Below are 126,727 nucleotides of genomic sequence, written 5' to 3'. Positions count from 1 at the left end.
TTCATGAAAAATGGCCACTTTTTCCTTTAAAATATTCACCAAAAATACAAATTCCACCGGAATCCAATAAAAACTGCTTTTTTTTCTTCCCGCCAGCACCGCCGACATTTGTGGTCAATTTGGAGTCAATCGGCCAAGCGGAACCACCCTAACCCTAACCCTAGCCCCATAACCCTAACCCTAACCCTAACCCTAACCCTAACCCTAACCCCAGCCTTAAGCCAGTCTCCTGAAACACTGTCCCTTTTCACTAAAATATTCGCCAAAAATACAAATTCCACCGGAATCCGGTGGGGACTGCTGTGTCTCGTTCAGCCGGTATAGGAGCACATTTGGGAGCGATTTCGAGTCAATCGGTCCAAAGACCTGGAAGCTATTGAAGAAATGGCCCGAGGTTTTCATGAAAAATGGCCACTTTTTCCTTTAAAATATTCACCAAAAATACAAATTCCACCGGAATCCAATAAAAACTGCTTTTTTTTCTTCCCGCCAGCACCGCCGACATTTGTGGTCAATTTGGAGTCAATCGGCCAAGCGGAACCACCCTAACCCTAACCCTAGCCCCATAACCCTAACCCTAACCCTAACCCTAACCCTAACCCCAGCCTTAAGCCAGTCTCCTGAAACACTGTCCCTTTTCACTAAAATATTCGCCAAAAATACAAATTCCACCGGAATCCGGTGGGGACTGCTGTGTCTCGTTCAGCCGGTATAGGAGCACATTTGGGAGCGATTTCGAGTCAATCGGTCCAAAGACCTGGAAGCTATTGAAGAAATGGCCCGAGGTTTTCATGAAAAATGGCCACTTTTTCCTTTAAAATATTCACCAAAAATACAAATTCCACCGGAATCCAATAAAAACTGCTTTTTTTTCTTCCCGCCAGCACCGCCGACATTTGTGGTCAATTTGGAGTCAATCGGCCAAGCGGAACCACCATAACCCTAACCCTAGCCCCATAACCCTAACCCTAACCCTAACCCTAACCCTAACCCTAACCCCAGCCTTAAGCCAGTCTCCTGAAACACTGTCCCTTTTCACTAAAATATTCGCCAAAAATACAAATTCCACCAGAATCCGGTGGGGACTGCTGTGTCTCGTTCAGCCGGTATAGGAGCACATTTGGGAGCGATTTCGAGTCAATCGGTCCAAAGACCTGGAAGCTATTGAAGAAATGGCCCGAGGTTTTCATGAAAAATGGCCACTTTTTCCTTTAAAATATTCACCAAAAATACAAATTCCACCGGAATCCAATAAAAACTGCTTTTTTTTCTTCCCGCCAGCACCGCCGACATTTGTGGTCAATTTGGAGTCAATCGGCCAAGCGGAACCACCCTAACCCTAACCCTAGCCCCATAACCCTAACCCTAACCCTAACCCTAACCCTAACCCCAGCCTTAAGCCAGTCTCCTGAAACACTGTCCCTTTTCACTAAAATATTCACCAAAAATACAAATTCCACCGGAATCCAATAAAAACTGCTTTTTTTTCTTCCCGCCAGCACCGCCGACATTTGTGGTCAATTTGGAGTCAATCGGCCAAGCGGAACCACCCTAACCCTAACCCTAGCCCCATAACCCTAACCCTAACCCTAACCCTAACCCTAACCCCAGCCTTAAGCCAGTCTCCTGAAACACTGTCCCTTTTCACTAAAATATTCGCCAAAAATACAAATTCCACCGGAATCCGGTGGGGACTGCTGTGTCTCGTTCAGCCGGTATAGGAGCACATTTGGGAGCGATTTCGAGTCAATCGGTCCAAAGACCTGGAAGCTATTGAAGAAATGGCCCGAGGTTTTCATGAAAAATGGCCACTTTTTCCTTTAAAATATTCACCAAAAATACAAATTCCACCGGAATCCAATAAAAACTGCTTTTTTTTCTTCCCGCCAGCACCGCCGACATTTGTGGTCAATTTGGAGTCAATCGGCCAAGCGGAACCACCCTAACCCTAACCCTAGCCCCATAACCCTAACCCTAACCCTAACCCTAACCCTAACCCTAACCCCAGCCTTAAGCCAGTCTCCTGAAACACTGTCCCTTTTCACTAAAATATTCGCCAAAAATACAAATTCCACCGGAATCCGGTGGGGACTGCTGTGTCTCGTTCAGCCGGTATAGGAGCACATTTGGGAGCGATTTCGAGTCAATCGGTCCAAAGACCTGGAAGCTATTGAAGAAATGGCCCGAGGTTTTCATGAAAAATGGCCACTTTTTCCTTTAAAATATTCACCAAAAATACAAATTCCACCGGAATCCAATAAAAACTGCTTTTTTTTCTTCCCGCCAGCACCGCCGACATTTGTGGTCAATTTGGAGTCAATCGGCCAAGCGGAACCACCCTAACCCTAACCCTAGCCCCATAACCCTAACCCTAACCCTAACCCTAACCCTAACCCCAGCCTTAAGCCAGTCTCCTGAAACACTGTCCCTTTTCACTAAAATATTCGCCAAAAATACAAATTCCACCGGAATCCGGTGGGGACTGCTGTGTCTCGTTCAGCCGGTATAGGAGCACATTTGGGAGCGATTTCGAGTCAATCGGTCCAAAGACCTGGAAGCTATTGAAGAAATGGCCCGAGGTTTTCATGAAAAATGGCCACTTTTTCCTTTAAAATATTCACCAAAAATACAAATTCCACCGGAATCCAATAAAAACTGCTTTTTTTTCTTCCCGCCAGCACCGCCGACATTTGTGGTCAATTTGGAGTCAATCGGCCAAGCGGAACCACCCTAACCCTAACCCTAGCCCCATAACCCTAACCCTAACCCTAACCCTAACCCTAACCCCAGCCTTAAGCCAGTCTCCTGAAACACTGTCCCTTTTCACTAAAATATTCGCCAAAAATACAAATTCCACCGGAATCCGGTGGGGACTGCTGTGTCTCGTTCAGCCGGTATAGGAGCACATTTGGGAGCGATTTCGAGTCAATCGGTCCAAAGACCTGGAAGCTATTGAAGAAATGGCCCGAGGTTTTCATGAAAAATGGCCACTTTTTCCTTTAAAATATTCACCAAAAATACAAATTCCACCGGAATCCAATAAAAACTGCTTTTTTTTCTTCCCGCCAGCACCGCCGACATTTGTGGTCAATTTGGAGTCAATCGGCCAAGCGGAACCACCCTAACCCTAACCCTAGCCCCATAACCCTAACCCTAACCCTAACCCTAACCCTAACCCTAACCCCAGCCTTAAGCCAGTCTCCTGAAACACTGTCCCTTTTCACTAAAATATTCGCCAAAAATACAAATTCCACCGGAATCCGGTGGGGACTGCTGTGTCTCGTTCAGCCGGTATAGGAGCACATTTGGGAGCGATTTCGAGTCAATCGGTCCAAAGACCTGGAAGCTATTGAAGAAATGGCCCGAGGTTTTCATGAAAAATGGCCACTTTTTCCTTTAAAATATTCACCAAAAATACAAATTCCACCGGAATCCAATAAAAACTGCTTTTTTTTCTTCCCGCCAGCACCGCCGACATTTGTGGTCAATTTGGAGTCAATCGGCCAAGCGGAACCACCCTAACCCTAACCCTAGCCCCATAACCCTAACCCTAACCCTAACCCTAACCCTAACCCCAGCCTTAAGCCAGTCTCCTGAAACACTGTCCCTTTTCACTAAAATATTCGCCAAAAATACAAATTCCACCGGAATCCGGTGGGGACTGCTGTGTCTCGTTCAGCCGGTATAGGAGCACATTTGGGAGCGATTTCGAGTCAATCGGTCCAAAGACCTGGAAGCTATTGAAGAAATGGCCCGAGGTTTTCATGAAAAATGGCCACTTTTTCCTTTAAAATATTCACCAAAAATACAAATTCCACCGGAATCCAATAAAAACTGCTTTTTTTTCTTCCCGCCAGCACCGCCGACATTTGTGGTCAATTTGGAGTCAATCGGCCAAGCGGAACCACCCTAACCCTAACCCTAGCCCCATAACCCTAACCCTAACCCTAACCCTAACCCTAACCCCAGCCTTAAGCCAGTCTCCTGAAACACTGTCCCTTTTCACTAAAATATTCGCCAAAAATACAAATTCCACCGGAATCCGGTGGGGACTGCTGTGTCTCGTTCAGCCGGTATAGGAGCACATTTGGGAGCGATTTCGAGTCAATCGGTCCAAAGACCTGGAAGCTATTGAAGAAATGGCCCGAGGTTTTCATGAAAAATGGCCACTTTTTCCTTTAAAATATTCACCAAAAATACAAATTCCACCGGAATCCAATAAAAACTGCTTTTTTTTCTTCCCGCCAGCACCGCCGACATTTGTGGTCAATTTGGAGTCAATCGGCCAAGCGGAACCACCATAACCCTAACCCTAGCCCCATAACCCTAACCCTAACCCTAACCCTAACCCCAGCCTTAAGCCAGTCTCCTGAAACACTGTCCCTTTTCACTAAAATATTCGCCAAAAATACAAATTCCACCGGAATCCGGTGGGGACTGCTGTGTCTCGTTCAGCCGGTATAGGAGCACATTTGGGAGCGATTTCGAGTCAATCGGTCCAAAGACCTGGAAGCTATTGAAGAAATGGCCCGAGGTTTTCATGAAAAATGGCCACTTTTTCCTTTAAAATATTCACCAAAAATACAAATTCCACCGGAATCCAATAAAAACTGCTTTTTTTTCTTCCCGCCAGCACCGCCGACATTTGTGGTCAATTTGGAGTCAATCGGCCAAGCGGAACCACCCTAACCCTAACCCTAGCCCCATAACCCTAACCCTAACCCTAACCCTAACCCTAACCCCAGCCTTAAGCCAGTCTCCTGAAACACTGTCCCTTTTCACTAAAATATTCGCCAAAAATACAAATTCCACCGGAATCCGGTGGGGACTGCTGTGTCTCGTTCAGCCGGTATAGGAGCACATTTGGGAGCGATTTCGAGTCAATCGGTCCAAAGACCTGGAAGCTATTGAAGAAATGGCCCGAGGTTTTCATGAAAAATGGCCACTTTTTCCTTTAAAATATTCACCAAAAATACAAATTCCACCGGAATCCAATAAAAACTGCTTTTTTTTCTTCCCGCCAGCACCGCCGACATTTGTGGTCAATTTGGAGTCAATCGGCCAAGCGGAACCACCCTAACCCTAACCCTAGCCCCATAACCCTAACCCTAACCCTAACCCTAACCCTAACCCCAGCCTTAAGCCAGTCTCCTGAAACACTGTCCCTTTTCACTAAAATATTCGCCAAAAATACAAATTCCACCGGAATCCGGTGGGGACTGCTGTGTCTCGTTCAGCCGGTATAGGAGCACATTTGGGAGCGATTTCGAGTCAATCGGTCCAAAGACCTGGAAGCTATTGAAGAAATGGCCCGAGGTTTTCATGAAAAATGGCCACTTTTTCCTTTAAAATATTCACCAAAAATACAAATTCCACCGGAATCCAATAAAAACTGCTTTTTTTTCTTCCCGCCAGCACCGCCGACATTTGTGGTCAATTTGGAGTCAATCGGCCAAGCGGAACCACCCTAACCCTAACCCTAGCCCCATAACCCTAACCCTAACCCTAACCCTAACCCTAACCCCAGCCTTAAGCCAGTCTCCTGAAACACTGTCCCTTTTCACTAAAATATTCGCCAAAAATACAAATTCCACCGGAATCCGGTGGGGACTGCTGTGTCTCGTTCAGCCGGTATAGGAGCACATTTGGGAGCGATTTCGAGTCAATCGGTCCAAAGACCTGGAAGCTATTGAAGAAATGGCCCGAGGTTTTCATGAAAAATGGCCACTTTTTCCTTTAAAATATTCACCAAAAATACAAATTCCACCGGAATCCAATAAAAACTGCTTTTTTTTCTTCCCGCCAGCACCGCCGACATTTGTGGTCAATTTGGAGTCAATCGGCCAAGCGGAACCACCCTAACCCTAACCCTAGCCCCATAACCCTAACCCTAACCCTAACCCTAACCCTAACCCTAACCCCAGCCTTAAGCCAGTCTCCTGAAACACTGTCCCTTTTCACTAAAATATTCGCCAAAAATACAAATTCCACCAGAATCCGGTGGGGACTGCTGTGTCTCGTTCAGCCGGTATAGGAGCACATTTGGGAGCGATTTCGAGTCAATCGGTCCAAAGACCTGGAAGCTATTGAAGAAATGGCCCGAGGTTTTCATGAAAAATGGCCACTTTTTCCTTTAAAATATTCACCAAAAATACAAATTCCACCGGAATCCAATAAAAACTGCTTTTTTTTCTTCCCGCCAGCACCGCCGACATTTGTGGTCAATTTGGAGTCAATCGGCCAAGCGGAACCACCCTAACCCTAACCCTAGCCCCATAACCCTAACCCTAACCCTAACCCTAACCCTAACCCCAGCCTTAAGCCAGTCTCCTGAAACACTGTCCCTTTTCACTAAAATATTCACCAAAAATACAAATTCCACCGGAATCCAATAAAAACTGCTTTTTTTTCTTCCCGCCAGCACCGCCGACATTTGTGGTCAATTTGGAGTCAATCGGCCAAGCGGAACCACCCTAACCCTAACCCTAGCCCCATAACCCTAACCCTAACCCTAACCCTAACCCTAACCCCAGCCTTAAGCCAGTCTCCTGAAACACTGTCCCTTTTCACTAAAATATTCGCCAAAAATACAAATTCCACCGGAATCCGGTGGGGACTGCTGTGTCTCGTTCAGCCGGTATAGGAGCACATTTGGGAGCGATTTCGAGTCAATCGGTCCAAAGACCTGGAAGCTATTGAAGAAATGGCCCGAGGTTTTCATGAAAAATGGCCACTTTTTCCTTTAAAATATTCACCAAAAATACAAATTCCACCGGAATCCAATAAAAACTGCTTTTTTTTCTTCCCGCCAGCACCGCCGACATTTGTGGTCAATTTGGAGTCAATCGGCCAAGCGGAACCACCCTAACCCTAACCCTAGCCCCATAACCCTAACCCTAACCCTAACCCTAACCCTAACCCTAACCCCAGCCTTAAGCCAGTCTCCTGAAACACTGTCCCTTTTCACTAAAATATTCGCCAAAAATACAAATTCCACCGGAATCCGGTGGGGACTGCTGTGTCTCGTTCAGCCGGTATAGGAGCACATTTGGGAGCGATTTCGAGTCAATCGGTCCAAAGACCTGGAAGCTATTGAAGAAATGGCCCGAGGTTTTCATGAAAAATGGCCACTTTTTCCTTTAAAATATTCACCAAAAATACAAATTCCACCGGAATCCAATAAAAACTGCTTTTTTTTCTTCCCGCCAGCACCGCCGACATTTGTGGTCAATTTGGAGTCAATCGGCCAAGCGGAACCACCCTAACCCTAACCCTAGCCCCATAACCCTAACCCTAACCCTAACCCTAACCCTAACCCCAGCCTTAAGCCAGTCTCCTGAAACACTGTCCCTTTTCACTAAAATATTCGCCAAAAATACAAATTCCACCGGAATCCGGTGGGGACTGCTGTGTCTCGTTCAGCCGGTATAGGAGCACATTTGGGAGCGATTTCGAGTCAATCGGTCCAAAGACCTGGAAGCTATTGAAGAAATGGCCCGAGGTTTTCATGAAAAATGGCCACTTTTTCCTTTAAAATATTCACCAAAAATACAAATTCCACCGGAATCCAATAAAAACTGCTTTTTTTTCTTCCCGCCAGCACCGCCGACATTTGTGGTCAATTTGGAGTCAATCGGCCAAGCGGAACCACCCTAACCCTAACCCTAGCCCCATAACCCTAACCCTAACCCTAACCCTAACCCTAACCCTAACCCCAGCCTTAAGCCAGTCTCCTGAAACACTGTCCCTTTTCACTAAAATATTCGCCAAAAATACAAATTCCACCGGAATCCGGTGGGGACTGCTGTGTCTCGTTCAGCCGGTATAGGAGCACATTTGGGAGCGATTTCGAGTCAATCGGTCCAAAGACCTGGAAGCTATTGAAGAAATGGCCCGAGGTTTTCATGAAAAATGGCCACTTTTTCCTTTAAAATATTCACCAAAAATACAAATTCCACCGGAATCCAATAAAAACTGCTTTTTTTTCTTCCCGCCAGCACCGCCGACATTTGTGGTCAATTTGGAGTCAATCGGCCAAGCGGAACCACCCTAACCCTAACCCTAGCCCCATAACCCTAACCCTAACCCTAACCCTAACCCTAACCCCAGCCTTAAGCCAGTCTCCTGAAACACTGTCCCTTTTCACTAAAATATTCGCCAAAAATACAAATTCCACCGGAATCCGGTGGGGACTGCTGTGTCTCGTTCAGCCGGTATAGGAGCACATTTGGGAGCGATTTCGAGTCAATCGGTCCAAAGACCTGGAAGCTATTGAAGAAATGGCCCGAGGTTTTCATGAAAAATGGCCACTTTTTCCTTTAAAATATTCACCAAAAATACAAATTCCACCGGAATCCAATAAAAACTGCTTTTTTTTCTTCCCGCCAGCACCGCCGACATTTGTGGTCAATTTGGAGTCAATCGGCCAAGCGGAACCACCCTAACCCTAACCCTAGCCCCATAACCCTAACCCTAACCCTAACCCTAACCCTAACCCCAGCCTTAAGCCAGTCTCCTGAAACACTGTCCCTTTTCACTAAAATATTCGCCAAAAATACAAATTCCACCGGAATCCGGTGGGGACTGCTGTGTCTCGTTCAGCCGGTATAGGAGCACATTTGGGAGCGATTTCGAGTCAATCGGTCCAAAGACCTGGAAGCTATTGAAGAAATGGCCCGAGGTTTTCATGAAAAATGGCCACTTTTTCCTTTAAAATATTCACCAAAAATACAAATTCCACCGGAATCCAATAAAAACTGCTTTTTTTTCTTCCCGCCAGCACCGCCGACATTTGTGGTCAATTTGGAGTCAATCGGCCAAGCGGAACCACCATAACCCTAACCCTAGCCCCATAACCCTAACCCTAACCCTAACCCTAACCCCAGCCTTAAGCCAGTCTCCTGAAACACTGTCCCTTTTCACTAAAATATTCGCCAAAAATACAAATTCCACCGGAATCCGGTGGGGACTGCTGTGTCTCGTTCAGCCGGTATAGGAGCACATTTGGGAGCGATTTCGAGTCAATCGGTCCAAAGACCTGGAAGCTATTGAAGAAATGGCCCGAGGTTTTCATGAAAAATGGCCACTTTTTCCTTTAAAATATTCACCAAAAATACAAATTCCACCGGAATCCAATAAAAACTGCTTTTTTTTCTTCCCGCCAGCACCGCCGACATTTGTGGTCAATTTGGAGTCAATCGGCCAAGCGGAACCACCCTAACCCTAACCCTAGCCCCATAACCCTAACCCTAACCCTAACCCTAACCCTAACCCTAACCCCAGCCTTAAGCCAGTCTCCTGAAACACTGTCCCTTTTCACTAAAATATTCGCCAAAAATACAAATTCCACCGGAATCCGGTGGGGACTGCTGTGTCTCGTTCAGCCGGTATAGGAGCACATTTGGGAGCGATTTCGAGTCAATCGGTCCAAAGACCTGGAAGCTATTGAAGAAATGGCCCGAGGTTTTCATGAAAAATGGCCACTTTTTCCTTTAAAATATTCACCAAAAATACAAATTCCACCGGAATCCAATAAAAACTGCTTTTTTTTCTTCCCGCCAGCACCGCCGACATTTGTGGTCAATTTGGAGTCAATCGGCCAAGCGGAACCACCCTAACCCTAACCCTAGCCCCATAACCCTAACCCTAACCCTAACCCTAACCCTAACCCCAGCCTTAAGCCAGTCTCCTGAAACACTGTCCCTTTTCACTAAAATATTCGCCAAAAATACAAATTCCACCGGAATCCGGTGGGGACTGCTGTGTCTCGTTCAGCCGGTATAGGAGCACATTTGGGAGCGATTTCGAGTCAATCGGTCCAAAGACCTGGAAGCTATTGAAGAAATGGCCCGAGGTTTTCATGAAAAATGGCCACTTTTTCCTTTAAAATATTCACCAAAAATACAAATTCCACCGGAATCCAATAAAAACTGCTTTTTTTTCTTCCCGCCAGCACCGCCGACATTTGTGGTCAATTTGGAGTCAATCGGCCAAGCGGAACCACCATAACCCTAACCCTAGCCCCATAACCCTAACCCTAACCCTAACCCTAACCCCAGCCTTAAGCCAGTCTCCTGAAACACTGTCCCTTTTCACTAAAATATTCGCCAAAAATACAAATTCCACCGGAATCCGGTGGGGACTGCTGTGTCTCGTTCAGCCGGTATAGGAGCACATTTGGGAGCGATTTCGAGTCAATCGGTCCAAAGACCTGGAAGCTATTGAAGAAATGGCCCGAGGTTTTCATGAAAAATGGCCACTTTTTCCTTTAAAATATTCACCAAAAATACAAATTCCACCGGAATCCAATAAAAACTGCTTTTTTTTCTTCCCGCCAGCACCGCCGACATTTGTGGTCAATTTGGAGTCAATCGGCCAAGCGGAACCACCCTAACCCTAACCCTAGCCCCATAACCCTAACCCTAACCCTAACCCTAACCCTAACCCCAGCCTTAAGCCAGTCTCCTGAAACACTGTCCCTTTTCACTAAAATATTCGCCAAAAATACAAATTCCACCGGAATCCGGTGGGGACTGCTGTGTCTCGTTCAGCCGGTATAGGAGCACATTTGGGAGCGATTTCGAGTCAATCGGTCCAAAGACCTGGAAGCTATTGAAGAAATGGCCCGAGGTTTTCATGAAAAATGGCCACTTTTTCCTTTAAAATATTCACCAAAAATACAAATTCCACCGGAATCCAATAAAAACTGCTTTTTTTTCTTCCCGCCAGCACCGCCGACATTTGTGGTCAATTTGGAGTCAATCGGCCAAGCGGAACCACCCTAACCCTAACCCTAGCCCCATAACCCTAACCCTAACCCTAACCCTAACCCTAACCCCAGCCTTAAGCCAGTCTCCTGAAACACTGTCCCTTTTCACTAAAATATTCGCCAAAAATACAAATTCCACCGGAATCCGGTGGGGACTGCTGTGTCTCGTTCAGCCGGTATAGGAGCACATTTGGGAGCGATTTCGAGTCAATCGGTCCAAAGACCTGGAAGCTATTGAAGAAATGGCCCGAGGTTTTCATGAAAAATGGCCACTTTTTCCTTTAAAATATTCACCAAAAATACAAATTCCACCGGAATCCAATAAAAACTGCTTTTTTTTCTTCCCGCCAGCACCGCCGACATTTGTGGTCAATTTGGAGTCAATCGGCCAAGCGGAACCACCCTAACCCTAACCCTAGCCCCATAACCCTAACCCTAACCCTAACCCTAACCCTAACCCTAACCCCAGCCTTAAGCCAGTCTCCTGAAACACTGTCCCTTTTCACTAAAATATTCGCCAAAAATACAAATTCCACCGGAATCCGGTGGGGACTGCTGTGTCTCGTTCAGCCGGTATAGGAGCACATTTGGGAGCGATTTCGAGTCAATCGGTCCAAAGACCTGGAAGCTATTGAAGAAATGGCCCGAGGTTTTCATGAAAAATGGCCACTTTTTCCTTTAAAATATTCACCAAAAATACAAATTCCACCGGAATCCAATAAAAACTGCTTTTTTTTCTTCCCGCCAGCACCGCCGACATTTGTGGTCAATTTGGAGTCAATCGGCCAAGCGGAACCACCATAACCCTAACCCTAGCCCCATAACCCTAACCCTAACCCTAACCCTAACCCCAGCCTTAAGCCAGTCTCCTGAAACACTGTCCCTTTTCACTAAAATATTCGCCAAAAATACAAATTCCACCGGAATCCGGTGGGGACTGCTGTGTCTCGTTCAGCCGGTATAGGAGCACATTTGGGAGCGATTTCGAGTCAATCGGTCCAAAGACCTGGAAGCTATTGAAGAAATGGCCCGAGGTTTTCATGAAAAATGGCCACTTTTTCCTTTAAAATATTCACCAAAAATACAAATTCCACCGGAATCCAATAAAAACTGCTTTTTTTTCTTCCCGCCAGCACCGCCGACATTTGTGGTCAATTTGGAGTCAATCGGCCAAGCGGAACCACCCTAACCCTAACCCTAGCCCCATAACCCTAACCCTAACCCTAACCCTAACCCTAACCCTAACCCCAGCCTTAAGCCAGTCTCCTGAAACACTGTCCCTTTTCACTAAAATATTCGCCAAAAATACAAATTCCACCGGAATCCGGTGGGGACTGCTGTGTCTCGTTCAGCCGGTATAGGAGCACATTTGGGAGCGATTTCGAGTCAATCGGTCCAAAGACCTGGAAGCTATTGAAGAAATGGCCCGAGGTTTTCATGAAAAATGGCCACTTTTTCCTTTAAAATATTCACCAAAAATACAAATTCCACCGGAATCCAATAAAAACTGCTTTTTTTTCTTCCCGCCAGCACCGCCGACATTTGTGGTCAATTTGGAGTCAATCGGCCAAGCGGAACCACCCTAACCCTAACCCTAGCCCCATAACCCTAACCCTAACCCTAACCCTAACCCTAACCCCAGCCTTAAGCCAGTCTCCTGAAACACTGTCCCTTTTCACTAAAATATTCGCCAAAAATACAAATTCCACCGGAATCCGGTGGGGACTGCTGTGTCTCGTTCAGCCGGTATAGGAGCACATTTGGGAGCGATTTCGAGTCAATCGGTCCAAAGACCTGGAAGCTATTGAAGAAATGGCCCGAGGTTTTCATGAAAAATGGCCACTTTTTCCTTTAAAATATTCACCAAAAATACAAATTCCACCGGAATCCAATAAAAACTGCTTTTTTTTCTTCCCGCCAGCACCGCCGACATTTGTGGTCAATTTGGAGTCAATCGGCCAAGCGGAACCACCATAACCCTAACCCTAGCCCCATAACCCTAACCCTAACCCTAACCCTAACCCCAGCCTTAAGCCAGTCTCCTGAAACACTGTCCCTTTTCACTAAAATATTCGCCAAAAATACAAATTCCACCGGAATCCGGTGGGGACTGCTGTGTCTCGTTCAGCCGGTATAGGAGCACATTTGGGAGCGATTTCGAGTCAATCGGTCCAAAGACCTGGAAGCTATTGAAGAAATGGCCCGAGGTTTTCATGAAAAATGGCCACTTTTTCCTTTAAAATATTCACCAAAAATACAAATTCCACCGGAATCCAATAAAAACTGCTTTTTTTTCTTCCCGCCAGCACCGCCGACATTTGTGGTCAATTTGGAGTCAATCGGCCAAGCGGAACCACCCTAACCCTAACCCTAGCCCCATAACCCTAACCCTAACCCTAACCCTAACCCTAACCCCAGCCTTAAGCCAGTCTCCTGAAACACTGTCCCTTTTCACTAAAATATTCGCCAAAAATACAAATTCCACCGGAATCCGGTGGGGACTGCTGTGTCTCGTTCAGCCGGTATAGGAGCACATTTGGGAGCGATTTCGAGTCAATCGGTCCAAAGACCTGGAAGCTATTGAAGAAATGGCCCGAGGTTTTCATGAAAAATGGCCACTTTTTCCTTTAAAATATTCACCAAAAATACAAATTCCACCGGAATCCAATAAAAACTGCTTTTTTTTCTTCCCGCCAGCACCGCCGACATTTGTGGTCAATTTGGAGTCAATCGGCCAAGCGGAACCACCCTAACCCTAACCCTAGCCCCATAACCCTAACCCTAACCCTAACCCTAACCCTAACCCCAGCCTTAAGCCAGTCTCCTGAAACACTGTCCCTTTTCACTAAAATATTCGCCAAAAATACAAATTCCACCGGAATCCGGTGGGGACTGCTGTGTCTCGTTCAGCCGGTATAGGAGCACATTTGGGAGCGATTTCGAGTCAATCGGTCCAAAGACCTGGAAGCTATTGAAGAAATGGCCCGAGGTTTTCATGAAAAATGGCCACTTTTTCCTTTAAAATATTCACCAAAAATACAAATTCCACCGGAATCCAATAAAAACTGCTTTTTTTTCTTCCCGCCAGCACCGCCGACATTTGTGGTCAATTTGGAGTCAATCGGCCAAGCGGAACCACCCTAACCCTAACCCTAGCCCCATAACCCTAACCCTAACCCTAACCCTAACCCTAACCCCAGCCTTAAGCCAGTCTCCTGAAACACTGTCCCTTTTCACTAAAATATTCGCCAAAAATACAAATTCCACCGGAATCCGGTGGGGACTGCTGTGTCTCGTTCAGCCGGTATAGGAGCACATTTGGGAGCGATTTCGAGTCAATCGGTCCAAAGACCTGGAAGCTATTGAAGAAATGGCCCGAGGTTTTCATGAAAAATGGCCACTTTTTCCTTTAAAATATTCACCAAAAATACAAATTCCACCGGAATCCAATAAAAACTGCTTTTTTTTCTTCCCGCCAGCACCGCCGACATTTGTGGTCAATTTGGAGTCAATCGGCCAAGCGGAACCACCCTAACCCTAACCCTAGCCCCATAACCCTAACCCTAACCCTAACCCTAACCCTAACCCCAGCCTTAAGCCAGTCTCCTGAAACACTGTCCCTTTTCACTAAAATATTCGCCAAAAATACAAATTCCACCGGAATCCGGTGGGGACTGCTGTGTCTCGTTCAGCCGGTATAGGAGCACATTTGGGAGCGATTTCGAGTCAATCGGTCCAAAGACCTGGAAGCTATTGAAGAAATGGCCCGAGGTTTTCATGAAAAATGGCCACTTTTTCCTTTAAAATATTCACCAAAAATACAAATTCCACCGGAATCCAATAAAAACTGCTTTTTTTTCTTCCCGCCAGCACCGCCGACATTTGTGGTCAATTTGGAGTCAATCGGCCAAGCGGAACCACCCTAACCCTAACCCTAGCCCCATAACCCTAACCCTAACCCTAACCCTAACCCTAACCCTAACCCTAACCCCAGCCTTAAGCCAGTCTCCTGAAACACTGTCCCTTTTCACTAAAATATTCGCCAAAAATACAAATTCCACCGGAATCCGGTGGGGACTGCTGTGTCTCGTTCAGCCGGTATAGGAGCACATTTGGGAGCGATTTCAAGTCAATCGGTCCAAAGACCTGGAAGCTATTGAAGAAATGGCCCGAGGTTTTCATGAAAAATGGCCACTTTTTCCTTTAAAATATTCACCAAAAATACAAATTCCACCGGAATCCAATAAAAACTGCTTTTTTTTCTTCCCGCCAGCACCGCCGACATTTGTGGTCAATTTGGAGTCAATCGGCCAAGCGGAACCACCCTAACCCTAACCCTAGCCCCATAACCCTAACCCTAACCCTAACCCTAACCCTAACCCCAGCCTTAAGCCAGTCTCCTGAAACACTGTCCCTTTTCACTAAAATATTCGCCAAAAATACAAATTCCACCGGAATCCGGTGGGGACTGCTGTGTCTCGTTCAGCCGGTATAGGAGCACATTTGGGAGCGATTTCGAGTCAATCGGTCCAAAGACCTGGAAGCTATTGAAGAAATGGCCCGAGGTTTTCATGAAAAATGGCCACTTTTTCCTTTAAAATATTCACCAAAAATACAAATTCCACCGGAATCCAATAAAAACTGCTTTTTTTTCTTCCCGCCAGCACCGCCGACATTTGTGGTCAATTTGGAGTCAATCGGCCAAGCGGAACCACCCTAACCCTAACCCTAGCCCCATAACCCTAACCCTAACCCTAACCCTAACCCTAACCCCAGCCTTAAGCCAGTCTCCTGAAACACTGTCCCTTTTCACTAAAATATTCGCCAAAAATACAAATTCCACCGGAATCCGGTGGGGACTGCTGTGTCTCGTTCAGCCGGTATAGGAGCACATTTGGGAGCGATTTCGAGTCAATCGGTCCAAAGACCTGGAAGCTATTGAAGAAATGGCCCGAGGTTTTCATGAAAAATGGCCACTTTTTCCTTTAAAATATTCACCAAAAATACAAATTCCACCGGAATCCAATAAAAACTGCTTTTTTTTCTTCCCGCCAGCACCGCCGACATTTGTGGTCAATTTGGAGTCAATCGGCCAAGCGGAACCACCCTAACCCTAACCCTAGCCCCATAACCCTAACCCTAACCCTAACCCTAACCCTAACCCCAGCCTTAAGCCAGTCTCCTGAAACACTGTCCCTTTTCACTAAAATATTCGCCAAAAATACAAATTCCACCGGAATCCGGTGGGGACTGCTGTGTCTCGTTCAGCCGGTATAGGAGCACATTTGGGAGCGATTTCGAGTCAATCGGTCCAAAGACCTGGAAGCTATTGAAGAAATGGCCCGAGGTTTTCATGAAAAATGGCCACTTTTTCCTTTAAAATATTCACCAAAAATACAAATTCCACCGGAATCCAATAAAAACTGCTTTTTTTTCTTCCCGCCAGCACCGCCGACATTTGTGGTCAATTTGGAGTCAATCGGCCAAGCGGAACCACCCTAACCCTAACCCTAGCCCCATAACCCTAACCCTAACCCTAACCCTAACCCTAACCCTAACCCCAGCCTTAAGCCAGTCTCCTGAAACACTGTCCCTTTTCACTAAAATATTCGCCAAAAATACAAATTCCACCGGAATCCGGTGGGGACTGCTGTGTCTCGTTCAGCCGGTATAGGAGCACATTTGGGAGCGATTTCGAGTCAATCGGTCCAAAGACCTGGAAGCTATTGAAGAAATGGCCCGAGGTTTTCATGAAAAATGGCCACTTTTTCCTTTAAAATATTCACCAAAAATACAAATTCCACCGGAATCCAATAAAAACTGCTTTTTTTTCTTCCCGCCAGCACCGCCGACATTTGTGGTCAATTTGGAGTCAATCGGCCAAGCGGAACCACCCTAACCCTAACCCTAGCCCCATAACCCTAACCCTAACCCTAACCCTAACCCCAGCCTTAAGCCAGTCTCCTGAAACACTGTCCCTTTTCACTAAAATATTCGCCAAAAATACAAATTCCACCGGAATCCGGTGGGGACTGCTGTGTCTCGTTCAGCCGGTATAGGAGCACATTTGGGAGCGATTTCGAGTCAATCGGTCCAAAGACCTGGAAGCTATTGAAAAAATGGGCGGACGTTTTCATGAAAAATGGTTGATTTTTCTTTAAAACATTCATGTAAAATAGAAATTCCACTTAAATCCAATAAAAACTGCTGTGTCTCATTCAACCTGTATAACAAGACATCTTGTCATTGATTTTGAGTCGATGGCTCAAATGACCTGGAATCCATTGATAAAAACGTTGTTGTAATCACTAAAAATGGTGATTTTTCTTTAAATTAGTCATCAAAAAACAGAAATTCCACTTATATTCAATAAAAAAGGTGTGTCTCATTCAACCACTAAAGGAAGACATTTCTCCATTGATTTTGAGCCAATCGGTCAAATGACCTAGAACCTATTGAAAAAAACAGCCAATTTTTCATGAAAAATGGTGATTTTGTTAAGGTGGGGTTTTCTTAAGACCCAAATGCAGAGATCAGAGGCAGGAAGTCAGAGAGTAAGGATTTTATTTTGCAACAGAGTTCTCTTTGAGGGAAATGCGGATGAGATGACCAGGCTGGCTGGCAGGCAGGCAGGCAGGGTTGGCTGGAGACAGCGTGGATGAACTCAGATGAGCAGGTGGAGCAGGAAGCAGAACAGAAAGGCGCTGGAGGTTTTGCAGACGAGTCAAACAAAGACACGAGCATAAGCACAAAAAGAGGAGTGTATAGGAAGACATTTCAGCATTGATTTTGAGTCAATGGGTCACATGACCTGGAAACTATTGAAAACAATAGGATTTTTTATTACAAATTTGAATAAAATTCAGAAAAAGCACAAAAATCCAATACAACAAGGTGTATCTCATTAAACCAGTCAAGGGTGACATTTTGGCTTGATTCAAAGTGAATGGGTCACATGACCTGGAAGCCATTGAAAGAAATGTTGACTATATACTGAACCTAGTGACAAAAATGCTGAATTTTATTAAAAAATATTAATAAAAATCAGAAAAAGCACTCAAATCCAATACAACGAGGTGTGTCACATTCAACCAGTCAATGATGACATTTCGGCTTGATTCAAAGTGAATGGGTCACATGACCTGGAAGCTGTTGAAAGAAATGCTGAAACGTTTATTTTTGATAAAAAATACTAATAAAAATCGCAAAGTTTGTGCATATTTAATTAGAAATTATTAATTATAATATAATTATTATTATATGTTCAAACGTACAACTTCAGAAAACTTGCTATACAAAAAATAATTGTCTTTAATATACTGGGGAAGCGTCATCACTCCTTAACACTTTAACTAACGAACGATAGATGGCAGCAGCTCGTCAACTAAACTCTACCGAGCGGATGTACCAACGAAGAAGAAGTAGCAACAAAGATGGCGGAGAAGAGCTGTACGGACCAAACTGGGGAAGCCAACGTAGATGAAAATGCTCCTCCTGGAGGATCTATGATGGTGGAAACTGGGGAAGCCAACGTAGATGAAAATGCTCCTCCTGGAGGATCTATGATGGTGGTCACCGTCAAAACACCAAACGGAAAAGAAGAAATCACGATTTCAGAGGATTCTTCTGTCGCTCAGGTGCGTTTACTGACCCTTTTTTCAGCATCTTCTGGCAGCGGAAATCATGCTACGTTCAAGAAGCGTCCGCTCGCGAAGTTTAGGGGAAAGGTCGAAACGCTGATTTCTTACAGTTGTCCGACAGCGGATTGTGTTATCAGTGGTATTTTCGTAGTGACATAGTTGTCTACTGTCCGTCCGCAATAATAAAATGTGTGCCCGATGTGAGATCAACGTTTCTGTCCATTATTTCCGAAGTCGGTAGACACCTGTGTGACCACGGAAGTTAGCTTATCAGAGCTAACGTTAGCTTCGCAGCTGTGGAACAAGGACATTTAAACTCGACACTGACGTCAACTAATTGCTTAATTCTGACGTTAAACCGCAGTGAAATTACTGTTTGTTCAGTTTGACCTAAAGCGATAACAACATAGCGTTATCTTCCATTATGTGTCCACCGTTCAGAGTGACAGGTCTCTGATAGTTGAACTGGGTGGGGTGAAGTTGACCAACATTACTAAGCAAATCGAAGTGCCGATAGTGATCAGCCACTCTTTGATACAAGTCTGTGAAACTATCCGCTGACCTATTTACTTTTACCCTGTTAACCGACCAGCTCCGCCTGTACATTAACCCGATCGGGGGCCTTGAAGACTAAATGTCGAGCCTGGTCTCGGCTGCTTGCCTCTGAAAAGCCCCCTCACAAGTCCACCCTGTAGTTTCATTATATTTTGCATGGGGACTGAAACCAACCAGTCTCCCACCTTCAGTGCATCTGACTCTGCTGTATGTCACTGTTCTCTTACAGTAATGAAATGTAAGTAAGTATGATAATATGTAGGTACTTGCACTTTACTTGAGTGTTTCCATTTTCTGTTACTTTATACTTCCACTTCGCTACATTTTGGAGGCAAATATTGTGCTTTATTCTCATTTTCTTTCGATGATTTTATATACTAATTACTTTGCAGATTACATGCTGCATCAGAGCCAAAGTAGCACACTTTAAAATATTTTACCAACAATTGGATTTTAAAAGAACACTGATTCTGATAATAAGAAAAATGCTCAATATCTGATCTGATAATTGGCCAGCCAGATAGTCAGTGTACCCCAGTATACAGCAGTGATGTAATGTAACTAAGCATATCTACTCAAGTACAGTGCCTAAGTACAATTTTGAGGTACTTTTACTTTACTTGAGTACCTCCTACTTTATACCTGGACTTTACACTTACACTACACTTATTTGATAACTTTAGTTACTAGTTACTTTGCAGATTACATGCTGCATCAGCGCCAAAGAAGCACATTTTAAATGGATTTATTCACACTGATCTGTAATATAATCACACAAAGGCAAAAAAAATTGGATCTGATAATGGGACAGACCAATAATCAGTTGACCAAGAGTATTATAACATACATGTAAATATGTATAATTTTACTTTTACTTGTACTTTTGATACTTACTGTATCGCCAGAAAATTTGTTTCTGTACTTAAGTACATTTAATATTAGATACTTTACCATTCGTACGGTGACTTTCACTTTTACCAAAGTAATAATTTATCACGATATCTTTACTTTTACTCAAGTATGACTTTTTTTTATTTTTTATAACACTGGTAATTTGATCAAATCCAGCTTTATTTAAGAAAATGCACCATATGCATACAGCAGAAACTGAGATAAGTAAGGTTTTAAAACCTACTACTCAAATTACCAAAAACCCCCGCTGGTATACAGTGAACCTTTATCTTTTGGGCATCTCTGGACAGCGGTGGTAACAATTCCAGTTTCACAGTATCATGATATGAAAATTGGTTGCGTATTAGTGTTACTACAAATATTTCAAGTTAGGTCGAGTTTCATGTCAGTCAGGACATCATTTTTGGTGAAATTATAATAAAGCGCCACTTCAACCAAAAAAAACTTTACCTTTTCATTTCCTTAAGGGTCATTGTAACTGGTAATAATAATTATTGTGTAATACTGTGATAGAGTTACACCATGATATTTCTAAGACAGTTATCATACAGTGAAAATCTCATACCGTTGTAACCCTACTCTGGGCAGTTGCTCATTTTGCCCGGTTGTTAATCTGCCTTTGCTCTTGTCTCATTTGTCCAGTTTAAACAGGAGGTGTCCAAAAAGTTCCAGGCCAGTCTGGACCAGCTGGTGTTGATATTTGCCGGAAAGATTCTGAAGGACGGTGACACTTTAAACCAGCATGGTATCAAAGACGGGTTGACTATTCATCTTGTTATCAAGACTGCCCCAAAGTAAGTACAATTCATGAGATGTGTGTAGGTTAAGAAGCAAAGGTCAAATCCTGTGAGAGTCTTAATTGATGTTTTCTCTCTAAAGATCAACAGGTAGCAGTTCTTCTCAGGCCAGTTCCAGTTCTGCAGCGCCTCAGAGTACCAGCAGCAGCAGCAGCTCCAGTGCCACTGTAGCAGACAGAACAGGAGATGGCACGAGTCAGACACCAACACAGCCTGCTAATGCAATGAGTACGGATGTAAACAGTTTTTAATTTAGTTGTTTTTTTGCACTGCAGTGAGTTTGATTTTTCTGATTCTGATCGCACATATTATGGATGTGGAATTATTGCCAAGAGGGACAGTCGGCAAAAGACGGATATACCAATCAGTCACCAATTAAAAATAATTAATTTGGTTGGGAGCACATGCATTTGGAATGACCAACACACTTAAATTATATAGTAAAATATCTTTTAAAAAAACCTGGGAGTTTTCGGTCAACACATACTTGGGAACTAATCTGCATCTTTACTCCTTCCCTCCTCTTCAGGTGGACTCGGTGGGCTCGGTGGACTTGGTGGACTAGGTGGACTCGCTGGACTGGGTGGACTTGGTGGACTTGGTGGACTGGGTGACCTGTCTGGTCTGTTAGGTCAGGGCATGCGCTCATCCAACTTCATGGAGATGCAGCAGCAGGTGCAGAGTCAGCTGATGTCTGATCCGCAGATGCTGTCGCAGGTCATGGGGAACCCGCTGGTCCAGAACATGATGTCCAACCCAGACCTGATGAGACAGATGTTTGCAGGCAATCCCCAGATGCAGCAGCTCATGGAACAGAACCCGGACATCTCCCGCATGTTCAACAACCCTGAGCTCATGAGGCAGGTCAGTGCAAAGTCTTCAAGGGTGTCAATCCCAAAGAGCTGGCACTGATAGATATCTACTTACCAAGTGAAAGTCTTGTGCTGTAAGTTGCAATAGTTTGGCAGAACCCATAGGCTGGAGATAAACTTGCTTTCGAATCACACGTTCTTGTAGACAACCGGCTGCGTCATGAACATTATTTTTCAAATATTTGTCTATTTACTGCGCATGTTATTGGAGGATACCACTAGATGGCACACATTAACTTGGTGCCCCCCTTGTAGTCCCTGCCGCTGACGTGCTCACTGACTCTTCACCCTGTCAAATCCCCATACTGGCGCCACACTGTTTCTACTGTTCATGTCCATATTGCATCTTGAGTACATGCACAACCGACTCTCTAGAATCTATGTTGTGATACAAGTGTTCCCCCAAACAAAGTTATAGATATTATACAATACAGCAAGTCAAAAAGGAGTGCATTTAAAAATAAAGGGTTGAAAGATACATAGTATGATGGTTACATTTTGTAACCAGTTGATAAAACCAGAAATACCCTGATTACCTATTCCGTAAGTGCTTGAGGAAGAAAAGTGTTGAGAACATGTTATATGGCTAAGCAGAGATAACAAGTGCCTAAAATCGTTAGTCAGGCCAAAAGACAGGTAAAGTCTGTAGGCTGCAGCTTTTCTTATGTGTTTTTAGTAGTAAAATTAGTAGTAAAATGTCAGATAATGGTGAAAGTTACCCTCCATATTTTCCCAGATTCTATGGTGATGTCTTCAGATCAGTGAAGATATGTAAGGGAGTTTGCAACTGTGTTCTTTACACCACAGTTATCCTATCCCTTACCATCAGCCACTCCTTTTCAGCTTTCACCTTTTCTGCCTGGATTTATGTTCTGACGTAGCAGTTCTTTGTTCACTGGCCATTGTAAGGACCCAAAATTATTGGTTTTGTCTCTTCTTCTCCTGCTGGGATTTTGAGGCCGGCTGTCCCTGGCCATTTGCTTGCACCTGTCAGCGATGTAGAAAATGTTGTTATTTTTTATAATTTGCTGACTGTGAGTTGCCAACAATGTCCCAGCAAGCTTGAGGATCCATGCTGACGTCCATCATTCCAGTCAGAAGGTTGCCTCTTGCTTCTGCTTGTGTTTTTGTTACTTGAATCCTCTTTTCCCTCGAGAGACTGTAGAGTTGGTAAGGTATCCAGTAATGAGGCAAGAGATGATGTGTTACCAGGACTGGGCGCCCAGTAACCCTGAGAGCATCCTCTGGGTTTACACTGCTCTATGGAGAATTTATAAGGACTATCTAAATTGGTATCTTGTGTTCACAAGATAAAAAGAGTAACAGAGTTTATTTTTGTGATATTTGTCTTTGCAGATGCAGAATCCTGACACACTGTCAATGTTGACCAACCCCAGAGTCATGCAGGCCCTCACACAGATCCAGCAGGGCCTGCAGACGTTACAGACAGAAGCCCCGGGATTCATGTCCAGGTACCAACTATCTGCTCTCAATCAAACATTTTAACCTGTGTAATCTGGTGGTCCACTCAAAATTAATCAGAATTTCTTCAGTTGTGCAAAGAAAAAGGATACAAAAGCTGAGAATAAGCCATTCAAATTTTGGATGTACTATTTTTCAAAGTGTTAAAGGGAGCAGTTAACAAGATGTAAGGAATCTACCCATTTCACCAGAACAAATCACAAAGAAGAGCTGTAAAAAGAACTGCATCCCTCCCTAATTCACATATCTTGTATCTGTTATGATGCTTGTATATATTTTGTTGAAGGCTAATCCATTGAAAGAAACAGAATATCTGTATGAAATATGTTCAACTGTTGTCAAGTGTTATTTGTGCTCATTTGAAGTCACAATATATTTAACTAAAGTTCTTGTGAATTACTACAGTTGGTCTGAATTTTTGACATCATCATTTCTTCCCGCTCTCTAGACCTCCTGGAGGTCTCACAGTTCCTCCAGCCACCGGGGGAAGCGTCCCTCCAGTGAACCCTCCCCCCAGTGCCACGGCAACACAATCCAGTCCCTCTCAGCAGCAGCTCATGCAGCAGATGTTACAGATGTTTGCAGGCGGCGGCCCATCAGTATGTTTCGTCTCATTGCCTTAATTTGTGAATTTTTGTTTTTAATTTTTGTCAAAGTCAAAGCAACAATTCAACAGGTCTAACTACTTTCACAACAAGACTAGCAGAATGTATAATAACTTTGTTGGGGTTGTTTTTCATTGAGACCATAAGATGATTTGATGCTATTTGTTTGGCATTATAGATGAATGTGGCTTTTAACTCTCACTGCTTTAAATAACATTCATGTGATGATATAGCTAAACTAGAAAAGGCAACATTTTCTGAAGAAATTTTAAAAGGTTTCAGAATTTGCGGTCAGCATCAGCTGGTTTATAAAAATCTTCTTCACTCACCAAAAAGAGCCCCACCTCTGTACAAAAAATCAGTTTCTAAACTCATTCGTTGTCTCTCTCCTCACAGCTTCAGACGCCGGAGGTTCGTTTCCAGCAGCAGCTCGACCAGCTCAACGCCATGGGCTTCATTAACCGCGAAGCCAACCTGCAGGCCCTTATCGCCACGGGAGGGGATGTCAACGCCGCCATTGAGAGACTGCTGGCCTAACTCACTCAGTTCATTCTGCAGTTGAGGGTGGAGGACTGGTGGAAGTGGGGACTGGCATGGAAGATTTTTAAAAGGATGAAAACAAACACAGTCCTGAGTCTGACCTGACACCCAGATAGACTCAGTTGTATTCTAGTCATTTGTAATCTCTTCTCCTGATCTGTAACTCGTAGGAAGAATGAACAGGGAGGTAGAGGAAGAACGTTTCTATCAGAATTGGTTCAATGCGACTATGAACTGACATTAGGACTCACTGCCACGACCACTGAGCTACTCCAGTCAGTGCAGCCGGAGATGATTTCTGACATGTCAAGGGCTCATTCACTGGATGTCTACATGATGTTACCAAGAAATTAACTTTTAATAGTTACTTATTTTCACATTATTTAATTCTAACAGACTGTGTTCAGGTAGTAAGATAAAGAGGTGTTGTTGCAGTAGGTTGGGTGGTTGTCTTCTACACTCTCTATCTGGAGAACCAACTTCTGTTTTTTCTTCATCTTTTTGCCTGGTTGACTGGTATTTATTTAAGTTATCTCCTCATTTAAGTTTTCTTACTCTGACAGCTTCTGGACCCGTTCTGTCTCCCCCCCCAAAAAACTGTACTGAATCTCGTTGGTGTGACACTGCTGCCTAAATGTTTTAAGAGGAAGTGAAAGCAAAAGTTTTCAGGTTGTAGGACCAAGACGATAATGTGTGTGTGTGTGTGTGGATGACAGTAGGACAGTGTGACATCATACAGAGTGAGAGTTTAGAGACTTTTCAAATAGTAGATATCCCATTAATTAATTAATTACTTACTAATATCAGATTTCCATTGACAGAATTAGCAGAAACAGTTGTTTCCATCTGATTGGTTTGATCTATAAATTGTTCTACAATGGAAGTCCCAGCATAAAAATATATCCTTAAAAATGACACATTTATAGAAGATTTTATTCATATCGGCCGCCCTTCATACAGACCATGTTGTTCAAGTTGATTTCCTGTCTACTAACAGTGTAAAAGTAAATAAACTTGGACCCATTTGGATTCTTTGTTCTAAACTATAAAATGATCTCTATGAAGTGACCCTGTGATTAATTAACCATTATTGTTTCTAAAAGTGATCACAGATATATCAAACCCCTTTTACAATAACACTGTTATGAATTTACATACAAGCAATGTAGTGTCTGAACACCATGTTGGGTTCTGCAGTATGTTGTAAAATGACCTGTGAAATCTATTGTTGTATATCTGAATATGAACAGATAAGTAGCCAAAAAAAAAGAAAAATGTTTTTTTTAATCTAATAAATTATTTGCAATTTGTGTCTTGTCTATTCTAAATATGTGTGAATGTGAATAATTTACGTTGGCTAGCTGTGTAATGTTTAATTTAAACCTTAATCGAAATTTCCTTTTCACAAATATTATTCAAGGAACTGTATAGTCTGTACTGTGCCTTTATCAAATGTAAGTTCACAACTCTTTTAAATATTAAAGAGTAAAATTATCTATTTGTTGTTATTGCTCCTTTTTTAATTGTATTTTCTTTTGTCTTTCAGTGTAAAATGTGATCTGAGGCTGAATAACTTGTACTATAAATATTAAAGGGCCACTGTGTAGTTGTCTTCCAAAACTACAGAGTGCACCTTTAATATGAAATTTAGAGGATGAAACCTGATAAGTCCTCAAAAAAGTGAAATACTCAGCACCTGTCTTAAGTAAATATACTTGCACATTTATCCAAACATAATAAATATGAAAGTGAATCAGAATATAAAAACATTATCCTTTCATCAACCGAGTTTTTCAGGACGAGCTCGATGCCTACAATTCCCACAATGCCTTGAGAAGGCAGCCGGAAAGGGAAGTAAACATCACTCGTCACCTGACTTGACTGTTTGTTGATGAGTAGTTTTTGACAGTTTTAAGGCTGTTGTTTAGTCGTTTAAAACTCGTTTTTTTTACACCATTAATCTTTAATTAGTAAGTAGTAATGTTACGACCGAAGGCGCTGACGCAGGTGCTCAGCCAGGCGAACACAAACGGAGTCCAGAGCACACTGTGAGTACATTCAGCTAGCTAGCAGCATGCTAGCGAGATGCTACTTGGGTCAGGAGCTAGTGTGTTTGTTGACTAATATTATACAGTTTGTTGTTGTAGCTGTTACAACGGTGAGTTTTTGACATATGAGGAAAAGTAAAGAAACTGTGAAATATCAGAAGTAACAGATAATCAAGCTGCTGAATGCTCCGGCAACGTTACAGGTAGGCTAATAACAAAAACATCATCCAGTGCATCTTTTACAGTGACTGCTAATGACAATAAGACATTTACATGTAGTTTGCAAGCCCTTAATAATCTGACATTTAGAGCTGTTACTAATGAACGTTAAGTTATTATCACTGTCGATTAATCTGCCAAATATTGCAACCTTTTTGAGTATTAAATGTCAGAAAGTTCTGGAAAAATGCACTTTATAGTTATCTCTAGTTTCCCTGATTTATCCAGCCAATAGTCCAATGTAGGAAAGTTTCATGTTAATTTAAGTACAAGTAAATCTTTTTTTAAAAATTAAATGTGAAAAGACATTCTATACAAACTGATATAAGTACATTTTAGCCATTTAGTAGCCTCAATTTGTGTTGGATTTTGTTGGACTAGTTAATGAATAGTGACTGATGGGAGCCCTGCAATTAAAATGACATCATTACTTTGTGTTATTTAGTTTAGTATCGCTCAAGTAACTAAGTTCTTACTTTATCTGTTCTTTTAACTTATAACCTCCTTGTTAAGAAGGTTTTCTAATGGACAAACGTCCAACATACTAGCCAATAATTGATTGTTAAGGCAGCGGACTGTTGATTAAAGGATTTGCTTAAAATTTGCATCACAAAAATGAAAATGGTGAAAAATGTCGTTCGGTGTTTCTCAGAGCCGGAGATGTCGTCTTCAAATGTTCTGAGGTTTTGTCCACAATGCAAAGTTATAGTTATAGCGGAGTAAAGAAGCCAGAAAATTACTATTTTTTTTCTCCCTTGAAAAACTACCCAAACTGATTAATTAATTATCAAAATAATTTGACTAGTCGACAACAAAATTATAAATTATTGCAGCTCTACAAGAAGACAATCCAGGCACAACAAATACACGAAAAATGTCAAACTAGGAAGAAAAAGCCTTTAATAGAGGACTAAAGGCAAATAATAAAAAATAAAAAAATCCAACATGTTTTCTTCGTCAGAGCTCCAAACAACAGACAACACAGCTGTGGCCTCACCTTACTTCATATACTATGATTAGATTGGTACTAATGTGTTCCACTACATCTCTGGCCTTAGCTGTAGATATTTCCAACAATGTCAGCGATAGCTTAAGTAAATCCATGTGCCTACAGCGTATTCTAAAATCATTTCAGTTGTTCATCCGCTGGATACTGAAACATTCAACGTTATATTTTCCGCAGCTTACTGAATAATGAAGGTTCTCTTCTGGCTTACTCTGGTTACGGAGACACTGACGCACGAGTGACAGCCGCCATCGCCAGCAACATCTGGGCGGCCTACGACAAGAACGGCCACCAAGCCTTTAACGAAGACAAACTCAAATTCATACTCATGGACTGTATGGTAAGAAGTGCAGGTCGTCCAAAGCCGCTGCAGTTGTTTTTCAGTTATGATGGGGGACAGTTTCGTCACTTTCTCTCCCATTTTGTCTCGCAGGAAGGAAGAGTGGCCATCACCCGTGTAGCCAACCTACTACTGTGTATGTACGCCAAAGAGACAGTGGGCTTTGGGATGCTTAAAGCCAAGGTGAGAGTTTTAACTTCTCATTCCAGTGTCCTGCGCACACTTGCATGGTATTTTACACATTAGCTGTAGTTTGCTGTACTCGCCAAGGTCATCTGTATATTCTGAGTTAGACCACCTTTTCAAGCTTTGCTGAAGGTCCCTGACCTCCACCATGTTATAGTCAACAAAGAATGAATTTGGCATTTACCAGAGTTAATAAGATGACAAAAGAGAAGGTGCCACCTTTCACTACTGGAATGGATTTGAGTGTAATTTATTCAGTCAAGGTTGGCGACGCACTGCTAGCTGCTGTTTGTATATAGATTTTGACATTTTCAGACAGCAGATCAGTTTTAAATATTATATGAGAGGAACGGGAATTATTGAGATTACATGCAGCAACAAGTGAACAGGATAGAGAAAAATATGCAGGCGACAGGTTCTTATTATTCTATATTCTTATTCTTTGCGAGCCTCAAATCTCCAACACACTTTATGATCAATGTAAGCAAGGTCTTCTCCCATCATTTTACATGCAGGTACGATTTCATAATGTTTCTGCAGCATGGATAATTTAATTCGCAGCTGTTTCACTTTGGCAGAATGTCTTGATTAATTTACATTCACAGGGTACATCTTGATGAGTCTGTAAGTAGGTAAACATTGAATTTAATTGCCCATGTAATGTGTGGGAATCCCCCAAGCATTCAAGACAGAATATTTAAGTCACAGTTTGAACGACTGACTGAAAAAATAACAGCGTTCACACCTTTTGCTCCTTGATGTGGTTGATTTCAGTTAAATTTTTTAAAGTGCATGCGATTGAGAAGCTTCAACCCAGCTGGCATTGTGATATACTGACTCAATCCCAAATGGCTAAGCCTTAAGTGCTGTTTGAAAATTACTTGAAGTGGACACAACTGCATTCAACGATACGGAAGTACCAGTTTACTTTACTGTGGCTGTAACTAACAATGTCTTTCTGCTGATTATTTTCTCAATTAAGTGATTAATCATTTGGTTTATAAAACATCATAATGCACAATTTGTAGGGACTAAGATGATGTCATCAGATATCTTGTTTTGTCTGATGAAACATTTACTCTGATGTAAGACAAGGAAAAGCAGCAAATACTCACATTTGAGAATGAAAAAGGATAAAATATTTGGCATTTTTGCTTAAAAATGACTTAAAAATGATTTGCCAGTGACATATTAGCGCATGAGGCAATGGCTCAAACTGATCCATTCACTTTGAATACAGCCTTTGTTAACACTGCTGTGTGTGTGATGTGTTTGTAGGCAGAAGCTCTGGTGCAGTACCTGGAGGAACCATTAACCCAAGTGGCAGCATCATAGTGGAAACCTGATCGAAGCTGTGCCTAGAAAAAAAAACATCCTATGATCCAGGTCATTATGGACAACTGTAACATTCTGTGTACATGCATATATCTATGTGTGAGTGAGTGAGCGTGTGTGTGGGGCGGGGGAGTCTGTATTTATAATCATGGTGTTGAAACTAATAACTCGTATGAGTTTTTAACTGTTTGCCCTCCCTTATGACTCATCTAATGGTCTGTTATGAAAGTCCACTTAATTTGTCAGCAGGTAGTCTGAGTGTACAACTGCTGAAATGATTCCATTACCAACCGGTCCCACGGATGATTCATTCATTTGCAATTTTAGTTCAGGCATGCCGAGAAGAGTTGAGCAGAAAATTGAACATTTTGAATCCAATCAGAGGAGTAAAATGCATTAAATACAAAGGATTAGGGAAACCTTGATAAGAATGTCTGCCTGATTAAAATGCATTATGTTTATTTGCTATGTTTTCTTTCTAAGCTGTCAAATAAACCATTTTTGGACAAATATTCACTCACTTATTTTGTGATTTTATTCTGAACTGAGTGCCGGGTGTGACATAAATTGGCTTAAAGATAGAGATGAAGCATGGATTAGTTAAAAGCTATTAATATCAGGTTTACAGGGATCAGTATTCTCTGATACACATATAATTACATAGAAAGGCCCCTAAAGAAAGCTTGAAAGAATGTCTTAAACCAGTGTGAAGCTGAATTATAAGCTTTTTACATGGCTTAGTATTGTTATTAATGGCTTGAGGTACATGCAGAAACAAGCCAGAAACCCTTGTATTATTATTTTGTTCTTGAAAAATAAAGATTATTATTTTCACTATTCTCACATTTCCAAAATGCTGTTGAAAGTATTAACAAGTATTCATTTCTCGAGTCATTAAAGCATGTCTTTAACTTTTATGATGTGATAAAACTACAATTTTGCATCCTTAGCTCACTGAAATTTTCCTTTAGATAATCACAGATATACTTTTCTAATCATATCAGTCTTTGGACACACTCCTTGCTCGCGCACTCACCTCAAACGTGAAATGAATTCAGAAAAAAATCATTTAAGTGGTGTAATGATTGGAAAACTGAAGAAGAAAACCTTCATTCCAAGTGCAGTTCAATCAGCATTGCATTGCAAGTTTTTGTTTTTTTTACTTCAGTTTAAATCAGTTGAAGATTTAAATCAGACTGATTAAAACAAGATTTTCCCTTCCAGTGTGTTGCGTGCTGCATGTCAGTGTGGGCAATAATGGAACATTTTGATGACTTACGGCTAAAATATTTAATAGGAGCCCCAAATTTTAAAGTGAAAAGAGTTTTCTTATTTAACATTCTGAGTCAGACAGTCTGAGATGCAAGTTAACCATTTTAATAGAGGCCTATTAATATGTTGTTATGGTGCATTTATGACTGTGAGTGAACTTAAGGAAGTGTCCTCGAGCCCATGTAGTAATATCCTTTATCCAATCATGTGTTTCACAAAGTGTTGAACCTTGCCCTATCCTTACTTGTGAGCGACTGAGCCTTGCGAGGATGCCCCTTTCATACCCAATCATGATACTATCACCTGTTACCAATGAGCCTGTTTACCTGTGAAATGTTCCAAACAGGTGTTTTTGGAGTATTCAACAACTTTCCCAGTCTTCTGTTGCTCCTGTCCCAAAATGTTTGAAATGTGTTTTTATGTTTTACATAGCGTCCTCACTTTTTTGGAAATCAGGGTTGTAGCCTAATATGTTGAGTACAAAATTTACGACAGTTTTAGTAACCTTGACCTCTGCAGCAAAGAGAAACTGGAGAAGCATGACAGATGTCCGATCATATAAATAGAAATATCCGGTCTCAAAATAAAATACAACCGCTTATTTTGACAGTGCATTGACAGAGATCTTACTCAAATGTCCAATTACACTAAATGTACAGGACCTAGTCTTTGTGACTGAATGGTGTCATTTTCTCTGACATTCAAGCAGCTTAAGAGGAGACTGATACAAAACAAAAGTCGCCAAAAAACGTTATGTTGCAATAGTATAGAAATATTTTGTAAACTCTGTTTCATTCTGGGTTTCACCATGTAGTGATGAAGCAAGACGACTTGCTTCCTGCTTCCTGCATGCAGTGATTTCATTGTTCCAGCAGGAGGCGCCTGACAGGCCCCGTCAGCTGTACCTGCCAGTCGCCCCACCTGTCCAACCTGCCCTGCACTGTATCCATAACTAGGACACACCTCCACTGCTGCCCCACCGCTCCCTGACACAAGCCCCGCCTGCTGCAGCACAGCAACCTGGATACACTCAGCATGTCTTGTTCAAACAAGCCAGCTTTCTATTAACTCAGATAGGGAAGGGTGGTGAAGGACAGAAAGCTGGCGACTGGCATTCATGTGTCAAAACATCTCTGCAGCCATTTTCTTTCCTGAAGCCTTAAAGGAACTGAGGGGCAGGCTGCTTGTGGTGTGAGTCAGTGTCATCTTACATCCTGCAATCAGTCCCTGGAGTGGTTGAGACGCGGCAGTAAACTGTGGGGGCAGCAACATTGAATGGACAGAATATGGGGTCAGACGAGGCCTACAACTTTGTCTTTAAGGGTGAGTAGAGGTTCTGCTGCTTACCTGAGTTGATCTCCAGGTAAAGTCTTTAAAAGGTTATTTTGTCCTTCAAATTACACTTCCTCGTTATTAACCAGGCCATTTCTAGGAAGAGGAATGTGTGTGTGTGTGTGTGTGTGTGTGTGTGAATGTAATAGATCATTGGTAATAACTGTTCTGTGCAATATACAGTACATTGTAATACACAGATTAGACAGCTCATAACCTGAACTTTTTTTGTCTGTGTGTTAACAGTTCAGTCAGCTGTTTTGGTAAATATTGTATGTAGGTATAAGTCTCAAAACACTTCAGGTGAGTTTCATTATCGTTAGACTAGAGTAAGATCACAATCACATTAGCAGTTCAGCACGTTCTTCCTGGGTAAGTAGGCAGTAAGCGTGCACACTGAGGCTTATTGTTGCAACCAGGATGTGTACTTTAATTCCTGCTTATCTGTAGCATTCCCAGCAGAACAACACTGTGACACAGAGTGTCTGGTTTAAAGCAGTGTATCAGTGACACACATTAAAGTACTTCACTCGTTTAGTAATCTTTCCACATATAACACATCTACATCTGCTCTGTTCTTTGAAAACTTGCACCTTTCACTACTCACTCTATTCATTCTGCACTCCACCTACATGGCATAGTAATCATTTATTATACGCAGCTGGTTAAGCTGCCAGATGGCTCTTCTTAACGGATGCACGAGAGAAGTGAAATTTGGTCCAGGTACAGTGATTTGACATTTTGGGTACAAAAATGCCATGCTGATAAAAGGCACTGCAGGTGAATATCGAAGCCAAAAGTAACTGGTGTCCAAAACATCAAAAAGCATCAGTGGAAAATGAGATGACAGTCAATAGAGCCCCAAAATCACACATAACAAATCTGCCTCGAAGAGCGGATTGGTAAAGATGCAGATCACATAACAACATGCCTGGTTGGAGGGCTTTTGTTGCATGTCATTACCCTGCACCCGAAAAAACTTAAAAGTAGAATCTCGACATTTTTGGAAATATGCTTATTCACTCTCTTGCTGAGAGTTAGATCAGAACAACAACTTGGACATTACATATCCATCTTTTGCTCACATGTTGTAACATGATATGAGGTCTCTGTCTGTGATCTAGATTAATTAGAATGGTTATTTATTAGCATTAATCTTAATTACAAGTCAGATTAAGCAATACCTCAGTGGTTTTAGGGAATGTACTGGTGCAGCAACAAGTCTGAGACAAAATCATTTTGTAATAAAAACCTACACACAGCTATCAACATGTTGTATAAACCCTTTCAACCAACAACATCCTGAAAGCGGCGAAATGAAAAGACAGGGGTTTTTATGTGTGTGTGTGTGTGTGTGTGTGTGTGTGTGTGTGTGTGTGTGTCCAATCAGAAGTCATGTGCATGCACACTTTGACTCTCACAAGCACACTCATCTATAAAAGTCTATTTTAAAGGTGCCATATATAAGAATTGGGCATCTGTCAATCTGCATCACCGTAGCTGCTGTTAGCTAGTTAGCTCAGTTAACTGTGCAGTGAGCGGTTGTATTAGCTGACCCTGCCCGGACTGGGAATTTGGAGCAGTAAACAACACATACACCCCCCCTGTATGTGTTGTTTACTATCTGACTATCACCTCTTGAGGTACAAGCTGGATAAGCAGGAAATGTAATGTAAAAAACATTCTCCAGTCTAAAATCTTTTTTTTTTTTTTTTTTTTCCACAACCATCTGGAGACCCCTGGAAATTAGCTGCCGACCTCCTTGGGGTCACAACACCCAAGGTTGATAACTAATAGCTTAAATGCTCTGAGAAATAAAATATTCCCAACACAGGAAATGAGACTGTCCAAGGAGAGCGTTATGCGGGGTCAAAATAAAGCTACAGCCTGCAGCTGGCTAGCTTAGCTTAGCATAAAGACTGGAAACAGGAGGAAACAGCTAGCTTGACAGAGTTATGTGCGAGACTATTCCTTAGCCAGAAGTCTCCTGGAGTCTCAGACTCCAAGAAGTCACTGCCACCTGCTTCCTGCTGCTCCGCCTGCTTTCATTCCTTATGCTAAGCTAAGCTAAGCTAAGCTAACCGCCTGCTGGGTGTAGCCTTACATTTACCATGCAGACATGAGTGGTATTGATCTTCTCATCTAACTCTCTGTGAATAAGTCTTTCTAGAAATGTCTCTTTAATGGAGGGGGCAGCAACAGAGGAGGAATCCCCCCTTTATCTGTTGAATTGTCAATGTTCTCTCAAAGCTTTTATCACTGAATAAACACGCTCAGTGCTTCTAAACAGTGTGAGCTGTAGTATCTTGAAAGTATGAGCAGGTTTTCTTTCCACCCAGTGATTCACAGATAACAGAGAAACTAATCAGTAAAATCAAATTCTACGGTTTGCGTGGAATGTAAGCCTGCATACGCTCAACCCTCCACACACACTATACATGGACACATTGTAGACGAGGAGTGGAGTTTTTATTTAGTTCCCAAACTCTTTGTAGTATTATATAACATGAGTTAACTTTAATCAAAGTTATCTTCCAAAATAATTCACACATGCTCATGTAATTGTCTATTGAATATACTGTGAGCAGCAGTTCAAGTAGTTTTTCAGTCCTGAAGGTCATAAAAAAACTCGCACAAAATGAAAATTGATTCCTCACTGCAACACATTAAGTTGTTCCCTGCCTCCTCAGGATCAACAAACCAGGTCGCCGGAGAGCTTGAAGGCCTCTTGTCCTGCACAGCCATAGAAACCACAGGCTTTGTTTGCATAAGAAGTTACTCAGTGGTGGAGGAGAAGAGGGGGGAAGCAGCCAGTCTCACCTCACCCACTGGAAAAAGGAGTAGCACAGTGAACAATTACCTAAAACAAGCAGAAGTAGAGCAACTTGTAAAACATTCTGTGTGACTTCAGGTTAAACATACTGTTAGTGAAGAGCTGGGGCCAAGTCATTTTCAAATTGTACCTTTATGGGAGTCAGCAGGCGTTCAGGAAAAACATACCAGTGTTTTTTTAATCTGATTCTGTGACAAGTGATTAGTAAACTCCTGATGACGGTCATTTGTGGCAGTTTAGAAAAGATTTGATCAAACAATCTCATTACAAGGTCCATTTAGTGTACCCAGCTGTGGAGGGATTCTTGATGGTCAAATTAGCATATTTTTTTTGAAGATTTTAAGGACTTTTTGTTCATTTTGTCTAAAGTTGAGGTTAAAACTAGAAAAGAAAACAGTTAAGAAAACAGCATCACCACACAAGGTTTGTTTCATAGCTGTTCTGGCACTTTAAATCACGTCACATGATCTTCGCCCGCAGATCGAAACAGGAATGTGAACTTCTACAGATTCATGACATTCTCCATTTACTGGTGAAGATCATGTGATATGATTGAAAGCTCCAAAACAAACTAAAATGGACTTTGTGGCCGCCAGTGGTAGAAGAAGTTGTTCGGGTGTTTTACTGAAGAAAAAGTAACAATACCACAATAAAAAATGACCCCATTAAAAGAAAAAGCCTTGTGTTCAAAATCTCACTGAGCTTAAAGTACAAATGTATTAGAAGTAAAAGCTTTGTAATGTATCAAAAGTAAATGTACTCACCATAGAAATGGATCCAGTGTTCAATTTATCATATATATATATTAATATATACATTGTCAATGTGAAACAACAGGCAATGTACTATTTTGTAAACGTAACATGTTTAATGTAAAACTCTGTAACTCAAAAGTAACAGTGACTATGGCTGTCAGATTAATGTAGTGTAACGTAGGAATGAAAATACAATATTTGACTCAGCAGATCAGCAGATGACAATATAAAAGTAACTCAGAATACTTGTGCAGTACCGGAGTCAATGTAATTAGTTACTTTCCACCACTGACTGTTGTTTTATATGATTTAAATCATCTTTGCACTATTTCTGTGTGTCATTGTTTCATAGCAAATTTCAATGTAGAGTATGTGAATCCAACTATTTTGATTATTGTATGTTGATAAAAATCTTTAACCAGTATAATTTTTATTTTATAATGATGCTTACCATTCAAAATCTGGAAATGTAGCCGTATTCTCTAAAAATTAGACGTCATGTTCACCTTTTCATTCAAATTGTGTCCTAGAAAGCTGTGTAATGTGTAAAAAGACTGATACCACTCTCATGTGTAGCCTATGAGAAATGTAGCTAGAGCTAGCAGAAAATTAGCTTAGCTTAGCACAATGCTGTGTGAATAAGGTCTACTAATGACTTTTGTGTAGGTGGCTCTTATAACTTTCAGACAGAGACAGGCCAGCTGTTTCCTCGTCTTTCCAGTCTTAATGCTAAGCCACGCTAATCAGCTGCACACTGTTGCTTCATATTTAATGGACAGACGTGACAGCCGTATCCATCTTCTCCTTTTATTCTTGGCGAGAAAGCGATTATGCATATTTTCCGAAATGTCAAACTATTGTTCGAACTCCCATCACACCCTAACTCCATACATAATTGCTGTAGGGATTTTACAAGGACTTGGATAATCTCAGTGATCACAAGCTCACACACCTCAGTATTAAGATTTGACTGTGTCCTATCCAGTTGAGCAGAGATCCCAGTCCTACTGTGTTTGCACAGTTTTGTCATACTTCCCCATCTGTGCCAATTAAGCCAAGCCTGTTTTTCTCTCTGACTCAGCTTCGAACAACTGAAACCCAAACATTAGTCACTGAAATGTACATGGGGGGTGTCTAGTCCTGTTTACCCAGTAGGTAGGTTCCTCTGACCAAGATAAAAGGAAGTGGCAGCTGAACTTGTTCCACCTGATTTGGATTCACCTTACACTCTTAGCGACCGTTTTATTTTCAGAAACAAAGGCTCACTTGTCAGAGGTTTTTACCTCAAAGATTTTCAGTTTTCTAGTGGGGGAAGTGTTTCCTGTGTCTAAGTTTGTTCTTCAGTTTTGAATATAGGTAAAACATCAATCACTCATACCAGCAGTGACGCATGCACGACTGCTTTCAGATGGTTGTGCTGCAAAGCTCCAATGATAACTGAAAACAATGCTTAAGACAACGTAGAACAAGGTTTTACTAAAGTGTTTTCCCCTTTCCTTCAGTGTTTTATATAGCTTCATGTGCATGTAAAAGATCTTGAAAGTTAAGAAGTCAAAGTCCGCACCAACAGAAGCTCATCTCTCCCACAGAAAACGCTGCTCCTGAAACGCCTCTTCAGTACCCCCGCCTTTAATTCCATGACTTTGTGACATCACACTACTGTCACACATTCGCAAAAATGTATGCCTACAAGCATGTAGGAATTGATTTAGCACAGCTGCTCTGCTTGTTAGCGGTGCTGGGTCAGGCATGTGTGAGCGGACTAATCAGAGCAGACTGGGTATTCAGGAGGTGGGGCCTCAAAGAGACAGGAGTTAAAACAGATTGTTCAGACGGAGGGGCGGGATAACTGGTGTGTCTTTTGAGCACTAAAGCATTTAAAAATATTCTAGTTGTCACCCAAAATAATATTATGAACCTGAAAATGTGCATAATATGTCTCCTTTAAAAAAGTCCTCCTCTTCTGCCCAGACTGTTGAAAGTGTCAGTCCTGTCTGTGTTGTTCTTCCTTCATTCCTCACTGTCTAAAATCCAAATAATCACTGTGTATTAGAATTGGCATCTCACCAGTGCATGCTGGAATAGCCTACGGCCCAACAAGATCTTCTGTTATCTCCTTAAACCAATCAGTAATATGATGTATTCTTTTACAGACCAAAGTCACGTAGTGTTCCCCAGTATTTTATTCAACATCTCTTCTCCCTGCATTATTTACTCTGCATGCTTGAGTTAAAGCGATTACTGCATTTACCATGAAGGTGTGGTGCTGTTTTTAAAATAGGACAACATATCCCTGATGGCGTAATTAGCCCCGGACTTAAACAGCTTAGACTGAAGATTTATGGGGCAATCAAGAAAGACACACCTAGACTAAAGGCTCCACTTAAGAGGGGCTTATATTAGGCTCTGTGAATATGAGTTTTGTCTCCTTTATCCAAGAAACACTGGCTTTAGTTTTGCAACAACCAAATCAAACCCCCCAGAAAACTGAACCTTAACACCTGGCTGTACTGTGTTTTGTGTCCTCTGCAGTGGTTCTAATAGGAGAATCTGGTGTGGGGAAGAGCAACCTGCTGTCCCGCTTCACCAAAAACGAGTTCAACCATGACAGCCGCACAACCATCGGGGTGGAGTTCAGCACGCGGACGGTGCAGCACAACAGCTTCACCATCAAGGCCCAGATCTGGGACACGGCCGGGCTGGAGCGATACCGGGCCATCACTTCTGCGTGAGTGTCAAAACCCATCACAGCTATTTTAGATCCATTACAGCCACTCTATAGAATGAATGTTTCATCTGTATCTCTGGGTATTATTGCCCAAATGTGCACATTTTCAAGGCATTCCTGCAGTTATTTTATTTTTAGTCCATCCACATTTTAGTTAAACTGTCACAGTTCTCATGCTCATTACCTGCACCAACCCAAAAAGAAGGGTTGTGCCCTTGTTCCTTTCAGTCCAATTAGGACAGATGGGCATGTAAAGAGCCAGAGGGACTGATCTGATTTACTTCATGGTCTTACTGTGGGTAAAGAAATTGAAACTGATCCAGGCAACCAGTCGATGTGTTATTTAGTAAGCTTTGGAGAGGCTGGTAGCTGGATTTTACCTGACTAGTTGTTTCTCCTGTTTCCAGTGTTTGTGCTAAGCTAACTGGCTTCTCACATTTACTTTACAAAGTAAACATGACATAAAATTGCAGCAGGTTTGTGTCAGTTATGTTTACACACTGACTAGAAACTTTTGTCTTTAAATTTTTTGGAACAGGTTGGACTTCCTGCTGCGCTTTTTTTTTTGCATCCGTCAAAAGCCTTTAGAGGGCTGATCTTCTCTCTTTGATAAGTGAGAGGACCACAAACTCACGTGCTTGACGACTCCATTTTGTCTTGAAATGTGAATTTTGACAACAAATAGAATAATAAATGCTTCGGACTTAGCGTGCAAGGTTTCTGTGCATCACGTTTTTTTATCGGATGACAGATTTAAAGAAAAGCATAGAGCAAACAGACTTTGTGTGCAAAGGCCTAATCCATCTTCTCATCAAACTTGCAGCTAAAAAAAAAATAGCATTTTCCTTTAAGCAGCAAGAAGCAACACAATTTCAAACAATAGGTACAGCCTCTATGTGTAAATCGATCAATCTCTGTGAGCACAGCTGCTTGGAAACAAATTGCCAACGGGCTAATGCAACATTGGATTACCAGACCTTCAAGGTTCAATTAGCAGAGATTTCCTTCATTTCCTAAGGCAACTAATGTTAACGCTATTCATTTCCAGAAAGTTGACGCCTATCTCCCCAGATCCACTTTGTTTGAACCTATCCAACAGCATCCAATCAAGTTGCAGTAGAGAACCATGAAGAACTAACATTAGGTTTCTGATCTCAAGTTGGAAAAAATGATCTGAAAAAATCATTTTAATTGGCTACAAAAACTATGCAGTGGGCTTATTTAGGACTCCTAACTCAAAAGTGTAGGACTTGGGACTTGACTTGAGACTTCAGTGCAAATACTGGAGTCTTCACAGCAATGACTTGGTGCCACTCCTGAATGAAAGTGTTTTATTTCCTCATAAAGAACCTGCATAATCCAAGTTTGACATTTTCCCTCATATGCTATGAATTAGTACTGATGTAACATACAGTAAATGTATGTTATCCTAGCAGATGCACTGTTTTGGAAATTGAACTTGTGATCAAACATGCACACCCGTCCTTTTCTTTTGCAGTTTTTAAATCAACATTTGGTGCCTGTTTTCTTGCTCCGTAGCTGTTGAGTAACCAGTATGTCGGCATCTTAAGGTGGTGCTGTTATCAGCCAAAACACAGGCAAGGACAGGCACTGATCCTCAGTTTCCTCCCACATTACCTGAAAAACAACCAGCACATTCTCGTCTCCTGTCAGCTTCCAACTGGCACATTTAGGCTCCAAAATGCAATTGGTTAGAGCAGAGACGTCTGATTGAACACTCGGCCCTCAGTGGGTCTTCACTTCTATCTGAGGCAGCTCCTGATTCAGGCTTTTTTTTTTTTTTTTAAATTAAACTAGAAGGATTAACAGTGTGGAAAGTGGTTTTAAAACAATAGAACCATGTCAATTTTATTTTTAAGACATGGGGAAAATCTGAGGATATGCTAGACCGCTGGATTAGCTCTTTTCTGACAGCTTGGATTTTGGAGTAATTACTTGCCGACTTATTCCAGTATGCAAATTCTCACTCCCATGGAATTTCTCATTTGTGCTGTAACAAGCAGCTAAAACCTATTAAAGTGGAATTAATTATGCTACTGGAAGAGGGGAGCAGCCATGTAACTGTGAGGGAAGCATTGATTGGTTCATGACTTCAGAGCGATCGTCAGTCATTACATTTTTTTCAGTCGTCAGCAGGAGAAAGTGCTTATTCTCAATGAAGACAGGACAATGCTTAAAGCGTCCATTATGGATCTTTTTATAATAATAATAATGGATCAAATGAAATGTGATATTGGGAAAAGGGTCACTTTTAGTCCTGAACCCTCAGAGGATTATCACCTGACTCTGCAGAGCTTTATGGCATCTGTTCAACTTTTTGTTTTGTGTTTTTCTGGCACGCAACTTAACTGTTTTCATCCACCGTCACTGCTGTTATAATGCCATTTTCAGCCACAGCAGCTGAACATGTATGCCAGCTACCAAGCTCCAAACAGCAGAATGACAAAGTTAGTGTCTCTTTGGTGATCATAGTGGAGCATTTTTCTGCTAAAGAGGCAGATATTTCCCTCGGGAGTTGGTGAAGACCAAAAAAGAGCTAAAAGGACAGTAAATATTGGCTTTAATTGATCAATTGGCCAAAAACACGACTCCCATTGAGTGATTTGTTGCTCTCTAACATCTGAATGATTGTAGAAACCAGCAAAAGCAAGCTAAATTTTGAAAGTATCAACCAAAAAATCTCCTCCAAAACAATGTGAACATGTATTCACACTGGCCAGCAGGTGGATATGTGTTAGCAGCTGGTTCGCTACACTCAACATGCGCTCTTAGCTTTTTTTAGTCTAATAAATACATGAACAAACAACTCTGTTAAATGCCACAGTGATGTAAACACAAGCAATATAGCTGTCATGAATGTACCTCACTCAGAAAACACCACCCTGCGTGGTAGTGGGTGTGTGCTTTGTGCTAACTAGGTTAGCCGCTAAACTACGGTTCTGTAGGAGCACTGAGACGAGGCACTTGAGAACGTGCATAAAGTCACATCCTTTGGACTGTCGCAGAAAATCTGTCCTTAATCAGTTAATACACATTTTTAGTATAAATGTGTGTAGATTGTTAAAGTTTAGTTTCATCAAAGTATTTTCACCTTTATTATATTCTATCACCTATCAACTATACAGGCAGCACCACACTGACACCTGAATGCCACATCAGGAGCAACTGTAACGTTAATCTCCTCCGAACAGGTATTACAGAGGCGCTGTCGGAGCCCTGCTGGTCTACGACATCACCAAACACCTTACCTATGAGAGTGTGGAGCGCTGGCTGAAGGAGCTGTATGAACACGCTAAACCCAACATTGTGGTCATGCTGGTGGGCAACAAGACTGACCTGGAGTCAGAGAGATCCGTGCCCACTGAGGAGGCTCGAGACTTTGCAGGTACAGAGTCAACAGGTGTTAAAATCACTGGAATTAGATTTGTTTTGTTCATTGTTTGTAGTTGGTCAATGGAAACTAAATTAAGGTCAGATTCATTCCTATTTGTTGATTCTTTGTGCCGATAAAAGTGACTTTAATTTCCTATTTCATGATTCAAATTGGTGATTAAAGATGTATTACCGTATGTTGTTCGAGGGGCCAGTACCGCTCTCCAAACCCACATTTCTGTGAGGATTATATATGAGAAGATTAACAGTGAGAATGCTGTGATTTGGGGAATGTAGCTTTAAGAAAATCATAAATAACATATACAGTATGAAATGACTAACAAAGCTTATTTCTGTTTTCTAGAAAAGAAAGGTCTTTTGTTTCTGGAGACCTCTGCTTTGGCGTCAACTAACGTGGAGGCAGCATTCAACAACGTCCTAGCAGGTAATTTATTTTAACACTCTTTCACTCTTTAAATCTGTTGTCCATGTCCAAGTCTGCTACATCCAATACAGTAAGGTTGTTAGTTTACAAACGTGTGGGTGGCCTCCACCCCCTCAGCTCATGGTGGTATGGAGAAGTTCTAGGTCTGGGAAAGATTGACCTTCGATAGTCCGGAGGCAGTTGTTTGACTGACTTACTTCGGGAAGAAAACCCTTTTTTAGTTGGACATAGGGATGGGTAATATAATCTAAAAAGTGTGTTTGTTTGTTTTATACGATGATGGTATTATATCTCGGTATTATAAAAATAAAAGGGATACTCCACTCAAACCTGATTTTGCCTCCTTTCACTCTATTGGCAGTCTAAGGGAACATTTTTTTTGAGGAAGGAAAAAAGATTTTAAATAAAACTTATTTGTTTTTTGGCTTCGAATAGGAATAAAAATGAGGTATAGGCCTACGTGTGTTTTGGGAGGAGTGGCCTGCACGATAATGTAGGTTAATTCGTAAATGTAATGTGATTCTTTTATGAGTTAGACAAGGGATTAGGCACCTCAATAGCATTTATTCAGCAGAAAGCCCAAAGTATATTAATGTAAGTAAGTATAATAGTCAGTGTAAAGTACATTTGCATGCATTAACAACAGACACACATACTGCCGAGGATCACGGAGCAGGAGGAGCTTTTGTGTAACGTTAACAACAGAGCCAGCTCAGCTCGCATTGCAGTATTAAGTTCTTCAAAGAGCAGCGTGAAAAATTAATTGGCTTCAAACGAGGCTTAACGTTCACACAATATCTCTCGAGTCTCCCTTAATACTAAATACTCCAAGATTCTACTCTGCTACAATAGATGCTAGCCACATTAGCCATGGGCGTGCTAGTTCAACAGGATAACCTGCAAAATAAACTTACAGGATTCAAGTTTGAACCCGCTAACGATTCTGCATTTTACGTTGTTGGCCAAAGCAGTACGAAGTAAAATGGAAAGACTTTTCCAGCTGTTGTGGGAACATTTCCATAAAAATAAAGTTAATCCACTCTGTCTTCACTTCCTCAGATGGTAGCAGTAGATCAAAATGTTTGCGTAAAGGAGAAATTGGGGTGCTTTGTTTGTGCCTTCCTCGTGTTATTGGTACCAGAGTAAGGGTTACCAAGGAAAACAGTTGTTACTGGATGTAACTATGGTTCTATGAGTACTTGTTTTGCTCTCTCGCTGCATTTTATCGCAGCCACAGTGAAGCACGTTCATTTTAATATTCTAAAACATTCATCACAGTAATGACAGTATTGCAAAATCCATATCGTAGCAGAGCATGACACCGGTGACGATGATGATATCAGTATACCACCCACCCTTAGTTGGAAATTAACAACTTCACCTATTTTTTAGGTGTTGCTGTCCTTTTCTAATCAACTTTTGTGCTTCATGGCATTCTGTAAAACCTTAAACCTCTCAAAAACACTGCAGCTTCTTTCTATCCTACCATGATGTATTTTATATTTATTTATAATATATACATTTTCTGCCATAGAGATTCACAAGAGGGTGGGCAGTAGTGAAGGGGTTCGGAGCTCCAACAGTGCCGTGTCCTTGAACAGCTCCAGAGGAGAAAACACTGAGGAACAGAAGCCGTGCTGCAGGAACCTCTGATCACGAGGTCCTTGAGGATCCCAGGAGCCTCAGGGTGGGTGACAGGGCGAACTCCTCCTTCACCCACAACCCTGTGCTAGAGCTCGACGAGAGGCGGGCGACATGCCATCTGCAGGTGCCACTATCAACGGTCCTAGCTTAAGTGATGTCACTTTGAAACGACTGATTCACAAGTTTTACAAACTGCGCGGTGGCAAGAGGTATTCAAAAAGATGATTATGTGAATGAATGCAGCTGGAGACCAACATCAATCTTTTAACAGTACCTGCTGACTATTGAGCATAGGTCAAAAAAAAAAAAAAAAATTGTGTTACCTGTAAGATGATATATTTATAATCCATGCAGAGAATTGGCATAACGCAGATGCACCATGGCACATTTAATGTTGTAAATGTAGATGACACATTGGTAAATATTGTGCGTATGGACTATGAGTCTTGCTGTCACTGCCGTGTGTTGTGCTCCAGCTGATCTAAGATGAGTCTGATTTCATTTCTGTTGAGAAATAAACAATTTATGGAGACAGTTGCTCTACTGCGTGTTATTTGTGTATCATAAGAAAACATGGGCTTTTTTCACAGAGGACTTCAGTTTCAGTGTGCATGCTGACTCACTGTCACACTGTCACGGCTCACTGGAGAGCTTAGAGCACAGCCATTTTAAATGTTATTAGGAACACCTGCGTATTTACTACTGGGACAAGTCAAATGCCTGCAGTGATACAAGCAATTGAATTTTCAAGTAATTAGGGTTACCAGATGAGTAAGGATTGCCACCTCAGTTCAAGTGAAATGTGAGTTTTTAACAACATTAACACGCACACACAACACTAAACTGACAATTAATTTGGGAAGTTCAACTCTATGGGAAACACCTTATTTTTTTAAGAGTTAAAGCCAAGAATTAAACCAAATTTGGCCATGGTCTGTTTCTGACAAGGCCTTTCTCAGACTGTTTCACATCAAATGCTCAGCTGCGTCATAACTTAACAAGTACGGAAGTATATTGATGCCACTATATTGTTGTTATAACATAAAACATGTCACATTATAACAAGACATTTTCATGTTATACCAAGATATTTTTTACAATATATGGTATTTTCTCATTATAACATGAAACATTTCGTATTATGAGAAGATAAACTGTATATTGTTATCATACGAAAAGTTTCTTGAGATAACAATATAAATTTTCACGTGATAACATCATACTTTTAATGTTATAACAATAAGTTATCAGGGGGTAAAATTAAAGATAAATAGAATATTGTTATAACAAAGTTTCTTGTTATAATGTGATACGTTTGTATGATGTAATCGTGTGAAAATATCTTGTCACAACATCATGTTATAACATAAAACATTTAATGTTACAATGTAATAACTTATCGTTATAAAATGTTTCACACTATAACATGATACCTTAAAGTGTTCTAGAGTTTAACGATTATTTATCATTATAATACAAAACATTTAGAATTAATCAAGATATTTTCATGTTATAACAAGATATTTTTAGAATACATTATCTCATACATGAAAAGTTTCATATTATAACATTTCATTATAAGCTTTTAATGTTGTGACATGATGGAGCTGTTTCTTTTTTTGGTGTGGCAGCAATACACTAACGTATGACAGGAACTTCATAATGAGGTCTGAAAATACGTATGACTTCAACATTACAACAAATGAAGTCAGACATAAATAAATGCTAAAAAAAATGCTGAGACAAATTAATTTTAGATGTACAGGCAGGATGACGATGATGCATGAATGAGTGCACAGGCTTCTTTAAAATGGCTGGGGAGACATGATAAAAATGTTGTTCCTTCCTGCTGCTAATTTAATAACAGTAAAACCAAACCAGCTGTCAGTGGATTCGCTGATAGAACGAGAGTTAAAGCAATAATGGCCTTTTATCAAACACCAGATATCAGCCAGTCTGTGTTATCCATGTCTCCATGTTTGATGTGAAGTTTAAAGTTCCTTGGTGACACAGCAACATGAAAACACTGTAAAACCTGCAATGAAATCTCATTTTATTGATGTGTTTAAAAACAGACTCAATAAAGGCTGAGAGGTGTTTCAGGGACTTTCCAGTTCTGTCAAGTGTTAAATTGTGGGAAATACCAAAAACCCTTGTTTTTTGTGTATTGGCTTTACTTGCTCATTGTTTTGGGTCCCACAGACCCTAATACTGCATGTGTAAACCTGATCATAATAATACATTTTATAAAATCAACAATTTTTCCTTCAAATATGTTCTTTCTTTTCTCGTGACCAAAATAAAACCTCAACACAGGGCTGGGCAATATATCAATATTATCTTGTTATTGTGATATAAGACTATGCATCATCTTAGATTTTGGATGTCGTTATATTGTGATATGGCACAAGAGAAATAAGAATAATAAGAATATATAATATAATAAAGTGAAAATAAACCCCTAAAATCATGAAATAACTCTTTATGTGGTTTGACAACTATGTTTTATGACCATTTACATATTCTGTCATCAATGTGTGAAAAGGTTTATGGCAAAGGGATGGGTCGCAACACTTTCCTACATGTTGAGCTATAGGGCCAGGTGATAGAGTCTCGTAATAATACTGCAATACTTTTATCTCGATATATGACATAAATCTAATTTTTTTTTAAATCTCAAAAACATTTATGACACAAGGTGACAAATTCAAAAGTAAAAAATATTGATATTACGACAATATTGTAGGGATGACTATTGCTACTTTTACAGAATATCTCAACATTATTTTTGATAAATAACCATCAGTAATGTGGATACACTAATTACTAAGTGGGTAAAGGCAATATTAGAACAAGTAGAACAGGCTGGTGAGTTCGGAAAATGACGTCACTTTACTGTAATGCAGCCTTTAAAACCAGGAGAAGACAACACTTATGCCATATCACAATATAACAATATCCCAAAAAAAGATAATATATAGTCTAATATCACAATACCAGGATGATATATTCCAGTTGCCTGTGATACAGCACTTATAATTACCATGACCTGGATGGCTGATAACCTTCATCAGCACACAGTATCTGTAAAGGGAAAAGTTAAGCCATTCTCAGGCTCAGATCTCCAGAAAAACCTCCCTCTAGCAGCAGTTTTTCTTATTTCCCTCTTAAAGATCTGACCAACACGCTCGTTGTTCCGCTTACAGCCTCATATTACCTGTTGAGTCTCGGGACCGCCGACGTCATCAATGTTAACGAACGGCGAGTCAAATCATGAGCGACAGCCCGGCGAGCCAATCACGTCAACGCTCGTGACAGGTGTCGATCAGTTATTGACCATTAGGAGCGAACAGGGGGCGGGACCAAAAAAAAAAAAAAAAAAAAAACTGACGTTACGTCGCAACCTCGGTAATGGCAAGTGACAGAGGGTGAGGAAGACGAGGCGAAACTTTTCCAGCTTGTAGTAGCTTTTTAGGATTTTTAATGCGTGATAACAACCGCAGCATCGCATCCTTCGGCCCTGACAGTGATTCGGCGTTGTTGTCGTGTTTCGCGTGAGGCTAAAGAAGACGCTGAACGGCGGTGTGTCGGTCTCGAAGTAGCTGAATACACCAGAAGTTTGTTCGACTTCGAGTAAATACGTAGAGCCGCCGAAGAGGAGACGCTATGACGAACAGAGAAGACGAGTATGACTATCTTTTCAAAGGTGAGTCGCTCTTTTTATCTTTTAGCTAGGTGGCTTATTCTCGACACCAAAGCCCCCTTTCTTCACCTGTGAGCGAGCGAGTGTCACTTGACGCCGAGATGTTGACCTAGCGACGAGGTGTAGCAGCACGACGGTCATCAGACCCCGGAGACAAAAGGCACCTGCTGCCCGAGCTGTGCGTCAACTTATCAACCCAGACACATGACTGCGACATATACAGGACTTTTTAATGTGTAGCGTTGAGTAGCATCTGTGATAAGAGTCATCATCTTTGCAGGCCGATGATGCAATCGTGTTAGGATGCGGTGGCAGGGGTCATAAACTGTGGCAGGAAGACAAATGGAAACAGTTTGGTCTTTCAGGTTTTCATCTTCACGGTTTACTGGAGATCCTGCCTGCTCGTGTAAAGGTGTTGACATCTCTTACAGCTATCAGTTACTCCAATTATTACACCACCTTAAGTCTTATAATTAACAGTGGTCTAACAAACAGTTAAAAATAATTTTAAAAAAAAAAGCCTTACAGATGTATAGCTTTCATCAAGCTTGCCTGGCAAACAGATACTTTCAACATAATATGCAGAAACTGTGTCCCACAGTGTGTCGTCTGTTTATAAAAGATAATGTCATTTAGAGGGGAAATGATTGTTCCCATATGGCTGTCTGGTACAGCAGTAGTTCATAGTTGTACGTGGTCTCTAACAAGGGGAAATGAAGTGCTCACAGTCTTTTCAGATATAGAACACTAAACAATCATGTGTTGTCAAACTGGAAATACCTGAATGAAGTGTGTGTGTGGCCACAGAGAAGCACTGTCCCTGAGCACAGAGAAGATGAGATTTTGCTCACTCACTCCAGGATGAAATGATATGATTGCTGGCGACCAAATAGCAAAGTTATCTGAATCGTTTGCAGCGGTGCAAGGACACCGATAAGGTATCGGCCGACATTCAGTCTTTGGTTTTAAACCAGGAAAGAGCAAACGTTATTGTTACAGCTCTCTTTTGTTCCTACAGCCTCCTTTTGTCCCTCGCTGTTGCACAGCATGAGTCAAGTTGGGTGAGCTCGTAGTGAGTCACCTAAACCTTTCCCTACTGATGGAGACTTCAGCACAGGAAGTCATCCTGCTGAACTCATGCCTCTTTTGTGCCGCTCATTGTCATTTTATTACAATTTCATTTATTTTGTTTTATTTTTTAAATAAACTTTTATACCTCACACTTACTGTGTCGCATCTGGTCTTTCTCCAAAGACATCTGTTTTGGGATTAAAAGCACATTTCACTTCCCAATATTTTTTTCAAGCCATCTGCTTCCTTAAGTGTGTAGAAATATACAGTTAGTGATTGGAGGAGACGAGATATTATCGTCGATCGGGATTGTACGTTTTCGTTATCAGGATAATCATGAATATCCTCACGAGTGACCTGAAAAAGCTCAATAATGTACAATCCTTTCATATCCTGATTTATTTTAAAGTGCCGCAACATAACAGGGAGATGAGGTGCCCACCATTAATCTTGATTTATAAATACCTTATTTAAGATTGCTTGTTCTTCCCTAAAAGAAAGATGTGTATCCTATCCGTGATGAGATAAAATGTTCGTCTCTCAACAAAATGTAAGGTCAAGTGATTCAGGTGCGTTTTAGTCCCATTTTAAGGATTTAAAGCATATTTTGATGATTATCTGGACAATATTGATAATCACAATTAATTTAGTCAGGATAATCCTGACATGAAATTTTCATATCGTCCCATGCCTACATACAGTATATAGTTAAATGTTTTGAATCTCACTGATGTGTGACTACTGATGAGAATATAATGATCTGCTTTAATGGAAGGTATCGCTTTTAGATTACCAGCATGATACACTGCTTTAATTTCAGCTAAATGGAAATGATGGGGATCCTTTATTCCACGTATAGGGATTCAGAAGATATCAGCTAATCTCACTAAAACTGGGTTCAGATTGTCAGTATTATTTTGTTTCATTCTGTATTACTTCCATTCAGACAGTTTTAGGCTAGGCTACATGTAGAGCTGCAACAATTAGTTGATTAATCGATTAGTCGAATAAAAGAAAACTGGTCGAAAAATGTTTTGTTGAGTCCAAGTGATGCTGGATTTTTGGAGCCGATAATGATCCTGGGACGTAAAAAAAAAAAAAGATGTTGATATATTGGCTGATCTCGTATATAAACATAATTTATACATAAACACACATCTTGAAAGATACGTACCTAATCGTACCTATAAAGGCATGTTTTTATGCATTGCATTCTGTTATAGACTGAACGATTAATCATAAGAAATAATCGGCAGATCGTTAATGACAATAATGGTTGGTTGCAGCCTGAGAAATAACTGGGTGTAGGATTGTATTACAATGATATAACAGAGAGGTGTCATATTTTTTTAGCTGAAGAATGCAAACCCCACAATAGGTTGGCGTGTGGGTGTGTAATGCAGCAACGATAATACCTGTCTGATGATGGCAGAGGACCTGGGCATGGTTGCGTAATGATTTTTGTCCTCCGCCCAAGATCTTTTGTGTCAGATGACATGTAGAATGACAGTGTTACCTTTTTTGGCATGTAGGAGAGGAGAGCCACACCGTTGGGCTGTGTAGTCCCATGTATTGGTTATTTAAAAATCCACTTGTGTCTACACAGTTTCCCTTTAGAATGAGCAGTATTGCTTAAATGCAAGTGTAGACACAGTGGTCCGTTTGTTTAAGCAATTTCAACATTCCATAACAAGTTCCTATTTCCTAATAGCAGGGTGGTGCACTGGTGTGGTAGGTTCCTTTTGACAGACTGACTCACCTGATAATTGTGGAAGTAGTTTTCTGACAAACAGTCAGCCTGATAATGCCTGTTTAATTTCATTTTAGGAGAATATTCAGTAGAGGAGAAACAGCCTTAAAGGGGAAGTTCACCCAAAAATGAAAATTCAGTCATTACCTACAAAACAGCATTGCAGTATTCTCCTGAACAGCTGAAGTGGATGGGGACTTGTGTTAAAATGTTAAAAAAAACAACCATAAAATAACATAAAATGGCTCCATACAGCTTGTCCTGTGTAACTCAAATCTCTGGAAGCCCCAAGATCCCAAATTGATTTGATAAGTAATTTTTACACACTTAAAAAGCTGGACTTTTGAAGACTGTACCTGCTAAGCTAAAAGAAAGTCCACATCCAAGTCTTGGGGCTCCTGGAGACTTGGATTACACTGGACGAGCTGTATAGAGTTAAGATAGTTGTTCAGGAGACTGTATACAGTTGTTAAGGAGAATGCTGCAACACTGTCTTACTGTGAAACTCCGTAAATGTTTCGTGGACTGTGAAACTTCCCCTGACTTTCCATCAGCATGGGGGTGGGCAGAAAATGACTAAGTTTTCATTTTTGGGTGAACTTTAATCCTTTTAAAGCTCCTGTTTTTAGCATCATGATTAAACACTAACCATTAATGGAATAGCTCACTCTAAATTGTAAATGTAGACATTTCTCTCACCACATATCAGCAAAAACTCCTGTGACGTTTGTACGTGAATCAAAACAAGGCAAGTGTAGTCACATGGGCTTGTTTGGGGAGTGTTAAATGGTGGCCCTGTTGACTTAAGCAATTCTGAGGAAGGTGTAGATAAATTGCTGTTTGTGCTTGGCATTTGCACAAACTTTCTGAGTTTTGGCTGAGACTAGAGTGAGTGCTCAGTTTTAGTAGCAGATGTCTATACATTTATTTTACAGTGAATATTTAGATTATATACCGCCTTTAAAAACAGCTTATACAAATTGACTTGAGCATGTGTGTGTTTTATAATGATATATGTCTCAGTTCTCTCAAAGATTAAGAAAAAACATATTTAACTTATTTACTCCCCTTTTGTCAAATACTATCATGACTGAAGTACAGCTGACGGTTAAAATTTGCAGCAAATCGCTTGTTGAACCTGGATTAATGTGCTCAGTCTGATGGGAGAGAGCAGATGGTTCTTATATTTTGTATACTCTGTGGGAGTCCCCTGAGTTTCGGCTCTACCTCGGCTAGGAGCCACAAATGTATGTGATTGGCGAGGCAGGCTGTCTAATAGAAATGAGAATCAGATTGAATAAAAAAGAAGTCAATCTGTCTTGTTCAGTGTAACTTCTCTTTGGCTTAATGAACTGTTACACCAAAGGTCTAAGATGTTTTTGCCTTTATAGCTGCAGCCATAAAGTATGCTGTGCCGCTCAAACACAAACACAATCATGTGCAGCCTATTGTCCATATGAAGAAGTCTAAAATACACCATGTGACTGTGCTGATGAAGGTTGTTCCTCTTTCTTTGTCTGAAATCCCCTCTTCTTCTTCCTGTAGTGGTGCTGATCGGAGATTCAGGTGTAGGGAAGAGTAACTTGCTGTCCCGCTTCACCCGAAATGAGTTCAACCTGGAGAGCAAGAGCACCATCGGGGTGGAGTTTGCCACGCGCAGCATCCAGGTAGAAGGCAAGACCGTCAAGGCTCAGATCTGGGACACAGCTGGACAGGAGCGATACCGAGCTATCACTTCTGCGTGAGTACAGTACATCTTTGAAGTCACCATCACACTTTAGTGCACAGACTGGCTTCCACACAGAGGCAGAGATACCCACTACACACAAGTAAATGCTCATGTAAAGGAAATTAATTCCAGCCTACATGCAGACACACAGACGTCCACATGCACTGGTTAAAACAAGCATGTTTTTTGATGGAAATACATACTAAGTAGCGGTGTCATTATTAAAGAAATTCCCCTATTCGATTCAATTTGATTTTAAAGTCATGATTCAATTCAACAACTGTCATTTACATTTTTAAAATCTTATTTAAAAAGATAGGGCTTGACTTTATCGTGGAGGTATTTTGCAGGTTAGGGTTCAAAAGTTCAGATAATATTCACCAAAATAAAGTTTCCAGAGTCACCAAAAAATATCATTTATTCAATTCAAATTCAACAATAAACAACAAAAGATAGAAATTAAATTTGTTACACAGTTTGGTTTCTGAAATCTGTCCAGGAGGATAAGTGTCTTGAAGTGCAGCTGCAGGCTTCCGTTAAGCTAGCTCAGTCGTCTGGAGTGTTTGTTTTTATTTTTTCCCCTTCAGACGTTGAGGTGGAGAGAAAAAAAAAATACTGGGATCGCCACTCCTGCCTTGGATTTAATACTAAGCAAATTAAATTCAAAGAGCTTCTTTTGCTTTTTGACAATGGTGTTATTTACAGTTGCATTATTTTTTTGGCTGTAATTAGTAGTTGAAGGGATATAAACTTCCAACCAGGGGCCATCCTGCATCCACAAATTAAATTTAGAATCAATCAGTTTCTGCCTTATCATTTCTAAAATGGCCAGAAAAAGATATTCTGAAATGATTAAGGCCACAAAAAGCACCTTTTGCCTTGGGGCAGGAAGTCTTCTGTTAATCACGACTTCCTTCTCATCTCTTGGTCAAGTAACCATCCCAACATACTTCACTCTTTTTGAAACGTCTACCCTGTTGCAGCAGCCAACCTTCAGGCATTGGCATGTACGGTGTTAAGCCCTCACCGGAATTGAGGAAGACATCTTTAATTAACAATGTCAGTCAATGTTCACTTGTGAGCTTTGTCTGCAGGCAAGGCTCGTATGTCTTGGCTGTGCTATTTAACTTCTTGTGTTTCTCAGTTACTGTTGTTGTTGATCAGATGTCCTTGCGTTTCGACCTGGCCAATCCCATATGATACACCCACAAAGAACCACCAAATCAACGGGCTGTGTGGCAAGAAAAAGCTGTCTACTCCGATTTAATGATATGTTCACCTCCTCTCATGGTGTCCAGGTACTACCGTGGAGCAGTTGGAGCGCTCCTGGTTTATGACATTGCCAAACACCTGACTTATGAAAATGCTGAGCGCTGGCTGAAGGAGCTGAAGGACCATGCTGACAACAACATAGTCATCATGCTAGTGGGCAACAAAAGTGATCTACGCCACCTCAGGGCGGTACCCACAGATGAGGCCAAGGCCTTTGCAGGTATTGTAACTGTGATGGTGATGTGTGCGTATGTTTGTTTGTGTATCTGTACTTGTTTGAGCACAAAAAATATGTGTGTGTGCGCTTCATTTCATTATTGCCAGGTTAAAGCTTAGATAATGAGAAAAGATGGACTGACCTCCATCTGCTTTAATTAGGTCTTTCAGTATTTTATAACGCATCATGTACGTTGCTGACAGTGAATCTAATTAATGCTCTTACTTGTGTCACAAGTTGTCTTTCAGTTTGTACTGTTTATTTAAAACATTTTGACACGTTACACCCACGTTAGAAATGTTTGCACTGCGATACTGTAAGGCATTTCACATGAATGTGTGCACCAAATGGCATATGTCCATGGCTCGAATGTGTTTCAGTATAGAGAGCAATGCACAAGGTCAAAAGGACCAGATTTAAATTAATTAAACCTACACTTATCTCGGTCCTCTGAGAATTCCTAGGCTTTGTTGCAGAACAGGTTTATATTTTACAGTTGGCCTTCCAATTAATTTAAGTATAATTGTCAACCTTTTGACACTCTTATTATTTTAGAATGGTTCCACCATGTGTTTACTCGTGACCTTGTCTTTATTGGCCTGTGTCCAAAACAGTGTTGCACCTGCTTTGACTGGTTTTTGCCTCATGATAGGACTGCCTGTGAGGAAGTCAAATACACAAGTCGTGTTGGTCCATATCAGAGGAAAGAAATGCATTTCCCTTGCTAGATAAATAAGATTTAGACCCGTCAGTGCTTTCTGTTTGTACTGATTTGTTTTTCAGTACCACTGACCTCATTTATGATACCTGATTTACATAAAGACCATGTGGTGGACATGTCCATGCAAAGTGTATTATAATGCAAGAAGAAGAAGACAACAGCGACAGTGGGCCAATCTGATGTCTCGCTTGTGTCGCTGTGCTACAATTACTGCCTCACCCATGATAATAATATTTATATTCAATTGTAATCTTGTTCATATTCACCTTCATACAGATTAGATTACATAGAAAGAACAAAGTGTAAAAGTAAAATATGATCAGTGCTCGAACAAGTAGAAGGTTAACAAATAAATCAAGTGACATATTGATTCATTCTATTGATCTACTGATTTCAATTTTCATAATGGATATTTTTGATTAGGGCTACAATTAAAGATCTAATATGTACAATTTCTGCAGTAACGTCTAATATCGACTAGACTTTTGTTATATATTTTGTTGAGTTGTGTACTTCTTCTATTATCCAAAATGTTTCCAACAACAGATTTATTTTCAAAAGCAGGGTTGGCTCTTTCACAATAATGACAGCAAATCCTGTGATCCTGCATACTTGTGTCTTTGTTTTGTTAAACCATTATTTTTCAATATTGAATAACCTGCTGATTATTTTCTCAATTAATCATTTCGATAAAAAATCCAAAAGTGAAAAATGTCATTGAAGTTTCATACAGCCTTTGGTACCGTTATCAAATGTCTTATTTTGTTAAACCGACACCTATTCAGTTTATTTTGAAAAGCTGAAAATACTCAAATTAAGAAGCTGGAAAAGCATGAAATGGTCTACATTTTTTGCTTGAATGCTGACTAAAACTATCTCAATTGATTATTAAAATAACAGATTAATATTCTGCCGATAGACCAGTCAATCAATTGACCAATCATTGCAGCAAGTTAGAATATGAAATACTTTGAATTTGAATATCTGCCGATAAAGATATCAATATCGAGTTCTGCACCTGAGCTTTTCCTACTATGAAAAGATAAAAGGTAAAATCTATACATTTAAATATTGTATACGTCATACAGTAGTATACGCTTTTTGAATGGATTTTTTATGCCCCAGCATGTCGTATTCGGTGCATAAAAAGGTCCAAACCATTCTATTCTTTACTCTGCTGTCACACAACCCATTAAATTCTCTATAATTACAAAGCTGTTCATTGTGAGCAATCAAACAGGGAGCGGTTGAAATGACTACAGTCCTGGGGAGAACCCTGGAGTGAGTGCATTATGCAGAAGAAATCAATCCTTGAATCAGTGTGGCAGTACAGTTCAACCATACAATCTTCTTCAGCTCAGTGTTGGTTAAAAATAATGCAGGCATATAACATATTGTGGCCTGATGTGCATGTGTGTTTTACAGAAAAGCATGGCTTGTCTTTCCTGGAGACATCAGCGTTAGACTCATCTAATGTGGAGCTGGCTTTCCACACTATTCTCACAGGTGAGTTTTTCACATTTGTGTTTATATCTTGCCATAAGTATTTATATCAAATCATAGAACGAAAGTGCATTTGATCCTGGAGGGCACTGATGTCTCAAGCGCCTAAGCCATCTAATGATAATGCTTTATATATACTGTGTATTGATTTGTCTTAAAGTGTTACATTTCCATTCAGACGTTGATAGTTTACATAACAACACCCATCATCTGCCACTAGATGGCAGCAAAAACCATCTAATCAGTTCTCAGTGGCCATTACTGATGTGCAGTCTGCTGCAGGAATACCACCTGAATATTTTTTAAGGTCAAAAATATGGGTAATTGGCACAGTGAAAGACCACTCAGCCAGCCAGTCCTGGAGAGAGCTGCTATGAAGATGGCCAATCACCAGAAAAAACACTAAAAATTGGTAATTGTGGCCACAAATTTACTTTGACCCACTGTACCAGATACATCTATTCAAGAAAGAAATTCTGATAATTGCTTGTGGATATGATTTCTCAAGTAAATGTCTATGAGCTTTTTTCCCCCAGTTGGCATACAACCACACTAACAAGTTCATTTGATGTTGGAGACTTGGTAATATGGGGAAAAAAGCAATTGTTGTGACTGAGTCAACCCCTGGAGTGCCTAAAGGGACAATCCAGCAGTGAGTGGTGCTTCCACTTCAATTGCTCCAGGGGCTATCAGTCTGCAAGCTTGTACCACTTGCAGTTTGTATTTTGCTTCTGCTCCATGTTCAATTCCCAGATGTCGCAGCTTGAGCTGTTTGAACCGTTCTACCCAAACCAAGGTTTTATCAGTAATTTGTAAATCATAAAAAACTTCAAACCAACAAGCCCCATTGAGCTATCATTGCTAATTGGCTCATTAAAAGGGAGGAGAAGAGAGGAAGTTAGCAGTACACTAGCAGGCCGGTAGGAGCTGAGCTTTAGACCCGGTGGAGCAGAGAAGACGTCACGTGTAGATATCAGCAGCAGACACACCGTAGGTCAGAGACGGTCATCCTGATGGATTATTGTCTGTATAGGTACAGCAGCTGGTGCTGTGTAGGGTCTGTAGTAATGAGTCATAGTTTCACCACCTGAAGTGTCACGTCACCCAGGAGTCTTGTTTTGCTTTAAACCTCCTTGCTTCCTCGGCAGTTTTTATTTCAGGACTGTTTTGTTCCACATCTGGCTGTAGTTTAGACTTAAAGTGGCAGTATGCAACAGGAAGTCAGAGGGGTGTCTGCACTAGTCCAGCTCTCCTCTCTCTAGTTGATCAGCCAAAGTTTAGGCCAATGACACTCTGAAATCTGTTGAAGGAGAAAATATGATGACAGATCAACTGGGGGAAAATCACTGAATTTCACCTGGGTGCCTGAACAGCTCTTGCAGAGTTGGGAAAGTTGGGATGCTGTGTAAAACATAAAACAGAATGTGATAAGTTGCAAATCCTTTCTGACATATACTCACCCCGAAACAGTACAAAGACATTATACTTTATTTAATGTTTTACCTCTTATATATAAATATATGATTATTCTTTCAAACAAGTTGGGACAGGGGCAACTGGAAAAGTTGTTGAATACTCTAAAAACACCTGTTTGGAACATTTCACAGGTAAACCAGTCATTTGGTAGCAGATGATGATGACGATGATGGTATCATGACTGGGAATGAAAGGGGCATTCTCAGTTCACAAGCAAGGTTGGGGCGAGGTTTACCACTTGGTGAAACACATGATTGTATAAAGAATATTACTAGATCGGCTTGAGAACACTTAATAAGACTGCCTGTAAACACAGTTAATTTGCAAATGATTGCATTCTGTTTTAATTTAAGATTTACACAGCGTCCCAACTTTTTTGGGGGAAATCACATGAGCCTGTAGGGTCACAGAAGCAATGTAAGACATTTATTAAGGTGTTGCAGTTTAAATGTAAAATGTATTGCATATTGTAGCATTGGGGAATGCCTAAAATGAGACTTGGTACTGCCACATGACACAACGATGCCAGTTTAGGATGGAAAGAATCCGTCACTGCTGCCAGGAGTCTGGATAGAACAGTTGTTGTTCAGTTTTGCCATGCTGTTTGTCCTTATCACAATATGTCCCACTGTTGGCTGGATTTATAGGCATCTACACATAACTCATTCCCTTTCACCCTTCTCTCCATCACAGCCATCTACAACATCGTGTCACAGAGGCAGATGTCAGGGCGAAGCGACTCCGACTTCTCACCAGCCTCCAACGTAGTGCCCATCACAGTTGAGCCCACCCAAAACTCAGCCAATAAGGGTGTCTGCTGCCAGAACAACTGAGACCTTACCACTGACCTCCTCCTTCACCTCCAGGCAATCGGAGAAACAGCCAGATAGACAAACAGAGACAGACAGATGGGCAGGGAAAATGGACAGACAGGTAGAAATAACCAGTTCACACAAGGACACTTGTACTGGGGTTGATTTTTCTGTTGTCAGGTTAAGAAAACGTAATACTGTATGAAGAGGGGGACCAGTGAAGGAGGGATGTTAAAGAGGTTTTGATAAACAGACAGGGGGGTGTGGTGAGGGAGGATTAGTATCAATGGAAAGAAAACAGGTGAGGATGACCATACCCAGTGCATTGAGCTTTGAAAGAGGTACATGATCAGAACTGATTCACAGTCTAATGAAAAATTTAACACATTATAAGGTCCCTTTTGTATCTGGTCACGATTTCTGTCTTTGCAAACTGTCTGCCTTTTGAAAGCTCTATTTTACAGGCCAGTAAATGCTTTCCATCAGTTTCCCACTAGCAGGATATTGGGCAATAAAAATCCACATCCAAAAGCCTGAACCTCAACCCCTCTGTCACCACTGTCATTCCCATTTTCCCTTAATGTATAACATTTAGAAAAGAATGTCCCCTACAATATTTATTGAACACTAGATTGAGGTCTTGTTTGGCCAAAGGGTTTGCAGTTTAACACTAGTTGGTTTAGATTTTCCACACTGATCGCTTCATAGCAAAGGATCTCTCTATCTTTTAGATGCTTTTGCTTTTTTCCCCACAATCGTATCTCTATGTGGAAAAAACTTGTCTGGGCGGCTACTACCCCTCACTAATGGAGGAGCAAGGGCTTCAAGTCGTTTTTCCTAAATCCACATGCTGGAATTTGGTCGAAGATGGTTCAAGTTGTGTTCCACCAGGCCACTCAGAGCAATAACATCCCTCCCTAACGGTGACATGTAATTTCTTTTTGATTGCTTTTGATCTTTGTTTGGAAGGCTTTCCTGCTCTGTGCACACTCGGTACTCTGCAGATGAGTCATGCTCTCGCAAGCTTTGCACAGTGTTAACTCTGAAATGAGACGAAAAAGCCGCATGACTAGCGAATGGGTTAACTGCCTCACATGTCTGTGGGATTGAAGTATTGGCTCTGCTGATGGCTGTTTCACCCCTGCCCTGAACCTTTGGGTGCACTGGCAGAGGTTAGGGAATTGGTTTAAATGCATGGACAACCCTTTGCTACTGCTGCTGCTGCTGCCTGCTAGCTGGGATAGATGGATGGATAATGTTTCATGGGATGAGGTAGTGAGGGCACTCAGCCCTGCCCTGCTCCTGTGGTCTCTGATGTACCCGAGATGGCTTGTTTTACTGTAAGTGAAATCCTCCACTGCCTGCTCACCTACTCCTTTCTGTCTCTCTCTGCACTGTATGTAACTGGAACAGGACTCTGCCTTCTGGGATCTCCCTGAGGTCTGCCCTCGCTCTCACTTGTCTTTATTTCCTGTGGAGGGGGCGGGGGTTGAATTGGGGAGCCAGGATTGGGTTTGTTAGTATCTAATAGTCTAATAGATGAGGAAAAGGAGAGAGGATGGTAGTGTTAGGAGGTGCTTAATTAAATCCAAAGGTTATGCACACAGATGGTGTTTATCCTGCTGATGTGTTTCCACATCAACACTGACTTCTGTTGACTTCACAGGTCTTAAACTGGGTGGTGTAGGTTAGGGCTTTTTAACATTTATTCTAATATATGTATATTTGGACTGCATATGTATAAATAAATCTCGTTTGTTATAGCCTGCCTCTTCTCATGTCTCTTTTAAGATGTTTTTAAACAATAACTGCTTCAAGTAGCTGGCTTCTTCATCAGGGAATCTGCAATCAGAGTTAGTTGCATGAGTCATAAGTATAAGTGATGACAGAATATTAACATGCCATATTATATAATTAAATTCTGAATGTCCTCTGTGATCTAATAACACAAGAGATTTGCTCTAAAATGGTACTGCTCCTCTGATCACTGGGAGTTAAATATGAGTGGTGGTCATCATCATCATCATCATCGTCATCACAGGATCATTTAGACATACAAACTCCCCATTCAAACAAACAAAGACAATTGTTTTCAATTGGAGATCATTTCATTTTTGTTTTATTAGAAACATTTACAATACATCTTGAATCTTGGAAAAATAACAAAGAACCAGAACTAACATGGCGCAGATACAATAATAATAATAAAAATGTCTCCAAAAAATGTAATTCACAAAAAAACATGTGCTATAACAAATAAACCTGCAATATCACATGCCTCGTAAGGGCACGGCATACTGTAACAGAGTTCAAAGACTTTTTTTTTAATCCATCCATCAAAGTTGACGGTCAGCCACAGAGGGCCACATTGGTAACCCTCTTTCACTGTTCACAGAGAAACCAGAAACTAACGCCAGGTGATCCTGGCCCAAAAACTAATGCACTACGACCACTATTAGACCGGTATGAAACACCTCTACTGTGCTGGAAAAATTGGAAACGCTACCAAAGACAAACTGTCAGACTGTATTGGCCTCTTTGGAAAAGGTTGCGAGTTTCACCAGTGAGTTCGCTTCAGTCCCAATCCTTTACATGCAGCAGAAAATGTGCCATTGTAGTGTTTTTGTCAAGTTTTTTTCTTTATCTGTATCAACTGTACAAACTAAGAACTTCAAGTTAATTCATATGAGGTGCAAACAGTCTTTCATCACTAACCGGTAACTGAGAATACAAAATCCGACTTTGATGTGGGGACTGAAAGGGTCTCTTAGCCTGGCTGCAAACTCGTGTCAACTTTCCATTTTCCAAAGAGACTCCAACTATGAAAATCTACAGAGGAGAAACAGCCCAAGTGCACTGATGTTAAAGGTTAACACAGGACCTGCCCCATTTCTCCCATCTAAGTGACCATACAACATACATGCAAACTAGTACGGTAATGAATCTGTTGTGTGTATATGTGTGCATCTAGTTACATAGATCTACTACACAGTGCGCTGTTGTCCTCTCCTAGATGCCTCCGCTCGATTTGCACACTTCACCTAATTAACACATTAGGGAAATTCTCTCATAAAGGCTTTCTTTAAGCTCGTTGAGCTCTGTCGCTAGTGATCACAAACTGTCTGAGTAGTAGAAGTAGAAAATGTATGAATGAAAGTGTGTACAAGTCATGTGTGGCCCTATTGGCGAGAGGGTCACAGCTGCCCCATTCATTCCAAGCATTGCAGTCGTAACATGTTTTATACGATTGATAAGTAAAAGCGAGTTTAGATTACAGAGGAAATGAGTTATGTGTTTCAGTCAGTAACATGGGGTTAGTTGAAGGGGGAGAAAGGGTTACAGCAAGCAGCACTGCACAAAGAATGCTGATGCAGGAAAAATATATAATTGAGGCACAAAATTGATGCTCTGTGACTAAAATATCTCCAAATTCTAAAAAATATTATATTATTTTCTGTAATTATTCCATTGTGAATGCACTGATGTTGAAGGAGTGCATGTCTGAAGTTAAAATTTAAGCTATGGCTAACTCTCGTTTCCTTTTACTCCATTTACCATGAAGTAGACGGAAAAGACGAGCATCCGTAACTTCCATAAATAAAACTTCTAAACTTCTTTTCTCATTTTACTTATTAGTAGAAACTGACTTCCCTGTGTTTAGAAATATATTAACTTCTTGTAATTTTAATTAAAAAACAAAATGTCTTGAGGTTACTCATAAATATGTTGCTTCATTTTTTTTACTTTTCATAAATAACATCCAGATACTGACTTTTTTTTTCCTCTGCTTTCTATGAAATAATAACCCATGTTAGCAAAATAGATTTGAGAAATTGTAATATGTTTTTTTTATTCATTTTAAGTTACTTTCTATAAATGTATGTGGAAGAACTCAAATATAGTCTACGTTGAAAACCTGTCGCAAATCCTTTCCAAAAATAAAAACAAAAAAACTTAAAGCTCACTTGTAAATCGACAAAACAATAAGCATAAGGAGTGCATCGAGTTGAGTGGTCTTTTTTTTTCTTTTTACATTCAAAATGCATTACTTGCTCAATGTGTGATTTAGACAGGTTGGTACAATTGCTTAAGTGCATCCATTGAAAATAAGGATTTCCTATCACTCGTTAAAAGGGATTCTACATAAAATGCATAAAGACCTTTTCATATCAAGAGAAGAAAAACATCAACAATTTCTACCATTACTATAATAGTAAGCGTAATACAATATTGTAAATAATACTAACAAGAACTTAATGAATCAAATGTCACTGTGAGTCACCCCACCCCTTTGTCGCACCACTGAATTAAAAAGTATTTCATATTGGGTGAGTTGGACAAATGAAACTTACACCTTAGCATAATCTTAAGAATCATAATTAAACTTTATGTATCAATTAGTTAAACTACACGGTAAATATATGATTTTAAACCGATGTTCACTTTAAGGTCTTAAAGCTTTTTATACACTTTAGGTATCAGGCTGATGAACTCTTTAAGCGATCTTAACGTTTTTCTGATAAATCTTACCTACTGTACTATATTTTACTAACATGCAGTTAAACTTAAGGATACAGTTAATGGCTCTCTAAACGATTTTAACTAAAACCACAGTGTCGTTTTGTTCACTGTCACACTGTCACCTTGTTTATATCCAATCCCTTACGGTTTACTCGGAGGGTCTTAAAAATGCGGAATTCAGTCTGAATTTTCACTGGCTTGTCAACGTCAACACGAATCCTCCTCAGTCTGTTTTTTTTATTACGGCAGCCCCTTTTCAAGTCCACATCGGTGAAGTTTTCCAGAAAGATTAAGACATTCCCTGGACTGTTTTTCTCCCAACAACCCGACCAGGACAATAGAAAACTACTCAAAGGAGTGCCAGGATGTGCTTTAAACTGATCTCTTTGGGGAGAAGTAAGTCTGTTACCGGCGCCTCTGTAGTATTAAACTAATCTTACAACATTGAAATGTGATATGCCTTCATTTTGCAGATATCGATCGAGTGGCCTCCAAGACTTTGGGGTAAACAGAGTAGTTCTAGCGATGAGATTATTTCTTAAAAATCCTGATTGAATAAACTCTAAACTGAGCAGGTTTTGATGCTAAAATAAGTTAACTCAAGCAATAAATTAGCTCATGTATGTCCTCTCCTTGTATTTTGTTCTTTGGCTATGTCTGACCTTTTTCTTTCTTTCAAAAAAAAAAAAAAAACGATGAAAAAGTAGGTGCGAGTATGAAATAGAGCCATGAAATCATAAACCTATTATTACTATGTAAACAGAAATCATCTTAAGATATGCTGTAAGTAACACGTCTGCCCCTGTCTGTAATTTAAAAGAATAATAAGTGTAAAGAGGCAAAGCTCTTCTCTCGGACAACGTGGCTGCAGTAAAGAGAGTGACTGGTACAGTACATCATATCATGTTGTCCTACCCTCTACTTCTCACTGCTGTGGGTATGGTTCTGACCAAAGCCTTCAAGACATGAGTCTATCATAAGTAAAGTCACCACCAGCTGCTGCTTTTTAACAAACAGGACAGGCCGTGGTGCTTACGCTCTGGTCTTGTTGTTTGTTGACACTCGAGGGATCACTTTTACAGCGCAGTGAGTCACAGAATTTGCAGTTTCATCATTTCAGTGCTACTCAGGAGAAGGAATCCTTAAGTTTGTCCTGACCCACCCTGTGATCTGATTGATATTCAACGTAAAAAGGAAATTAAGCAATCAAACGACTGAGACCCTGATGAACGCAACAAGAACAATTACTTATCCTGAAACTGTTACTAATTAATTATATCTCTGTTTCTACACTGGCATGAATCCATAATGAATTTTAAGCAGATGTGAGACAGAAATGCAGCGGTATTATCCTAATAATCAAGGTCAATTTCTGAATAGAATATTATTTAAAGAACTGACTAAGCAGGCTCCTCTGTTTATTGTCCCAGTATAGTCCTATTATTGCTTTTCGTCCTAATATACATAGAAACTGATTTATTCATTAGGGGTTAGGTTATTACACAAAGGATTCTTTCGAGTTTTTATTTGAGATTGGATTTATACATCAGCGGCTTCATAAAGGATATTCATTATTACAGTTTATAGTAGTGTCTGGTTAATTTCTTATCTATATATTTGGATGAAATACTAAGTTAATCAGTTTAAATAATATTTCTTAAATGTATGGATCTATCTAATATACTATTATAGTCAAAAAGGATGATGGGGCGCATATATAAAAGATTTACTCTCCCTAAAAACTCATTTTGAATTCCATATGCTAAAACATTGACAATGACACCTTCAGCTTGTAAAAATAATCAAAACCTCACTTTAAGCGGGCCCTTGTCTGGATGTTTCGTAACCGATACACATACTGTATTTACATAGATGCTCAGAGTGCTTTCCCATAAAGTACAATACTCATTAACTTATACAGCGTCTAAACAGGGAGAATCTCCAATAAGCCCTCTCTTCATTAAACCAGTGCAAAACTCAACCAAGTCATCAGCATTGACTAAATGGATGAGAGGTCTCCCAAATTACCACTAGTACTACTTTAGTATAAGAAGAACAAGAACCACCATAATACAAAAAAATGATAGGGAATCCTTATGTGCATGTCTTTCAAATTCTAGGAAATGTATTTCACCATCAGTGGTCGGTTTGGTATTATTGAAATGCGCGTGTTTTTTTAAAATAAGGTGCTCTACTTTATATGTTTAAGTAAAGTGTTTTAAGAGCCTAATTTCCTGAATCCCTCTACTCCCCACCCAAGCAGTTTGATTCACATTCTTTTTCTCCAAAAATAAGTACTTTAAAGGTCGTTTTAGGGGGCGGTACTATCAAAAGGCCAAAGTTGCTACCTTGTATGCCAAAAATAATGGCAATATCTTAATAAAAAATGTTAAGGCAGAAAACAAAATAACAAAAATACTAAGTTCAAAGAGCAGTGTCGTACTGCCTTGAATTTGACGTCAAAAGCTTAAGCCAAACCACTGTGCAATGTCTCCGTCCATAAAAACACAACTATTCTTTATTTCTACATCTGATAGATTTCAGGGTACTTTTCGCAAGTACAGTGCTTTCCCTGCAGTCCACACGTAATGCGAGTGGTCTGCTGGGTTTTTTTTGTAAAAGGAGGGGCCTTTGTGTCCCAGAAGACACAATCTGTAATTGTTAATTTTTTTTCCAGACAGAAGCCGAGTTGAATTGTTTTCCAGCACAACACAGGAGAAGCCCGCTGAATCACCGGTGTTCCCTGTCGACACTACTGGCCCACATGTGACAACAACACAAAACTCGCTGCAAGACTTGAATGATCAATAAAAATGCAGCAAGGTTGCATTATTTTATTTTTTTTTTGGGAGCATACTTCTCTCTTTCTCCAGCCAAAATGACCCCCCCACCCCCCCATCATTCAACAGCTTTAATCCCTACCCCCATTCGCTCTCCTCTAGCCCTCTGAAATCCCCAGGCTGGGGCTAAGGCAGACGCAGAGGGTGTGTAATTTGATTCAGCATGAGTGCTGGTTAAATGGGGCGTTTCCTCTGCTTTCCTGTCAATTACAATTGTCTGATTTCATTCTGGAAGCTCAAAGCAGAGGGGGGCTGCCATTGGCTGAAGCCCGGGTGTCCATAGTGAAGGGGCAGCTGCAGGATGTCCCATACAGTAGCGAGCTGACACGATCTGCACCGGCGCTGTCACACAAACAGGACCCCATACAAATTTCAGGGCGGTGCAGTTGGGGAGCGGAGGGGGAGTTAATGCTGCACCCCGCGTGATACGATCACGCAATCTTTTTTTTATTTTTTATAGGTGAGCACGTACGTTTTCATCATTTGCAAAGGGTATACTTCAGATAGTGTGACATTAACATTGAAAACAGGTAACTGCTCTATCTCCTGATAACTGTAGATAATTTATTTTGCTCCTGAGCCTCCCCTCATTTCACAGGCCCTGCCAAATTCAGCTAGTGTCTTTCAAATTTTGTGTGTGTGTGTGTGTGTTTTGGGACAAAAGAGGCCCCCTCTCCCCAGTAGGGATAGCTCAGAGCAGCAGAAAAGGAGAGGAAAAAGGGGGGGGGAGAAGGGGCAAGAGGGAGTGGAAGGAGGGGGTCTTATTCGCCCAGCTGCATCCAGACCATCCAGCCCCCTCTGTGCCTGTAACAGTAGGGTGGGGCAGTAAGGGGCTCTCTGCGGGACCCTGTCCTACCCCTCATACAGCTCCAGAGTCCCCACACGGTCCGCACCTGGACCAACCCATTTGCCTAATTATGAATGAGTAGAACCAGGCCGTGTCCGAGCGCTCTGCAGCCCACGCCGCCACCGGGCCCAGACAATACGCCCCACTCAGAGAGGCCTTGGAAAGCAAACGATCGAACTGTAAGCAGGGGGAGACATAAAAGCCAAAGAAAAGAGAGAAAGAAAGGGGGCTAGGCGAGACCTCCAACTCGGGGTCACCGCCGCAGTGTGCCATGAAACACCTGCTCCTGTACAGCTTTGCTAATTACAGGGGAGACAGCTGGCCCCTCGGAGCTCACACATAATGCCGTTAGAATTGGGGACGTGGAGTAAGGATTACTGATTTGGGACTTTTACAGTGTCAACTATTCAAATCTGAGTCTGCTGCTGATTCAGGGAACATTTTACAGTTTTACTCGGCTTCTGTCCTAGCACTAATTCTGCTCTTTATTTACAGTGCACACCTCAGAGAAAAGCTTGTTGACTGGAGCTCTTGCTGCGTCCTATATCGTTCAGCGACTGTGGCCAAATGACCACACAAGACAATAAAGCGCGGTTAAGGTGGCTTTGAAACAAGTCCACTGGGGAGACAGATATCGAGAACTAGCCAACTGGATGAATTCCAAGGCTTTCGGCCTCACAAATTAAATCAGTGCTTTAAGCCAACCGAGGAACCACATGCTTTTCAAGTGCCACGAGGAGCAAGCATTTACGAATCTTTTCAACAAACTGCAGTGACCAAAGTGTAATCAATGGCTAGTGGAAAGAAAAAATCACTGATACTTTATACAACTTTCATCTATCTCTGTGAATAATGATACCAATAAAATGTAACCAATTACTCTAAATAAATGACGTAATGTCCTCTCCCTTTTTGGGACTAATCTGGTTTATAAGACTTTAAGGTATGAGAATGAAATAAGGGGATTTCTTTTGTTTTCTTGTAAAGTTTACAAGGCTTTGACTAGAACTAATCTCTTCACATTTTCATTTTGCTGAAATTAATATCTATTATTTTGGACCAATTACATCAAACCACAATCACAGTAAAACTGAAAAGGCTGAATTCACCTTCACATCTGCTCCCAAAATTTCATGGTATGATTGAAAATCCTATTTTAGACCAAGATGATTGTAAGGTGCAATGACAATTCTATTTTTTCCTTCTAATAACAACATTGACTTTCAAGGTCAGTCAGGTGCAGATTGGGTACCTCAACAATCATCTTCTTCCTTCCATATAAACCCACTTCATGGTAAAATAAAAAATTTGAATAATAAAATGTTCACATTACTGTCTACCTCTGCCTACACTGTGATTCATGAATGAAAAACAGCAGCAGTCAAAAAACTGAAAATGCAAGGTACTATACTTCTCTTATAAACAAAACTTTTATAAAATATATATGCATATATATATATAAAAGAAAAACTTAAAAATATTTCTTATACTTTTTAGTAAAGCAAGCAGTGCCTTCTAAAATATCTGCTTGATTGTTTTTAAATTTTCTGAAAAACAAAAATGTGTATTATAATAATAATCATAATAACAGTAAATAATTATTGAACAAACACTGACAAAACTAATGATAAAAACTGATGTGGTTCCTTAAGAGAATATTCGGATGGCCTGTGTGACCTGGGTGTGGCACACTGGGCACTCCGGGTGGTTGAGCTCACAGATTCGGATGGCACACTCCATGCAGAAGAGGTTATGGCCACAGGGCACCAAGGCAGCCGTCACTTTGCTTTCAAAGCAGGTCATGCAGTCCCGCACAGTGGCCGGTGGCGAGTCCGGCACTGGCAGACGGCCTGGGAAACCCTCGCCGGCTGAGGTGGGCTCACTGTGGGCGCGGCGGGCCTGGGCATGAGGTGAGCCGGCTACGGGCACGATGCTGGTGACTGAAGAGTTGTTGGTGCTTCCACCTCCGCAGGGCTCGGGTAAACCAGGGGAGAGTCTGGTCAGGGGGAGCGGGAGGCCTCCAAAGCTCTTGGAACGCTGCTGGGCGTAGAAGGCCACCTGTTTGGGGTAGTCAGGGTCGCCCCAGCTCTGGGTACCCTCTGATCCAAAATAAGAGCAAGGCTTCTCTCCAGAGCTGGAGAAGTTGCCCTTGTTGTAGATTCCCCCTCCCTCACTTCCTCCTCCCCCTCCCCCTCCAACCATGGCATCTGAGAAGTTCTGGCGGTAGCTGCTGGTGAGAGGCTTGCGCTGGCCCCCCTGCAGCCCCCACACCTGCTGTAGTCGGCTCTCCAGACCACCGCTGCTGCCCGCTGGGCTGCTTCCACCATTCGGCCCCAGACAGTCGTTCTCATTATTGTGGTCATGCAGGCCTCCTGTTCGGAAGGCGATGTGTGCTTCGATCTCCTCGCGGGCCCGCTCGGCGTTGCTCGGTGACCCCGTGATTTCAAAGACGGGGTCGCGGTCTCGACTGGGAGTGACGATGTAAGTGCAGGTTTGCTGCTGGATGCGTTTGATGGTGGATCCTTTAGGCCCCACAACCAGCCCCACGACACGGTATGGCACTCTCACCTGAATGGTGGTCTGACCTGGCAAAGGTGTGGGCGGGGAGCCGCTAAAGGACACTCCCAGCTTGTTGCGGGATGCCCGGAGCATGGAGAAGTGCTCAGCAGCAGAGATGATTTCACGGCGGGCCAGTGCAACATCCTCCTTCCGGCCAGTGATTAAGAACACAGGCTCCTCTCCTCTAACGGGGGTTTTGATGTAGGTGTTGGTCTTGGCCCGCAGGGCTTTGATCTTGCAACCTGCAGAGACACCAAACATACATTTCAAAATGAGTAAATATGATACATCGGTTCACGTTTGTGACTCAAGAATCAAGTGCAAAGGTTATAAATGTGAGCGCACTTAGCTAACGTCCTCAAGTTGCCTTTGTTCTGTGTAAAGTCAGATTTGTTCACCGGTTATGACCAATTTAGCTTAATATGTTGCAGCTTTTTACTGGCAGGAGTAATTATCATGATTTATGAGGTTTCCAGCGCCTAAGCATTAGGGCACCTCTTCAGTGAACTTATTCATTAGCTCTAAATCAGACACACCTTACAAAGAGATACATGAATAGTGCTCAGGTATTGACCATTGAGAATTGGCTGTTTTGGAGGACTGAGAGCAACAGCACATGCATTACTCTATGCAGGCGAGCAGTCACTCTCTGACCTCTCCTTGAACTTACGAGACAATACAGTCAACCCACATGTGCTTCGTTTTTGGACCATTTATGGCTCAACATCTGCCCTGTTTCTGATCAGTGTGTAATAGTTTAATCTATAAAGCGCTTTTAAGGCAGAGTCTTAATGTGAGAGGGTGCAGGTTGACGTTATATCATGACAAATGAATCCAACACTGTAATGGGACAGAACAGGACGTACAGTAAATCAGTGATTGTTTCAGGGGGCTGTCAGATGCGTCCGAGGTCAAGAGGAACGTGGTAAGAAAAGACACAGCAATTCTGTTTATATTACACCTCATGAAGAATGCATCGAGCATTACGAGGGTCAGCTTTCATTCAGAATCTCATGCAGCTTCCTCATTAAGATATTTATTGACGACTTAAACGTGCCTTTCCTGTCTCGACCGTTTCTTAAAGAGGCCGGTGCATCTTCTTGGACGAGCAAGAATCATCAGACACCCATCTATCTATCAATTTATCTATGTACTGAACAGACCTGAGCTCATCTTACCAGACTGCAGGTGCTTCACAGCACATCACACAGCACATCATTACATTACCTATTTGAAAATCACAGCTGCAGGTATCAAAACACCTTAAGTTGAAGACAAATTTCTCTCTAATGCGACCAAATAGGCCCACTTTGCTCAGGAACACTTCCTTCCCAGTGACCAGTGGTACAGACAGTAGGATAGTGATACTCTCATGCCCAAAATCTGAAAATGCCTTTTGGGGCCATTGCTTGGTATTAAGCTAATAGACATGTCCGTGCCACGGGGGTTCAAGGGGCAACTGATGGATTCCTTTTCCTGAACTACGTTGCACCTTTTAATTAGTCTCAATTGAAGAATTATCTGTAAACAAAATTGGCGCCGATTAATTAATCGCAAGCAGAAATTGAGGTCACTGGTGACAAATGTATTCTCCGCTGTTAAATTGTGGTGTGAGAGGTGCCTGTGATCCAAAACAAAGCCACCCCTTGATCTGAAGAGCACCAGAGGAAGGTACAAGAGCATCCTCGGGATTCACTGCCTGTGACTCTTGACAGGAGAAAAACAATCATATCCAAGCCTTTCTCCACGACAGGATGCTCTGTTTGGCAGATTCACCAGGCGGCATGTGATGCACGGTGCTGAGAGGAAGGGGGTGTGTGCGCATTGCCAACTAACGAAGGGCCACGATTCAAAAGCAGCTCGACTCAAATCCCCCCAAATCAGCACTTCTTCTCGGTCATGGCGAAAGGGTCCTCTCGCTGCACTTGTGCCCACTGGATCCACCCTCCGGCTGTCTTCGGTTACCCCATTAAAATTCAAAACTTACACTTCAGAGTAAAGAACAGGAGCCGCAATGGGAGACAAGGGGCACTTAGCAGCACAAAGTAAATCCACATTACCACAGCAGTGGAGCAAGTAAAGAAAAGTATTGGTAAAAGAAGCCATCTCAGCTCCCCTGGACCCCCGTTGACATTATTCGAGACCTGTTTGTTTTTGTTGCGAGATAAATCAGGATCTGCTAATGGTACCTCACCCTGCAGTCTTTGTACTTCTCTCAGTCCAACCGCCCATTACTCCCTCTCCTGACAGACTACCATGTGGCATTGAGAGTGTGCAGTGAAGTGGGGCTCATGAGGAGCCCCTTGTGTTGAGCTCCAAGGCGTGACTCCCATTCAGCTTTTAGATGCTATACTGCCCTTCCGTCCCCATCCTTGTCTTTTCTGCACCTCTCACCCATGGGTTCATCGCGACAGTTAACAATGGGTGCAGCCACACAAACACCAGCACCACCAAGCAGAAGGGGAAAAAAAGACAATAAAAAAAATATTTTTTTTTTTACTTCTGGGTCCTCAAAACCAACTTAGGTTCAAGCTTGTTCGCAGCTTGATTGCACATAAATATGGAAGTCGGATAGAGCGAAAAATCACCTGACGACAGCTTTGCTGCAAATAAGCACAAACAAGAGAATATTCTGTTTTTAAAAAAAGGATTCCCACCTCCTGGTGCAACTTCTCGCTGAGTCACCCTTTAAGGCCATCCCGTGTGCCAAGCAGCAACACTGTCTTAATGCGCCCCTCCCCTCCATCCCCCGACTTTCACACCTTTGTTTGACAGCTGCTGTCATTCAACTTCAGCTCTTTGTTCAATAAAAACCCCTCCAACTGTAAGAAAAACGGGGCAGAATGTGTAATGTGGCTGAAATTGAACTTTCCAACTCCCTCGTTTGAAAAAAACAAGTGGACCACGCTCGCTCTATTGTCCAATTGTGTCACTGGGGCAGTGCGCAACATAAACAACGAGCTGAATACATTTGGAGAGAGAGAGAGGGGCAAAACATCCCTCCACCGATCAGACCCAACGTGTAACACACACACACACACACACAAAAAGAATAAAATAAAAAAATAAATCGCTCGTTTTCCTAGCCATCATGTGGAAGTGAAAGACATTCCTCTCCTCGCCTGCTGCACGTTGCCTTTTTTGAACAGTCTGGCGCGTCTCAGACGACAAAGGAAGCAAGTGCTCTCCGTGCTCCAGTGTGTGTCTGTGCGCTGACATTGATGGCGTGGATGTAGAATAATTCGCCCAGTAGGGAACGGGTCTCTCTCTCTCTCTCCTCTCCTCTCTCTCTCTCATGCCTCTGTGCTAATTCACTCAAAAGCAAAATAAACAGAAAGCGGCCGACGACTCGTCTTCAATGTACGAGTGTTATGATGAGTGCACGGGAACTTGCGACGTTGGAGCAGAAAAAAGTGGGAGGCTGATGTCTCGGGGGAGCACAAAAAACACGCGAGCACACACACACACACCACTCCCTTTTCTTTGTCAAATAACACCAGGTAACAGTTAGAGAACAAGAAACAAAGCACACAGGAAACCACGGCGGGGATAATGCAGCACTGTTAGCGGGGGGAAAGCACAAGTTTGAAGGGAGAGGGGGAATAATATGCAAGCCAGCGGTTTACCTTGTCTCCCCACTATTTCGGCCACATGTTCAGAGCTGGGCACTGGGACGCATTCTGTTATGTTGCAGCCTCGTCCTTTCGTCTCACTTGAGGAGCTCTCGTACAGGGCGCACAACTTGCTTTTCCCTTGCAGAATCGCCGTGTCCCCGCCACCACCGACGCTGTTCGTGTGGTTGTGGTGGTTGTTGTTATTGTTACTCCGGTCCTGTACTCCTGTTGTTGGGGCTCCGCCGCCGTCCTCGCCTTCCCCGAGCCCCAGCAGAGACAACTGGCCCAGCGCGACCCTGAGGGCACGGGAGTCGTCTTCCTCCTCGTCGGGCGGCACAAGGAGACCTTCGCTTCCGAAGCCGGAGCCGGCCAGATCCCCGCCGTAGCCCCCATTTTTCTCCATGATCCCTGCTAGAACCAGCAGGCTAGGCATGGCTAACAAAAGAGTGTGTGAGACAAAGACAGGGGAAAGAGACTGGAGAAACAGCACCCGTGCCGCCTCCTCCTCCTCGCCCCCTCCTCCTTCCAATTCCCCCCTTTGCGCTAGTCCCTCCCATAGACCGGCCCCCTCTCTCTCTATCCGCCAGACTTTCAGTACAGTAGTCTCTCTCCGAGCTCCAGGCAAACGGGACACAAGGCCGTCTGCACGATAGATGGGGCGGGCGATGTGTTGCTCCACCCAGTCTGGTTTACACAGCTCCCCTCCTCGCCGAGACAAAACGAGCCGCCCTCCCGTTGTACCATTCCGTCTCAGGTTCCCAAGCCTGTGGCATCTCAAAGCGAGCTCCCCTCCCGTCACCTATAGAAAAAGGAAGAAAATACCTCATCGTTCACCTCCTGCGCGCACCGCACTCGTCTGAACGCAGCCTCGCTCGCAGCTCTAGAGCTGCAGTGTAGCCTGAAAACCGCATATCGGCGACTTATGTAAGAATATCCGACCAGGATGTATGAAAAGGTGCAAAGTACAGTGCGCACATGGTCATCTGGTGGTGCTGCTGAAAAGATGATGTCAACTTTATCATACAGGGATTTGAAAAAAACAAGCAAACAACATTTAAAAAAAAAAAAACCGAGCAGCTCCTTGCATTAATGAGGGGGGATCGTGGACCATCTGACATGAATTTGGGGAGTATAGGAGTTAGTGACATTTTTTGGCGGGGGTCCGCCCACCTCCATGTAGCCGTGCTTTGCGGCAGGTCACCGCGTTGTTGTCTCCGGCGCCGTTGCGCATGAGGATGTTATGTATAGGAGGGAAAGAGGGTGTCTGGAGGGTGGGTGGTGGGGGGGAGGTGGGCTGTATACGAGGAGGAGAAGAGAAAGGGAGTTGTCAGACAGGCGTTGCAGACCCTATGCAGCGGGGGAACATCAGAAAAGCCCTCGCACATTTCCCGTTAAAAAAAAAGAGAGAGAGAGACAGAGAGAGAGAGAGAGAGGAGGTTTTGCAGCAGCAGCCCCGGTGAACAAAGAGCCGCGCCGTTCGTTTCGCGCACAGACTCCCCAAGATGTCCTCGGCAGAAGCCACGCCTGACGGCATGGTTGTAGTACAACACAAAGACTCAAACTGCAGTATTAAAAACATTAATAACCACTATATTGTTGTTAATATTATTAAATGAAGCTTTTAATCAGACTTTTTTCTCTCTCTTTTCGCAGATTTTTTTAGCTTTCAAACAGGTCGCAAACTACCTGCAACTTACAAGCATTAAAAACCTGGAAATTTCTCATTTATGTGCAATAAATACATGAAGAAGGAAGTCGGATTCCTCAGATGATGTCATTATTTTCCCATTGAGTTGTGGAATTATCATCACACTTGGGTCACTGCTACAAAGAAAGAGCCACGAGGAAACACTGGCTCCGGTGTGTAGATTGCCACACAGTGCTGAGCATGTTTTCAGCTTCCTCAAAGTGTCAGTCTAACTCCAGCCTAGCCTGTCATTACCATCTGTGCATATGCATGGTGGGATGTACAGTGAGTATGTGTTGCGTAAGGCTATAACTGAATGACAAGGCAAACTCTGGGGATGTTTACTCTGAGACAACAGTGGATGCTCCGCCGCTCCACCGTCCACATTATTTCTCCACCCCGGCAGAAAATAAAGACATCTCCACACACATACACACACACACACGTGTTTACTGAACTTGATGTTTCTATATGAATTGATGGATTAAATTTCAGTGAAACCTCTCGGTGTGTGTGCTTTGTGTTCCCAGGGGAGGTGTTGAATTCACTCTGTAGATTACTTGTGCATTTCAACCCCATCCATTAAATTCAATTTATCATTCTCCATCATATTTGGTGTTTTTTTTCCACGCTGTGACTGCAATAACTGTAATAACCAAAACATAAACACACACACAGTCCTCGATTTGGGCTTATATGACAGACTGAGCGTGGCATGTGACTCTTAGAGAGATTCAGCATGAATATTTTAGCATTTCTAGTGAGAACGCCTTCTGCCTTTTAATAACACATAAAATGGAGCAACAATATAATCACAAATTTCCAAACAGCATGTCTGAAAATAGAATGCAATATAAATGTTGTGATAAAACGGTACCAGCAAGCTACAGCAGGTGTATTTACATGCATAATCAGAGTCTAGACGCGCTCTCTGGGTGCCAATCAGGAAGGGGTTCGTTCCCCGAGGGTGTGTTGCAGATGAGAGCTCACAGGGAGACTCCTGGTATGAGTCCGGGATTAAAACATCCCCACTCCACCCAATAACATGGATAAAAAACAGCAGCAGGAAGAGAGCAGGATGGCGTGATGCATGAAGGACCAGAGGGTGGGCCCAGGGGGTCTGCCCCCAATCCCCCACCCCACCCAGTGGTGAGGCCAGAGGATTGGGTGAGAGCACGGTCGGGATGGGGACGAGCACCACACAAGGGCCGGCCTCTCAACGGTGCACTGAGTGTGCCAGTGTGTCCAAGAGGTCGTCTGGCTCCATTAAAGGGGTCCGCTGGGAGTCCAGAGCCCCAATCAATAAAAAGCATGGATCTGGGATAGTGTTTCCCCCCCATTCAACACACCCCTCTCTGTCTGGATGTGTGGTGTGGCCTGTTGGAAGTCTGATTGGTGATGCTGCTGTACCACATAACCTTTGTGACCCCGAACTAAACCTTCTCCGGCTCTGAATGGACCACAGCAGGTCTGGTTTTCATTCAGACTTCGCTGCCTGTGGCTGTGGGCTACAATTGTCATGTCTAGTTTCTCTCCTTGCATGTGTGTGTGAGTGTGTTAGCTACAGGATACTTGTGAAACCTAGAGTGCTGAGGTCATGTTACTTGCACACAAAAAAAACTCAATGATCTTGACCATCTGGTCGTCACAGCAGAGCTTTTTCTCTCTTTTTTTACCCTGATGAAAGACTGACTGGCATCTTTAGGGAGTCGCTGTGGTTTACTGTGCCGCAGAGACACATACCAGCGTCTTTGTCCGAGAGCTCATGCAAATATTGCTCTCACCTATGGACAGCATCTCTCTTTCAAAGAGGACAGGCTTAATAGGCTGTAAAGACACGTCTGAGAATCCCTAAAGGACATCCCTTTGACTTCCACGGCCAGATGTCCTTTTCAAGACTTTTCTGGTGCCCCGCTGTCACTTGAATGAGGCTTCTGCGAGCACAAAGGGATATGTTGGCTAAGCACCACGTGCTGATGCCATAGTGAACGGGCTCTCAGGGATGATGTAAGACCACATGCAAATGATACCACATCTTGTGCTCAGACGCTGACGAGAGCCCTGAAGTCGATCAGCTGAACGAGTCAAACACTAAATGTAGACACCACTTTGTCTGAGGGGGGTTTTCCCTCCTGTATATATTTTTTTTAAGTTTTATTTGTTTATTTGTTTGCTCTTTTGTGTTTGTTTTTATTGTTTGTTTTTTCTCACTTTTTTCAGGGGAGAGCAGCACAGATACTAACAGACTGATAACATAATGATGATACAATAAAACAAACAAAAATAAAGCAAACAATAGGAAACGGAAAGAGAGAGAGGGAGTTGAAGAGGTCGTCGTGGAAATACAATTAAAATGCAACGACCTCATCATCGTTAAAGCAGCTGAGTGTTTCCTTAACCTCGCGTAGAATCATCAGTTTGTTTAGTTTAATTCGGCAGGTCGACCGTCATGCGTGGATCCGGATAATGAGGCCTTTTCATCCCAAACTTTGCTCCATCTTTGGGGTAAGTCAGCAAAAATGCTCGACTGAGCTCCACTTTTATTAACAAAAAGTGAAGCTCAAAAGTTTTTCGAAACCGCTCCTTCTTTGAGTAATATAAGACAAGACTTGACACAGAGACTGGAGAGTAATTGAATTAAAATCTAGGTTTTCATCCCACATTAGAGTCAGTATTGTTGGGTAATGCACTTTTTACAATGCTGTGAGTGAGCAGTGTGACCCACAAAAGATGACTAAGGCAACTAAAAGTGTTGTCTTATCCCCAATTTTGGCTCTTATTTAGTCCCATAACAGTGATTGTTTTCATTATTTATTGATCTTTCAGGTTTTTTTTTAGTTGTTTAGTCTATAAAATGTGGAAAAATAGTGAATCACAGTTTTCCAAACACAAAGGTGACATGCTCATATGGCTTGTTTTTTTGTCCATCAAATCTTCTTAAAGATATTCTTTATTCTTTATTAAAATTGTGTGTAACAATGTGTAGTGTGTGTGTAAAATCTTCACATTTCAGATTCTGGAACCAGAGAGTGTGTGACACATTTGCTTATTAAATGAATAAGTTATCAAAGTCATTGTTAATCAATTTTTTTGTATACATGTTAACAGCAAATCGTACATGTCGGCACCTTTTCCATCTTTAAAGAGGCACTGTGTATTTTTGAAGAAGAAATTCAAACTCAGAATTTTTATATTTGCAATATTAACGAGGAAATAATACAAACTCAGAAATATTTATTATTTCCATAACTGAATAAACAAGCTGTTCTCAGAGTCAGTTTGTTTATTCAATTTTTTCAGGCACAAAAACTAAGAGAGTTTGTTTATTTTGTTTGTTTAGGCATAAAAAATAATCAATCAATGAAGATCTTTCTCTTCTGACTAAAATTTCATCCCCAAAACTAACATAGTGCACCTTTAAAATAGTGCGTGACTGCATTTACCACACACACAAACACAGAGGCGTCTGCAGTCTTTCCTCACATGCATATGAAGCTGTTGACCTGCACACACACACACACACACACACACACACACACTCTCACCTCACCCTTGTTAACAATAAACACACACACACACAGATGCACTGGGATGTTTTGATTGGGAGAGCTGGTGTCAGCTGGGAATATGAGTCAGGTAGTATGACTTCATTGCTTTTTACGGGTATTAGGTCATCTCTCTCCTCACCCAACCCTCCCTCCCCCTCCTCCCTTTCTCCCCCCCTACCCCCAGCCCCGTCTCTCTCTAATCACATTGATGCTGTGACACGCCTAGTGATGAGTAAGGCTCACCTCACCGCTTTCTTCCCGTATGGTGGTGATCTCACACACGTCACAGGACGCTTTGAACTTCCTGCTTCACTTTCATTTTTGGCATCTACTTTTCTTATTTTACTGAAGGTCAGTGTTGATTCAGATGTAGCCGTTACTGTAAACAATGAAAGGTTGCAGTTTTTTAATCTGCCAAAGGATTAAGTCACACGATCAGAATCACACTGTCAAATTACTGGTTGGGTCACATTTAGGTTAAGGAAATGATGTCACTGCATTATGATGGCCTGGTAGAACACGATGATGCTCGAATGCACTTTAAGACTTGTATACGTCAAATCAATTCAAATAGATTTTATTTATACAGCCCACAATCACAATCACCTTGCCTCAGTGGGCTTTACAATCTGTACAGCGAGCGACATCATCTGTCCTTAGACCCTCGGAAAAATATTGAGAAAAAAAACCTGCTTAACAGGAGAAAAAAAAGATGTCAAGGATGAAATGTAAAATAGATGAGCTGCGAAGACCATTAATGTAATTTCCAGACACGTCTCATCAGTGACGGAGTGTAATAAAGTAGATTTACACAAGCGCTTGTAAAGTACAAGTAATTTCAGACAAATCTGCTTTACTCGAGTATTTATATTTTATAGTGAAAAGTAAACACAGTTTCTTCATTTCTATGTAAGTATATGTATAAGAAGTATGATTCTGAGGTATTTGTACTTAATTTGAGTATTTGCATTTGATATTTCTTTTCACTTCATCTTCACTACATTTCAGAGAAAAATATTGTGTATTTTGTTGCACAACATTTATTGATTTCTAACCTTTATTTATTCAGGGAGAGTTCAATGAAAAGTCTGAGAAGTCAGGCTTTCTCAGAAAACTCTGATCACATTCACACCCGGAAGCAGCTCAGTAAGCCCACAGTCTGATCCGCCGGCCACTGAAGCGGTTGGGGTTAAGGGCCTTGCTCAAGGGCACCTCAGTGGTGGTAGATGAGGAAGGAACAAGCGCTGCCTTTCACACCAGATTTATCCTACCGGTCTGGGGATTTGAACCCTCCGGTCACAAGCTCACATCTCAAACCTTTAGGCCTCTATTTGACAGCTAATAGTTTGTAGGTGAAGATATTACATAAGTATGACTATTTTATAAAATATGACCCATTATTTTAGATTAAACTAACCAACAGTAAATTATTTCCACACATTTTGTTTGTTAGTATTTTGCACTTTTAACTGATGGTTTATTATAAACCAGTTCAATCGGTATATTAAAAAGAACTAAGTCTCTCTTGTATTGTTTTTAATGGTTTTATGGTGAAGCCAGACACAATTTTCCACATTGTGCACAATAAAGTTAATAAACTACCAAGAAATGCTGCATTGAAGAGCATCCTGTATCTATCTTGAATCGACTGGACAGGCTTTCAAATGTAAACTGACACATGGTGTGAGTTACAGAGACACCTTAAACTTGATTATTTGAAGTATGATAAGAATAAGATTAAGACCTGTTTGACCACTGAGTGCACATGTCCTGTTACTGAACACTGGTTGTTTTTGGATTTATATGAAACTTTTTATGTTGCAGTCTCTTGGGAATATCCCTGGCAAAATAAAGCTTAAATAAAATTCAAAAAAAAAATAGAAATGTTGCACATGATGAACATGCTGCACTGACTATTTCATGTGTTTGAATTGTTTAATTGTTCGTTTTTAATATATGTACCCAGGGCTCTTAGAGGGCAGTACTAATGCTGGATGGTTTACTAAATCATCCTGATGAAGTAAACCCAAATGTATATTGATATTTCCTGGCACAAACACGGGTTGATATAAGCAAGAAAGAGGCCATTCAGTGTTTTCGTGTGATTGCTTTTCTTGTTAGTGGCCAATAGTATTTTAATCCTGAGCCATGACTTTATCTGATTTTGATCAGATAAAAGAGAACCTCTATCCCCCAAATCTTCATTATGTCTTTAGCAATCTCATAACAATATAAAACAAAGGAGGAAGGAAGGAAAAGGAAAAAGCCCAGAAAATATGAAAATGATCAGACGCTTATTTTTTAGCACATTGCCTCCGGCATTCATCCTTTGCCTGATAACCCCTTTGAATACACACAACTACAATTCATTCAGTTGAACTGAACAGATTAAATTTGCTCCATCATCTCTACCATGGCTACGTTTAAATGCTGAAAATAACTAAAATATGACAATATCTGCCAACATCACACTCTACTACTTTAGCTTTGGCTACTTTGCTGACAGTATTATTGATTTTTAATGTGACACTCTTTTACTGTAGTATTTTAAAATTGGGGTAGTACTGCTTTTATTTAACAGTCTGATTGCTGATTACAGAGTTTTCTGTTGGGACCCTTTTCTGTAGACGAATTAGCCCTGAAAGCTGTTTTTTTTTAAAAGAAACATATTAAGCCCAATTTCAGATTCGTGATTTTATTTTAGGTTACTTCTAGAACAGGTTTACATGCTTTAATGCTCAAATAACACACCAGTTTTCTCATACTGTCCAGTGCTGCAGCTCTGTATTCCCCCTCTGTCTGAAACGCTCTGTTTTAGCTCCTGTCTCTTTAAGGCCCCTCCTCCTGAATAACCAGTCTGCTCTGATTGGTCAGCTCACACATGCCTGACACAGCACCGCTGACAGCAACAGAGCAGCTGTACTGAATCAATTTGTATGTGCCAAACTAGCTGCTATGCATAAATTATGCTCATGTGTGACATGGTGACGTAGTGTGATGTCACAAAGTCACAGCATTAAAGGGGGGAACTACTGACGAGGCGTTTCAGGAGCAGTGTTTTCTGTGGGAGAGAGGAGCTTCTGTTGGTGGTCTGCTTTGACCTTTCAAGACCTTTTACATGCACAAGAACCTTTAAAAAAAAAAAGCTGTTTATATCGATCCAAAATAAAAACCATGATAACTACAACATTTATTCTTTTCGCAGCAAGATGCCAAGACAAAAGTCTTTCCCTAATCATGTTGTATGTGCGTGATGATGTCATTACTCTACGTGACATACGCTGCAAAACCAGATGGCGCCAGTGAGTGGTGGGAGGGGAGCAGAGAGGCAGGGTGATAGAGACAGAGAGAGATTGAGAGACGTAGTAGTTTTGAGCCGAGTGTATTTTGTTGTTTTGATTTTAGGTTTATTTTGCACAATAAGCAAAAAATACCTTTCACTCAGGGGAATACTGTATTTCTATTGCAGATGAAACTATAAAAATGTCCTTTGTACATCTCCTTGTGTATCTCAAAAACTAGCGTGAGGAAATCTTTTGTTCATGTTTCTACATTTAGAAATATTTTGGATCAGTGTTTTGTGTATTTATATAGTAAAATGATTTTTATATTTGTATTAATTTATGACATAATTTCAATACTTTAATCACTCATTATTGTTTCTTGGCTTCATTGACATAATATTTTTAGCTGAGGCTATACAGATTTCAGGGATATGAAGCATTTGAAGATATTTAAAGAAATGACATCACAATAAGCAAAAATACCAATGCAGGCGCTGGTGGTTTTCTATTGCAGAGTTCAAATGGTTAAGATACTTTTTTGTGGGCTTGTGGGACATTTTGAAGGCTTTAGTTTTATACCATGTAATCAAAATGTGTACATCTATGTTAGCCGGCTTGTGCAGGGTTACAGATGAACACAGCCCTGAAGCTACAGTTTCAGTTCCACAGTTGGCTACAATCACAGCAAGCACGCGTACATGCTCGGGCCTCATTTTCTCAGAGATCACGATGCCTCCAAGTGACCCACAGTCTTGTTCCATCATTTATGAACAATATGAATGTAAACAAACCATCTACAGCTCAGTAACATAGGTCATGTAAAATTCATGTTCAGCTGTTACATAACGATAAGCATCCCCGGCAAGAGAGCTGTGTGAAACGTCTCCAGCAGCACCCTTCACTTGTTTTTAATTTCTGCTTTTTGTTTGTGTTGAGAATGAGTTTGGGATCACGGGGAATTAAAGCGACTGCACTATTCAACCGGGCCATCTGTACGGCTTGATAGCGGCGGGCGTGCTGGTGTGGTTGCCTTGAGGAATGGTTGTATGAGGCTTCCTGGCTGCCGGTTTAATTAAATTATCAATTCATGTGAAACCCAGCTCGGGTCAGTGTATCAATCACTGCCAAAGTGGGGTCCATGGAGGGGGCCCCTGAGGGCTCTGCAGGGGGTCCCCGGTGAAATGAATACCACTGTTTGTGCATTCATTTAAAGTGTATTGATAATAACAGGAATCTGAATTGTGATCAGTGACTAATGTGTTCAGATTTCTGTCGCCTTGAGATTACTTATATATATATAATTTATCTTCTGTAAACTCCTCCTGAATCCTCACCAGCTCAAAAAACCATCCCAGCACCGACCAAAGCGTTAATGATGGTCGCCAGGTGGCGCCTATAGGCTGCATTGTAATTAGCAGAGATTGGCAGCCTAATCAAGTGTGTTGATTTGCAGGTGGCTGTCGGCGGCTGCTGGCTCGGCTCAGAGTTCTCCTTCAACGATTCGCTCAAAGAAAAAGCTGCCCAGTGGATCATATCATGATTAACTGGACTGTCGACTTCTCCAAAGGTCAATAGTGACCGTGGAAAGAAAAGGGGGACATGTTTCAAACGACCGCGGGAAGAAGAAGAAAAGCTTCATTCCTTCACCAGAGAGAGAAGGTGAGACCATCACACTGTTGATGTCGCAGTTTAATAATCTTCTCCAGGCTTCGCGTTGTGTTTCGGGTCCCTGTGTTTTTGTCAGAGTGGAGAAGCTGTGTCAGTGAACTCGGTGACCCAGGTGGAGAGATATCACGCACAAGTTTTTCATTCAGTCCGTCGGCCAGTGGAGGGCGCGTCGTTTCTGCTCTGTGCCTGTGAATGACTTGACAAACAGGCCGCAGTGCAGACAGGGGGCGCCAGAGAGGCGCAGTGTGGCCGCTGCAGCATCATTCATGAGGAGGGAGGGAAGGGGAGGGACCCGGTGTGGTAGGGACAGCAGCCAGTGGTGCTGAGTAACTAAGTAGATTTACTTAAGTACTTATACTTTACATGTATTCATATCCTTACATAAGGAATACATATACATGCAGTATATCCTTCATATTTACACTGTGCAACTATCCTCTGCAATCCAATGTCTCTGTGCTATTACTTATATTTTCATGCTATTTTACTAAGTATATTACACCATGTGTGTCCTTCTTGATCATATCTGATTGAATGTAACTAAGTATGTTTACTCAAGTACTGTACTCAAGTACAAATATGAGGTACTTGTAGTTTGCTTGAGCTATTAAATTTTCTTCTACTTCATACTTCAACTTCACTACATTTTCAGGGCAAGTATACTTTTTCTCCTCTGCATTTATTGGATACCTTTGGTTAATAGTTACTTTGCAGATTGCAGGTATCATTATTTTTTCTAACTAAGTAAGTTTACTCATACTGTACTTAAGTATAATTCTGAAGTACTTGTAGTTTACCTGAGTATTTCAATTTTTTTTCTACTTCACACTTCCACTTCACTACATTTTCAAGGCAAATATACTTTTTCTCCTCCACATTTATTTGATTACTATAGTCAGTAGTTACTTTCAGATTGCAGGTATCATTATTTATTTTATCAGCAATTGGATGAATAAAAAACAGTCCAGTAATCTCAAAAATACTTCATATTGGATCTAATTATAATAAAAAGTTGAAAATCGGTCTACCTCTAGTATACAGTAGTGTATACAGATGTGTAAATATATGTTTAATTTACTTTTACTTTTGATACTTAAGTACAGTTAATATCAGATACTTTATGACTAGGGGTACACTGATTATCGGCCCCGGACGATTATTGGGCCGATATTCATCATTTTTCTTATTATCTGTATCTGTGATTTTTCTGTCAGATTGCAGATAAAATAAACATATTTAACAAATCTGCTACTTTGGCTCTGATGCAGCATCGTCTCTTCACAATTATTAGCCTTTAAACACTGAATAAACTAGTAACTACATCAAATCAATGTAGTGGAGAGGAAAACTCTATCTCTCATTCAGTCACCTTTTCTGTAACAAGTGAATTTCCTTGTTAAGGGATCGATCAAGTGTTATCTAATTAGTATTTTCATGTTCTGCTTCTTCATACTTTAATTTCAGTGCAATTCAGAAGGCTATCATTGCGTTTTTTACTCGATTAAACTAGTGCACATTCTAGTTAATGATACAGAATATAATCCACAAATAAATACATTTTTATGACCCAGCAGTATGACAAAGATCTCCTCCTTTAACTCAACATGTCACCTTCAGACAAAACACATTTTTTTTCAACTAAACGTTTTCAAACAAATAAATGTAGTGGAGTGAAAAGTGCTGTATTTTATCTCCGAGCTGTAGTGGAGTAGTATTATAAAGTAGCATAAAATTAAAATATTTTACTGAAGTGCAAGTACTTCAGAGTTGTACTTAAGTGCTGATGTAAATTGGACACTTTTACTCAGTATTTTTACTTTGAGTCAAGTGGAAATACAGAGTGGATGAGACGCTGACAGAACATGCTGGTAGAGACAGATGTTGCTCCAGAGGTGAGATTGTTCACTGCTGAAACACACCCACAGTAGTTGAGGGTTATTCAGCCTGGTATTCTGTCCCTTCTCCAGCTTCCTCAGTTTACCCTCGGGACAGTTACTTCCTCATTGAAGTAATGACTCAGCCCTCTGATCCTTCCTCCATCATGGTTTCTATCTGTTTAGACCCACCCAAGAAAAGAAAAGTCTCTCATCAAAGATAACACATCGCGCTGCTCGTCCCAGCAATATTTATCCCACACTTCCTGCACATTATGAACGATTATGAAATGAATTTACATGAGACTGAAGGCTGCTGTGATCGTGTCAAGAATAATTAACATAATATGCAAAACAAAGACTCACAAAGCAGCAATTCTTTGACATTACAGTTTGTACAGTTTTATTGGAGTAGAAATGAACAGAAGGAAGAATTATTTGTAGTTGATATCCTTTAAAGCATTGCAGGCTCTTGTGCACTGGACGGAGATATGGTAACAGTCTTTTTTTAATAATGATTAATGCACATGTGTGAACAATGGTCTCTTGAATAGCAGAGATAACACAGTGAGAGACTGCTTTAGAATTAAAGCTGCTGATCAGGTACAAAGCAAGCGCAGGTGCTCGCTCAAGGACAGCTAACGTGTTTCTGAGTAAGTGACTCTGGTGGTTTGTCAAATGAAAGATTAATGCTTAAATTATACAAATTAATCATTGCTGATTTGCCCGGTTATCTGAAAATTAGTCAGGACGTGAGCAGTACTGTACGTCTGTGTGCAGGAAATGGAGGAAAATGAGGGATGGAAAAACAGAAGCCTGGTATAAACTACAGAGCATGTGCGAGCTGTTTCAAAGTGTTTATAGTGGCCTTCTTAGCTAGAAAACTTCCTTCCCAAGTCAAACGCTCTCATGCAGTTTGGCTCATCGTCTTTGTCACTGCTGTATTTTTCCCAGGAAATCAGTGAGTCAGGAGCTCCTGATGGAGAAATAAACCCCTCAGATTGCACAACAGGCACGCCTTGTTTTTCTGCTGCCCGCTTGGAATGCCGTGAGGGCAGAAAGAGAGAGGGAGAAAGACGAGGAGCGAGGCAGGGACAGGAAAAAACTGACTGCCAACATATTGTTCAGTACTTGTCTTGTCTGGTGAGTTGCATCACAATCTGTCATGCCTGTTCCTGTCTGTGCAGTTGATGAATGCATCTGGGATTCAGACAGCAACTAAGTGCCAGACAGATGTGGATGGAAGTTGAAAAATAATAGTTGACTAGTTGAAATTGCTACGTCTCATCATTTAAAACATCATCCAAATGATGTTAAACAATTATTAACTTGTAGTTTTGGATCTATTTCAAAAACGTTTTTTGTGTTGTTGTTCTACCAATTGTATGTGGGAGAGTCATTTTACAGTACAGTGTAAACATAGGGCTGCAACAAGCGCCTTTCATTATCGATCAATCTGCCAAAGCTCCAGAGCCTAAAGTGATGTTTTCAAATTGATTCTTTTGTCCAACCACCAATCCAAAACCCAAAGACTCTTCATTTACTATCATCAATGACAAAAAGGAGCAAAACCTGAAATTTAAGTAACTGGAACCAACAAATGATTGACAGAGAGCGGAGATCCAATGGGTGGCGGTGCATCACTTTGCAAATTACTCTATTTAATCGTTCGACAATTAATCGTCAACTATTTTAATAGATTAGTCTTTCGTTTGACTCACTTTTCAAACCAGACATTTGCTGGTGCAGGCCTCAGATTTTTTTTTTGCTTTTCTCTATTTGAATATCATGAAGTGAATATCTTTTGGGTTGTGGACTTCTGGTCATCCAAAACGAGCATTTGAATATTTCACAGCTCTGGGAAACTGCATTGACCTGTTTTTTTTTTTTTTTTTTTAACCTTTTTTCCAAAACGAATCATTAATGAAGGTGATTGTGATTTTTCCTTTATGGTTTGTACGGCTACAATTTCCGGTTATTTTCATTTATCAATGCATCTTCCAATTATTTTCATGATTAATCGTTTAATCAAACCCAAAGTGACGCCTTCGAATTGACAGCAGTCCAAAACCCAAAGAGTTAATTAACTATTATAGATGACAAAGAGAGAAGCAGCAAATTCTTACATTTAAGAAGCTGGAACCAGCTAATCTCTGACACAGTTTTAATCAATTGTCAAAGTAGTTGGCAACTCATTCTCTCCCAGTCGACCAACTCATTAATTGACTAATCATTGTAGCTCTGTTGGTTTGTGTACAAAGTTTTTTAGGCTTGACATTTTTTGCTTTCCTTTTCGAAGAAGGTGTGATGTAATTGTTTGTGCACAGAGATGGCACATGAAAGGAAAGAAGATTTGATCAGAGTTGTAGAAAAGCTTGTTGAGATGCTAGGGATGCCTGGTTCTCATCTTAGTGTGACTTCCATGGAAACACAAGGGCTGGCGAACTCGAGATGAAGGGATAAGAGAGAGAGAGGTATAGAGGAGATGGGGGCAGAACAAGAGAGCTGTTTGTAAAGGGGACGTGTGACTCAGAGACTGACGGCTCCTTTCCACTGAAGGGCCACACTGCAGCCAGGAATACTCCCTTAGCCACTGGGCCTGCCCCATGCCCAAAAACAGAGATGCTGTCTTACCCCTTGTTTAACCACATGCACATACACAGACACACACACACATGAATGGACTAACTTCCATTTCCATGGTGAGGAGACACATACACACGGAGAAAACGTCTTTTTCCCCTGCATCAGAACTTGATTGGACCTGTGAATCCATTAACTCCACCCAGAGGAAATAAATATAAGACCAGAATCAACTTGGTGCAGACCTTTAGACTGTCAAGATGTCTTGTGGGAATTATTCTGTCTTTCACTGGGAATATAATGCAAAAGATTTGTGGACTTTTTCCTCCTCTGATTCATCGGGCGAGCTTACTGACAGGTTATTTTTCTGCCATGGATAACACCAGGACCTCCCTACAAGGTAATGAAGGATTTCTATGTACTTTAGCTTGTTTGATGAAGGCACTGTTTGTGTGTGCTGAGGTCATCTGTGTTCCCCCTCTGAAGCAGAGAGGATTTTCTTCTCGCTTTATGAAACAGAAATTCATCTTCCATGTATTTGCTGTCACGGCCATTTACAAGCAGAAAGGTGGGTTAAGAATGTATTCTTCGTAGCAGCGGGGAGGAGCGGGGTGAGATCCGCACATTGACACACTTTCACCCACCTGGGAGCTGTTCAGTATCATCACTGTCACCGCGTTTTATTGACAGACCACTTGCACCAGCCGCTGAGGTCAGCCCGTCTGCGAGGGCTCCGTCTGAGTGAAATGAGAAAGGGAAAGATAGGGCCAGTGCAGGGAGAGATAAAGCTCAGCAGCTGCTCTGTGTGTGTGTGTGTCAATACACAGTCACAGACACACACAGTCTGTCTGGTCTGACTCCTCCTCGCCGCCCCACCCTCCCTATCTTGTGCTCCCGCCCTCTCTCTCCCTCTTCAGCAGTAGGTACATGTGCAGTGAGCGACAGCTACGAGAGCAGTTCAGGGCACGAGCCAAAGGCGCACACACCCACTAGCAGAGAGCAAGATTGCATTATTCAACGGATCCTCTTCTCTACGCTCCTCTGGGGTACGGCACACACACTCACAGCAGCACACACACACACTCAAACCAGCAGATAAACTTCTAGAAAGGTCCTGCACACTCACTTTTAGTCCCTTCAGCAGGCTGCAGTGGAGAGGTTCTCAGACAGGCGAGGTAAGGTTCAGAGAGTTTGCTCAGATTTTTGTCTCCCTGTGAGACTTTCTGTGTTTGTTACTCTGCCAGACAGAGCCACTGCTGTGCAAATAATGTGGTCAGACTATTGTTCTATTGTTTAACTTGTTCAGTCAGCTCAAAGTTAATTTCAGTTTCATTTAGGGAGCGGTGCTGAATAACTTTCAGCAACTTTTAAAAGTTGTATCTCATTTTCCTGCCTGCTCGTACTGAAGAGCAGGACATCAGACAGCACCTGTTAATGCTCGGCACATTTCGGGGGCTTAAATGGATGCTTCATTTATTCAGAGTTAGCCCAGAGAGTACTTGTGTGAGTGTATGGGTCTGCTCCTGTGGGCGTGTGCACACATCATGTGCATGCATGTGTGCGCCATCCCACCCACATGGGCGTGCATGTCCTTGCGCGCACTTTTGGTAATGGGCGGTGAGGGGATGGATGGCAAAGTTTTGGTGCATCCGCCCACCGCTGCGCCAAACTGGAGTAGGCTTTCCCGCCATTCAGTGGGGAAGGGTTGTTGGGTTGTGAGTGGAGCAGCTGCGGAGAAAGAGCAGTTCTTAAGTCACAACAGTTTGGCCTCAGTTGTAGTTGATGATAACAATAATGATGCATTTATTAGTATTGTTGAATGCCTCATCAATAATTGCAGTATGCTGTTCTCTGATGGGGAAAAAAACACGGTCCTATTGCATGTTTTGTTGGAAGCATAGCCAGTTAATGATTTTCTTCTTTTTTTCCCTCCATCATCTTCAAATATACCTTTTTAAAATGTAATTAAAAGCCAAAGTTTGTCTTGTATTTTCAGCGACTGAAGCCATAACTGCAGTGCTCTTGTATTCATGTCTCTGTTAGCACCCTTTTAAATGGCCCCAAAGTGGATGTATGTCCTTATCAGGGCATCCTGCAGTATTTTTTTTGTACTGTGAGTCAACTCTTTGGTATTATGATCGGTGCTTGTGCAGGTGGTTGTGGGCGAAGTGATCACTGCAGAACATGCTGATGAACACAGTAAACTATAGGAAGTAATTACAAGCTTCCTTTGTGGTTTACCTCAATTTTACTAAAAAAAAAATTAAAAAAAAAGATTTGTGGAGAACCGAGAAGGAAGGAAACGATTTTATTTATTTTGGTCGCCCTGGCTGCGGCTGCATATTTTAGGAGTAATCATACAAGTGTTTAATTGGCCTTGTGTGTGAGCCGAAGGTGGGGGTTGATGTTCGTGGGAAATATGTTTGCTCAGGAGTGAACTGCGCAAAGTGGCTTAACTACTCTGACAACAATTTAATGGAGCTGGAGGGGAGAACAGCCAGGCATGTGTTATGACAGTGTGTGTATGTGTGGAAGAGGGATGTTATCAGGAGTGTTCAAAGCAGGAAAAGGGCAGGAAACTGTAACACCTTTTTTTTTTTTTTTTTTTTTGATAAAAAAATAAATGGGGTTTGGTATCCAAAAAATCTGGAGAAAATCTCCTGTGAACGAGCTCTGCCTGCACATTACTTTCATACATTCATACAATACAAATACATTAAGGGCAGTCATTAAATGAAGTTTAAGAGATGTGCAGTACTGACTGTGGAAAAAGGATCCTGGGTTACATTATCATGCAGAGCTGTGAGTAGGCCTATTACAGAATGCGGGCTGCCCAGACAAGGATCAGAGTTATGCAAGACTGGAACATTTCTTCACTATAAACTCTATTAAAGTTTAACGTGTGATTCTGCCCGTGATTTGCTGCACTGCGTTTCCAGGGAAGGCTGCCCAGATACTGTGGTTTTCATTAACTCTTCTTCCCTCACCCTCCTCCTCCCTCACAGCCAGTGACTCACCCCCTCTGCACCTCTTGCTGAGCCATTATTACCATGGAAACCCCAGGCCAGAAACGCATCAGCCGCGGCGCCGTCTCCCCGGCCCGCATCACCAGGCTGCAGGAGAAGGAGGACCTGTGCAACCTCAATGACCGGCTGGCTGTGTACATCGACAAGGTGCGCTCGCTGGAGATGGAGAACGCCGGCCTGCGACTGCGCATCACTGAGTCGGAGTCCTCGTCCAGCCGAGATGTGTCGGGCATGAAGGCGGCGTATGAGGCGGAGCTGGCTGACGCCCGCAAGACCCTGGACCAGGTGGCCAAGGAGCGAGCACGGATGCAGCTGGAGCTGAGCAAGATCAGGGAGGAGTACAAGGAGCTTAAAGCCAGGTAGGAGGAGCATGTGGGGGTGGAGCTTGAAAGGGAGTGGCTTTGTTTCAATGATGATGTCACACAATGGGTGTGGCTACACGCATATATCTATTATAATGTCTGTTTTTATGTTGTTGTAAACTGTATTTGGTGAGATTACAACAAATTTCCACCCTGGTGGACAACAAAGATGTCTCTTATTTCATAGTTCAGACAGACAGCTCGAGCTGCTCTGCTATACACAAGACAGGCCCCACTTTCCACAATCTTCTAACCACACCCTCTCAATTTGGCGGTCTATTTAAACTGCAAAAATCTCCCAGCTCTCCCTCTGCCTGTCAATGCCAGCGCTGCCCTGCGTCAGTATTGCTGCATGTTCTTTCAGCATCCACCTGCAGGCTCCGACTGGGGGGTTCAAGATGATTTGCTTATCACTCCCCAATGACTCTATGTAAACATATCTGCGGGGAGTGATGATGTCGGAGCCAAGACGCCAATCTCTAACCATGTTTTGCTGCTATAATAAACATTTCAATCGTGAGTTATCCGACTGAAATTCTATTATAAGCAGCATACAGTACATACAGCTTTTTTTTGTTAGTATTTCGTGCATCCCTTTATGCACTTTTAAATGCACCAGAATAAAACATTAGAATAAAACAGGCTGTCGGCAGAAGCCACAAACCAGCTACACGTCCTTCAAGTTGTGTTGCAGTATTGATGACACAACATTTATTCTCTGTCTGGTCCCTTTGTGGGGGAATTCCCTGCGTTTTTGGTGTGAACCCACAGTAAGCTGGGAATACCCCTGTGACACTGATACATGAGAATTATATGCTTCTCACATTATTTCTGGCTCAAGATGATTCAGATACAGGTGCTTTGTGGTTAAGAGACACAGGTCAGCTAAGAATATAATGTGACATGATTTATGGTGACATTACGTTACGTTCTTTGTACTTGCTGTGGCACATCAGCCGCCGCAGGCTTTTTCTTGCGTTTAAAACTGACATAAAATCTTAACGTGTTTCCTGAGATCTCATAGCTGTGTTTAAGGCGGCGCTGCAGTCAAAACATCTGAACATGCGGATCAGAATGCTGTAATTTTACCTTTTGTGCTGCCATGCCTTCAGTTCACACCTGCTGTTGTTCAGCACCACTGAGACTGTGCAACACCTTAATTTTCCACCAGGAATGCAGTTGTTGAGCCATACCTGTCATTAACACTGTAGAAGACATTCCTGGTGGTTTAGTTTGTATGACTCGTCAGTTAGTTAGTACAGTTATGTCACTTTAAGCCCAGGGGTGTTGGAAATCACACACCTTCAGCCAAACGGGCTCCACCTTTAACACACAGCCTCACCGGTTAAGGTAGAATTATCACCGCCCTAATGACAGGATGTCTTTCATTCATGTGTTTGACACAACTCGGCTGCTTAAAGCTCTGAGAGATAACTGACGCAGCACTCAGATAATGAAAGTTTTACTTGGCGAGCACAGATCATCGATCGATAAACACGTTGAGCTGTAACAACACTGTAAAAATCATATCTATTCATTGTAAACAAAGAAAAATCACTGATGTCTTAAACATGATACCTTTATCATATCTAATAGGAGTTGATTGCATCATTGAAGTTAATATTTAACGCAGGGAAAGTCACATAAAAGTCCCTGAGATCTCACCTGAACTGAAGGTGTGTGTATTTAATGATTGACTCCAGGCATTGTTCACTGCGAGTTAACAGCAGGTAATGGTGTGTGTTTATATTATTGCTACCATCTTTTTTTTAAGAAGATGCCTGAGCCAGAAGTCTGTCTGAGTTTGTGGATATCCTCAGCTGTGATTTCAGCTCCGCAGGTGGATGTCTGCAGATCAGTCTGCTGCCGTAGGGCTCAGCCAGAGGTGGCTGTCGAGGAATGTGTCAACGTCTTGGCAAAAATGAGAAAATTAAACCGCTAGATATACTCACAAAGTGCATTTACGTACTTGTCAGACTACATGTGCTCCTTTTACAGGGACCACTTGTTTCACAGATATTCTCTTTCTAGAGAGAAGAGGAGACCGACTATAGAGCTACAAACATTCAACACATGCCTTTCAGTAAGGCTTATGGCCATACGGTAGACATCCAATAGTACTGAAAGTACCGAAACTATGAAATAAAACAGTTTCATTTTCAAATTAAAAATGACATTTTTGTCGCTTTGTTTTGCCGAGGTATGGAAAGTATTATTGAGCTTGCCATCGTGACAGCCTTAGGACAATAGGAACACACATTGCAGGGAGTCCTTTCCCCCAGTTAGCACCATTGTGTTGTCTTTTCACTGAGCTGACATCACTGTCAGAAATGTGAAGCATGTCCATGTGAACGTATGCAAAACTCAGAGGGTCACTGCAGCTTGTAGAAAGATGAATATAAATGTAAAAACTCAGAGGTAGTGTGCCTTTATTGTGCACTGCAGACAGATGTTGACCTTCATTGTGGCGTCAGCTTTGTCCCAAGCTCATCAATCAACGGTTTGTAGATTAGCTCTAACTGTAGGTGGATGAGGATGTTGACTCTGGATAAAAGGCCACGTGTTGAGAGAACAGTATTATTAAATTTTGTTACTGTGCTTCTTGTAATTCTCCGGCTCCTCGACCAGAAACGTAGCAACGGCTCCTGCAGCTGTATTGTTTTAAAAAGGAAGCGGATCCTCTTTGACGCATGTGTGGTGGAAAAGGATCACTCAGTCCAGCCCGGGCCGGCTTTATCTGCCACACTTTACACTGCGTGTTTGGTGTTTGGTTGCCATGGCGCCCTGGGAGTCTTGGCTGGGCCGTGTGACGGGGTGGTGACTCAGAGGTTTTTCATGGCCTCTGGAATGGGCTGACTGTGGAGTCGCTGTAACGGGAAGTCAGTTTTATTAATACACACTGACGGGCCGCTGAGCTGAGCTTCACGTGGCGACAGCAGCAGACGGCGACGCAACAAACACCGGACAGCCACGTCTCACAACATGTTGACTTTATGTTAATGTCTTCGGTTGTTCCCTCTAAAGTTTGACAGAACGTACAGCAGCAGGTGGAACTGTCACTGCAGTTCAGTTGACCGGACACACCTGTTCAGCCCAAAGGCATGACACTGCTTCTCTTCACACACACACACACTCACACACACATCTTTGTATGCATAACTACTACAACAAACACATGCTCCCCCCCTCCCCTGAGGCAGAACCTCAAGCTGTTGGGCCAGAAAGCCAACCATTCTCCCTACAGCGCTATTTGACTTGTAAATAATTCAAAACTGTAGACAAAAGCAGGTGTGGGTGGAATGCGGTGCTGTAAAAGGAAGTCTAAACCCAAAGCTGGGAGCCAGGTATGCTTCTTGAGAGGAAAAAAAACAGGTCAGAAAACAGAAGATTTGAGCCCCTGAGCAACAGCAGGAGCTACAGAACTGTGTTCACAGGTTTGTCGAGGCCTTGTTTAGTCATCTCTCCTTAATACTGAAATAGTGCGTCTGTCTGGTGTCTCGTGCCCAGTCTCACCTCCAGCTGTGCCGCTGGCTGTGAAACATGAGCCTGTGTGGGAGAACTGGCTCATCAGTGTCACTGGCAGGAGTCGCTCTTGAACTCCTTTTTCTTAAAGCTCCACCCAGGAAGATCAGTTGGCTTTGTCTGTTTTTTTTTGTTTGTTTTTTTTAAACGTGCTCATGTTCAAACTGTAGAGCTGAAACAATTAATCAGCAATTATTGTGATAATCGAAAATAAATAAAAAAACCCCACTGCTTTCAGATTCTCAAATGTAAATATTTGCTGTTTTTGTAGCGTTCTATGATATTAAACCAAATATTGTTGTGTTTTTGACACAAGACTGGAAAAAACAAGTTGTATCAACTTGGGACATAAGAAATATTTATTGGTCCTAATGATTTGATAATGGAGTGGTGAATCAATAATAATAATCATTGGTAGCAGCTTTGGTTAACTATACTGATATTAATCAATATTATCACAATGTTATATTGTTATTCTGATTATTTTGTGAAAGTACCATTAGTCGTCCCTACAAAATAGTCCAGATATCGAGATATTTGGACAAAAACTCAGAATATATGATTTTTTCACCTTGTCCTAGCATTTGTAAGATGCTTTTGAGGAGATTTGAGAATATTAAGATATAAAAATATCCCAATATCATTTTAAGACCAGATGTCCCAGCCCTAATCCGTGGTGTACAAACCTTTTGTATACCTGCTGCACACAGTGTCTGAAATCAAAAGCCAACACCCCTTTTATAATTGTAAAATACTAAACGTTGATCTCCTTTTCATCAAAGGTTGTCTGATGAGGATGACCTTAAACCGTCAAGGTTGAAAAATAAACAGCCGAGCCCAGATCAGATCTACTTTGAATATATAAAAGCAGGGATTCACCAGGTCTGAGTCTGCCCCACCTGTCGGCACACTGTGGTTTTGGGTGTGGCAGCAGGTAGACATAGCATTTGTCTGTTGGAACACTTTTTTCAAAAACAGATTAAGTAAAAGTGGTGCTGTAGACACAACGTGGCAGAACATGTCCTGCAACCTGAAATGAGAGAACAATACAAAGATCTCGTGCTGAACTGAACATGTTCTTATACTGTGTTCACGGACTGATGTGCAGTCTTGATGCCAACTTGAGGCATTCACAGTAATCCGAGGAAACAGCAGGAAGTGCACTTATCACACAGCACATTCACATTTCCTTGTTTTGTAATATTTTCTACCACTGTGTACAGTATAGCCTGTGTAGAATAGGCCCCATTGTGCTGTATGAGAGCATTTATCCATTTGCGTTGCATATAATCCCTCACCAGTCCCTGTGAAGTGTCCCCATGTGTCCCCATGAGCAACATTTCCTCATGATGGCCCATTTAAATGTAAAGCTGCGTTCTGACCTTTTACTTAATTTGCATCCTGCAACACATCACATATTTCTATTGTCATTTCAGAGCTGCACAGTAAGCACTGACATTTATGCTACTAAGGAAACATACAAAACGACGCACAGTGGTGGAAAGTAACATTACATTAACTCAAGTACTTTACCTGAGCGTTTACATTTTCAAACGGCAGAATACAATCAACAAATACGTGAGGATGTAAAATATCAGATTTTCAATACCCGATAATCATGGCCAAAATAATTTACAATAACAATAGTATTCCAATATCTGTATAAACATAAAAAAATGGCAGTCAAATTCATCATTAACTGACGCCAAAAAACTGCCAAAAGTGTTTCCATTTTGTCCGACAACTCTGAGAGTAGTCACAAACGGTGAAAGTAGCTAGCTACCTACTACCACTTCTTGTAGCTACACATCGCTGGAGGCAATTTATCAGATTTCATGTAGCTTCCTCTGGAGCCACCAAAGGCTTCATACTACTTTTTCACATATGCAGTAGTACTCCTCAAGACCTATAAACACATTTTAATGTGTAAGACTGGTGGAGTTACCCTTTTAAAAAAGAAAATACATGCAGGACTTGTAACCAGGACTCAAAATTAGCACCAGCCACCAGCCAAATGCTGGTAAAATATTCAGTTGGCTGGTAGATTTGTTTCACTCACCGGCCAAAAAACAGTGGTAATCTGTTGAGTGGCTGGTAAAATGTGGACGTTCAGACGCCAGTTGGCTGGTGGACAAAAAAGTTAGTTTGGCATTTCTCTTCTTTTACTTAAGTACAAGTGTTAGTACTTCTGTCACCTCTGGCAACGCATACAAAATGATAAACAGAGACTCCTATTATGTTGCCAACCTGTGCTTTGTGAGTAAAAAGGGGAAGTAAAAGGGGGAGCGCATGATGCAGAGGTTTTAGAATATGACGTCACAACTTGTGGTCTAACATTAGTCACAGTTTCTATATTTATTCAGAGGGAAACTTTAGATGCGTAACACAATACACATTTAGGTGACACATTAAACATCCATGCTATTACTGGCCGTTGTTATGAATAACAGGAGGACTCATTCAAGCTGCTCATGTCAAGTATGTTGAGATCAGATGTTTGAAAGTCTCTTCCTAAAATGGACAAGAGGGAGCCTGTACTCCACTTCTGATCGGCCAGTTCAGCCTTTCAGATGCCTCCACTGTTGCTGCTTAAAGTGAAGCTTTCTTTCACTAGTCTGGTGGCAACAGAACATCATTATGCCGTGTTTCTTTTTCCCTAAGCGATTTGAGAAAATACATCCGACTGTGTACTCTCAGACCAGATCTGCCAAGGGGCTGTCATTATACTGAATAGGAAATCAGTTTGATGCACATAACAACAGACTGAAGTGTGAAAAATATTTGGGAAACTCCGGCAAACAAACAAAGTAATGCACACCCAGTTACTTCGTTCTTACCTTTTTTCAATAAAAAAATATGCAATTCCACATCATTTTGGACCGTAATTATATTTGTGTACAAAATAAAATTGGAAAAGCTACAGCAGATAAATAAACAACACCCAAAAAGCTGAATAAATTATAAAACATGCCAAAGAAGTCCACTGGGGACTAACTACAACCACTAGATCTGGGAAAAGTCATATTATGATTACACTCATTCACTTAGGTGGTTCCCAAGACAGTCTGGGTGCCGCACCTGAGCTATTTAATGGCATGGAAACCCCATGACTGTACTGAACTGTTGTTTTCACTATTGATAAATGAGAAGAATATCTTTTCAAGTAATCACTTGCTCTATAAAATGTCAGGTAATATTAAAAAACACACATCACAATTTTTAAAAATCCAAGATGATGTCTTTAGATTGCCACCAACAGTCGAAAAAAAAAAGCAGTAAAACTTCACATTTAAGAAACTTGAACCAAAGAAAATATTTGGGAGTTTTCCAAGAAAGCGACTAAAAACAATAAAAAACAGTGAACGATTAAAGGAGATATTATTTTGGGTTACTACTAAAACAGGTTTACATGCTTTAATCCTCAAAAAACAGATCTGTTTTCTCATACTGTCCAGTGCTGCAGCTCTGTATTCCCCCTCTGTCTGAAACACTCTGTTTTAGCTCCTGTCTCTTTAAGGCCCCTCCTCCTGAATACCCAGTCTCCTCTGATTGGTCTGCTCACACACGCCCGAGCCAGCACTGCTAACAATAACTGGACAGCTGTGCTAAATTAATTTGTATGTGCCAAACTAGCCACTAAGCATAAATTATACGAATGTGTGACATTGTGACGTTGTGTGATGTCACAAAGTCACGGAATTATAGGCGGGACTACTGGGCGAGGCGTTTCAGGAGCAGTGTTTTCTGTGGGAGAGAGGAGCTTCTGTCGGTCCAGATGTTGACCTTTTTTAACTTTCAAGACCTTTTTACAAGCAAGGACAAAAACAAAAAATGATAGGTCTCCTTTACTTGATTTCTTGATTCAACTCTACGAGAAAACAGTAAAAAATATTGTGTGTTAATGTTTGAAAATAACATCCAAGCCTAATCTATGGCACATTATACTGTGCACCCTGCTTCCAACATCTAAAAGACTGATTATGCAGACTTAGTAAAAAATTTACGACCATAACGTGCTGTTATTAGGTCAGTGTAATTAGTGGGATGAAAAATTAAGATTGCAAGCTTCGTATAATCCCGGTATATCTTTGTTCAAATGCGGACACACTTACAGGTATTTAATGGTTTAACACTCATTTATGAAAGCTCAGCGTCTGACCACTTAATTCATAATTGACTGCATCCTTCTGCTTCAATAATCATTGCACCAATAGAGCTTTTTCACAGCATTGTCATATCAGGAAAGGCACAGGTAGAAGTAATTAAATTAACAATGGCTTCATTCCTTGTAGTCATGCTAGTGAGCCAGCATGCACAACACCAGGAGCCTGGAGCCTCCTTCATTACTGTTGTTAATTACACCCATTCTCCTGTCATGACATCAATCAAAATGTCTGCTCCTTTCTCGGCCGCGTTGGCCTCATCGACACTGGCAGCCTTCTCGCGTTTAAATCTGGAGCAGAATTTGACAAAATTAAACAAACTCTCAGATTAATTCTCCAGGTAATCGGCACATTGTGGATTAAATTCAAGCTCAGTATCATCATGAGCCCTGCACCCCGAGGCCAGAAAACAAGCGGCAAGCCACCATCCGCCACCATCCACCACCAGCGGCAGATTTCATCGCGCCACTGTGCGTCTTTTCTCATGCCGTTTGATCACATTCTGCTCCGTTCTTCTGGCTGCCTCGGGGGGGAAACCCTGTGTTCCCCTACGATGAGCTCAGCTTGTATTATGTGACAGCAGACAATTGTCTGTCACATTGAGTCATGCCAGGGCAGATAAGAGCTCATAGAAGAGCCCGTGATTCTGGGTTTGATCCAGCGGCGATGTAAATTGGATCGCTCTCTGAAGTGCCCTGTCCAACACTGAAGACGCTCCTCCATATTGAATAACTTGTTCAAAAGTACAAAAAGAGTCATAAATAATTTATACCTATATCATGTTAAAAAGATACATTCACTTTTCTTTACAAAGCAACAGCAGCTGTTCAGCCACAAATACTGAAAGCTAAAAAAGTGATTGCATGAAAATTGTATTGCGTGTGTTTTGTTCCATATTGTGAGACAGAAGGAAGCTAAAAGTCAATATGAACAGATTACAGCTGCAGATGATGATTACTCTCATTACCAATTAATCTGCTGATTTTGTTTTTTCTCCATTAGCTGATTGTTTTGTCCTTAAAATGTTGGAAAATAATGAACAATTGCATCACATTGTCCTTTAGCCTCAGGTTGTCTTCAGATTATTTGCTTTGTCCAAAAAAGTCCAAAACCCAAAGAGATTCAATTTTGTAATCATATAAAAATGAAAAATCCAGCTTCACATTTAAGAAATTGAGGACAGGGAATATGTGGCTTTTTAAAGATTAATTATGAAAATAATATCAGATAAGTTTACTGTCGATCGACTCACAGTCTCAGCTCGAGAAACGATTATTTATTTTATTTTATTTATATATTTGCCTTTTCCTTCTGATATAGTACATTTAAAACGTCAAGGTATTAATAACAATAATATAAAATAAATTAAATAACAATTATAAACTTTATTTATAGAGCACCTTTCTAAACAAAGTGCTTTATAAAACCAAGTAAAACAGAAAAGCAAAAATGAAATAAGCTAAAAAAACATAAAAACTAAATACAGAAAGCCAGGGGTGGAAGAAACTAATACAGCCACTCAAACTGTAATTAAGTCACTTTTTGGGGGTGTTTTTTCCAAGTCTGTAATTTTACTTATACTTTACTACTTAGTTACTTTTAAAGTCACAATTGAATACTGATACCTAAACCTTTCATCTGCATTTTTGTAGCCAATAAGGCTATCCAATCACAAACGGGCTCATGAAAACCCTGACAGACGGACAAAAACCACAAAACTGTGCAGCAGGAACAAGTTTGGAGAAGTGACCATGACCACTGAGCAGAACAGAGCAGGAGTCAGGAGAAATTTAGAATAATGGAAACCACCTGCTATTGATAATGCATCAACGGTTAAAAAGTAACTCCACTTACCACTCTTACTACCACTACATTTACCTGTAGTTGAGTAATATTTCAGTAACATGACTCAGCTCATACTTGTTACATTTATCATACAGTTAAAGTTATTCTCATACAGTTAAAGTTATTCTGTAGGCGGTTCTGTCTGTGAACAGATATCCTATAGGTGAAGTCAGTGGGTGCTATAAGGCCTGGTGAGAGTATGGCTGGTTGTCTGGTGACTATTTGTTCTCTTAGCCCCTGACAGAATACTTAGCGATGGAAAACAGATGTGGCCTGTAAATGTGCTGGATGGCTGCTGTGTGGAGCCGTTCTGTAGGGTTTATTGGCGTACGAGTAATGAGAGAGTTGGTTTTGGACTTCAGCGTACCAGAACTTGGTACAGAACGAAGGTTCTGGCAGGCTGCTGTGCTATGTGTGTGTGTGAGTGAGTGAGTGTGTGTCTGTGTGTGTGTAGTTTACAGAATTACAGTTTCCATAGAACGTTCAGAGGCTGCCAAGCCCTCGATGACTCACTCGCACATGGACAGGGTAAATTACTCTAAGATGGTGGGACTCCACAGAGTCTCTCTCTCTCTCTCTCTCTGTGTCTTTCTTTCTGTCGCTTGCTCGCTCTTTCTGCCCAAGGACCCATCCCATTGGAGAGTGGGAAAGGTGGGTGCACTGTAAACTCAACCGTTCCCGTCCCATCTGGTTAGTTATGTAACAATTGCTCCGTTTCCAGATCTGCTAAAAGCTCATTTACTGTGAAATAAATTGAAGCTGACTTGGATGTTAGGAGCAGCTTTACTATATAATATAAACAGGGCAGTGAGTTTGTGAAGGAGCTCTTTCAACTGCGTCTCACATGTTCTGCATTAACTGTTGCTCTTGTTTATTGGGACTGAGGAGATGTGATTAGGAGCCAAGTTTTTGCATCTTGATGTGGTTCTTCATCAGTTACAGCTCGAGGGGTTGCACAGAATAAACGACTAGTTAACCATCAAAGCTTAGTCTAGTCGACACTGTGCGTCTTTGTAGACTAGTCGTTTGTAGATTTCTAGCACAGTTCAGTATAAAATGGAATCATAGTACAACAGAAGCTGGACGTAACTTTAGTCGTTATTGAACATGTGTTTGTTTAAACAATCATTTTCTATGTAATGTGGTGTTAAATTAAAAGAATTTCCGATATTTATAGAAGGAAAGACTCCCGCTGTCCCTGCAAGAAAGCAGTTGCGTTGTTGCAGTCATGGGGGTTCAGTCCAATCAGATACCCCAGGTCGGTCCCGCCTACAGTAGATAATATAATATAATTTATAATAAACTTGATTTATACAGCAGCTTTGTAAACAAGGTTGCAAAGTGCTTCACAGAAAAGGAAAAGCAAGATATAAAAATGGAGTAAAACCACACAAGGATTATAAAACATGGGGTAGAATAAAGTTTAAAAATGTGACATGGCATGAAAATGCCTATTTAAGAACTCATACATGCCTTTCTACAGTGTAAGAGAAGGTTTTAAGAGAGCAGAGGATGCTAATGATGAAGGCTGACTGATTTTAATAGGCAGAGAGTTACAGAACTAGTTAACCCTTTACTGGTTACCTCCACCAAGGTAAGTTTTCAGTTTGTTGGTTTGTCAGCAGGATTACACAAAAACTACTGAACAGATTTGTGGATGGATCTTGGTGGATGGATCTTAGCCCAGAATAGACCCCATTAACTTTTGGTGCAGACCCAGGATTTTTTTTCTCACTTTCTTTAACATTGCGAGGCAGGGCATTTCTTTTGACATTTTAGTTAATTTCTCAGGGGAAATTCGTGGATCTTGATCAGGCATATTAAGGTGGCTGGTATCTATGAGTGAGAACGATTTGATGTGGATCCTAAATCTGCTGATCTTAGATAATGGTTAAGCTGTTATAAGTGGTTTAGAATTGAAAGCGATACGGACTGTTGGGCCTCGGCGGAGGTATGTGCTCTACTGAGTGCCTTTCTGGTTGTGTTTGAGACCTTATTTACAAGAATTAATCATCATTGTTGGGTGAAGAACATTGAATAAATCTCCTGCGATTAATCGACTGTTCGACTGCTTTCTGGGATTGATGAGTACTAAAATGCTCTACACAACACTGTCGCCTTTTATTGTTCTTTGGTGAAATGATTGGAGATGATGATTAGATTAATTATCTCATGTATTTTGTGAGTAGCGCACTGCTCTGCTACAGTTAATGTGTTTGTTATACGGAACTAAAATGCCGGTTTCCTTCTTTTTGATACCATTTCTTCACTCACACGTACACTCATCAAGTTGGCATGTTTTTTTTTAACTTGTTGCCAAACGGGTGTGGTTTGCCACAGAGAACAGTACACAGAGTGCCCAAGTGTAGACAATCACAGGAAAACAAAGGCAGTGTCATTTTCAGTGTTTCACAGCTCACCTGACACTGAATTGTCCTGATGCAAAACAATCCTTTTTGTCTCTTGTATACTCAGCAGTGAGCTCTGTGTTTCCTTTATGTCTGTATTCGATGCCAGTCCACTTTGCGTGAGAGCGCCGAGTCCTCGGGCCCGTCCCACAACCACAACTTGGTTATACTCCAAGCATCAAATCCTGTTTTCCTCATAGGCTAGCACAAGCTAAAGAATGCTGACCAAAAACTCATCGCAGCCTCATAAACTCCACATGGGTCTTGTTTAGCGTACAGCTAACATTAGCAGCGCTCTCAGTTTTCCGCTCATGGAGTTTTCATTGTAACTGAGTGCAGCTGGAGAGAGAGAGAGCTGTGCCTCGCTGGAGTGGAGGCTAGAACACAATCTGTTGGAGCATAAGTGAGAGCTGTGATCCACCGGGGAGGTTTCTTGTTGATGCAAATGAGAATTAAACTGCAAATTGAGACACTGTTCCAATCAGAATGATGTGTGAATTGCCAAGTTAAGAATTACGATTAATGTGCAGCGCCACATAATGTGCAGAGTGTCAGTGCTTATTGGCAGAAGTCTCTGAGATATCTTGTATACTTAAACCAGAAGTGTTGAGGCAATGCAGTTAAACCTGTTTTAAAAGGGAAAGGAAAGTTATTTTAGTCCCTGCAGGCTCAGCAAGGTTACATACTTTAAGGGTCATTTATTTGGGATTGTACACATGGATGAAAATAAAGATAAGTTTAGAAACATGAAACTGATAGTCGGCATAGTTACCATCCTTTTTATCAGTAGCGTTCGTTATCGTCGGTCCTGCGTTCACGTGTACTCTTGTTTTACAGACGTGTAAATATGGAAAATAAAATGTGAAGTGGCACCTCTGTATCCTGGTACCGCTCCTAATCACTGCTGATAATATCACTCAGTAGCAGTGAAAGTAGCTTATAAACTAAAAACAAAGATAAATAGGCAGCAGGCGCCTGACTCACACTCTGATGATTCATCAGCTAATCATGAAGGGAGGAACAAGGGCTGTTTCATATGCCTCTTTTGTCTGCGGACTGTGGACACACACACACACACACACACACACACACACACACACACACACACACACACACACACACACACACACACACACACACACACACACACACACACACACACACACACACACTTTTTCTGTACACACCTTTCTCTTTCTTCACGTGTAGACTGCACTGTGTTTGAAGAACTGCATTAACGAATGCAAATTTTAGCAGGCATGAATGGAACAAAGAAAGTACATATACTTCTTTTCAGTTTGGGGATTTTGTTTTAGGAAGTTTTGACATGAGAGAACACCGCCTCCCCCTCTCTGCCTCCCCCTCTCTGCCTCCCGCTCTCTGTCTCCCCCTCTCTGTCCCCCCGTCTGCCTCCCCCTCTCTGTGTAGTTGTCTTGTCAGAAGGAGTCGACTCCCTGAAACCTATCAGACACGGTCGACATTTGCGCTGCTTTAAAAAAGTGAATACACTGAGAACTTTGTTCCCGTCTGCCACATGTGGATGCGTACGGGTGGCCCCTGGCAAAGACTGCGTTGTTGTCAGTTTCTGGTGATTAACCACACACATGCACATAAACACAAAATCCCCGTTCTTGTGTTCGTCTTCCCTGAAGAGACACAGGAAGCAGTCATGTGCCAGCCTGTAGTGTTTATTTTCCTGCATATTCTTTTGTGAGAGTTGCACAACACACGATTTGTCTTGAGCTCGCAGGCCTTAATGGCTTTTTGTATTGTCGTTTTGCAGTCTGTGCTTCAGATTCAGGTTGAGACTCCTCACAACTCTGTTTATATAAAGGGTGTGTGGACCAGCTCTCATCTACTACAGATATATTCATTTTGTTTGAAGTTAGTACAACAGTGCATCTTAGAGGTTGTCCGCAGTAGGGCTGCAACTGATTATTTTCATTATCGATTAATCTGTGGATCAGTTGTTTGGTCAATAAAATCTCCTTAAATGGTAAAAAAAAAATGTTGTTCAGTGTTTCCCAAAGCCCAAGATGACGTTGTCAATGTCTCGTTTTGTCCACAACCCAGAGATATTTGATGTGCTGTCAAAGAGGAGGAAAGGAAACAGAAAATATTCACATTTACGAAGCTTACGAAGACTTTTTTATTCTTTAGAAAATTACTCAAACTGATTAATCAATTATCAAAACAGTTGATTAGTTTAATAGTTGACAACTAATCGATTAATCGTTGCAGCTCTTCTGCTCTTATACACCTTTAATCTATTAGAGTATGTCACATTAAGTAATCAGTTGACTGACTTAAAATGAATCAGCAATTTTGATAATAAATTGTCGTAGTTATTAATGAAGAAAAATACCAAACATTCACTTAATTGAGCTTTTTTAATGGGATGATTTGTTTTATATAACCGTGTATTTTCGTGCACAAACCTAAAAAAAATTCAAAAATAATATAGTTGCTGTTTTTGAACTCTTCAGACTAGAGTGCTGATTGTGATCAACTTTCTTTGGATTTCACTTTTCAAAAAGTCAGACTTCATCAAGGAGATACAGAAATAAAGTCATGTAGTAACCTTTTTTCCCGTTTTGATTTCTCCTATAACAAAATAACCACCGATGTCACAGTGATACCGAAATTTTAAAACAGTGATAGAATTTGAAAGTTGAGTGAGGATTCAACCGAATGCCGTCCTGAGTGAGAGAACAGACTCTCCCCTCCACCAGCCTGTGTTTGTGCCTCTGCTTGTTGAACGATGAAATACCTGTGAGTGTTGTCGGACAAAACAAGCAATTAAAAATGTTGGTTTGGGCTTCTGTGAATGTGATGGAATTCTTTAGCTATTTTTGATTGGTTTGATAGATAAAACAACATCATTAGTTGCAGCCTGCATCAGAAAAGGTGTTTTATTGTAATGGCCCATTAACACAGTATAAATGTAACACTGCTGTACTCCAGCACGTTTTCCTGGCTCCAGTTCTATTTCTGGGTCTGTGTGTTTGTTTACTGAAACCCCCATTATCCAACAACCTTCCTCTTACTCACCTTTTCCCTCCAGTGTCGTCAACATAAAGCCGCTTTGTGAATGTAGTCAGGGTGGAAAAAGAGGAAAGGTTGGCTATAATTGGAGAAGGGAACATTTTCGAAGATCTATAGGGAATTTGGGAGAACCCCCTTCTTTTTTTTTTTTTTCCTCTCCTCAGTGTTTGAGCAGTGAGTCATCGGGAAACCCCACCCACATGTGCCCACACATGCTTGCCAGACTGAGTGGGTGTGTGTGTGTTTATACAGTTACACACCATATGGATCAATGGACACTTGTAGTGCATGTTTGAGGAATTTTTTGTGCAACAGGAAATGAACGAGGTGATGAATTGTTCGTAGCTACAGCAGCCCCTCACAAAGGAACTGGTTTAAAATACACTGGCAGGAAAAAATCTCATTGGTTTTTTCCTCCTCAGCTTCAGCAGATGTGCCCATGTGCAGAGCTTTGAACCCCCTCCTGCTGCAGGGGAGCTGCTCTGTGGTGAACTGCACGAAGCTGCAGCTGTAGTGGGGCAGGTGTCAGTGCGTGCATGTAGGTATCTCAATCCCTCGCAGCTACTTTTCCAGACAGCTGCCATAAATGGGAATATGTTGGTCAACTTTCCTTTTAAAAATAAGAATTCAAAATCTCACTCATCGCATGCATTGAAGCGTTGAAAATGTTTTCACAAAGTCAACAGGGAAATCTCTTTCCAGGAAGATAAACCAGCGTGCATGCTATCAACAGTTTGCACTTGTAGCTCTGAACACTGTTGACGGGGAGGTCTGCGAATCATCCAGAGTAATCGGAAGAGAAAGAGACGTTAAATTAAATTAGAAATTGAACAAATTAACCATTCACCTCAATTATGTCGGGGTGGCAGCAGACATCTCCTGATACAATTAACCCAAAGCCTGAGTGAAATACCTTAAACTGTGTCTATGGGTAGAAAGCTTCAGAGGTAAAGGAGGGAGTATGTTTTGGGTGAACTAACCTTTTAAATGGGACCCAGTGCAGCCAAGATTATGTCCTCTAATGATCAGAAACAATCAGATCAGTGCAGTACAGGCTGGTAGACTACACTCAGAAGTAAGAGCATGGATTTTTCCTGCAAAGTCGGAGAAACGGGGGAGGCAGAGGTCAGACGATGAGGCTGTATAATCTCAAATGTTTTAAATTTAGCCGTCTGGTAAAGTTGAAATGAAAAAGACAGCGCACACAGATTCAACTCCTGTGAGATCTTCTGTTTCAGAAATCCAGAGTAGTTTTGAGAAATGTACACAAAATATAAAACAGTGTTTCTTCCTGTCTGAATTTAAATGTAAATCTGCTCTAAAACGACTACATTTTTGTCTCAAATTGAGGTTTTGTCTCAGTTCTCAGTGCTGATTACTACTTGGCATCATTGTTGCCAAGGTCTCATGAAGCTTTTTTCCCCGGCTATGTGGCTGCAGTAATTCATCTGCCATATCTTTTGTAAAATTATAGGTTAGTGTTGAAAAAAGCACACCCTCTCCGAGATATTTTGAAAAATCTGCTCAGAAGAGTCTACACCTTTTTATTCCATTGCGTCCACAGCGTGGTAGAAATGGCAGGGCCTGACGACAAGGCCTTGGTTGCCGCGGCAACGGCATAGCAAAACAGGAGGCGGGGGGGAGTGGGCTTTTTTCTCTCTTTCACTCCACGAGGCGGGGTTCGTTTCTCGTTACTGGGGTGGACAAAGATAGCTGTGAGTCATCCTTGAGGCTGGGAGCCGAGCCAACACATTCCTCCTCCTCCTCCTCAGATTTCTCGTCTCTATTATTCCCCCTCTTTCTCTTTTTCTTTTTGTCTCTTTCTTTTCGCATTTCCATTTCACACTCCCCCCTCCACCAACACCACCACCACCACCAACACCAACCTCTCCTCTCCTCTCCTCCCCTCCTCTCCCCCATCTCACACTGTCTCCGTCCAATAGCTCCCATTTTGTGTCTGTGCCTCAAAAATGTGTCATTTACTCTATTGTAACAAACTGCCTTAAAAAAGCTTTGATATAGCAGCTGAAGAGGGTGGAATGATGTGTAAACCTTTATTATTTTTCAGTTATATTATTTTTATTCAGCGGTGTCGACTTTGTGTGTGGGAGGAAAGAAGGCATGACAAATAAGACAAGTGGTCTACACTGGAAAAAATAAGAATAAGGCTTGCCGAAATTACACTTCTTTGTCTGTTTTTAATTCCCTCTTCCAGTGTGAGGTATGAAACGTGCAGCGCTGCCCTTTTGGCACAAAGGTCTTTCTCAGTTTGCATGCTCCAAAGCAACTCTGCTGCCTTGTTTTTACTTGCAACAGATTTTTTCCTTATCTTGATGAAACTGGCTGGTATTTTTTCCGCTTTATTCACCTAATTTCCCAAATGTAATCTGCAATTTGTTTGCTCATCTGTTGGCTCTCAGCCATTCTCAGTACCACATTTGTTAGTCTCATGCTGACTGTGTATTGTAGTGTAAATATTAATAGTGTGATTCTTGGAAAATAACTGCGGAGTGGCTCCACACGTGTTCTGAGCACTGGCTGCGAGGCTTCAGAGCTTTGATGGAACAAAATGTAAACATAAAGTCAGAGGATATTTATGCTGAGGCTCTTTAATTACGCAATTCATGCTAGATTATATAAACAGGTAGTCCAAAGCAAACGCCCGCACAAAGAACTCACACACACCCTGCACTGGATTATGTAAATAGCATACGAGAACAACGTATATGTACTGAACATGTTGGCACACACACATTTGTTAATGCATGATGTCATAAGAAGGAAAATCTGCGCATACATGCATTTAACGTACATGGTGGTGTACACAGTTGTTGCAGCCAACACTCCCACACAGTGCAGAACAGACTCAAACATGCACAAATACACCCACGTGCACACATGGACTTCAAAGAAATACAAACACACACACACACACACACACACACACACACACACACACACACACACACACACACGCACACACTGAAAAGGTTTTTATAAAATCCTTCCGTTGTTTTAAGCCGACATCCAGGAACATCATCCTGGAGTTGACGGTAGCAAAGACAGCATGTTAAAGAACAGCACAGACGAGTCCATCACAGCGTTACACATGGTGTAATAAAGTGGGTTTCTTTTTCCAGATTATTTTATCAGTACAGTACAGTAAGACTAACTTTTAAAATATCTATGGTTAAATTTATCATTATGTGTTAACAGTTTGATTCACCCAAAACTGGATAGGTGTGGATGTGATATCCCAGTTGCTACGAAGGCTAACCTATTATCTTCTTTATTGCTTTTTTAAAAATTGTGGCTTCAAATCTGCTCCACATTCATCCTTAATCAGTATTAAATCACAAGATCATAGAAAAATAAATGCAATCGCATCAAAGGGAGTCATTTTATGAGTCAGTCAGAGATCAAACCAGAATCTCTTGTTTGATCAGAAAATGTATGTCGTGCTTTGTTGTTCGATTGATTCCAACCTGCTGTTCCTGCTTCTGGAAAAACATTCAGATATTCATGTTTCCCAGAGGATGATGTCACGACTCAGATGATCCTCTGACTTTTTCTCTTGCGCCACCACGAGGTTGACAAGTTTGGTGGATTGATTACCATGAAGCTTGTACAGACATTCACGTCCCTATAACTTTGGTGACGTGTTTTTTTATCTGGCACCATCATCCGGTCAAAGTTTGCCACCTCCACCAGTTTTACTCACTAAAGTGTGTTTACAGGTCTTGCGGGGCACTACTGCAGATGTGAAGAAAAGTGGTGTGAAGCCTTTTGTGGCTACAAAAGAAGCTGCATGTAATCTGATACACTGCCTCCGGTGATGTCACTCAGTGGCTGGTGAACTGTGGGTAATGTAGGCAGCAGGTTTTGAAAAGGGAAAAAGAGTGGAATAATAAAGTTGATATTATAAAGTTAATTCTGCTGTATCGATTTTGATCATTTCTTTTCATAATGAGTCCAGCAGTGTTATAGGAGTGTAATTCTAGACCAGTAGACTACTTTACAAAACCTGGTGCCTACATTACACACAATGCAACAGCCACTGAGTGACTTCACTGGAGGCAATATATTTCATTACATGTAGCTTCCTCTGGAGCATTAAAGGACTTAAACCACTTTTTAACATATGCAGTTGTACTCCCCCGAGACCTGTAAACACACTTTAATGTGTGAAATTGGTGGCGTTATCCTTTAAGTAATGAAGGCTGTACTTTGTGACTGTGAACATGGTAAATGTTATACTTGCTGAATATCTGAATATTAGCATTTTTATTGGGAGAATGCTAGCATGCTGGCGTTAGCATTTAGCGTAAAACACCACCGTGTCCAAGTCTTAGTCTTTTCCTTTTTTTTCATTGGAGTGTGTCACTTGTACTGAAACCGCTGTAGTGTAACAGCCATCACATGACTACACTGCATGTTATTCTGCTGTATGGAAACACACTCTGTCCTGCCATCATATTAGTGTATGAAGTGAGTACAAGTAAAACAGCATGTCACTGTACCAAACCCACCACTGTCCATTAATTCACTGTTGGAGCTGATCCACTGGGCCCATTAGCGCTCAAACATTTCACAGCCAGCCACACTAACAAGCATTCATCTGCCCACAGAATCAGCCCGTTAAAATGTTTCACTGAAAAGAGTATCAACATCTAGACAAAGAGCCGTATAGTTTTAAGTAATTTTTATGTCAAGTTGTATACAAATGTGAAAAATATGTGTGTGGTGTTCACATCACTAATGCTTACACTTTACAGCCCAATTAAATAAGAAGAAAACACGTCTCTCTCTCATTACAGGCCTATTTTGGCTGTTTTATTATTAAAGTCCATAATATGTTAATGAGCAGCATTGTGGTGAATTTGAAATGATCCACAACAACAGCAGCAGCCTTTTGTAAAACGAGTTTTCATCACACCTAGAGAGTTACACAAGCCTGAGGGAACACGGCCGGGCCAGAGGTGGCTAAACACTATTATCCCGTTATCGTCACAAAAAGATAACAGTCATTAAAACACTTTACAGCAGTAACCACACCTCGCTTTATGCCACTTCTCTGCCTGTCTTGTTGGAGTCTTTGACACGTATTGATGGCTGATAGGGCGGCTCTGTTACTGTAGGCTTCAAGTCTTTGGAAGTTCAAGAATTCAGGGAATGTTTGTAGGTGTCAGCGTGTGTATGTGCACGTACGTGTGTGTTCTTGAAACATTCATGTTTTTCCCTGTGCATGTACAGTCGTAATCTCAAGTACTTTTACAGCTGGTCTGAAAGAGTCACATTCCTGTATCGCAACAAAAGAGCAGAAAAAAAAGTCTTAACTAACTGTGATTATATCAGAATTCCTCCAGTGTTTTAAGTATGTATGGAGAGAGAGATATACTCACACTCATTGATATAAATGGGGTGGACAAAATAATAGACACACCTGTCAGTTTAAAGCCCCCCTCTAGCCAGTGTTACTTAAGGTAAGGTTAACGTGATTTTTTTTCAAAAAGACAGACAGACTCAATTACGGTCGCAACCAGGCTGCTGTTTTTAGCGAGATCAACATTATTAGCATGGATAGCAATAGTAACAACAATAACATGGACAGGGATAGCATGGATATTAGCATGGAATGCGATAGCATAGATATTAACATGATAGCAATAGCATGGCTATTAGCATGGATAACAATAGACTGGTAATAGCATGGATAGCAATAGCATAGATATTAACATGGATAGCAATAGCATAGATATTACCATGGATAGCGATAGCATAAATATTAGCATGGATAGTGATAGCATGGATATTAGCATGGATAGCAATAGCATTGATATTACCTTGGATAGCAATAGCATGGATATTAGCATTGATAGTAAAGAATAGATATTAGCATTGATAGTGATAACGGTCACTCTAACATCAGTTCCTCTTGGGTATTTATGAGCTTAAGCATTTATTCAGGGACAAACTGTAACCTGTACTGTATTTTTTAATTTCCTCACAGCTTCTCAAACTGTCTCAGTGGGCCTGCACAAGCTTGTAGGATGGTGCATGACTCACAGATCATTTGGCTAACAGTGTGGCTCACCAACATTGTTAGGAAATTACTCACACATTAAATATCATGGAGTGGGGCTTAAATTGCAATACAGCTCAACAGCAACAAACTGCAGCCTCTTTACATCTGAACAATAACTGAACATTGTAACCCTCATGAAGGAAGGATTTATTGTTTTAGCTCGGTGTACCTAATAAACTGCCAACCGAGTGTATGTTTCAAATGAGACATACATCCGTTAATCACTGAAGTGCAGTCAAACAATATGTCCCTGAGCAGGGCTTTTACAACCAGCTGTTAAATGATACTGTAGAAGACTGTTTTAATGACTGGGGAAGTTTATAAATATGAATATGTGCTTTGCTGTAGAGAAGGAATGTATGAACATCTGGTCCAAACATCTGGTCATTTAAATTTGGTTAAAGGCTCTGGAAAAGGTCATTGTTGAGTTACCAAAGAATGTATACATCTAGTTGCAAGTTTATGAAAGTCCCCCTCCGGTCAGAAATGTTTTTCCTCCATATTGCATGATTTGTGATTTCAAATAGTCTGGAAGCCAACCCTGGTCCACTAGTCAGCATACACAAGTGTGATGTGGAACCTTAAAGTCTCCAAAAACATCTTGTGTTCGGAAGTTAAACCAGAGTCCGTTTAGGCAAGTCTCGCCGCTCGGCAGGCATCTTGGCAACATCCCTGGGCAGTAATGTCAGGCTAACAAGACCAGGTCCCTGTCTAAATGTATGAGGAGAGAGCCAGAACTGCAACTGCTTTAAAAAGTAATTTTATTTATTATTTAAAAATAAAATGCTTTTTTTATACTTCTACTACTCATGCTCACAGCCTCACGACAACATCTTTAAGGGCTCAGTCCACAGTGTCGTGATGTGATGTGATGTCAGCTCATCCTACCAGAGCTCTTGTTTTGATAACCTCACCTTTCTTGGTAATCGTTTGCATTAACGTTAGATCCCTCTCCATCTGCAGCCGCACACAATCAGTTGAAACTGTCGGGAATCTCAACTGTGCGCTCGCGTCAGTGCAACAACCCGATTGGCTGATATGTTTCCCGGTTCAGCTGTTTATTATTCAGACGATTGGGTTTTGTGGGGAGACGTGTCATACAACAGCCATCTCTGGACTTTTCTATTGAAAATGCTTTAAGTGGTTGGTCTCTGGTTCAACTTGTGAAATGAAAAATATTTTAATATTCATATATTCTGGAATTTTTAATGAGGGAGAAGGAGTGGGTACCATTTTAAGGCTTTTAATGCGGTAATTATACTTTTTTCTGCAAAAAAAGAGAGACACATAGTTTCCATGTATGCCTTAATTAAAGTATGATGGGGATCTTATCTCGGTCTAGGGTAGACCTAGGAAGAACAGTGCAGTTTAATCCAAATATTAGAAACACCTCTCTAGAGGATTATCACAAACCACAGCCTCCAAAATGACCGTAAGTACACCTTCAACAAAAACTGAACATCATAACCTTCATGAAGGTCGGATGTAGTGTTTTGGCTACGTGTACCTAATAAACTAGCACCTGGCTGCATGTACTCCACTGTAACTTTAAGGGAACATGTCTGATCAAGTGTGTCCCAGACCTTCTCGTGTGTGTGTTTGTGTGCATGGTCGGCCATGATTTGATTTGGACCCACTGGGCTGTGACTCTTTCTCTTTTTCTTTTATCTGAACAATGAGTCGTCTGGAAGGCTTTTATATAATTACCCATTCAAGTTTTCTGAGCTTGATCGTGCATCTGTGAGGCATCATGGATGTGTTTTCTCTGGATTTAATTTGATACTTTTTTTCTGGACATAAAAGACTCATTCAGTTCCGTCCCCGACGCAGGCGGCCTCAGTGTAGTTCTGCTTTTCCACCAGTTCATCTCGTCTCTTTGTCCCGGCTCTTTTCAGGAAGCAGAATTGCAATTTCAGGCTCGTCTAAAGCCTTATTAGTGTTTATTGAACGCAGTAATAGAAATTGATTGCTGTATCATAAACCAATAAATTACACTTTCACTTCCGAGGTAATAGCTTATGAATGGACTCGATCTTTGCAGTCACTCATTTCTCTGCTGTGGAGTAACTTTATCTGAGTTCATTGTGAAGCTCGTCCTCACACCCGGCTGGCAGTGACCGGAGGACTCAGAGGTCTGTGTGAGCAGCCTGGAAGCCATCTCCCCCAGCAGATGGCCATTATTAATGACAATGAAGAACTAGCCCACAGGCACAAATAGAATAACAGGGAGCCCATTTCCTTCTCGCCGTGCGTGAACCACCTATACGGCTAACAACCTCCCTCTCTCCCCTCCGCTCTCTTCATCTTCTGCTGGGCATGTATTGTTTTTCCATGCCTGTATCCAAGTTGTTTTCGTTCCCAACCCAACCAGAACTCTAAATTGGTTTCTGTCGAGATGTTAAAGGAGAGGCGGAGCACACACGCACAAGCACATGCACAAGAAACGTGAATTCTCTAAACTCGACACAGCTTCCCCCAGAGAGAGAGTTTAATGGGCTCTTACTCAGTACGGAAGGCTAATAACAGCATGTTGATGTGTTGGCCTGAGTTCAGTTCACATCAACAGTGGACAACTGCTGCTCTCGCTGCACTGTACAATGGTAGTTTGTGTCATCGACAACTTGTGTCACTGCAGCACAGTTACACTGCTCATCAAGTTTCACTTTAAGCAGAAATATGGGAACAGGTTCTCATTAATGTCAGCAGGAGAATTTTATGATTTCCTCTACAGCACTTAATGTACGAGCTGAGCTGAGCACAGATCCACTGATTTTTTTGTTTAAATTGGGTAAAGTATGAGGCTACAGCGCAAGTTTGTCTTAACATCCTGTTCTTAGTCGTCAGTCAGAAGGGATCAAAGGAACCTGTGTTTCTCTGATGTTTCTTTTTTGTAAAAAAGATAAAATGAATAACCCCATGTGACTAACCACTCAATAAAGTTTGATGCAGATGCAAACAGGAGCTGTATCGAATGCTGGATACCGTTGGATTCAGACCAACTTCAACGCAGAGGCAGTTCAAAGTGCTCTACATAACGCAAAGAAGCGCATTTAAAACAAAACAAAAATCAATCAAGTGTAGACCTTTAACAGAAGTCTAGCAGTCAGCACTTCGATGTGAGTTTTTTTTAAAGCAACTTGAGATGAATGAAACAGCTCCAAAGAGGCCGAATCAACTGTATCCAAACTGCAAAGTCAAAAAAGAGCTAAATTATGCAACATCTCAAAGAGAACAGTCCTGAAACACACGGATGAGCTGTATTACCAGAGAAGAGTCCACAATTAAAATCCAACATAGATGTAAAATAACTAAGTACACTTAATCAAGTATAGATACTTCTACTTTACTTTACTACTTTACCTTTTCTGCTGCTTTATACTTCTACTCCACTACGATTCAGAGGCAATTATTGTACCTTTTATTATTATATAGAATAAGAGAAGAGTTATTTGATGTCCGGGGGAAATTTTCCTGCTAGCCAGCAGTATATGAAGTAATCAAAACTTAAAAATCAATTAATGCATAAATCCAATGATATAATATACATTGGTCTCAAAAGGGCTAGTCTGCATAATGTGTACTTTACTTTCTGTACTTAAAGTATTTTTTTATGCTGATACTTGTTGGGGTCTGTACATAAACATCTGGAGGACAGTATACCTAGATATGAAAGACGTATACAGCAGGGTGTGATAATGACACATAGCTTATTGAAGGGACATCAACCTAACGTCCACATCTTCTCTGTCTCGTGTTGTTACAGGAACGGTAAAAAGGAGTCTGACCTGGAGGCGGCTCTGGCCCGGTTGAGGGACCTGGAAGCCCTGCTCAACTCTAAAGATGCCTCCCTCTCCACCGCCATGGGGGAGAAGCGAGCCCTGGAGGCTGAGGTGAAGGACCTCAAGGCCCAGCTGGCCAAGGTAAAAACACCTGAAGTCTTACAGGGTAGTCGACGGCAGGAAGTTGCTCAGAGGAAATAGAAACCCATTCGGAAAACATGGAAAATTGTCTGAAATATAATGTATTACACACACTGAGTGAATCATTTCAGCTCACAGAGGATGTCTTTACCATGACACGTAACTCTAAATTATAAACAGGAAACATTGTGGTCCTGTCACTGTTTACATTGGGTTAACTTCTAAGTACTTGCAGTGATTGTATTAAAGGAAAAAGTTTATGATCCTTGGTTGCCACCTGTTAGAAAATCAGTCAGTAGTTGGAGTGCAAATCCACAGAGACTGAGATTTGAAATGATTGTCTCAGTGTGTGAGCTTTTTACCTCCTAAGCACAGAAATATAACAGCAGAAGAAGTAATTTTATGTAAACCCTCCAGGCAGTTGATTATGAATGAGGACAAGGTGGTGAGGCAGACAAGGTTGCATTCTCCATTGTTTGTTTTATCAATGAATTTTACCACAAGACTGATGTAGATACAGTTGTGGCCTTGCTCCATCTACTGGCCACACTGAGGAACTGCAGGATCTGGCTTCAAAAAAGGGTTCATAGCTCAAACAACGCTGCACAGATCACACCAAGAGCTGTGTTTGATTTTTTTTCTCTCTCACATGCCTCCATTAGAGAACATTTCCCTCTTCATCTTCTCTCTGCTTCTCCTCCTCCTCCTCCTCCCTCCCAGTTGGAAGGTAACTTAGCTGATGCCAAGAGGCAGCTGCAGGATGAGATGCTGAGGAGAGTGGACGCCGAGAACCGCCTGCAGACCCTGAAGGAGGAACTGGAGTTCCAGAAGAACATCTACAACGAGGTTCCCACTCTTCACCTTAACACTTCTATTTCTGTTTTTATTTTTCTAAGACATCTGTCCTACTTTTCATCTTTTCCAAAGGATATTGATTCTCTTCCAACCACCTTCTTGTTTGATTGCATTCCTGATGCAGATCTTTTTGCTTCTCATTTCTCCTTTTTTTTATTTATTTGAAGTTTGTTTTCACATAAATGATAAAACACAGTACAAGTAGAAATATTTACAAGGCGTAAGTTAAATTGTTAGATTTAATTTTTTGCTATAATTAAATCACAGTTTTCATAATTTTCTGGTCTTGGTCGAGTCCTGACCAACAGACGTGTTTTCTGAATGTAAATAGACTAACTGGGAGTTGCTTAAAGGTCAACAGCGCTGTACTTCTAAACAAGTAATTACTGCACAGCGACTGACTAATCAATGCAATTAAGTTCATTGACTATAACAGGTGTCTGCAGGTGGAGTCTTTTAATTGTTTAAAGTGCCTGAAAGAAAATAAACCAACCATCAATACAAACGACTGTTTTTGTGGCTTAATTAAGTAATAAATAGTCGAGAAAATCAGACTCTCATCAATACAAGTCAAACTAGGCAGATCCATAAAACCTAAAATAACCTAACCTCCAACCTGTCTGTGTCTGTAGGAGATACGTGAGTCCAAACGCCGGCACGAGTCTCGCATGGTGGAGGTCGAAGGCGGGCGGCAGATGGACTATGAAAGCAAGCTCGCCGAGGCGCTGGTCGAGATGCGAGCCCAACACGAGGAGCAGCTCCGCCTCTACAAGGAGGAGGTGGAGAAGACCTACAACTCAAAGGTACGTCTGCTCTGTCCACACCTAGAGAGTCCAAGTAGAGATTGTTGATGGTTCTTGACATCAATAACTACACATGGGACATTTTAAATTTGCTCTAACTCAGGTGGATGGTGGAGGACTATAACGACGAGACAGTGGTGAACGGTTATTGTTGGATGTTTTTGATCGATAGAAACACTGACAGCCAAACAAAATCTATCTGAATTGACAAGACGTCACATTCACAACTTCAAACTTTTATTATAATACATCTATCTATAATAAATGATTAAGCTAAAAGTTAAAAGTAAAGTACATTTTACCTGAGACAGACTGCCAAACAGTATTTGATGCTGATCTCTCGTCTGAGAAGGTCTTTTTGTATTTAATGATGTCCCCTAATGATCTTCAGGCTGTTGATGTTGATTTGATCTCTCAAACCAAAGTATGAATAAAATTTCAAAAGACAACAACTCGTATCATAAAGTGTTCATTTGAAACCATTGTCAAACTGCTGTTTGTTACCCTTAATGACCTTCAGCATCTGTATAAAGTAAAGGCCATCTCTTAGGCAAAGACTTTTGTTTTGGACCCTCTGCATCCTTTATATGCTGAGTTCCATCAGGGTGGAGGTTTAGTCTCCCAAAGGACATTACAAACGGATACAGATTATCTTTTATTCCACTGGCTTTTAAAACAAACTACCTCCATGATCTCTGGTGACAGTGTAAGTGATGTGGATATTGTCTTGTGTATGTGGTTGATGTAATTATGTATTTGTGTTTGACTACTCTCTGTAAAGTCAATTGCCCCACAGGGACATTAAAGTTTTACTCTACTCTACTCTACTACTTAAAAATATCTTTCTTAATGAGTTAACTTAATAGAAGAGATTGCAAGAAGCAACAGGCTAAAGAGTTTTTTTCTTTTGTGGCGTTTGGTCTTCAAACAAGTTAAGAGACTTTGTTCATTAAATGACGTCCTGTGAAATAGAGTAAACACAACTCTGAGTTGATAATCTGTGTGTCAGACAGCAGAGTTTTAGTTCAGGCGGTTCAGTGTAGTAAACCAGTGCTGAAAGGTGTGTCTTTGTGTGTCTCTGTGTGTCAGCTGGAGAACGCCCGTCACTCAGCTGACAGGAATAGCCACTTGGTGGGAGCTGCTCACGAAGAGCTTCAGCAGACCCGTGTTCGACTGGAGGGCATGTCGGGTCAGCTCAGCATGCTGCAGAAACAGGTACGCACTCACACACTCATACAGTCCGTCAGTCACACTATCTGTCAGTGGTTTGATGTCTGTCTGCTGGTTTTTCTGGCCAGTAACTGTTTTTCCTCACCTTTAAGCACGATTGATTCATTTAAGCCTCATCTGACTCATCGAGCAGACTAGCTGTGTTTGAATTGTTGTCTTAATTGACCAACCTTTAGCGTGTGTGTATTCTCTCTAAATCAGCTGTCAGCGAGCGAGTCCAAGGTGCGGGAGCTGGAGGAGGCTCTGTCCAGGGAGCGGGACCTGATGCGGCGACGGCTGGCGGATAAAGAGTAGGAGATCGCCGAAATCCGAGCTCGGATGCTGCAGCAGCTGGACGAGTACCAGGAGCTGCTGGACATCAAACTGGCCCTGGACATGGAGATTAATGCTTACAGGAAGCTTCTGGAGGGAGAGGAGGAGAGGTGAGGTTGTTGTAGAGCAGAAGGTAGATCATTGGACTACTAAAGGTCTACAGGTTGTTACAGGAAGGGAGGGATCACTAACGAGACATAATACAAACAGTGAAGTCATTACTGACTTTGCCAAACGAGCACAGATCAGAACAAAAATGTTAGAATATACAATGATATTTAAGAAAATGGTATGCTTCCAACTTCGTAGCAACAGTTTGGGGAAGAGTCTGTGTGCACAAAGCCAGACCCATCAAAGCGTTTTTTTGGTTTGGCCCTGACTTCAACCCCATCCGACACCTTTGGGACGAACTAGCACACCGACTGTGAGCCAGACCTGAACATCCAACATCAGTGTTGGACCTCACTGTTGCTCTTGTGGATAAATGGGATAAAATCCCTGCAGCCAAGCTCAGAAATCTGGTGGAAAGAAGGGCTGCACGATTTATCAAAAATATTACCAAAATCACAATATGGCCAAGAGAGAAATCCAAATCACGGAAAATGTCAACTGTGTGGCCAATAGGGATTATAACAAAGTACTGTAATGCTGCAGAGATGTAGGAAAACATATTTGTTAGGTTCAGACCTCAATTATGATTTTATTTGTTTTTTTTAGTGAAAAGGAAAATTTAATTGAATGATCTCCAATCATATCGCGATTGCAATATCCGACAAAATAATTGCAAAATGATTTGTTCCACCATATCGTGCAGCCCAAATGGAAAGCTTAAAACCAGAGGAGTGGAAGCTGTAATGGCTTCAGATTATTGCTCCTGGTTTTGGAATAAAATGGTCAACAATCACATATTTTTGGCCTTGACATGGAAGACCTGACTATTTTTTCCGTATCTGGTTACACCCAGTGTATAATAAACAGAGCTGTGTGGACATGATTTGAAAGACTTAGACTTATGTATTTTCCTGATGAACATAACAGGATAAATAAACATAAATAATACAAAGATATTGTTTCTTTGCTACATTTGTACCTACATGAATGATTAACTTTCTCTCTCCTGCAGCCTAAGGTTGTCACAACAACAGAATTTTAAACTTAAAATTTGCTTTATAATAACAAAAGACATGGAAATCTAACTTTCCACAATATGGGAGATTTAAAGTTACTGAAGGTTGATGTAGATTTTTCTCAGAGGCTGCTGCAGTAACAGCAGAGGCAGTTTTTCCTAGATCACAGTTCTGGTTCAAGGCTCTTTGTCAATCAGCCAATCACTGGAGCAGGTTGGTTGTAGTAGCTGTGGGGTAAGAGTCATAGGACAGTGAGGGTGAGATACAAAAACAATGTGAGACTGTATCTGTGTTACACTAACTGCCTTGGTCTGTTTCTGTCATCTGAATCTCTTCCTCCCTCTCTCCTCAGGCTGCGTCTGTCACCCAGCCCTCCACCCAGCAAGGTCATGGTGACGCGGACCTCCGGCTCAGGCCACAGCCACACCAGCCGCCTGCTCCAGTCCACCTCCGCCGCCACCGCCTCCAGCAGCCGCAACTCCTCTGGCGCGGGCAGCAGCAAGAAGCGCCGCCTCAATGACAACGACAGCGAGACCTCCAGCATGGCGGGGGGCACCGTGACCAAGACTCGCATTAGCCAGCACGCCTCAGCCAGCGGGCGCATCACTGTGGACGAGGTCGACCTGGAGGGCAAGTACGTTCGTCTGAGCAACAAGGCCGACGAGGTGAGAATGGCTTTTCAAACACTTGTGTTAAACACACGTTGTTCGATTTGATATATATCATAATCTAATTAACCATCATATAATTCGGCTAATGCTTTCCATACCAGAGTATGTATTCTAAGAAGGACATCCATATGCATCTGTAGCCTACACCTTTTTGGTGTGTTAAACTTTTTTTACATGCTGGACAAAATATCAGTTTTGTTTTTAAATTTTCTGTCCTCCGTCTCTCTTCCCATTTCTCTCCTGCAGGACCAATCTCTGGCCAACTGGCAGGTGAAGAGACAAGTAGGCAGCGGCACCCCCATCGTCTACAAGTTTCCCCACAAGTTCACTCTGAAGGCCGGAGGAACTGTCACTGTAAGTTACACTAAGTCATGATTTTTCAGCTTATCGATCTTTTTATTGTGAATGTGACTGTTGTGCCTCGGTTAGTTTTTATTTTTTACTAATAGCAGTTCTTTAAAACAAGAATTTGGTGAGCGGGTGCCCGTTTTGTTTGTATTGTGTGCATGTGCTCGAGCCTGGAGGTGAAACATTACACATTCCTGCCAATGTGTTCACACTTATTCACAGATTGACAGGTGGCAATAATGTGCCAAGATTAGTACGGAAATGTCAAAATGCAGGGAAGAAGACCGCAAGCTAGCAAAAATGGATGTATGTTTAAAAAGCATCGGCTTAGAAAAGGCAGGAAATGCATTCAAGGCCTTGCTTTGAGCTGCTGCACTTATGTTAAATTGTTATATTTAACTTGATTTAATGCACTCTGTCAGCTATGTTTGACTTTATTTTTATTATTGTTATTCAGCGTGGTTTATTAGGCATTCCTCTGTATTCTATTTTCATTCTTATTTTATCATATTTTCTGTTTTGGGTTTATTCTCCATCTAATTTCACACTAGTTATGGCATTTTTTCTTTCTTTTTATGCTTCTTTATCTTATTTTTTATTTTATTAAGAGTTTTTGATTTTCTATCTTTCTATCTTTGATTTTATGTTCATTCTGTGTTTCTTTATATTAAACAATTGGTGCATATATGTATGAAATGTAGTATGAAAGGTGCAATAAAAAAGTACTATGCAGCGTAGAGTATCTGCTAATAACTGTGTTTGCTTTATATATCCATGACTGTAGCGACCTTTTTCTGTAATTTCATGATCTCTCTTAAACTCTGACATTTAACCTCTTCAGATCTGGGCTGCATCTGGGAATGCAACCCACAACCCTCCCAGTGACCTGGTGTGGAAGAACCAGAACTCCTGGGGCACCGGTGACCTTCTGGCGACCAGCCTCATCAGCGCCAACGGAGAGGTCTGACTTCACCTGTGTTTCTTTGAGCTTCCACTTCTCTTCCTTTCTAACTGCAATCACTCAAATCGTTTTGTGACTTTATTATCCATCAGGAAATGGCCATGAGGAAAGTGACTCGCACACTGTTCCACGATGATGAGGACGATGATGACATGGTAAATCCCTCATAAAACACCATACATAATGCATCAGGAACAACATTACTCACAGTCGAGCAGCAGTGTGAAGTGACTCACCCTGTTGTGTGTCGCCCCCTGCAGGGAGCTCACAGCACAAGCGGCGCAGACAACGAGTACAACCTGAGGAGCCGCAAGGTGATCTGCGACTCCTGCGGGCAGCCATCGGACCGCGGCGGTGTCTGCAGCAGCGGGGGTCTACCTGAAGGCCTCGTGGGACATTCCTTCTTCATGGGCAGCAACGAGCCCAGAAAGGTGTGTGTGTTACAACATTAACATCAGGAATCACACAGCACAAGGCCGGACAGTACTGTATTATATTTTATGACAAAATCTGACGATTTAATACTAATTAATAATAAAAAAAAACACTTTCTGAAGTGACAGGAAACTTGATTTAGATTTCTTCCATATTTGTATGTGCTACTGATGTTAGGACGGTATTGACGTTTCAATTAGATGTGAGTAAAATCAGTGATGAACGCGGAAACAACAAAGCCATGTTGCGTAAGTTGTTACAGCAATACACAAACAACATGGTATATGTAATGCGAAGGTAACAGAGGAAATCCCACAGCCGTAAACTTTAAGTTTGACTGAGAGAAACCCCCAACAATCAGAAGTGAAAACACCACAGAGCAGCTTCACTTCACCGGAGCATCAGATGGTTAAACAATCGTAAAAATGACAGAATATCTCGCATCGCATCGTATTTAACTCTGTTACATATTTGCAGCAAACAGAGAAGGACTGGATAATATTATGAATCAGTCTTGCAGAGCTGTTGTGTGTTTCCAATGTGCTTTGACTCACTAAGACTCCATCTGATGCTGCTGGGAGTCGGCTGGGCAAGAGATCATTATTACATCACTGTCATTAAATGAGACTGTATGTCCTCGAAATTTTAGATATCATTATATCATGATATGGGATAAGTGTTGTCTTTTTGTGGAGTTAAATTCATTGTGTTAATATTTTGTGAAAGTCACAATAATCCATATCAAAGTATTTGGTCAAAAATATTGTGATGATTAATTTTGCGCCGGTTCGAGCATTAAAGAAATGCTTTTGAGGAGACTTCAAAATATCAATATATACAGTATATTGTGTGTTATGATGTAGCCTAAATATTGCTCCTGTTCCTGGTCAGATTGCCCAGCCCGACTCGGAAGTAAACATTTTTTGTCCTTCACTTCTCAGCGTTGATTTGAGTGCAAAAAGCTCTGATTTTCTGAGATGACAGATGTTTAACCAGTCACACCTCAGTATTAAAAAACTGGCAACAGGTCTGTAATTTCAAAATAATTTCTGTGGAAGGTTTCCTGAAAAGGACTCGATTCAAACCCAAGCACATATTTAGTTTTCATAATTTATTATTAGAAACTCTGATTTATGTTGAACTGAATGTTCATTCGAAGACACTTTTTTATATTTGCATGTTCGGCACACCAGCTGTGCACAGTTCACTGCACCACTAATTAATTGGGATGAATTAATTGGACTTCAGCACTTTTTTTTTTTTCTACACTAGTAGTACTAAACTGCATCATTATGTTCAGGAAACTGAAGATGATCACGTTCATCAGTGGGCCATAGACTCGGTCACCAATGTGTAATCCTTTTTGGCAATAGAGAGCGACTTAACAGACATCGATTTAAATGAAAATCTTTAACTTACTGTTTCACATTAAAGAAACCAAACATGGAAAAGTTTGCAAACAGCTTTATCAGCAGTAATATTTAGTCACCAACAAGACATTAAAGGGGCAGTATGTAGTTTTGGAGAAGAAATTCAAACTCGTAATTTTAATATTTACAATATTAATGAGGTAATAATACAAATAGCTGAATAAACATGCTGTTCTCAGAGGAAAATAAGGTCCCCAGAAGACTGTTTGAAGCTAGAAAGGTGGCAGGGTCCGCCACACATAACCAAAGTAAACAGTATGAAATTGTATTGTCCTTTTAAGGTCAGTTTGTTTATTCAGTCATAAAAAAGAGAGGGTGTTTATTTAGTTTGTTTAGGCATAAAAAAAATCAGTCAATGAAGATGTTTCTCTTATTTAAAATTTGTTGTGCTCCTTTTTAAATAAAACATTAGACAACATTCATTTAACTGCACAATCAGGCTTTTACAAAATAAATGCATTGCATTTTCCTCTCGATTCTGTTTTTATTTTTGTTAAATGAAAATATATCAAACTGAATAGAGCAGCTAACCAGTGACTCAGAGCTCGCTGTGATCATCTCATCGTTAACCCAGTTAATTTGTTTGGTTCGGTGTGTGAACATCCTGCCAGCTTTTCTTATTTTCTTCCACTGTGTCACTTCCTCCTTCAGGGCCGTGCCAAGCCGGAGAACTGCTCCGTCATGTAGAAACCAGACAGCACCTCACCTCCTGTGGCCCACAAAGGAGAATCATTTTCTACCATTGGGATGTTTGTCTTATTATTTTTTTATATGACCTCGTCTTATTTTTTGTGTTCACATTAATCTGCGGGTTAAATTTTTCTTTGAGGTTTTTTTGGCAGAGGACACAGGATTCTTTTCATATTCAGCCTTTGAGTTTTTTTTGTATATTCAAGTTATGTTATTGCATGTGTGCCGTGCTAATGCTTGTATTGTATCCTGCTCTTCTTGCACATACCCACACACACACACACACACTACACACACACACAAAGAGCTTCATTGACCAGTGCTTGTGCTTCGATCCGAGCCGGGGTTTCACATTTAATGGCCAGGCTGTCAACACTCAACACGCACAGCTAGTGAACCCTGTCAGGAGTAGGTCTCTACAGCCATACAGACGACAGGAGAATGTTTGTTTATCATGTTTATGGCCCATCAGATAGATCAAATCTTTATTTAAGTGATGTTTACAATCGAAATTTATAATCCTTTTTTTCTTTTGGAACAGTATTGTGCTATCTTTACACTACAGAAAGGATAAATTTGATTTTTTTTTTTTTTTTACTATGTTGGAAACGTCTCCAAAGAAAGCCAAAGTGCTGTAAGCTCAGGGTGTTCAGCAGGTTCTTTTATTCACCTTAGCCTTAGACAAACGTGTACATTTTCTACGGTATGTGGAGTTGAATCGTACGGTCGGGCAGCTGTGGTGCACACAGAGAAAATTATTATTTGAGATGAATATATTTTTTCTGATATTCACAGCTCGACCCCAGAGAAATGTATTTGGTTATGTTTTTGAACATGTGGAATTATTTGCTTTGAATTGTTTGCTGGATAAGTTGAATGTTTCCAGTTTAACGGGTCACTTGTGTATCTCAGTTTGACGTACATTTAAATGCCTTATTTTTTAAAGAAATTCCAACGATGTTTTGTTATGAAACAATAATGTAGAATTTGTTTTCTACCTGGGCAAAAATCAGGAATAAGTACAATGTTTTGAGTCTTTACTGACAAATTTGTCGTCATATACAGTATATATATATATATATATTTCTAAGCTTAATTAACCAAATCAACACTATTTTAATAGAGAAGTGTTGCTGCTACTAACAGTGGAAACATTTTAACAAGATTTTTTACAGATTAGAAACACAGATGTGCCTTTTAGGACTCAACAATCGCTGTTCTTTGCACACATGCCTCGTATCACAGTCTTGTGACTGTCAGCTGTCCTTTGTGTTGCTCCTAAGAACTGGTCATAAGGGCTTTTTTTTTTCCTCCTCTTGTCTCTAAGCTCGCTGGCTTTGCAAATGCCCAGGCATGATTTTTTTTTAATTTGAGTAAGACTGTGGGGGTTATTTTTGTATGCGTTGTGACTTTATGCAATTGCTTTTATTGAGGGCGTCGCCAAATATGCACAGCAGGTAGATTTGTACTGTAGTCTGGCAGCTTAAGTCATTTATATTCCAGTGGAAAGCATCTAAGGAAAATACTTGATAGCTTATTTTTGGTATTTCTTTCTATTGTACTGAATAGACAGTATTCGTGCCACATTCTTTGTTTGCCTTAAGCAGATTTCTGATTTTTACACTGTGGTCCCCAAAGTGCCTTAAAAAGTCCACGGCCAGCTCCAAAGATGTTTAGTATTTGGCCTTTATGACACAGATTTCTAAGAAAATGCACATTAAATTTACTGTATTCAATTGTTTAATATATGCAACTATTAACTAATCATCCCTCTGAGAAAAGATCATTTAAGGGTGTGGTCAGGGTTTTACAGAGGCCCGTCTGACTGACGATACAGCAGAAAGAAACTTCTCCTTGTTTTAGTGTTTTCTTAAGAAACAAACAGCTTCTCTTTAACATTTGTTTGCAATGTTAGTTCTAATTAATGAAGAAACCAAAATCTGATTAAAACCACAGACGTGTCAAAGCCTCTCGAAGGCTCTTTGTGAGACCCTGAACCCTCCCTGTTAAAGCCTCGACGGAGGCCTCATGAATCATTTGAAGGACTTAAGGATTAAAAAATATTACAGAAAGGGATTTCATGTTATGAGCCTTTAATGCCAAAGTTCTAATTAGCTTGAAGTTGGATTTGTGTTATTTTCTGTCATAACGATGCTGTTACTGTAACATTATGGAATGCATTCACTTCATATGATTTCATTTTCTTTTTTCTTTTCTAAAATAACGAGTAAATTTCTTTTTTTTTTCCTGTGACTGACTGCTGTAGTTCTTTCCTTCATGTTGAACATTATCACTCAAAGCCACTGGTGAAAAGTGCAGCCATTTTTATTTACATTATATACACATGTTCCCATGGTTACATTCAAAAATATATGGCCATACATAAAAAAACAAAAGCTGAAGCTCTAACCACAACTATAGCACTTAAAGCACAATGTACATTCTTTCTGGTACACAGGGTTTATATGATCTCACTGACACGACAATTTGATCCAAATTTGAT

General features: G+C 41.3%; 6 protein-coding genes across 6 annotated transcripts; 5 read left to right on the top strand and 1 right to left on the bottom strand.

Annotated features, from left to right (window-relative positions):
- The first annotated feature begins 18,289 nt into the window (after positions 1–18,289).
- On the top strand, positions 18,290–25,481 carry ubqln4 (ubiquilin 4). The gene is made up of 7 exons (XM_073485948.1): positions 18,290–18,405; positions 20,518–20,669; positions 20,755–20,900; positions 21,202–21,536; positions 22,901–23,016; positions 23,475–23,625; positions 24,028–25,481. Exons 1-7 carry the CDS (start codon positions 18,331–18,333, stop codon positions 24,166–24,168), a joined length of 1,116 nt encoding a protein of 371 aa, XP_073342049.1. The 5' UTR covers positions 18,290–18,330; the 3' UTR covers positions 24,169–25,481.
- A 525-nt stretch (positions 25,482–26,006) lies between these two features.
- lamtor2 (late endosomal/lysosomal adaptor, MAPK and MTOR activator 2) lies at positions 26,007–29,817 on the top strand. Its single transcript, XM_073486138.1, has 4 exons — positions 26,007–26,219; positions 27,622–27,784; positions 27,878–27,967; positions 29,249–29,817. Exons 1-4 carry the CDS (start codon positions 26,152–26,154, stop codon positions 29,303–29,305), a joined length of 378 nt encoding a protein of 125 aa, XP_073342239.1. The 5' UTR covers positions 26,007–26,151; the 3' UTR covers positions 29,306–29,817.
- A 1,910-nt stretch (positions 29,818–31,727) lies between these two features.
- On the top strand, positions 31,728–44,002 carry LOC141011897 (ras-related protein Rab-25-like). The gene is made up of 5 exons (XM_073485238.1): positions 31,728–31,900; positions 38,030–38,225; positions 41,438–41,631; positions 41,983–42,063; positions 43,598–44,002. The coding sequence occupies exons 1-5, from the start codon at positions 31,864–31,866 to the stop codon at positions 43,714–43,716; spliced, it is 627 nt and encodes a 208-aa protein (XP_073341339.1). The 5' UTR covers positions 31,728–31,863; the 3' UTR covers positions 43,717–44,002.
- A 3,112-nt stretch (positions 44,003–47,114) lies between these two features.
- On the top strand, positions 47,115–59,724 carry rab11al (RAB11a, member RAS oncogene family, like). The gene is made up of 5 exons (XM_073485215.1): positions 47,115–47,413; positions 51,777–51,972; positions 53,259–53,452; positions 55,596–55,676; positions 57,843–59,724. The coding sequence occupies exons 1-5, from the start codon at positions 47,374–47,376 to the stop codon at positions 57,980–57,982; spliced, it is 651 nt and encodes a 216-aa protein (XP_073341316.1). The 5' UTR covers positions 47,115–47,373; the 3' UTR covers positions 57,983–59,724.
- Positions 59,725–67,816: 8,092 nt separating this feature from the next.
- On the bottom strand, positions 67,817–72,775 carry mex3a (mex-3 RNA binding family member A). Its single transcript, XM_073485921.1, has 2 exons — positions 72,355–72,775; positions 67,817–68,970 (listed from the first exon to the last, which is right to left on the bottom strand). The coding sequence occupies exons 1-2, from the start codon at positions 72,773–72,775 to the stop codon at positions 67,817–67,819; spliced, it is 1,575 nt and encodes a 524-aa protein (XP_073342022.1).
- Positions 72,776–82,346: 9,571 nt separating this feature from the next.
- On the top strand, positions 82,347–126,477 carry lmna (lamin A). The gene is given in 13 exon segments (XM_073485176.1): positions 82,347–82,520; positions 89,992–90,371; positions 115,206–115,362; positions 116,083–116,208; positions 116,850–117,020; positions 118,110–118,235; positions 118,452–118,672; positions 120,042–120,354; positions 120,607–120,714; positions 121,550–121,669; positions 121,762–121,824; positions 121,930–122,100; positions 124,186–126,477. Coding segments are annotated over 12 exon segments (1,947 nt in total). The 5' UTR covers positions 82,347–82,520; positions 89,992–90,036; the 3' UTR covers positions 124,222–126,477.
- The last annotated feature ends 250 nt before the right edge of the window (positions 126,478–126,727 follow it).

The sequence above is a fragment of the Pagrus major genome, chromosome 17, assembly GCF_040436345.1.
Source record: "Pagrus major chromosome 17, Pma_NU_1.0".
NCBI lineage: Eukaryota > Metazoa > Chordata > Actinopteri > Spariformes > Sparidae > Pagrus > Pagrus major.
Note: the sequence above shows the minus strand (reverse complement) of the source record. Positions and strands in the feature narration are given on the sequence as shown.

Bases quoted from the DNA above. Each gene is read 5' to 3' on its own strand.
- ubqln4 (XM_073485948.1), top strand. From the start codon at position 18,331: ATGATGGTGGTCACCGTCAAAACACCAAACGGAAAAGAAGAAATCACG. The intron at 18,406-20,517 runs GTGCGTTTACTG...TCATTTGTCCAG, and splicing joins AGGATTCTTCTGTCGCTCAG to TTTAAACAGGAGGTGTCCAA. The intron at 20,901-21,201 runs GTACGGATGTAA...CCTCCTCTTCAG, and splicing joins ACAGCCTGCTAATGCAATGA to GTGGACTCGGTGGGCTCGGT.
- lamtor2 (XM_073486138.1), top strand. From the start codon at position 26,152: ATGTTACGACCGAAGGCGCTGACGCAGGTGCTCAGCCAGGCGAACACA. The intron at 26,220-27,621 runs GTGAGTACATTC...TATTTTCCGCAG, and splicing joins AACGGAGTCCAGAGCACACT to CTTACTGAATAATGAAGGTT. The intron at 27,785-27,877 runs GTAAGAAGTGCA...TTTGTCTCGCAG, and splicing joins TCATACTCATGGACTGTATG to GAAGGAAGAGTGGCCATCAC.
- LOC141011897 (XM_073485238.1), top strand. From the start codon at position 31,864: ATGGGGTCAGACGAGGCCTACAACTTTGTCTTTAAGG. The intron at 41,632-41,982 runs GTACAGAGTCAA...TCTGTTTTCTAG, and splicing joins GGAGGCTCGAGACTTTGCAG to AAAAGAAAGGTCTTTTGTTT. The intron at 42,064-43,597 runs GTAATTTATTTT...TTTCTGCCATAG, and splicing joins ATTCAACAACGTCCTAGCAG to AGATTCACAAGAGGGTGGGC.
- rab11al (XM_073485215.1), top strand. From the start codon at position 47,374: ATGACGAACAGAGAAGACGAGTATGACTATCTTTTCAAAG. The intron at 51,973-53,258 runs GTGAGTACAGTA...CATGGTGTCCAG, and splicing joins TACCGAGCTATCACTTCTGC to GTACTACCGTGGAGCAGTTG. The intron at 53,453-55,595 runs GTATTGTAACTG...TGTGTTTTACAG, and splicing joins TGAGGCCAAGGCCTTTGCAG to AAAAGCATGGCTTGTCTTTC.
- mex3a (XM_073485921.1), bottom strand. From the start codon at position 72,775: ATGCCTAGCCTGCTGGTTCTAGCAGGGATCATGGAGAAAAATGGGGGC. The intron at 68,971-72,354 runs GTAAACCGCTGG...GTGTCTCTGCAG, and splicing joins CGAAATAGTGGGGAGACAAG to GTTGCAAGATCAAAGCCCTG.